The sequence below is a fragment of the Dicentrarchus labrax genome, unplaced genomic scaffold, assembly GCF_905237075.1.
Source record: "Dicentrarchus labrax unplaced genomic scaffold, dlabrax2021, whole genome shotgun sequence".
In the NCBI taxonomy this organism is placed as follows: Eukaryota; Metazoa; Chordata; class Actinopteri; family Moronidae; genus Dicentrarchus; species Dicentrarchus labrax.
In genome coordinates this window covers 9,589,621-9,733,799 of record NW_026136719.1, presented here as the reverse complement: position 1 = coordinate 9,733,799, position 144,179 = coordinate 9,589,621, and the positions used below count along the sequence as shown (strand labels likewise).

Below are 144,179 nucleotides of genomic sequence, written 5' to 3'. Positions count from 1 at the left end.
AAAGAAAAACATTTCCAGTCACATCTTTGTGAAGTCCAAGATGGCTTTCTGACTGACATTCTTTATACTGCAAACACATAAACACACTGTTTGTTTAAAGCAAATCAATCAAACCAATCAATAACAAAAAACATCATCAATCAATACAAGAGCCAGGAAAGATGGAATTATGAGGGATCTTTTTGAAAGTGTCAGATAGAGCTGACACCAAGACGCTGGAGTCCTGGAGGTTTTCCCAGAATGCCTCAACACTCTAGGGATGGACATCTAGAGTGACACCACAGTAGCCAGAGATCATGTGTCTGAGTTCATTACGCATAATGCTTCCAACTTGTCAGCACAGGGGGTTCACCCAATACTCAGTACCACACACGCATACACACAAACATACTAATTTTACTTCAATGGCCCTGGACTTCCCTCAATATCAGGGCCTTATAGATTACTTGTTTATGAATGACACAAATCCAAAAAACAAAGCCTGACCCAGGGCCCTGATCTGGCCACGCAGGCAGCCTTCTAAGTGTAAATCTAAATGGTGTTAAACTGTGTTGTAAATATGAGGTCCCCTGTTGCTAATGAGATGGTTTAGCCAGAGGAGGCCACGCATTGCTGGAAAGCTTCTGACTGATCGCACTGCTATGAGGCATTTATTGAAGCTGGCGGATCTTATTTTCACACTCTGAGCAAACCCAACTCCTGGTGTTAGTGTGGAGGGGGTGTGATATCTGTGTGCCAGCTGCATTTCACTGTTGATGGACACAAGCTGATTTATGGAAGGCCAGATGCATTTTAGGGTGTGTGGACTGAAACTAGGTTTAACTGGCGCTCCATCACCCCTTATTCTTGTCAAAGTAAAGGTTGTGTGTTCAGTTCAGACAAGCTGTGTTGTCAGACTGTTAAGTGTGCATTTTGCTTCAGTGAAGACAACAGAGAAGACATCGGTATTATTTATCGAGGGACAGCACAATTAGCCATCCAGTAATTAACAGAAGAAAGCATGGCAGCTGTCCAGAACATGTACGACCATGACTGCTGATTTAATCAGAGTAGCGAAAATGAGATTATTAATAACCCCAAGCACCACCCATGGAGACCTCACACCACTGGATCCCCACACTGCATCTTGCTTCGTCAGCATTGTTAAGCAGAGTATACAGTGTGGCACTTTTATAGGTGTGCATGATAGCTATAAAAGTGGATGAAACAAATTGCATCTGTCTGTGACTTGCGGTGGAGCCTGCATGCTGCCTATATATAGAGGTGTAAATGCCTTGCGTTGGTCCACCTCAAAACATCTGACAATGCAAATCTAATCCAAGCAAACATGCCACAGTTATGTCGTGCCTCATTTTAGGTTTGTACCAATGGCCTTTAACCGGGGCTTCTGTACTCCACGTCAGCCACCCTCCCTCTGCTGTTCTGAATAAGAAGGGGTTGAAGGGGGTTTAAGAGGAAACGACAGGTGGACGCCTGGGTGCTGAAACTTGGATTGCCAGTGGGGTCGTGCTGGTTGTATTCAGTGTGGTGTTGTCACCTCCCCCAACCGTTTGACTGCCAACCTCCCAACCCCCATTTCCCTGCAGCCTGTCTCCCTCCAGCAGCACTAGCACTCCTGTCTGCCCCCTCTCACCCATACGACAGCAGAGACCCCCAAGCAGCTGGAGTTGATGACACTTGTCAGCAGAGAGATAGTGTGTCCACTGTGTCTGACTCCAGACCAGCCTCTCTGTCTGACTCATGCACACACACATTCACAGGCTTTATATATGTGCATGCCCATGTTCACACTCACGCTCTCTCTAACACACACACGCACGCGTTTCCTGACACTTCCTGACAGTATATATGTTAGCTGATCATTCTGGGAAGGCGTCACTGGTAAGGCGTCACTGGTAAGAGGAGACTGCGCTGATGTACAGAGAGAAATACACACAAATTTTATCGGATGGTTATGATGTAGTACACATGTCCTGAGTCACTCAGAGACACACTTTTACTTTCACAACCAGATAACCAGACAACAATGACGGCAGAAATAGGGGGTGAAATATATGCTGATTTAATCACTTAGTCTAAAATGTGGCTAAAATAATGTGTTAAATTTGAAAGCATTTGACACCCAACTGGGGTGACAAGGCATTTTTTAGGTGTGGCAGCTACCACCTCATACTCTGGATGTGGGCACATTTCACTGTGCTGGCATGGTTCTTGATAAATATTGTAAGCCTTTCAGTTGGCATGTATACAGTATTTCAACACGCTATGCGAGCTTGACAGCCTATATTCGTGTCCACCCTGCTCCCTCGGAGAGGAGGACCAGGCACGGTGTCATATGGCAAGCTGAATTAAAGCGATGTCAACACATTCACTCTTGCAGGGATGAATTTCAGCAACTCACTGACCATTTTGTCACTGTCATGGAAGTACATGCACGCATACTGTGCCGCAGAACCTCTCACTGCACAGACACATGTACACACTAAGCCCTAAACATTGCATACAACATTGAACGCAAATATTTTTTAGGTTTGTATAAATACATACAAGTCTTTTGTGGAGAGTTTTTTTGGATTGTAGAGTTGTCAGGCTACATCTAGGTACCGCAATGCATTTATGAACTTATCTAATACAACTACGGCTTGGGTTGGAATGCGTGGTGGTCTGCTGATTTGTTCATTTTTATAAGATTAATACAACATTGAAGTTAATTACACTCAACTTCTGTTTGCCACCTAGAATTTCTCCCAGGAAAAATTACTCATACCTGCCAAATTTGTTCTTTGCATTTGGTATCTGTAGATTCTTTGGTTAATAAGACATTACACAGTAACTTCCAGGCTAAAAGGCAGTGTTGCAGACAAGGGATATACTCAGCTGATTTATTTGTCTGCAATTGTGTTCAGTGTCTACACACTGAAATAAAATGCATCTTGTAAATGAAGTGATTTTTGTAAACATATTGGACCCATATTTTTGCACACAGGCTCTTTACTGCATGGTACTATTACACATGGCCCTTGCTGATTTTCTTCTCGCTAACTTTCAGGACTGGATCTAATATATTAATTATGTCACTCAAGACGAAAATAGTCGTGTGTCAATTAAAATGAAGTAAAACTAATTTGTATTGTTAATCAATTATTTGTATGATAAAAATATCACATACTAATTTCTTAGATAACAGATCTGTTGTTGTGACAGCAGCGAGACTTAAAGGGAAGAAACTTTATGCGGCGGTTACATCCATTTGAGGCAAACTGCAGTGGTATGATGATGTACTGAGGAGTGTCCATATAACCAACATACAGTAACCAGGATGCACCCTTGAACAGAACTTGTGAGGTCAGTGACGGTATGACGTTGGACACATGACCAACTTTAACTGGGTAGGAGTTTGGATATCTAAACAATGCCAAGTTGAGTCCTCAGCCAAAAGCTCCTTTCCTCAAGCCTCAGTTTCCTGACAAGCTTATTCCACTTGTCAGACAGACCTGAATTATATGTTGTATTACAGACGCCTTCAAAGGACAACTACCATTTGGGCCAAAAATATCTCTGTCAAAGGAGATGATTGAAAATGTCAGAAGACGACGCCCTGTGACAGTGACAATAGCTGGGGGTTCTTATTTGGCACTGGTGGAACAAAGCTAGTGCTTGTGTGTGTCTGTGGGTGGTATCTGCATGTGTTTTGATCACTTTTCATATGTCATATTGCTTTGTTTTCAGGTTAATCATGCTTATGTTTATGTTCCTGTACTCATCCACAGGCTTATAAAATTCTGTGAATATTCAAGGTGAAACTTTCCATGTGAATTGACAGGAACTGGAAGGAATTTCTGGGAATAAAATGGAAACATAGGGGTTATTTGCTCAGGCTGTATTAATTAGGCTTTATGCAGATAGAAACACACCTTTTACCATATCATAAGCCATAATAAGACATAATTGTTAATAGAAATGAAAAAAATCTAAAATTTAAAAAATGCAGAGACTTTCAAATCACAGTGACTGTAGGGGGCGTGGCCTCAACATGGAAAAAAATGCATAAACTACATACATTTGAAATAAGAGTGCAGCGGTTTCACAGACTCACACTCAAAGTGGAGGCTTAAATTCGAGGCTGTCCGCAAACACGAAGTGAACAACTAATTTATAAAATAAATGTTTTACAATAAAGTCTGAAGAGAAATGGAATAAGAACTCCTGAATCAAGCTACACCCCACGTGGTAACAGCTTGCTAGCAAAAAACAAACAGAAGGTTAAGTGGAATATAATATAAAATATATTCACTCCAGTAATATAATCAAAACACTGGCTCAGACAGAGAAGTAGTGTTGGCCGTATGGGCTGGACATGTGATGGGAGAATGCACTGTGCATGCAGAGGGTTGTAATTTTACTAAATTTCTATTTAATGGGATGCTGGCAAATTATCTGCACATGTGATGGAAGAGTGTGCAGCTGAATGCAGTGCATGGTTACAATTCAATTTAATGGCCATACTTTTAACCAAAACATGCCATAAGACCTAGTATTGTGTCCCCCCCCCATAAAGTCACTATTAAAAAATAGTTTTATATTGAAATTGTGCAAGCTTAACCTCCCTTGGAAAATTACTAGAAATGTTGTGGCAATTTACTGACCCTTTGCAAGCCTAGCCATGCATTAAGTTTTCAATAATCTTTTCTGTTGGACATATGGTGGGTGGTTCAACTGTGAATTATGCATTAAAACAGAAATTGCTTCATCTTAAAACAAACTTCTCACCAGGAGACAATCCAAAGGGCTGTTTTAATTAGCAAGTGAGAAACCAAGATGCAAACGGGGAAAAATGTTAACACATTTGATAAACACCGTTACATACAAGCCAGAAACACATGAGCCGAGTTTCCACAAAACACCTTCAGTATAGCACCCTTGAAACCTGTACCTACATATACCTAAACCCTATATTTGTTTAGCATTTCCATCGCAGACAGTACTCTTAAATGCCGGCGGGGGTTGTTACCAGATGGTAATAGCCGTGGCATGTAAGTAGCGTGACATCATATCTAACACAACACAATAAACAAAAAGGAAAACAAGAACACAACAGAGGACGGTGAATGTTTTGTGATCTTTCTTCTTGGTATGTGGCTGTTTATTACTACAAGGAGACAGGCTTTTTTTAGCATCTGCTCAGCTCGCTTGGAAGCTCATCAGAGGAGCAGCGAAGAAACAGGGACAGTGGTTCTATTGGTCCCATGCACAAGTTTTGGCCAATGGAAATGCCAACATAACTTTTCTACTGTGTAACAAACTGAACTGTATTGACTGACTGCTTGGTGGAAATCCACCTCCCCACACCTCCTCTCATACCTTCTACATGCATCCACAGCACTTTGCAGCTTGTTAGTGGGGCAGGATGGTTGGTGCAGTGCCCCAGAGGCGGTGGCGTGAAGGTGACATCTATCACTTAGAGCGCTGGCGTGCTATAAATACCATTGCCGGCTCCCTGTGGTCCCACCTTCTGACAGCTATAGCTTGGAGTGGGAGGGATGCAGCTGACGAGGAGGCTAGAGGGGAGGGAGGATTTAACACTGAAAAGGGGGGGGGGGGATCTTATCCCTCCTATGTATGCTGTCACTACCAGAGCTATCTTAATTATACCATTCAGACACAAAGCTAACAGTTCGTTCACTATGATAATGACATACACAAACACCCACAGTCTTGAACTTTAAGTAAGAACCACATGCAGAGCAGGTACACATGTAGGAGACATTTTCGCTTCTTGCACACCTAAATGTCAAAGTGGAATGATCTAACCATTTATGTTACACAACATTCAGCATTCAAATCTTGTCAAACGTAATTAGAAAGGCAGTAGTGCTGATACAGACGAAAACTGTGCTTTTGAAAAACAATCAGTTCCACCGAACAAAAGATATGAAATTATTGAAAGTTGGAAATTGAATAAATTATATATAATATAATGCAGAATACACCCAACACCCTGCTTGCAAACACATCAAAAATTATCCAGTGCAAAATGATCAAAACACTCTTAAAGTAAAGTAAAGAGAGCATCCCTATCACAGTGCAACTGATGTTAGCAGGTGGACAGTTTGCAAAGTCTTGACTATAGAAACAAATTAAGATAAGATGATGCCCTGTAGGGGATGTTTAAATTTAAATTAACAAGACATTTTACTATTGAGTGAAGGATATCAGTAGCACTATACTTATAAATGTGGCCAGACTGGAGGATACCAGAAATGTAACCAACTGTAAATAACATTCATGATTGAGAAATTAAAATCCAATTCCAGGTTCTGCTTAATTTCCACAGTCACTTATTGTAGATTGGTCCCCTGTGTTGTTATCATGTTATGAAATAGTAGTCTTCATCTTTGTATCAACTTTAAGCTGTAAATGTGGAAATTGTTCCAATATATTTTTCCTTTTAGGGACTACAGAGTCAACTTCTTTCCGATTAGTCTGATGGCTTGTCTCGGTTCGTACTGTTATAGGTTACTGGTATTGGTGGAAAGCAAACAATTTGAACTAATGACGGTATTTTGAAGAAGGAATACAGATATCAGGCACACGGCTACTGCACAGGTAGTAGTAACTTATTACAGTTATCTTGGCACTTTCTCATTTACAGTGAGAAATAACTCACTCAGAGAGAAGCTCCTGAAGTTGTTTTCTATGATGGGAAATGAATGGGAGCGAATGAGAAACCTTTAACTGTGGTACGTGCATATGGAATAATGAGACTATCAAAGGGCTGGGAAAGCAAATAATACACAAAACTCCAACCTATGCTGGAACAGTCCTAAAAGGCAAAGGTGGGTGGTGATGATGACATGAGACCAAATATTTTGTTATTATGGACACGCTGCACACACCCATGACTCATGAACTATCTGGAATCTCTATAATCTGTTTAAACATTGAGTTATAGTGGTTCAAATAGTGTGATTTCAGTAGATGATCACTATTTTCCTTGTTATAATCCATGTGCAACGATACATTTACTTCATAAGAGAATCAGATAAACGCTCAACAAAAGATGTTTTTTTTTTTACTATGACTGACAAATGTGGTGCTCCGTGCCACCGTTTGTCTCTGCAGCTGTCACTGTAATTCTATTTAATTTCAAGGGTTTGGCAAGCTTAACAAAAGATCATTGTCATCTTTTCAACAGGTGAGCCAGTAGTAAACAGACAGGCGTTCCCTAAATCAACACACCAAAAGAGCTATACGTACAAACCTGCTTTTATAACAACCTTCGTCTAATAGTGTGTCATACCTCTGAATAACCATCCACCCATCTTTTTTCTACTATCTTTCTTCCACCTCCTGTAAGCACAATATTCATCTGTCATCAGACGTAGAGTCTTAAACCACAACAGCTGGAAATCAGCCACAGGCATTTTCCACAGTGTCAGAGCAAGGCGTGAAGCTTGTATTTATGTTATGATGTATTAGATTCTTCAATGATCACTCTGAAAGACATAGCTTTTTTTTTTTTTTCAGTCACGCATGAGTTGTTTGGCAACATAGCAGCCGAGAACTATGACAACAAACTGACATGTCAAAAGTAACCAGAAGACATTCTGACTTTCTCTTGGGGAAATGTTTCTACTTTCCACAGAAAAAGACCTGAAGGTCATCTGCACATACACAATATTTAGTGTTGCTAGCTGTCCTAAGAAAATGTTTTTAAAAACATCATATAATACTTATAAATGAATCCTAGAATGTTTCAGCACGCACTTTCGCTTTATCTCTGTTAGAGTTTTCTTGGGGAGTTTTTCCATATCCAAATTGAGGGTATAGGGATAGAGGGTATTATGCACAGATTGTAAAGACCTGCAAGGCTGTGTGATTTGTGATAAAAGGGCTATGCAGTGTTCTAACAGGCAGGCCAATTCTGCAAGAAAAAAACGAAAAAAATACTTCTTGTACAATAGTTTAATCAAATTACACCAACTATGTTGTTCTCTTGACAGATTTCCAAGCTCTTCTGAGAACAGCTGGGTGATGTAATGCTTCCAGCTTGTCGTAGGTCAAGGCTGGGGTCTCGAGGTTATACCCGAAACCACTCCAAAGCGAACCGGCAAGTAAACATCTTACTGTGATAACTACCAGAAACATCTTAACTGCAATTAAAGTGACTGGTTAAATTATGAGCTTCGCTGTTTTGCTGTATTTCAGTTCTCTCTTTACCACCACAGTCCGATACAAAGCCTTCATTACTGCAGCGGATGTCCCCAAAAGTGTTCTGTTCTCAATTGTAGTATATGCTTTTATATACACTACTCCATATCTCAGTAAACAGACTTCAATATAAAATCCTCCTTTTAATTATTACTTTTACTGGAGTGTAAATGCCATTTAGTTATCCAAGAAGCTTTTGACTAGAGAGCTTCTGGGGTTAACTAGAGGCCTTTAAAATTCTATGGCACAGCAGCTCCAATAGCATGAGGATAAGGCCTTTGGAGTTATTGTGGCAACAATTTACAAAATGACATGTTTTGAAGTTCATAACGATGTAGCTTTTTAGTTTAAAGCACACCACTTCAAACCAGCCAGGGTGTAACAAAACCACAATCATAGATGCCTCCTGAACACAATATCGGACACCAAAAACATTCTGATCTACGACACAGTTGTCAATCAACCCTGATTGATGAGACATGCATTTGTTGTATTAGTTAGATAAAATATTCATCAGTTGTGATGGTAGTTACCTACACAAAGGATACACAAGACCTTCTCTTGGTGTTAATCATACATGTGCTGCTCATTATTGTGTGTAAACCTCAATCAGCATACGAGAACAGTATAGTCTTTGAGCCTGACTGTTTCATGCAGTGAGTACCAAATGTGATTCTTGTAGTCTGTGCTCTAATAATTAAATCAAGAAAGTATGGTAGTGGTAACAGCAAAATTAATTTGAACTGGAAGCAATATGGAAACTCTTTAGTCGTTGGACTTTTTTAAAAACAGTTTAAGGCATTTTCATAAACTTCTCTGGAGTAAGGAAGTGTTTCCTCCTTAAGTTAACTTGTTGGAGAAATGGGCATGAATGTTGTGCTGGGCAGGTACTGAGGTATGGAGGAACACCTGCCAACCACTACTTCAAAGAAAGAGAGGAAATAAAAGTGGAAATGCCAACTTCTAACAAGCATTCAGAGGAAAATACGATGTTTATGTTCCAGTGTTCATAACCCAACTGTGTATTGTGGTTGGGTTTTGAATAACAGTGGCTTGGCTCACAATGTGGAGCATATAAACTGCCTCCACTGTTTTGGCTGAACTTTACTTGAACAGATGCTGTAAAATTCACTTTAGTGGGAGGCCAGGCCTAACTGTGGTTACCAACCTTGTTTATGGTATTGTCATGTAAACGCTGGAAAAGTCACAGAACACTGCTTCCAGCAACTGCATATGAACACATGGTGCGTTATGATAACTACAGTCAGAACAAATATAATATAAAACTATATATACACACACACACACAGGACTGACAGCAACTTCATATTCATTTGGAAACTCAAGGCTTATCTGTTTTAAACATTACAAATGAGCAACAAATGTTTTACTTAAATTCACAAAATCCTTATATTGTCCAATTTAAATTTTTACCGACCTACATCCAATGAATAGCAGGGGGGCGTCACTGAATTGGTGCTCTTACTCTGCCAGTCCCTTCTGCTCACTTTGTTTTAACTGTGTGCCAGCAGAGGGGAAAGTACTGGCAGAAATGAAAAAAACTATGTCCAAAAACAAGAATTTGATAGACATAACTTTATGTGGATGATCATCTTTTAATTGGAAGTGGGTGATTCTGGCACAGATGACACACAGATTGGGTGAAATGAAAGCACCAAACTGTGGGTGTGGCAAAAGGATGTGGGCAACCCAACAGTTCCAGGACTAACAAATACAAAACCATAAAAGATTTTCCATTGACATACATGTGTTGACTCAGGATATCTTATGCTGTAGTGAATCGTATCACCATGGCCTTAAGATACCAATACCATTTGCTGATAGTAAAAGGAAGAATAACAGATAAAAGCCCTCCTTCACAGCTCCATCTGCATGTTTTGCTTTGTTTGGGCAGCTGCTGCCAAGATGTTATTTATTTTGGAGTATCTCATGACAGATATGAAAGAGCCCTTGCATGCTTGGTCACACAGCCTAGCTCGAGTTTTTACAGTAAAAGTATCCCTGGTCGACGGGCAGATACAGTGAAATGAGTGAACTGACATGTACGATGCATGCACAACGAAAAAAACTTGCACTTTGCTCAGCTATGTGTGTGGCACACAGTGTGTCTGCTTATGTGTTACTATGTGCTTTAAAGAGAAATAAACCAATGCATTCTGAACAGCAAGGGAGTCGTGTGCATGTGTGTCTATTCTCAGAGGTGGTCAGACTATGTAAACATTAAATGGGATGCCTCAAAAAGCCTTTAGTTCCTTAACATCTGCTCCTGTAGTGAACCACACACACACACACACACACACACACACACACACACACACACACACACACACACACACACACACACACACACACACACACACACACACACTTAAATGTTATAATAAAAAAAGTTTAAACTTTGGCCATTTTAATGCATTCAGATGACCTGGTTTGTTTAAAAAAGGACAGAATTGCTCAAGAATTAACTCGAAAACCTCAGAAATTGTGAATAAGCCATCACTCTGCAAAACTGTTTTCATGTTTAAAAAAAAAAGGAATCGCTATGCTTTTCTATTTTTGTTATCAAAAAAGTGTTTGTCTCTGTTAATGATGCAGACTTATTTTTCTTGTCTTACTCCTTACTCTTTGCAGGCTGCTATGCAAAAACACAGTGGCAATTATCTTCAACAGATTTTTGTTTCATTTTAAAGTGGTATTAAATGTTAAGTTAATGGAAAGAATATTCTGATGTTTTTTGGAAATTAACAGATTTTAAAATGCACAACTGTTCCTAATATCCAACACTACAAGCCAACTAACCAGCCGTGGTGGCATGAAACAATATTGTGGCTAGCAAAATTCAGGTGTAACATATTTGTGATTGGCCCTGGTGCAAATATTTGTCTTGTGCCCCCCTCGTAAAGAGACACAACAACTCCATGCAATTGCAAACCTGCAGCCTTTGATCAGCACCACGGACAGCAGGCAAGGTGTCAAATCTATCAACACAAATCTAACAGCCCGCCCTGGACTCAAACCACCACAGCCTGCTGTCTCCGACTATCAAACTACCAAAATAGTTTTAGCCAGTCTACAGTAACAAATCAACTAAAAGTAGCTTACACAGTATGTCAATAACCGCAGAACAAATAGTGATCGGGAAAAGCAACTCATTAAAGGCCTACACAGTATAAATGAATGGATGGATGATGGCATCTGATCACACAATTACTTAATAAACCATTCATTAATCACCATTCATCATCAATGGCAAAGCGGCCATAACAAAGAGGCACCTGTACTCACCCATTAGAAGTTCATCCTACGGGCCTCTCACTCAGCAAAGTCATTAACAACACTCAAGTCCAAATTCCTGCTCTGCTGTTCTCTATTGAGAGTAAAGCCAATCCACTGAGTCTCTTGTCCCATGCTGCTCATGCTATTAGTCACTGCTGAATATGTATGTGTATGTATGTGAAGGGCCCACCCATGGACACTAGGTAATTGTCGCTGTCCCTTGTGGACCCTTACAATCAGCTGGGCCCCAGTGCCTCCATTGCACCAGCAGTACTTACACCACTGATTTCAAGTGCTACTATTGGCTGAAAAATACTTTAATCTCCAGTATTTTGTTCATGTTTGTGATGAATGACTGTCTAAAGGCTCTCCAAACTTTCCACACAGTTGAAGGAGACTGGGAGCTGACGCATGATACGTAAAACAGCTGAGAACTTGGGTAAAGAAATACATTACATTTGTTATTTAGGTATCAAAACAGGTAATTAATCCTCCAGACGCAAATGCCTCATCTTTGACTTCAACATAAAGTTTGTTAAACACAAATTAACACACATACACACACAATGAAAACCACTAAACACTCAATTGCCATTTGTCCACAAAAAGACACATCCTGACATCTAGCAGTTGCACAGATTCCTTTCCCCAAATCCTGGCGTGCACACAGATTGCATTCCAGTCTATGAATGCTTAAACTCACCCGAGCAGAGGACATCAGCACTGATTTTAAAATGGGGTACGCAGTGGCATGCATCATTGAATCCACTCTAGTTTGGTCCAGTACAACCAAGAACAAAGCAGTGTACAACAACTTAACAATGACAGGTCAAAGGCAAAGACCCTTCAGATAAATCCACAACTCTGTTTTGCAGTTTACAGCACAACAGTACAAAAAAAATGAAAATTAAACCACAGCAAAAATGAAAAATAGCAAATAGTATAATTGAAGTATTTGTATTTAAGTGTGAACTGGAGCACAGTGAAAATGTTCCATAATTTGTAATAAACTAAATTAGCCAGGCAATTGAAATACTTCCACATCAGTACATTTATTCCTCATTCTCAAACTCGCAATAATCTAATTGTGACAGAAAACAGATTTTCACATCTGTCTCAGTGGCGTAATGAGAAAGCCGAGCCAAATCAGTCTCCTAAAGCTCTGTTCTAGGTCTCGTTCAATAATTCAGAGCTCAGGATGTCACCTCCACTGCTACAGGCTTCTTGGCCTGGCTAGCAGTCTGCTTAGGAGGGCTGCCTTCTGCCATTAGCATGGCTCTGATCAGATTAACAGTTGGGCCTTTTGCCAACAGAGAGGCACGGAGAGGGAGAGTCCTGCCTGGCATGGCTTGGGTATAGCATGGCACATTTAGGCTGGAGTGACCACTGATGCAACACATTTAACACACTGCCATCATTATAATACAAGTGGTATGATGCCCCTGCCAGGAAAGGGAAGCAGTGCAGGTGGCCCAAGACCTCAGTACTGCTCACTACATGCTAAGTCACACTGTGATATCATTTGGATTTTTTGGACTGTGGTCTGACTTTGTGCTTAAACTGCAATGTACTACAAACTTTATATTGAGATATTTTGTAGAATGTATATAGTCTCAGGACTTTGAAATATCTAACCAGATTTCATATGCACAAGTACATTTCTTTTGTAACAACGGAATAATGCCAGCAGGTGACTATATTGAAGGCTTCACGTAACTGTTTGTGGCTACAAAAAGCAAATCAATATTACAAAAAGAAAGTCAGTGAGATCAAAAGTGGTTGAATAGAGACAGAAGAGGGATTAAACTAGAGTGGAAGGGATGATGATATAGGAGTTAGAAAGAAAAGATGGCGAGGAGTGAGCGATGATGTTACAAAAGGATGGATTGGAGAGAAGGAATAAGAAGAGAGGGAGTGTGTAGAGTGATGGCAGCCCTCCCACAGCTCTACCTGTGGTGGAACAGATTGGACCCGCCGCAGAGCGTTCTGATTGCTGTGGCGACCAAGCGTCAGCTGACAGATGGCTGCCTCCAAGCGTAGGGCACCGGGCCGTCCGCAGCCACCACTGATTGGAAGTCCATGCACACACACACACACACACACACACACACAACACTCGTCACGCCCACATGCATACACTGCTGGCCTATGAAAAGGGAGAGAGAGAATGGAGGAGATGGTTGTTTTGATCTTGGAGGCGTCAGGCATCTCGACTGTCATAGACGATGACTGGCCAACTCTTAAACTTATCTAATCTGGGTCACATCTATTGCTCACAATCGGACAATCAGGCTGAATATATAGAGGGCCAGAGGCTAAGAGTGTTGACTTTCGGTGTGTAAGTGTTGAAGTAAATAAATACATATATAATAATGCTCTCTCTGCACTCCTGTGCTTGCTTGCAACATTCCCCAATCACATACCTGATACCATACATGTAGGCGCAGATGATAAAAGACTATTGGTAAGTGAAATGAGCTTTGAAACCAGTCACAAGCCACACCTCTGAACGATCATACCTGCATTCTTCAACTTAGACATGCCCCTGTTAAAAACGCCCTCAAACAATCCAGTCAGCAAACTCATACAACTGTGAAATAGACAATAATATAGCATATCGCAGCCGCCATTTCCCTACACAATTCACTTTCTTTCTGCACCATTTACTTTCTCACACACACACACACACACACACACACACACACACACACACACACACACACACACACACACACACACACACACACACACACACACACACACACACACACACACACACACACACACACACACACACACACAGTCATTGGATCTCTGAAGCAAATGGGTTGCATGTGTCTCATGCCTCTCCAACACCTCCCGTTGCCATAAATATCTTGTTATGAAAGGCAGGTAATGAAAAGCTCTGCCTTGGTAATCCGTGACGGAAGGCAGTTTCATGCTAGTTTAGCTTCCATCACCTCCCTTGCTCCCTCCGCAACCCCACTGAGACAAGCCCATGTCTCTGGTACACTTGTCCTCCCTCATCTCCTCCTCTATGTCCCTATGCACGGGTCATCTATTCGCAGGACCATTTATGCATATTACATGTGTGTTCTTCGTTTGCTTTATTTTTCTTTGCGGGTCTGTGGGAACGGTTTGTTGGTCTATCCATCCATCATCATCCAACACTTTCATCCATTGCTGTGAATATTTTCGGTCCCCACGGGATGCTTACTAATGATTATGGTGACTTGAAATTATATACCATAATAAATATAAATATGAAGGGTAAATTAATTATGTTTGGCTGAATTATGACTCAGTCATGTGCACTTTGATTAAACTGTGCTATAAAACATGGTTTGTAAAGCTAAATGAGCATGATTTTATGGTTTGGTTGCTCATGCATGCACAGCTGATGAGCATCTGATGCAGGTGCTCATGTATAGTGCCCATGAGCATAAACTTACTCTTGAACACATGCGCAGGGCCCCCACGAAGCTAAAAATGAGAAATTGTGACATGTAAACCTACTCCCTTTGATCTCATATTAATGTTTTTGTGGGGAAAAAATGCTCCTCTTTTCACCTTGCTTCCTTTGCCCCGCAGTCAGTGAGGGAGTTGGCTCATCACGGAGCGAGCCATTGATCAGGGTAGATTGCAGGAGACAGCAGCTCAGAGCTGTGGCCCTCAGAGGAAGACCCTCTCACACAATCTGGCAGCCCTTCCAACAGAATAGATAATTCTGGAACAGCAGCTCCCACTTCACCTCGTGCCAACAAATTTACAATTCAAACATGGACCAAGGTGTTGAAGAGGAATGTTAGAAAAACTTTGATTTGTTTTTATTAGAGATTTGACAGAGGTTGGATACACGGAAGCCCCTACAGTGTTGTTCTTGAAAGGAATATAAATTACTTTTCTCTACATTTTACCTTCTTCCTGTATGTTGATCATAGTTATTATGGAGTGCGGATATAACATATGTCAAGTCCAAAAGTGAGTGCAGTACAATAAAAATCTGGTTATGTACCAAATACATATATAATACACAAAATATTTAATTTAATGAAAATACTAAAAGTAGAAGTTAGCCATGAAAAGATCAATAAACCAGCTTATTTTCTACAAAGAAAATTGTGCATGTAGATGTTTTACTTAGTCTCAGTACAGCATAAAATGAATGAATAATATTGGATACCTGACTTTTGAGTTGAACAAGTGTAATTTTAATTAAATTAGACACCAGAGCTTAATAATGTATATTGTAAGTGTTTTTATCAGATACCCTCTGTCCATAAGGTTTTATTTTAACATAAGATAATCTTGGTTCCAGAGGCTGGAAATGAGTTAGAGCTGGGACTTAAAGCTGCACTGTTTTATCACTGTCCCAGGGAGACAGTCAGAAGAGACAATGATAGCACATAGGCTGCTGTAGTCACAAAAAGGGACAAGCGGATTGCCTTTCCACACAGCTACTGCAAAATAAATGCTTTTGGTGGTTGTGTGTTTGCGTCTGGCTGCGTTTCCTCTGTTTATTTATAGATATATTGTTTTATCTGTCTTAATATTTGTTTATGGTCAAAACTGTTTTGTTTGTTTATATGCTGCTGTACTCAAACTACATCATAAAGTCTTAATGTTTGTATGTATATGTGCATAGACTCCCTTTCTCTTCCTGACTATATTTATCTCTCACTGTGTGCCTCACAGATTTAAGGCATGAGAGCTCAGGTTCCACTGCTCCCACCAAAATTGAAAAGCTCATCAGGAGATAATTCTGGGAGCTGCCACAATGCCAGCTATGTGCCACTGTCACCTTATCTTCCAGGCCTTTTGCGCCCTGCTGCTCCTGTCCGTGCCCTGGGGAAGACAGCTTAGTACCCATTCTAGCTACAGCAGCAGAGTAGAGCAGGGCAGTGGAGATCACTCATTTTAATAGGCCTGTCACATCTGTTTTTAGAACCTGCGGAGGTCTCCTGCTGCTGGCCTCTGAATGAAGTGACCCCAAAATGATGTGACAAGCTGTGATGAGCTTGGGGAGGGGAGCTTTAGGCCAGAGGAGTAGAGGAGGGGATTAGATACAGGGTGAAAAGTGAAGGGATTACATCAAAAGCATCAATTCTAGAGTATAGAAAGCACAATGGGATTTTTTTTTGTGATTAATCATAAATTATAATGTTTCCGTGCATTTTAATAAACATACTTGCTTTTATAACAAAACCTGGTCCAAGTTCAATGTGCATTTTATGTTGACCTATTTAGTCCTATGTGTCTTTTGAGTTGACCTCCATTGGAGTCACTTTAGTTCATGTACAGCACATGTGTAGTTTGAACTTCCATAACTAAATTTTGCATTTGGTTATGATTGAGTAATACTAGGAAAGCAACACCTAAACACAGTCACAGTCATGTTATACAGTGTTAGTCAGACTTCATGTGTGATTATTAATCGTTGCCATTTGCAAGTATTATAGATGTTTTCAGATGACACACTGTGCGTTGTTCCCCAAATGTTTACATTTATTAACCTCTACACATCAAATACATACATAAAACAATCAGGGAAAACCGTGTTGATTTGCATTTCCATTGTTAAAAAATGTGCTTTATAATAACCCTATATAACATTATAGTGCTGGATTAAATTTATTTTGGGGAATTCATTTTCTCATAAAAAAAGTCATGCTTAACTATTAACTGTATTGAAAGATGGACGATATGACAGCTCCCCAAAAGTGAAGCCAAAACATCTCGATGGTCCTGCGGTGGCAGTACAGTACGGGTCATAAATCCCACCTCCTCAAAGTTTTATAGGCTCTCAGATATCGCTGGGTTTAGAATTCAGGGCTGAGCTCAGCCAATGTGTAAACAGTGTTTAAAAGAGTCTCACTGATCCTCACTGTCACAGAATCAAAAGAGCCTGATGCAGGTACACACTGGGGCAGGAAAGGTTACCGCTTTACCCTGTTAATATGATGGTTATTGCAATGTTGGGCTTATTACAGTCATCAAAGCGTTGTTTTCTCTACTCTCCATGAACAATCAGGCAACATTATTGGAAGCAAACTCAGTTTTCTCTTCCAGTACGCCCAGTGCTGCATTCTAAATCAAACGTGACGCTACCATTGCTTTGAAGATAAAACTTATTACCAACACACACTGCAGGCTTAGTCAACAACATTTGCAATTGCGAACTCTTCGGGGTGTAAAATAGGTTTTCATGCAGAAAGATGGACATTTAGACACTGTCCTCTAAATAGATCTATCTAAAATATTGCAGTGAGAAATGGCTGATTAGTGTGCTGATAAGATGAAGAACCACATGCGACAATGTCTTCTTACAATTTAGGTGACTATCAAACCACAACAAAGCCCATATCTCAGGCTGCAGGTATTACAACGGTATGTAAATGTACGATTTTATTGCACTGGTGAAGAAGAATAACTCTATACTCAAACCTCCCACATCTTCTGTTCTGATCACTGCATTTTCGGCAGTATATTCAGCTAAGTAATGGATGACTGAGCTATCGGGGGAAATTTGTAGCTTTCTCCTTTACAAGGGCTTCTCATTTCAATCAGCATGTATCAGTTCAGTTTGCCTGGTAATTAATGACTACTGACTGGCCACTAACAGTCCAATAAGTCTGCCCTCTAGGTCCAGGCAGCTAAAGCCTGCAGAAAAAGGGAAGGCTTGCAATGTTGCTAAAGCAAATGACCAACTGCCAGCAATAATTTCTGTGTGTATTTAGTCTCAATGACTTCTCAGAGAAAAAAGAAAGGGGGAAAAATGGCAAAATGTTTCCCCCGTTGTGGCTATGTAATTCATTTTAATTCTCTAAAGTGCCATTTTTAATTTCAAACAATAAAGTATAACATATCAGCCTATTTCTTTAAATTCTATTGTTATTTAACCATTGTAACCAACTCAAATCTTAGTTTGGGGTACAGCAACACTGTTTAAACACTGTTGAAAGTCAGAATACTGAATACCTAGTACAACACAATAACAACTTATGACAGTTTATGATTGAAAATGTGGCATGTACAGTGTACATATATAAACACGTGCATAAAGTGGTGATGTAACATTATAACAGAGGGGGTGGTGTACAGTTCCTTCACAGTCTGTGGCAGGTAGTCATTATCTTTTTCTCTCATTTTTATGGTACGATGGTCCGGTGATTCGATAGAAATTCATGCATTAATGTGATATGGGTGGAAAACGTCGGCTTTTTACTTTTTCAAAGAACCAACATCATCATCACCCTTTACCATTTCATAATAAATAGCTGCTTTTTCACAGCGTCTCCTTGTTTCAAAATTCCATTGTAGCTTCTTTGTTCTTTGTTTCCCTGAACTCAATATTCTCGAAATATTCACAGATTGTTGTCTGAGTACACCCACATTAGTGCATGCCCACAAAACATCAATATGGGTGCTCTTATCTATAAAGAATTAGGAAAAGTGCACACAAACATGTCTGTACAGGTAGCGTGCTCTCAAGCATGCAGAAAGCAGCACAATGAATAAAAAGGCCCATGCACAGACAAACACATACGAGAGTTTATGGCACCAATACTACTTCTACTAAGTCTCCCTTCACATGGCCACTAGACGTCCTTGTGAGGTAAAAGTAAACATCAGTTGAAAAGACAACAAATGCGGTTGTATTTCTTGGGAGGACAGTGTATGCAATCAGAAATCTTAAAAAAACAATAACGAGACTGCGCAAAAAGGACCTAAAGACAAGTGAAAACTCTGCTGTTCTGCTACTGATATATCACAGACTTTAAGACAAATAATAATACTGGATGAGACCAGCAGCAGCCTCGTTTCCTGTCAATGTCCTTGAACAGAACACTGAACAGACTCACTCAACTGTGAGTCACTTTCGAAAAGAGCATCTGCTAAATGCCTACAATATTCAACGCTTGTGTAAAATGGACATTTTCTTTCTCTTGGTGATCTAACCATTAAAATGGAAAGTCAGTTGTCAATCATATGTGTTTACACCATCAGCATAGTATATTCAGTGTGTGTGTGTGTGTGTGTGTGTGTGTGTGTGTGTGTGTGTGTGTGTGTGTTTACCTGTGCTGACAATCTTATGGGAGAGTGTGTGGTCTACTTCTTTCAGGGTCAAGTAATCAGCCATCTAATAAAGGCAGCCACTATTTTTGTATCATCCGCCTACAAGTGGCAAAACAATCCTTTGTTTAATCATAGAAAACAAAACACGAGGGGAAGGGAATGACTGCTGATGATTATCTGTGCGAGAGGCACATACCCAAGGGCAACCGCTCATTTACAACTAAGCCTGGCATTTGACAACAGTAAGACACATTCCAGATATCGTTGTATTATCTTTTTGTTTTGCACTGGTTTAGGGTGTGGGCAGCAATGAAATGATTGTGCCTGTGTGCCAGTGTCTGTCATTCAAAAGGTGAACAATGGAGGCTAGTGGCCTCATATGACTCAAAGTGTAAAGTGGTGTCTGATCCTTTGGAAAAGCTAGCTAGTACTTTCTATAAAGATACAAGTCCTGGTTTCAGTATATTGTGTAGGCAACAGTTCTGGCTTACAATGGTTGACTGGAGTCACTAAAAAGGCCAATTAGTCAGCAGTTGGTACATACTGAGTACAGTGGATGCTCAAGACACGTGGAAGCAGGCAATGCCCTACTTTTTCAGATCTCGCAAGTCAAGATAAAAATAAACACTAAGACTTCAGTTAATCAATTAATCAGAAAACAGCAAGAAATTCCAAATCACAACAGTCCAAAACCCAATATATTCAAATTTACTGGAGCAAATTCTCACATGACATTTTTGTTTGAGAAATTACTTAAAAGAATTGTTTATTAAAATAGTTGCCAATTAATTTTCTGTCAATTGACCGATTAACTGACTACGGAAGCCCTAAAGGGCCATGCATTCAAACATTTTATTTCCTCCGTTTTCCAGTGATAACGAGTTAATTTCATTTGTTTTCCCGAGATAACGGGATAATTATCTCAAGATGTCGAGATAACGATATAATTAATTCGAGATCTCGAGATAATGACTGTGATATGATAACTGCGGTCAAGCCAGCCGTTACTCCGATCGCCGTGGTCAAATCAGCCGCACTTAAATTATGAGTGTACAAGTATTCTCAACATTATGGTAATTGCGGAGAAACAGTGTATTCACTTCCGGTTTTCAAAATAAAGGTATTAAGAACAGTAAGCTATAATTCAAGCATACTTAATATCAAGCATTTCTACTGCACCAGCAAAGTGTTTTTACAGTAGCTCAAATATAAGAAAATATGGAATCTGGAGGTATAAATATGGGACTTCTATTGTTGAATTTCTCCACATTGGTGCAGTAGAAATGCTTGATATTAAGTATACTTGTATTCTTATATGTGTAGAAGTCAAATATACCATCCATAGCCAGGAATTATTGAGCAATATGTTTTTATAGTACCTCAAATATGAGAAAAGATGCCACTTGGAGGTATAAACATGGTACTTTTGTTTTGGCATTTCTCCACATTGGTGCAGTAAAATGTTTGATATTAAGTATGTTTTTTATTCATCATGGGCGCATGAAACACTTTAATGTCACATATTTTATTTTAAATGTAGGTTCTAATTATAACTTACTGTTCTAAATACCTTTATTTTGAAAAAACGAAAGTGAATACGCTGTTTCTCCGCATTTACCATAATGCTGAATACTTGTACACTCGAAATTTAAGTGGAACTGATTTGACCACAGAGATCGGAGTAACGGCTGGCTTGACCGCAGTTATCATATCACAGTCGTTATCTCGAGATCGATCTGTACTTAGACACAGCAGTGCTTTGAGCTAAATGCTAACATCAGCATACTAACATGCTCGAATTGCTGATGGTATTTAAGAGGTACCTATACAATATGCATTACAATTAAAACAGCATCTTATATTAGCGGGTTAGCCTGTCAACACTGGCTAACTGGCACGAAACACAAAAGTACGACTGAGGCTGCTGGGAACGTCCTCGTTTTTGCACCCAGTTTTTATCCATTTCTGCTCTATTTAAACACCATATGATCACCAAGCATGTTAATGCCAGGTGTACCTGTGAGTTTCAAAATACAAAAAGATCTCATTAGTCATTACTCCAAGGAAATGAATCACTTGAATGAATACTTTTCAGCAAAAATGTTGAGTTTTTTCTTCCAGTGTTTGTTAGGAAGTTTGAAGTCCCCTGAGATTAATTTAGCGTTCAGTAATATAAAGAGTATAAACTTTTGTCAGCTTGGTAATCAAAAGCATTTTATAAAGCAGAAATTAATTAATTTCATAACTTCCTGATGAAATTCTTGTTATGGAGTTGTGTGTATGACTAACATTACAAACGCAGATTAATATAACTTGGATTGTTATCCACGTTCTTATATGAGTTGTGCATCTTAATTCCTTGAACAGGTGAAATAATTTGTTTACTTCTTCTCATCAATGCAGTCGCAATCATAACAGCTTAGTCAATGCTGTCAAATTAGTCAAAATATTTTCAACTTAATGAAACAAGACACCACATTTCCACTATACAACCCTATAAGATACTATACTACTAAATTTATCATGATAGTGACTAAGGAGAGCAAGAATACTGCATTCTTAATACCATGTTGCAGTAACTGCCTCTTGAGTGAAGATGTTTTCCATGCACTACACTCTTTAGTGAAGTTTTCAACACTAGGTCTACACAAATGTAACCAGTAGGTCCAAACTTCAGGAATCAATACGCAGAACTTTAAGTTGTGTTTTTTAACTAATCGCTGATACATTTATAACTGGTTCCAACTCAGAACTGGTTCTCGATACCCAACCCTTGTTGCAAGTCTAGGCTTGAGTCCCTAAGGGCAATGTAATCTGGGTGGTGAAGACAGGACAGGTGAGAAGAATTTACAGACCAGATGGGAGGTGACCAGTTTGTTTAAGGATCGTAAAATATGTCTTTCATCACCATGACTACTTTAAAAACAGAAGAAATTAATGTTGTGTAATCAAGCAAGCAAGCGTTTCAGAAGTTGAGTTAAATTAGTGTTAATTAAAAGGTATGAGTTTAATGAATGACTGACAATTTCTATAAACTTGTCATCACATTGAGTTTGTTAAAAAGATTATGAGAAGTTTTCAAAAGAAACAAGTTCATCAAACTCATTTTCTAAAGTTCTGTTAAAAGTCTTACACTAAAACAACCAATGGAGACTGTACAACCTATTCACTACCACTGTGGATCAGTTAACTCACAATTTAAAAGGCAGCTTAGTCACTTAAGTTTAGAAAAAGCTTGAAAAACATGATTAAACATTTATTTAGATGTATAGCATCTATTCAATCACTGCAACTCTGAAGTGACCAAACCTAAAATTAAAGTTTTAATAAATGAGGATGGCCACTGCGCACTACATTATGAAAGGTTCACTAAATATCAAAGGACTGGTACTTCCATGACTTTTTCCTTTGCTGCTCTGAATGCAATAACTTGTATTCTCTCCACTAAGTGTAAATATGTGTGTGTTGTTGTTGCACAGCTCAGACAATATAAGTACCAAAGAATGAGAAAGCCTCTGTAGTTTGTTCCTCATGGGCGGAGAAAAGGAGGATCAAGGGGGCAGGAAGAGGTGGTTTGTGACAGCCAGGAGGGGGGCCTTCCCTGCTTTGTGTAACCTGTGGTTAGAGCGGTCCTGACATGACAGGACTGAACATAGAGCTGGAGCAAACTACATAATTAACTAGGCAAGAGCAGTCGCATTTCAACAGACGACCTCTACCTGGATTTATTGCTTATATCTTTGTGTGTCTCTCTTTCTCGTACACCTGCAGGGAAATGTTATCTGCAGGTAACAAGTGCTGCTGCCTGGACTTGTCAATGGGTACGGAAATTATAGTTATGGAGGTCTAACTTTTAGGCTTTGCTTTTTCCCCAGGTGTCAGTGGTTAGCGTGGTTTTGTTCACATGTTTTTAATCAAGATTTTGAGTTCCCTCATTCATTCTCTGTTTCCTTATTACACATAAACATACAGAACAACACATATAGGTCTCATGTCTTGGGGGAGCAGGGCAAAAAGACTCCAACTCTAGCTTAAAAAAACAGCGCTACAAGCTTTAGCAAAGTTGTGTTTGTGGCTATGTGATAATTCTGTGGATTTGTCAGTATGAGAATCACCTTTGGTATCCCGAATAGTCATAGCAATTTGGAACAGGTTATGTTAAGAGATGTCTTCATTGCAGTATGTTTAGTGGAAAGATCTCTTATTTTTCAAAACATGATCCTACCTTGTTCTTGACCAGAAAAACGAATAATGGTTGGGACAAAATTAATCTACAGTCTGGGATGTCTCATGAGGGCGGCTAAAGGCAAATCTGAAAGAGTAATATACATACATGCATACAGTGCACAACTACACAATTCACGACATACACACGGCCACATACACACTGTACATACATACTACCTAGTCCATAAAAATAGACTCAAATATATTCTCTCTGACTCTCAATATCAGTATTCCCCTACTGATGTTTTCACACCCTCTTTTGGTGCCCATATTAACCTGGCCTGCCTCCCACTAACAGCAATATGCACTTCTTCACCCAGGGAAGGGATAATTTTACAGTGACAAATCAATTTCTTCCACTCCCTGTCAACTCTCTGCTCTAAACAGGCACTGGTTTTATAAGAGGGATTTCCTATAATCCACAGATATCTGGATGCCTGCTATCTTCCCATATTCCACTCAGTCCCCCCTAAAGCTCTCATGATGCTGAGTAGCGACCAGAAGACACTTCAACTCCCTCTTAGTTGCCTAATGATGACGAGCTAAACTAACGAATGCCAAGCCATGTAAAACTCACTTTGGAGTCCCGAATGCATTGTTATCTGAATGCCTTTTAAATTCACAGCATCTATACAGTTTGCATTCAAGAGGATTAGTTTCACCTGCAAAACACAGGATCAAGCTCATACAACATCAGAAATAGCTTGTTTTAATTAGACTAAATCAGCATATTGACTAATTTGTCCTACAATATTTCTTACAGGTCAATGCATTAATCATTTAAGGCCAAAAAAGAGACCACTGGTCACAGTAAGTGCTTTACTTCTATTTCTTGTTCAAGTATAATTCATTCTTGCTGGTTGAATTTTCATTGTGCCATTTTTACTTTGAAATAATATAATATGATATGTCCACTCCTTCCTAAACAGCTAGCCAGCCATTGATGCTAAATAAATCTGAAGTTGAGTTGGCAGTAGTGCCCACAGCTCCTAGATCAGGGTTTCCAACTCGATATTATGGCTATCGCGGAGCCTTGTCTGACATAAAGAGGGCCCCTGCTAACATCAGAAGAAATTATTACAGTTTTGTGAAACATATTAATCTTCAGGAGAAATGAACATATATTGAAGCAGAGAGAATCTAGAACCTAAATGGCTCACAAGGCGAGATGCATCAGGATCAGTCTGATTCAGTTCAGTGGATGACACTGATCGATACATGACATGTTCGCTTTGCAGTAATTATTTAAAGTAGCATGAAATGAGAAAACTCACCACTACACTGCTGGGCAGACACCAGGCAGCAGGAGCAAAGCCAGTAGTATACTTTAGTGAACAGCTACTTACAGAAAAGTCACCATATGGAAGAAAGTAGGATACAAAATATATGTTTGAAATAATATCACTAAATTGAAAAATCATTCTGTGACCACAGAGTCAATGGCATTCATTGCTACCTGATAGGAGGACTGTAATCAATGCACAAAAAGTATTACAATGAATATTAGAAGCTATTATTGGTCTTTTAACAAGGTGCAAGTTTATAAATTAACAACAGATCACAAATATTTGTAATTCCATGTATAGTAACACAGATGGTTAGTGCACAACACAGTGGCTTCTTCTGAAATAACTATGGGAAGCTAGGAATAACCAATTTGGAAATATCATAACCTCAAATATAATGCTGACCAGAATTGAATGATTAACAAAATCCTTTTATTTCATGCTTGTTAATCTCTGTCATAATATATGTGTACACTCTATGGCTAATACTGCACGGTGTACTAGGTAGATTTGGGGGTAGACTGTACTGTGTTCAGCTAACATCAAGCCGCACTTTTCCCGCAGTGTTGTGGTTTTGATGACAGTGGGTGTTCAAGGTGTGGGCTAAAGCAGAGCTGTTAGGGGAACTGTCATCTTGGGGACAATAGAGCTATAAGACTCAAACCAATTCTCTCAGCAAGAGAACAAATCTTCGCCTGTCAGGGAGATGCAGGAAGAAAACTTCATCCAGCTCACAGCCAGAGTGCTCCTTAATGGCTCTGTCCTGGTTGAAGAGGGCAGAATAAAAATACAAGTGCTGTTCTATTGTTCAAGCTTCCTGCTCTGATTGACTTGAGTGTCTGCTTTTAAGACACTGATCCTCGAATGTGCACCTGTGCCCACAGACCTAAATAACAATGCTCTTCCAAAAGGTCTCAATGACCCGAGACAGTGTTGGATCTGGAACTGTCGCATCCTATTCATTATGAAATCTAAATGATCTTTGATAGATTCACAATTAAAAAGGCAGCTGCTGATGAAGATCTCTTTACATAATAAAAGCATAATATATGCATGGGAATATGAAGAAATATGCATATATTAAGAACGTTCACACTTCTAACACCTCACTGCTAAAAACATGTCAATAAACAGAAGCCTGTTTTAACAGTTTACTCATTTTAGTGTTTTCTTACCAATAAGTTGGACTCAAAGTAGGATGTTAAGTAGAGTAGGACTTACACAAAAAAATATTTAAAAAACATTAAGGTCTAATGGTTTGCTACAGCAAAACCAACTGCACAATGGAATAAAGAGATTTAGAGAAAGTTAGGTAACATGCCTTGGGACTATTAGAACCATGGGGAAATTTTTCAAAATATTTTTCAAACGTCCACTTCAACTTTGTGCATGATGGATGGCGACAAGAGTTTTAACCCCATTACTCCCGAAAATGCCTCAATTTCCACATGAAGCTGCAAGAGTAATGAAAATGTCGAATTTTGACTGTTTTTAAATCCAAAATGACTTTCCACCACACCTTTTTTCACCTGAAGAGTAGCGGTGCAAGAGGTTGAGAAAATGTCAGGGTTGGTTTCAATCCAGACAAAACAGCAAATTCATAGCAGGTGGAAAACTGGTTTTTAAATGGCTGGGTTAAAGTATATCAAAACAAGAGAACAGTGTCAAGAGTATGTCAAAACAGCTGAAATCAATCAACTGAAACCACTGACATTTTCATGATGTACCCTAATTTGGAAAGGAAATATGGTTCTATGCCGTTTCACCTTAAATTTCAGACTAACCATCCAAAGAAAACAAAAGGATAAGAGTGGAGTCCCAGGGAGAGTTACACCATGTATGCAAAACGCCATTCAAGGAAAGAATAAGTTCATTGAAAGCCAGAACAAGGGAACAGTGAAAACGTGGAAAAAACTATACAGGCACACTTAATCACCTTCTTCCCGTTTAGGATACTTACCCGGTACAATACCCACCCAAGTCTCCACAAAGGAGGAAGGAAACACTACATCCAAAGTGTGATTGCTTAGCCATTTATGCTTACAGAACATTACATTAGCACACTTCTCATGAGAACATGAATACTTAGCAATGTTATGGAAGTCATATGGGATGAGGACCATTATCATGAAGTCTCTAAAGAAGCATCACAGCCTAATTGTATCAAAAAAAACACTTTGTATGTATTCTTCTTTTTATTTTATTTTATTTTATTTTATTTAAAAAACACTCTTCTCAGAACACAACACCGGTCCACATTGATGTCCATAATCCAAGTATCTGAAACACCGTTTCTAGGACACTTACAATTTTTCAGTACTACGCACCACAAACAAAATTCCATAAATTCTATCCAACTTTTATGTGCAGACTGTTAAATAAGAAGCACATAAGTAATTTCCATTAATAGATCATTCTGGGCAGACTTGTGTACAAAGAATAACCAGATATAATTAATCTCTAATGGACTCAAGGATTCTCAAGTTTGACTAAATAGGCTAATGATTTGCAAGCTGTTTAGAAACCCACTTATATTCAGGTCTTCTAAAGGAATTCAACTTAATAAACTGTCTTTTTGTGAAAAAGAAGAAGATTTTGTGTTATTTGCTTTATTAATGCATGACATTAACAATTCCCTAAATTATAATCCCTTTGCGACTGGTTATGCACTGATTCAAAGTACTGGATGGGTACTGGCACTAATAACAACTGTAATAAATGGATTGGATATCAGCCAGACACGCCACATAATATACTATTTCTTAGTCACCGTCCTTATGATGCTGTTTAACACTGTGACTTTAAAGCATAGTCCATGCTGTTGAGGAGAAGGATGCCATGCAGTCCCTATTAACCAACAGTAAAATGACACCGAAATGAACCAACCATGATTTGTACAATGCGTTATTTGTGCTTACTCCCTGTGAAACCACCCCCTTACACACAAACATGTTGGGAGGGTCCCAATTCCCCATGTGATACAGTCCCCCTGAAGAGTCCTTATATTTATATCCGTTGTCAGTGCAGAGCTGGAGAGCCTTGCTGGCTCATAAATCTGGCCATGCTTAGCAAGCACAAATTTCCCCCTCATTAGAGCTCCACACCCTGTGGAGGGACCTGAAATACACACCAGTGTCAAAGACATGCCAATCAACCAGTAGTAGGAGGACTCTGCTGGAGGCTTTGACGCCTTACACATGTCTACTCTAAGTTGAATATGTCCTTTGAATACAAATCTATTTTACAATTAAAGATTCAAGGATCTCAGGTTAACATTAGAGGACATAAGCACCTTTGTTTGAGCATAATCCCAATTGAGAAGAATATTCTGAAAACCATTTAATAATGAACCAACTGCATCCTAATGCCTTTCTTCTGGTATTTGTCTATGCATTTAAACACATTTAAGGATTATTAAAAATTCACAGTACTCTGATGTCCACTTTGATTACCACACCCCATTTTGGCTTTATCCTGCACAAGTGTTGCCCTGTGGGTGGATACACCTCATCTTTGAAGCCCAAACTAGAGCCACAGGGAGGTCTGGTATGAAATAGGCTCAATCTGTCTCCCCCTCTCCACCTCCCACACAAAGCCTTAGCCCTTCACTCAAGCTTCACTCTCTTCTCTCAGGGGAAACATGTATGTCAGAGACAGCAGGTGTGAAGTGAGATTAGAAAGCACAGGAAGAGGAGGAGGGGAGGGAGGATGATAATGGGAAGGGAAGTGGAGAAAAACACAAGGATAGCGTTGACGGTGTATGTGCCGGTGTCTCACTTTGTATGCAAGCAAGTTATGTTTAAGTAAATTCTGTATGCTTGTGCCGCAGCTGTGCACATACACTGCTAATAGCCTTTGTTTCTCCTCAGAGAATGTCAGTCATCAGGCCCATATGATGGACAGCTTGGTGGCTGGCACTGGTAGATGAAGAAAGCTCCAAGGCCATCCACTCCTCAGAGAAGCAATTATCTCCTAGCCACAGCCCCACACCATGGGCCTGCATGAGAATGAGCCCAAGGCCATGCCTCAATGTCTGGCATTCTCTGGGAAAGGAGATGCAGAACACATACACACGCACATACAACATATAGTGACAGATGCACACCCTAGCTCACACATGCAAAAGGAGGGAGGCAGTCAGACTATAGAATACTATAGTCCACTACTAGTACTGTTCTCCTGTGTTATTGCTTCTTGAAATTGACCTACTGGAACTGCTAAATGTGTGAGAAATACAGTGTGTCAGCCCAGGTTCGCATTGGGAAGCCTGGGGCTACAATTGAAATTGACAGGTGAAGCCCTATGGCCAAAAGCAAGACCAGGTAGGCATTTGTGCAGCAGCCTGAGGGCGAAATAAATGCAAAATACCTGTATCGGGCAAGTTTTGACAAACTTAGAGTGACCTAATAAGCATTGTCTGGTTGTTAAACTCCTCAGGCTTTAGCAGCTAAACAAGACAGCCCGATGTCTGTATATGAATATGAAAAGCAGCATTAACTCCTACCTAGTAATGCTCAGCAACATATCGAAGAACCATAATCTTGAGGAGAACATTTTTGGATAATTTATTAATAAACAATAACATAGGCACAATTCAGGCTTTGGTAATCAAATTGAAATTTTTTTTTTATTGAAAACAACTAAATACACAGAAAGTGAGATAAATCTTGTTTGATTTGTTTGGCATGAGCAGCAGGCACATATGGCACATATCAACAAACATAAAACTATAGTCAATATTAGCCTGTTTGTTTATTTGCTTGCCTAGCCCAGCACTTACATTGGTGTTTTGTGTCTGTGCCCAGAACAAACAGTATTTCAAGAGAATGCTTCTCAAGCAGCTGAAGACGCTTGTACTTCCCGCCCATTTCTCCCGAGATAAAACTGCAAACATTTTCACAGCTGCTCTTTCTATTTCTTCCAACTGAGAGTGAACAGCAAAGTTCTCTGGCACTCTGATTCTTCCTATAATAGGAATGAAAGCAGGTGTAAAAGAGGTGTCGGGTATCACGGTAAACGAATGACATGACGAATGAAAGAAAAATTAATTATTACTGTTTGTACCCAGCTGATCTTTCATGATCCACCTACTGAGTATAAGTGGCAAATTAATGACTAAGAGAGTTAAAAATGTAATCATGTCAAAAATCATAACTATGACACATTTAACTTTTTCAAATATAAATTGGTTCTTGCAAACAATTAAGTCATCACACATAAGTGACAGTGGATTTGGCCAATATTATATATATAATTGTCCATAGGCACATAACATAAAAAGGTTTTTAGTAAGAATCCATCAAAGATATGTATGTACTTGCTTGTCCTACTCAACCATATCTTTGGCACTTCTTTACTTGAATTTAGATATATGGAACCAACACCTCTGTTTAACCGACCAAAATATGAAGCTCTACGGACGAAAACGTGCCTAAATAAAAGTAAGTACAACTAACTAACAGTGTGCAAGATTTCTGGTTTCCTTTTTATAGACATAAACAGTCTTACATACAAGAACCAAATACACTATAAGACTATATAAATGGGCTCCATCAGCAAGATTGACATTCACTGAAGTGACTCTTTATGATGGGGCAATGACAGGATACTGAGCGTCATGATTCAAGGTAGATCATTTCCTTTAACACCTGATGTTTGACTTGCCACTGAACAAACTTCTCCTCAGGGATGAGTAAACAAAAAGTAAGGTAAACAAAGCCATTTCTACGTTTGTCATTGTAGATTACCAGAGAACACACAGTACCCTATGTAGAATCAGTCATCCGGGAGTCCTTGACTTTCCTGATGAACTGATGGTCAGTGAACTTGTGGCACAAAATCTTCAACAGTTGTACGAAAGCCGTAATGAGCGCTTTTTTTCTACAAAGCGGCAGCCCTGGTCTTGTTTATGTAGGCTACCATGTGACTTCTAGGAAAAGACCGTTGGCAGAATAAATTGACTTTTCTCAACACGGCAAAGACGTTAGCTTTTTTTTTTGTGTTCAGCTTATTAGCATAGAGATGCATTGGGAAGACAACATGTTCAACAGCTGCACTGATGCAACACAATAAGTGTAAGGATAAATAGACATAGCACAGATAATGGCAAGAATTTGCTAACAGCTAATAATAGAAAAATGGTACGTCTTTCTTTGTCAAACAAGGAAGCGCATCAGGCCAGAATGAACCCAAATTCCTTTCTCTTTGTTTTTTCTTCCCCTTTCTTTTTGTCTCCACCAACCTTATTGTTGCTGCTGTGTACCGTGTAGACATAGCTGACAGAGAGACGACACTTAGCACACAGATACACACATAGCAACTCCTGCTTCTCTGTGTGCTCTGCTAATATTTACACTGCCAGGCTGAACACTGCCACTATTGAGTTTGGCCATTCAAAATAATGTTTGACTAGTATTAGAACAACAGTGAGGGGAACACTGTCTGGGCAATAAGGCCAGTACCCCTCAGGTTGTGGCCCAGATAGAGAGGGGAAGACTGAGGGTGTGGACTGATGTCATCTTTTCACACTAGTTAAACATTTAGTGAGTCAGTCTTTTTTGTGCCGTTGGTTTTTCTTTGTTCTGGCCTTTTGTATGCGGAGGTGTGTGGAGGTGTGTGGATTGATTAATGTTATATGTGGATATAGTATTTGACATTTGCTTTGTTTCTGTCTTCGTCATGAGCAAAACAAACATGTGAAGCCTAAAAAACAGAAGACAAAAGGATCAGATTTGCACGTTATTTCGGGTTAATCTCAGAAAGCTAGTCTACAAGTTTTGTAGAACAACCTGCTGTAAGAGGAATTCCTTTGACTTTGTCAAACATTAGCCCGAGTTTGTGTTAGTTCAAGTTAAGTGTTTACAGTCTTTGGTAGCAGGCAGGTGGAGTGGTCCACTGTCCATAGGTCTGTCATCATCGTCACTAGAGCAGGTCATAAAAGCTTACAAACAGGTTAATCAGTGTCTAGTGCTTAAGTGTAAAGCCAACACAGTGTGTCCCTGCAACATCCCTGCTCTAAAACAAAGAAACCTGCTCATTTCTCAATATCCTCCATACACTATATAATGAAAGCTGAGCTGGATAAAGAAAAAAAAAATGCAGCTGGTATACAGATAGATCAAAGGAATATGGCACAGTGTGTTTTTAATATAGATGTGAGAGCAACAGCAGTGGGGGTGGGGCAGGACAGGTACACAACACCAGCTACCAAAGTGAGCATCTTTCATGGTTAGTACTGCCATCTCCTGGTGATAGATATTCAATATTTAGCACAGTATGTCAGTAATGATGTTTTTTTTTCTCCAGATTTAGAGAAATTTAAAAATTATTTCTTTGAGGTTCTGAAATGATAAGAGATAATAGTTATAGTTTAAAAAATATACTGTATCGATGATGATGTATGCCTTTCTTGACTACAACTAAAAAAAATTATTGGTACTTATTTCACCCACTTTTGTGAATCAAAACACAAAAATAAATACAATCAATTAGATTTGGCAATGCAGACTCCAGACAAAACTAGAAAAGGCTACATTTTCTCTTTTAGTGTTACACTAAAAAGAGCAGGTACAAACACTGATTGAAAGAAGATTGAAATAGGTTGAAATGTAATCTCCAAAAGAATTTGAAATTTTACTTAACTGTAGGAAGTTGAAGCTTTATTATGTATACAAACACTGAAAGCAGTTGAACTAATCTGAAATGTAAGAGCTCAAAAGCAGGTAGGTGAACTGTCAGTAGATGTCTAAACCATGAAAACAATTTGAATGCCAGTCGACAGTTAAGCTTCTCCACACTGCAACCGTGAGATACCCTCACAGGTTTTTGATGTCATTTAGATTTGGACAATTACTGAACCGAACTTTAGATTTCCATTTATTGCCTTTAAGGGATTTTGTCTTGTTCAGGTGAGCTCTTGCAAAGTCCAGTCTCACTCTCTTCTGAGACTTCACCAGTGACATTTTCCTGGACCTTTCAGTATGTAGCCCCCTTTCAACGAGTTGGCCACAGATGGTCTGGGTTAAAACAGCTTTACCTCACCTGAAGGTCAGCTTGAATCTGCTTGGCAGGTGACTAAAGTGCTATCTCTGATATTTGAGTAACATTTGATCTCTGACCAATTTCTTTTTTTTTTTTCTTACTGCACACATTCTAGGAACTAAACTTTAAAGCCACAGGCCATGAACACCACAGTAACATTTGGTTTTGTGTCAAACATGAACACGGCCATGATAATGTCCCTGACTGGTTATAATATTGTATGTTATCTCCTCCTCCTTTTCCATGTTAATTGGTGTAAACAGTAGAAAACTAGCTTTTTTTCTGTATTCAGAAGAGGTAGAACAAGTGTTCTTTATAATGTGAACAACGTGGTAATGAGAATGATCTATTTATGGACAAAATATCTCTAACAGCTCCTAAGGGGTGCCAATAATATTAACAATATAGTCATTTTCTAAGTGAAAAGGGGTATTATTAAAAATGTATAGTGCATGCATATTTATCAGGATGTTCAAGTCATGTACTTGCTCAAGCTATTAAAATTATCTACATCAACTTAAAAGGTGTTTGTGAAGGCCTCTCCCAAATACAACCTGGTAAGTTACAACAATGTCACTCTTCAATATCACTACCTCATATTAGCTGAGGCAATTATCCCTCTAGTTGGCACATAGCATGGCAGTTAACATTTTATTGTTGGCAGAGTCCTTTTTTTTAAATAAAGACAATGCCACCGCACCACCTTACTGTTTCCAACCCACTACTGCCAATAAAATGTTAGACAAATATTAGCTTTGGCAGGACATGACAGCCTATCAGAACAGTGAAAGTCATTGGCCATATTAAATGGTTTATAGATTTAACAAGTGAATAGGAGAAAAAAAAGTAGACAAACGGCACAGGAGGGAAGGGGAGGTCCTAGGGAGGGTGGAGTACACCGCTCACTGTTAAAATGTGTTTCAGCAAATAGAGGTAATGCAGGGGAAACATGGATACAGGATAAGTTACGTTGGCAAACCTTGCATCTGTAAAACAGTCTGGAGAGTGAGTGCCTCGAAAAACACATATCACAAAGTTACACAGGACTAGTAGGACCTGTTGAACATTTACTACAACTTGAGATTTATTTTCATGGCTCTGGCGAAAATAAGGTCATATGGGACAAGAAACACAAGCAGCCAGACAAATTGAAAACTTACTTGCTAACTGAATTTTGAAGAAAAAACAAAGCCAAACAGCTATTTTGTTACACAGTTAAAGGCACACTATGCAAGATTTTTACCTTAATATAACAGCTTCGAAGTCATTTTGATGGTAAACGAACTTGTAGTATAGCGAATCATCCCAATAGCAAAGCAGGAGAGGGACACCGTTGGCAGAACTAGCAATGCAAGTCTGAAAGGTGGCGTCCCGCCAAATCTCGCGAGAATCACAAATTGCTTAACGGCACGCCGTCACATACATCGGCGACATAAGAAGCAGCCTCAATGGAAGACACTAGCAGGCATTCACTCAGACGTTACCTGGTCAGTAGACATCTTCGGAGTCTATCTTTGCCTGTTCGATGTCCGACGCTTCCATCCTACTGAACATGTACCGGTATACAGGGAGGAGGGGATCAGGCCGTGAGTGCAGAGCTGTATATAGAGACGGCTCTGGTGAGTGGTATTTACGACAGTTAACGTTAAATACAAGTACTCCGCAGCGACTCTAGGGGTAGCTGTTTGACAAAACCAGAAAACTGCATAGTATGCCTTTAATTTGTAAGCAACAAAACAACATTCACAGACCAACATCCGGGTACAATTCTGACCTACTGTACTTTCCATAGTTAGGATAATACTCATTGCAATCATTTTGTAGATTAAGTTTTACCAGCTTCAGTATTAAAACCCAAGTTGTTATAAGACATAGTTTTCCTTAAAAGAGGGTTTTATGAAAGAACTACGTGTCACGTCTCGATAGCAGACTATATACAATATACTATATATATCCACTCTACACTAGTAGATAGCAGCTTGTGCTCATAGTTGCAGTCCTCTCTTACATTCCCATCTGAATATATGAGTACAGCGATTATGAGCTTCTACAAGCAAGAAAACACGTACATTCACATAAAGCCTGTGATGTCTCCCTAATGTAGCTGCCAACCTGATGTAGCAAAGGTGAAAATAGCTCCTTTCATGTTCACTACTGACAGAAGCAGAAGAGCTTTGAAACAAAGCACCTTACACAACATGGTTTCTCTCCTTCCTGCTCATAATTTGTCTTAAGAGCTGTGTTTGTGTTCTAAACTATAGGATATGTTCGAAGGATCTTAAGTATCTCAAATGCAGTGCAAGTTATTTCTGTAGCTTTCACTGGACTAAGCACTGTCTTCATCTCTATAAATATATATTTTTACGTTCAATTGTAAATGTTGTATTCGAAAAAAGTGGCATCTGACATGAAAGCCATGTCATTGTCAATAGCTAATAACAGGGGTTATTGTGTGATCTCTACTAATCACATTCAATGTGACAATGTCGGCTTTGTTAAAAAGAGCTTCTCTAGAACACACACACACAAAAAAGACTCAGTATGCTATTTTCTTGTAACCAGTGTGAGCTCAGTTGAAAAGGAAAGCAATTATGTCTCTTTTGAAAAGCCACTTGGACAGCTCTTGTGGCAGCCTGTGAGTAGCCCCACTCATACATGACTCATTTCTACTCATTTTCATCCAGAGACTGAAAATGCACCACACTCTACTGCTCCTGCCAGCTTTTGGTACAATTATACTCAGGCTCCTGCACACACTTATCTTCTCCATCTGAGGTCAACTTAGGCCCTAATAACCACATGTTTTAGAATCCAGCGTCTTGAAATAGTTTTTCAACAAAAAAAAATAACAGTGCTTATATTGGGGGTCAAAATTTCAACATCTAAAAAAGATATTTCCCTGATCAAAGGAAAACCTCATAGATGCATGCCATGCCTGCCTCTTTGCACCTTGCAGAAATAGAAACATGCAAAATTAGCTAAACCTATACTGAAATTAATTAGGATGTAACACAAGATCTTGTGTTTCTTGCCTCTTCACTTGCCTCCTCATTCATAGACGGTAAAAAAAAAAAAACTTTATCATCAGGACTGGATGCACCTGCTCCAGAGCTCTAATTTTAGGTCCCCAATGGAGAGCAACGCACCTGACAACAGAGAAACAAGGTATTGAGGACCTGTAAGCAAGAACTTGGAAGCACCACAAACCCAGTTAAGCAGTGAGAAATCTGTAACTCAAAACCACGTTTAAGACCTTCAACTTAGATGTCGAGCCAAGTTCACTTATACGCACATACGTTTATTAATATGGCAGTTCATCCCATTATCAGGGTTGTCCTTTCCACCAGCAGAGCAGAGCTAGCAACAATGATTAATCTCATTGTTTTACACTACAGGAAGCAATATGAAGTAAGGCCACAGACATTTATGTGTCTCCTGTCCATTGCTACTACAAAGTTTGTACTGGATAGTGAAATTTAGAGTATTTACATAGCTGTAGTCTGGTTGGGTGATCAAACACATATGATGAGCACGTACAGACGTTTGCGTGTCTTTCTCTGCATCCTACAGCAAATGACACTGACAGTTAATAAGGGCAAAGGTGCAGAGGCCTTTATTTGCATCAGAGTTAAACATTAATATCAGCTATGGCAGCGTTATCTTGGCCAAATGACTTATGATCCTGCTCCATGCTGTTAGATAGGCCAACCTCAAAGATGGATGAGGAGGGTATAAAGAACATGATGGTATTTAATAGAGTAGTTAAAACAATATACTGGAGAGGAAATCAAACAAACAGTCGTTTATGACAAGTACAGGAGTTTTTTAACCATGAAAACAGGTTTCTTGACCAGCTTACCAACTAAACAACGGACATAGTTACCAAAAAAACAACTAGGGAACTGTTCATATGTTCTGTACTAGTACAAACCTTATTTGGCAACAACACAGACGCAAAGCAAACAAAAACTTTTGATACCGTCCCTGCTGTAGTTATGTTTGTGCCACAACAACACTCATTCACTCATTTCTTCTGAACGTGAGATAGTCAAAGCATTCCCAGTATTCTGACCTTGTACATATCAGTTTGGCTTTTATCAACAACAACAACAAGAACATGGTTTTCCTTAGAGTAATGCCAAATAAGTGACATATGCTATGATTACAAAGATGCTGGCACAATTTATTGGCCTTTTTCACAGACATAAGTCACATCAGTTCTCCACAAAAACACAGTGTATAAGGTCGAGCTGTTTTTAGGGGCTTACAGCTACACTTATTGAGGTGAAAATGGTTAAAATGGCAATATGGTGGCTGCTTAATTCAGTGTGCTGCAGTGGTGTCTAAATTCACCACTGCAGTAAAAGTGAGACTGTCTCACAATGTGCCTTACATTTCCACTTTCCATTCAAACTTTCAACCTTTAACCAGATCTAACCTGGTTAAAATTCAACTTCTGGTAATGTATTGGCTTTCACAGTCGAAACAATGAACCAAACATCGCTGACTATGTCCATGTCCACAATCAGCCATCTTAACTTGAAAACACAAATGTTCCTCTCACTTCTAGCGCCAACTAATTCACACCATAAAAGGTGTTGTTCCTCATCTACTAAAAAAACTGTACTTCTTACAGTCAGTCATTCTCCTGAGAGGTTCAATCTGAAAATGGTGGCCAGGAATGACAGGGAAAACAAAGCCTCTCTAAAATGATGACTCATACTTGTGTAGCAAAAATAAGTCATCACAGGCATGTATAGCAGTTCATCCTCATGACAGCTTCTTTACTGCCCTTCTATCTCACAATGCAGGTGTTATTAACATGCATTTCTGTAGTCACACATCTTTGTGAGCTTAAAATTGTTGTTTGATTGCTGCAGCAGCATGTTAATGACTGTTTGTGTCATCAAATTTAAAAAGTTAGTCATTGGCACGTTGCTTGTTTATGTCAACTTCTTTTTAATATAAAAATGAATGTATTGTAATGTATTGGCCAATGGGAGGGTACAAAAAAACACAACAGTGTCTCAAAAAATGCTTCTGAAGATCAATACCACCTCTCATCTTCCAAGACTGAAACTACAGGCTTCTTTTTTATGGACACTTTTAATATGCTTCATTGCAAATGCACAATCCAAATGTTGCATGTCAGTTGATTTTATTTTTGAGAATAAGTGGTGCTAGAGACACATGTTGCCATTTCTGTTGCCTTTGAGTGTGTGTCTTACTTTTTCATTTAACAAATATGTGGTATAATTACAGAGCATCATTATCTCTGCTAGTAAAATTCATTAAAAGTGGTAAAAACAGTCATCTTTCCAACCAAAACTGGTGGCTTGCTGCCAGCCTGGCATTCATTTGTAAAACCTACTTTTGGGCCCTGGAACATTTTGCACAAAGCCTTTAGCCATGTTCTTAATATCAGTGAAAATCAAAACAACGTAAATAATATCACTGTATCAGTGTAGAGCACCTTTTGCTGGATATGTGTCTCAATCCTTTTTGTAATATAAAAGACGACAAGACTGAGGAGTGATATTTTTCATAATTCTGGGTCCTTAGTAGAGCCATGGTTGCAAGTGCTGAATGACATAAAAGTAGAAATGGCAGAGTGCTAGTGTGCAGTGATGCAGATGGCTAATTTGCATTAATAATGTCAGTAGATGTAACAACCAGGATATGACGTCTAAATTATTTTGCAATGGTGTATGGACTCCACAACAGGATAGTAAAAACCTCACAGTTTAAAACAAGGATGATAAAGAGAGTGAGAGAGCGATAGAAAACCATGCATACTAGACCTTAATGAGTGTGGGTGGAAGGAGATCGGTCTCAACATTGTCATCACAAAGACAACCACAGCCAGTAAAAAGTCAGCCTGGGATTCACAGCGCCTTAGCACAACCACACCACTGACAGCTGCAGAAACTGACGGCTGTGCCAGGAACACAAGGAAAACATCCAACCCACTTTGGCTGAGTGTGTTTATCCCTCAACAATGCCTTCCAATATTTTTTGTGGATGCAAAAACCCAGAGCTTTCATTGTTCTTGGCAGGGACCTTCATGTCCTGGTTGGTGTTGACGAGGAACCAGCTTAACGGTAATCACTTGCAAATGCATTTATCTTTTATAGCTCATGATTGCAACTGTTTTCTGCCAAGGCTGAAGCCAGAGAGTATGAGTTAAGGCCTTTATTTCGGAATCCTAAAAAGACAATTAATTTTACTCCCATCTTATCGGTTTATGCTTAAGATGGTTGGACAGGGGTAACAACCCAGGTGACCCAGTGCATTACAATGAGCTATTTTAACGGTTGGTGTGCGTTTGAGCCAGAGAGTCATTAACCAAAGACAGAGCAATGGGATGACAAATGAGGCCACTAAGTGAAACAAAGCCAGATTAGCACATTTCTCTCCTCTGAATGAATACAGAGAGCATCTTTTTGTGTGGATAAAGGATAAGGCCTCCTGTAATCTATTTATAGTATTTGTTTGTATTATGTTTGTGCTGTGGCAGATGGTCTAGCCCTGCTCGGCGGTAGCATTCCTTAATAGGATTTTGTACAGTCAAATTCAAAGTTATGGATATAGTATTATGACTGTGCCACGAGCGGATGCATTTCAGCAGCTTCTATTTCATAATATTACCAACACGGTAGTATAAACCACAGCACATTCAGTAATGTTGGGATTACGGCAACAGCAGGGTTATGCACAAATCCAAGGATGAATTATTGTCTCAGTATACCTTCCCCATGTTTTGCTCTTGCAGCCAGTCTCACTGACGGTACAAAAAATTGGAAGACAAAATACTGAAATAGAATTTAAAAACGATTTTAAGCAAAAGCTAAAAAAAAAAGGTGGTGTATTGAAACAGTGACAGTGTTGAACTGAATTCAGCATGCTTACATGTTCACAATGTTAACATGTTGATGTTTAAAAGGTATGTTTATCATGGTTACTGTCATAGTTTAGCATGTTAACATTTGCTAATCAGCACTAATTACAAAGTACAGCTGATGGAAATGTCATTAGTTTCGCAATTCTTGAAGAAAAGTTAGAAGATCATCTTTACAACTTATCCTGAGGGGGGCATTAATGTCGGCCCCAGATTTCATGTCAATCCATTTCATAGTTGCTGAAAGATTTCACTCAAAAACAAAATCATCAACCTGGTGGTCCAGCTTAAAGGAAAGGTCATTCATCTCTAGAGGCACGTGTGGCTAAAAAGTTGAATTTAAAAAAGACATTCTGCACAATGAGACAGAGTCTACCCAACATTAAGCACTTAAAAACACACATTCATACTTTATGGCTGTAATGTGTGATTTCTTACATTAATATAAGACTTAGGCCAACAAGAACTTCCTCCTCCACGTTAAATGACAATGCTCTGATTGCTGTAGCTCATCTGCATCCTAATGCAACCCCCCCACTCCTACATATCAGCTCCAATACAGTTGTAGCCCTGACATATTGAGATGTAGTGCAAGAACTGTGCTCTGGGCACCAGACGATGTGCAGCTAATGCACTTTGCTAATGTATTATTTAGAAAGTGGCCTTGCTAATTGAGTTTTAATGTCAGTGGCCGCTCTCCCACATGTGTTTGAGCGAGCACAGGGGAAAGTTTAGATGTTGATAAATTACAGTTAGCCACTGGTGGCAGCTCCAAAGGTCATGGGCAATGCTGGGGCAACCACCACGACCTCAGCTGTTTTTAAAGGAACCCTGCCTGCTTTATTCACACCTAGAAACGTTTACTCATGTTTTAAAATGCAGACATTATTAAACAAGTTCTACACTTGATTAAAACAGAGTGTGGGATGTGAAAAACGGTGCCTATGTGAGCTCAAACTAGGTTTCTTCAGAGATAATGCAGACATTAAGATGTGAAGGCTTCGAATAACATAATCCACATACATACATAAGTGGTAAGGTAACTTGAAAAGCTCATCTATAAACATCTCTGCAGGACTGAAATGAGACTGTTATATGTTTGCAAGTTTAACCAAATCTATGGTGAGAAATAGCACATGGTTTATAAGTTGGAATTTGATTATGCTCCCTGAATAAACAAGGAGAAATTTGCATTTTAAACACCAACACATTATGCGCTGCAGCTTTGTGGAAATCATTAGTTACACACTTCCTTGCAATTATTTTGCAAGTTCACCCCACACGTTGCCTATGATAGGAAGGCACAGAGAAAGGCTCCAGTCTTTATGAGAATCACTCACCCAGAGCACAAGATAAAGCAGAGCAATAACTTATTTCAAAAAATCCCAACCGGCTAATTAACATTGTGAATTCAACCAGAAAGTCAGTATTCCTCTGACGAGTTTAATTGCATTGATGTGTGAGCCACAATTTAACGGCTCAAATAGAGAGCTGCTTTGGCTCCCATAAATGACAGTATTTCCTCACCTCAAAGACTGTAACAGGATTTTTATTTTTTTTTTGTAGCATAATCAAGTTTAGCTTTACCTGAGCTCATTTGATGATTTAATAGACTTAAATGAGTTTTCCTCCCAAGGTTAATTATGAAGCACTGAATTAAATTTGCCACTGTGCGATTGCTTATTTATAAAAATGTCTTCAGTTCTGCTCTGAGGTAATGTGATTATTGGATTGGACTGAATACCAGCCAAATCGTGTTGTGTGCTTACGCTTGCTCATGAGTTTCAAGGGTCACTGAAAATGAACATCCAGCTCGGCTGTCACAGAAAACACATGTAGAAAACTTTTGGTCTTACCACAACATGATAAACTAACTAAACAAAAAAAGGGCTGATGGAAACATTTTAATAGGTTGTTGTTAATTATTAAACAACAAAAAGTCCAGGTAAGGTTAAAATTAGTAGTAGTACAGTGTGTCACAGGAACTGACAATGACAATTCAATGTCTGTTTGGTTGCTAAGCTATGATTAGCTTAACTTGGCACAGCAGGCCTTGTCAAGCTTTGGATTTCTTAACTTGTCAAAGTGGTGTGCATGAGGCTTTAGTGAGCTCAACATTTACATTAACTGACTACTTTCACCTTCGCTGTTCACAGACTCACGCTGAGTGAGGAATAAAATCAGATCAGTTTCTCCCAGAATGATAGAAAAAGAGTTCTTTATAAGAAAGACAACTCACTTTGTTGCTGTCATCACTGTCACTGTTTTGTTTTTTACTGGGTTTTTATTTGTTATACAATACTACATTGGTGTATATTTTAGATTTTGTTTAGATTAAAAAAAGAATAAAAGAATACACTTATTAATAACCAAATAAGCTAAATCAGCATGTACCATAGTTCTTTCACTCTTACGACAGCCTGCCTAAAAAAAGATTTCAATCTCTTCACTCATCCTCTCCACACCTTTTATCAACATCTTCTCTTTCGGCCAAACAGCGCTCTATTTATCTCTCTGTGACAGGCTTTTTAAAAATCTTGCAGTTTTATAACACCTCTAACATTGTGAAGCACTGCTCAGAAAGGCCAATGTGGCGCAGAGAACAAGTGATTATATTATGGCGCAGCTCATCAAACACTACATGGTCAAAAAGCAGAGCACTTGATATCTCAGACAAGTGAGTTTAATGGCTGCCAGTGCTTGACCTTCTCCATTGGGCCTCCATGTTAGTCACTCTCCAGCAATTCCAAATTGAAACAGAACCATAGCAACTACTGAATATGGGCACAGAGAGAGGAGAAAGAAAAAGCACATATGAGAGAGAGAGGAACCACTTTGACAACATATTTCATCCACTCCCTTAGGGTCTCTTTCTACGTTCCATCCCTGGTGTAGCTGACTGACTTAGGACTGGGTGTCCCAACAGGGCCATAGTGAGACAGTGTCTAGTATACAAGGAGGGACTGCAGACCATCCCACTCAGGGTTTTGTCTGAAGGCTCCCTCAACCGTAGCGAGCCTCAGTGCAGTGGCTTTTTGCTATCAGGGGCATGGGTGTTGCTGGAGATTGGGCTCTGATGTTGGCAGTGACAGCGCATCAGAGCAAAGCAGCAGGTGAAAATAATCTATCTTCCACTCTGTGATTTATGGGTGTAATTCCTTTGGTTTGACACCAGTTGCATTAGCATCCTTGGAGCAATCTATGAGCAATAATAGACTATGGAGGAGAACCAGATGAATGAAAATGGTTGAGTGTATACCTCATGTTTTTTTTTTCTTGACAGTTTAGCTTGAACCTTTAGCAACACATTATAAAATAAAATAAATACATAATTATATGTAATATAATATTTGAGGCCTAATGAGATTGGTCAAATCTAAACAGACTGTTTAACCTTACAGAATATCTAACATTATACCTCATTACATGCTCAGAAACATTCCAATTGAACCTCCATCCACTTCTCATTATCACAGTAACCCCGCCCCCCACCCTGAACGACCTGCGATTACCCTCATCCTCCTTATAGCCACCCTGACGTTCATAAGTGAATCTATTGACGATTACAATTATGGAGAGTGACTGAGCTCATCCCTCAAGTTCGAGCGCCGGCTCCTGAAACATGCAGCAGGTTCTGTAAATGGAACAATTAAGATAATTGACTGTACAGGCCCCATTAACAAAGCCTGCTTTCAGCTCGGAGCTGCGATTAGATTAATTCTCATAATGGAGAACCCCTTGTTCCTCCATTGTTCTCCATTTGCCCCCTTCAGTCCAGGTGCCAGTCATATCCTGTGAGTAAGGTTTCCGTGTTGGGCTGGGATACAATGTTTTATTGGACATGGACAGTAAAGGACAGCAGAGTTAATGTAGAGGTGACAGGGAGAGGCAAATGACTTTTACAATGCTACAGCAAAAACTGTGTAGCTCTGGCTTGGATTTTTTTTTTTCCACAATTCAAAATACTATGAATTTTTAAGCTCTATCAAAAAGAATGTTTAATACATGTAAAAACAACATCATCATCTTTCAAGGTGAGCAACCACCCAGAGCAGGCATGATAAGACTTAATGGATGCAAAGAAACACCTCTCCCAACCCTTGCCTGCCTCGTTTTTGAGAACGTAAATAAGCACTGTAACTGAAGTGAAAATCACACTGTGGGCTTGGAGGTGGCACAAATGTCAAGTTCCCCTTTAAAAGGTTTCTCTCCCGCTGCCACATTGAGATAGAGGTAGGACACCAGACAAATGTTACAAAAGTAGATGTTGCACTTTTGACATGCATGATCAATGCTCACTTAAAGGCTGCTCTGGTTCAGTGACTCAATTTAATAAGAGCCCCGTATAATAATGATAATACTGAAGTCAGATTGTGCAAAGTTAATTAACTACCTACGTGACTGATTCACCAGCTGTGGCAAAAACTACATTTCCTTAGCGTCATTCAACTATTTGCTTCATTTCTACTGAATATGGAAATACTAACTTTCTTAGGCTGATAATATCTATAGACTGCTTTATCAGGTCATTATCTTCGTAATATGAACTGTGTGTGAGTATTTTACTGCGAGGGGAACTAATTCTGTCATTTCAGTTCCTATAGCTTTCTTTTCGTTCAACATGAGACTGAGGGAAAGTTTTAAGTTACAAGCACCCCCCCCCCCCCCCCCCCCACACACACACACACACACACACACACACACACACACACACACACACACACACTATGGGTCTCTGTGTGTTAGGCCACCCAGAATATCTGCATGGTAGTCCTACACCTTTTCTATACCACTGTCTCTGAAAGCCTGGCACACATGCCTCCTGTGTAGATGGAGTATGGAGGTTAGGACTGAAGCTTCTGCTATTAAATTTTCCTTTTCTTCAGATGTTGTTCTACAGAACACCAGGCTCTCGTTTCTGCGGTTAGTGCCTGTCCAATTCATTCAAGAATGATATGCATTCCTCAGCCGCTTACAACTAGCCGCACTCCAACAGCTCAGGGCCAAGCAGGACAGGTTGCACTGCCAAAGGCAAGAGGGCTCGTGAAGCACTTATTGGACTCTGGTTTAGTGAAAATAACGATAAAAAAGCCATGTAAGACACAATACCACAGTAGCAAATTATAAAACATATTACTTGGCAGAGAGAGAGGTATAATTTCTTCTTTCTGAGGAAACAAGAGTACACAGCTGCTTTGGGTTTGTCCTATTTCTGACCATCTGCAGTAAGAGCCCCTTCATGATGTTTGTAACAGAAGACAAACCAAATACCTTCTGAGTCAACACAACCCTGATCCCTCCTGAAGTTGGAAAACAAATAAACATGGGCTCACGCTAGGCAGCCCTGGCGAATCCACTCAGGAATTTCAAATACTCTTGAATTTATTTTCCATGAGGTCTTTGGAGAAATCTTTGCAATCAAAGAGGTCAATTTTGCTTTGAAAGAGAAAAATATTAGGTAAATATTTTCAGGGAAACGGTCATATTTGAAAAGGAGTGGCTTTCCTCAGCCCCTGCCCCTTATTTTTCCAAACACATACAGTGTATATACGCAAACACACACACACCATCGTTCTAAACATACACACAAAGTTGTGCTGGGGACACACACACACACACACACACACACACACACACACACACACACACACACACACACACACACACACACACACACACACTGGCTTTTCTTCAGAGAGAGTCCAGTTTTTTGGACTGATCAGTGCTGCTCCCCTGCCGCCGCCAGACCGACTGACACGCTTGTTTATTTTTCCCATGCCCACTTTAAATTCCAACATTTCCCCCCCAACTGAAAAGGCCTGTGTGCGCCTGGCCAGGAGGACAAAAAAGGTAGGAAAATATCAACAAGTCATCATTTACATCAGAACAAAAACAAACAAACCTAGGAGAAAAGAGCTGCTAAGGAGGTCCGAGGCTTTTTTGCACCAGAAAATCCTTCTCATGTGGCTTTAGGCAGCCTGCCAGCCAAATCTAATATGGATTTATATACAAAGAAAGTGCTTAGTTTAACATAATGAATATTTAATCATGCATGGACCCTGTAAAGCAATTTTGCAGAAATAATTGAAAGCAGACTTTGTCTCGAGGCTTGGAAAAAAAAGCAACAGCTAAACTGTTGACCCAAAGGAGCCCAAAAATCTCACGCTGGATTAAATGTTTACACTGCTGGCATACACTCTGATAAATGAGGTTAGGAATCTGGGGTGGAATCAACGGGTGTTAAATCTGCTGATTCTGTCAGGGCGAGAGAACACACAGATGCCTGGCTGTGCACATTGCACATGCACTTGTTGGGCATCTCCATCTCACGTCCCCCAGCTGTCTCACACTTTGACATTTTACACTGTAACTGTTTGTGTACTCCTTCACTCAGTGAGCCACCAGTTAGAGAGGGAAAAAGATTGGGAATGCAGAACCACCGGCGTGAAATTCAAATTAAGTGCCTTGTGCAAGGTCCATTAAAGGTGACAAAACACATTCTGTCTTTTGTGCTATTATTTTATATTTTGTTATGGCTAGTATACACTTCCTATTTTGCTACTGGAAACATCCAGCAGTACAGCTGATGTGAGCAGTGAGACATTGACAAGGGAATGAACTGTGACAGAAGGAGAAGAGCTTTAGATACCTCGTTTTTACAACACCGCCTGTACAGACTTTCTTTAAAAATAAAGTCAATCATAGCTTGTAATACAGCCCAAGATCCACCAATCAAGAGAAATTAACAATTTACAGTTGGATAGCAAAGCCAGAGTACAGAGTATAAGTCAGTATCATATGAGCAATATTGCATGATACGACATACGTTCCACAAGCATGACTTGTGCCATTCACTTCTTTGTAAATTATTAGCTGTCTTAATAGTATTAACAAAGAGACTGTGATGACAACGCTGCACAGCCTCAGGTCACAGGAAAATCCAAGAAATAACTAAACTTGTATTTAAAAAGAAACGGTGGGGGGGCGACATAAGCGGATTTGAGGGAAAGTGTTCACTTATGCAAAATAAAACAGGTTATCAGGTCTATTTGGTGATTCCCTGGCACCCTTAATAAATCAGCTTAGGGTGCGGCCTAACGGCTTCATTCGCCTCACAAATCTCTGCACTGCAATAACATGCGCCAGCGAGCACAGATTAATTTAATAACTCTTTAATATTCTCCATGAAAAAGAACAGGAGACCAGCGAGTCCGGAACATATGGGGTAGGTGGTGAAGGGGGCTATCTGTGGAATAGGATATTGCTGCAGCAACAGATTGAATATTACATAATGATGTCATTTATATTCCATTCAAAGTGCTAGCTTCTCAGACTGGGGACTCAAACAGAGCTGGGGATTTGTCTGTGATAGAGAGTAATAGGGAGAGAAAAAGTTTGTGGGTATAGATGGCATGAGTAAGGATGAAGGTGAGCGGAGAGTGTTACAGTGTAAAGATTGTCTGTTTCACTATATCCGAATGAGCCTGACTTGTAAGTATGTAAAAGCCCAAGTAAAAATGTGGAGTATGCATACTGTATGACCAGCAACTACTATTATAAAATCATAGTTCAATACAATAGAACTACATACTACATTCACTAAGATAAAATAATGTGTTGAGGTTTACTACTTCAAATACTGTTTTTCTGAATATTCTTCCTGGAATAATGTTTATTTGATCCCAACCCACTCTAAGAGTCATACAATTATGTAGCGTTGCTTTCCAGTGAAAACCATGGATCAGTATAGTAGTGGTTCCTGACATTTTTTGGTCTGGAAACATTAATATGGAACAAATTCACCCCGTAGTCCTCTTGGGGCATGTTTATGTGAGAAGTCCAATCTCAGATTGTTTCATTTGAATCATTGTTATGGCCTGAAAGGATAAAACTACAGTATTTCACAAGAAAGAAATGCCCCGACCTGGGCAATCATATTGCGAACTACATTAATCTTGCGACCCCTTGCAGCGCTCCCGACCCGCAAGTTGGCAATCACAGCTTGAGCAAAACAAACCAGTTGATGACGCATTGGATTATCCAATAAATGCATTGTCATTAAGCTGAAAGCATGGTTGTTTTCTCGGCTCATAAAAAGCTGGTGTTTTGGAGATACATGGTTTTCACAGGACAGCAATAACGCATTGTATGGCAAGGTAACAGGTCACTGTGAGCCGCACTACAGAAAAATTACGTCCGTTTCCATTTTGTGCTAAAGATGATCCTGTAATCAGCAAAACAAGGCATATCGAAATGACACGTCTGCATCGGAAACAAGTGCCGAACACATCAGATGGCAAAATGGTGCAAGGGGTGGAGGTGAAGCTTGGAGAGAATAAACAGAGCTTGCAGACACTGTAATGAGAATTTGCTCCATTTGGCAGTAGCCCGCAGCAAAGGTCTCCCATCTGTTTCTTATTGGAAAGGGAGTCAACAGTTTGGAGGGGGAAAAGATGAAAAGGGAAATGCAAGAATGAACGGACCACAGTGACATCTTACTGCAGCAGTTGATAACACAGGGGGCGGGTGTGGATGGGTGCATGCATGTGCAGACTGCAGATCATGTTAAAAAAGAAAACAACGGATAAACCAATTCATTAGTGATAGAGGAACACATTAACTCATTAATTTGCACTTTATTTCAGCTTTTGTGTGTGTTGTGTGTGTGTGTGTGTGTGTGTGTGTGTGTGTGTGTGTGTGTGTGTGTGTTACTTTAAAAAGGGGCAATTAAAAGGGCATGTACGTGGAATGTGTTTACTAAGATTGTAACTGTAGGTATTTGTAAGAGGAAGTGGAAGGCAGATATGTATTAATGTGAGAAAGAAAGATGTCAGCCTTCCTTTGGAAAACACACCAAAGAGATTACAAGGTGCCGACAGCATATTCAAAACACACAGGGCAACTTTGTTTTTCTCTGCCTCACAATCTTTCCTTTGTGTCTCTTATTTGCTCATATCTCTTGTGTACATGGTCACTCCTTGTCTTCAGGCAGAAGGTGGGAGACAGCTTGCTCACTGAATGACAGAGGTAGAGCGTGTTAAGATGTTTGTAACGCTTGATGAAAATAGGATTTTAAAATAAACTAAATTCAGACCTGCCCTTTTTTTAAGTTGACATCCAAGGCCAATCATAGAAGTCTAATATTTTAATTATCTCCGGACAGAGAATAGTCTCAGCTTTGCCCTTGTGTTCACCCTCTCAAAAGAACATGGGAGTTGGCTGACAGTGACAAAAGATTTGTTTGCATATCAAGTGACGGTCGTTTGTGCAGGAAGATTAAACACTAAGGTCAATGTTGAACCTGTAAAAGCACTCGACAAAGAATGGTATTACAGTTGTTATTAATGTGTGTGTTTAAACTGGGTACACACACTCATGTTTAGTGTGTGTGGGTGTGTGAGAGAGAGAGAGAGAGAGAGAGAGAGAGAGAGAGAGAGAGAGAGAGAGAGTGAGAGTGTGTGTGTGTGTGTGTATTAAGGGGGTGTGAGAGGCTTTTAGCAAGATCAACAGGCAATGCAGGTAAACAGGCTCAACAGTAGCTATCACCTGTGGAGGATGTTATAGCTTTGCCAAGCACACAAGCCCTGCCTTTAACTTTCAAACTGTGAAAGCAAGATATTAAAAAGGGAGTTTCACAGACCACATGAAGCCTTATTGCAGCTACTGTCACAAACACACGCAAAAAAATATTCTCAGCCACAAGATGGCAATGATTTTTTTAAAATCACAGACAGGGACATCAGATATGACATTAAAAAACCTCTGCTCACACAGAAAGTCATTCTTCCAACATTAACTGGCTGTAGTCAGACTGTGTATGGTTAAGTATCAAGCTATCTAATCAGACAATTTAAGGAAATTAAAGTACAGAACAATCTAGTACTAAACTGGATTTGATGCTCCAAGATTTTCAACAAAATCACTTTGTGGTTATTTAGGTTAATAAGGAAAAACTACATTAATAACTATTACCAACTGTGAGTTGCACATAATTAAAATTGCAGTTCATTCATTTCTGCTGGTGGCAACTTAAGCATAATAAACATTTTAAACTTGACAGGACGTGTTTACTTTACCAAAAGTGTGACCTTTCCTTAACATTAACCAGAGCAAACTCCAGTACATCCACATTGTATGCCCACCATTCCCTGCTCCCTGGCATAGTGGTCTATAAACATCATTTTTAGTATTCAGGGCTGCATTGCACAGTCATTCCTCAAAATGCCTTTCTTCCTTCCTACATGAATGTGTCCCATTGGCTAAAACCCCATCTCAGCTAAGTGCAACATTATTTACAGTTGCTACACATCACAAACGTGATAAACTGTGTTGACATTCACTCAACAAGGTAAGGTCTAAGGCAATAGGTACGGACAACTGAGGTGCGACCTGAAAATTAAATGGGAAACAAGGGAACACAGTACAGCTTCAAACCACCATTGTTTACTCTGAACACTTGCGCGCGCACACACAAACACACACACACACACACACACACACACACACACACACACACACACACACACACACACACACACACACACACACACACACACACACACACACACACACACACACACACACACACACACACGGACACAGACGGCTGTACAAACACTATTTGTTGACTCGGGAGGGGACACAGCAGATAGGTGGAAAGAAAGGAGGGGTTGATGTGGAAGAGGGCTGTTATATAGGGACAAGACAACGGTGACAAAAAGAGTTTAGAAAGACTACAAGGTTAAAGCCATACATTAAGCCAGGGCACCAATTTTCTTATTATGGTGCAAAACAAATGCCCTTTGTTAAATACACACACAATGGCAACTGATACTGATATCAAAACACACTGGCCACATCTATAGATGGTCATATCTCGGCATAGACTACTGTATAAAGCCAAAGATAAAAGAAAAATGTCACCAGTCTGAGTTTTCTTTATCAGTACAAAACAATAGAGCACCTATGAGCCAGAGCTACCTTATTTCCTTCCACCATTGTGTTCCTATTAAACAAAACCAAAGCACAATGCAGAATGATTGACAAACCAAGATTCAAAAGGCAAATCTTTCACTCCCTAAGCAGGGCATTCAGATCAAAAACAGCCCCACATTAAAACAACACAGGGTGCTGTATTGGTGTGGCCATGTCGCTACAGGTACCAGTGGCTGGACGAAATACGACCCTGAAATATAATACTATATGAGGCAGGATTTACAAAAGGCAAGATTATCAAAGCACCAATCATTTTATCCTGTGTTGCTATGATTTGCATAGCAAACAGCAGAATTACAATGTACACGTTACAAAGTAATCTCCCAGGAATGTGCTCTTGTATGTATATTGACTGGCCTTCGTTGCCAGATATGGCTGTGTTGTGTTGAGCCGGGTTCAACTTTTGTTCTCACTGAAATGAACTGAACACAAATACACTACAGCGCACCAAGAATGAGAAACAACTAAGCAAATGTGAATGAATTAGTGTTACTTGTTATGTAGGAGTCACAGTAAACAAGAGTCCCTAAAAATGTGGTACAACTCACTTTAACATTATACAACAATATGCAATTATGGTTGTATAAAAAAACTGAATAGGTTAAAGGCCATTGTTTCCTTAACTAGCCTACCTTTAATTGCAGTCAGTTTGCTACAGTAAGTGAATGCACCACTATATTAAGGGGACAGTGCAGGGCAGTAGGATTTAGATTTACTTCATCTTATATCTTAAATTGTACACACACTGTCACCATGGAAAATAGGGGTTTCTGATTGTTATATCCTTCTGATACCACAGATTTAAACCCATAAAAGTGTAGTGAACTGAAGGTGTTACTGTATCTGCACTCACCTTGTTGTCTTCAGTGAGCTGTTGAACCGCGGCAGGTGCTTCAGTCTGGTTCACCTGGCCTGAAAGTAACGGATAAATAACCTATATGAACCTCATATGAACCTAGACACACTAACGTTACGCTGACCGTTAATGTTCCGTTAAAAGCTTCATCTTTTTTAAGTTAACTCTGCTCTCCTGTACTTTTTCTTTACCTGTTCTAAGTGTGTTGTTCTTTAAAAAAAATAAAAAATAAATAAATAACCTCACTTGACTTTGTTTTGCTCTTTTGGACCGTTTTAAAATAAATTAGCCCGTAATCTAGTGCAGGTGTGGACTAAACCATTTGTGTCATAATGAGAGGGGTCTCTCGCCATTGTTGCTTGATTAATTCAAAGTTAGTCAAATAAAAGTTAAAATAGCCTCATACAAACTGATGGAGAAATGTAACTACAAAGCCTAATTACTTTAAATGTGAGCTGGGTCGTTGTGGTGCCAGCAAGTCAGCACACTCTTCATTTGTGACCCAAATTGTGTTTTTAAGCGGCCCATCCACTAAAGGATAAACAAGATTATTATTATGAACAGTGACATGTTGAGAGTACTTTAGCATATTTAGCTCATTTTTGCACATTGTCATTTAACTTCTGCTGCTTGATTTCAGACTACTTATTCATTTTGAGTGAAGTATTCCTGATTCCTTACTCCATCCACGCATAAGAATTGGACTAAACTATATAATGCCCATGATATGGGGGAAAGAAATCTCTAACATTATACATCTACTCCATTATATCTGATCACAAAGGCAAATATTATACCTTTCCTCCACTACATTTGTCTGACAGCTTTAGTTGCTGGCTACCTTTCAGATGACTATTTGTCATACCCTTCCTATCTGGTATAAAACACCCCATTATGCATCAAATTCAAATTGGGTAAGTGAGCATTAAAAGTTCCTTTATGGTTTGAGAAAATTCCCCTACTGCTTAAGCTAAATAAAAATGTTAAAAAAGTGCACACAAAGCTTCAAACAAGGCTGTTTTATATACTCTGCTGTAGATTAAACCCAACACTATCTTATATAAAGTAGTTGAAATTAGCACAGCCATACACATCTACAGCGGTAAAATGCAACATACACACTAATACACAAGTCATATTAATACTTATCCAAAATATATGTTTATCTACTAATATTGCATCCCCGTTTAAAATGTAATAACCTTAAAGTAAAGCAGATTTATGGGGCAAAATGCACAATAATGTAAAAATGTGTCTCCTATTGAATCAAAACTTCCTGTCCTACAGGCCCACAAGAAGAGAATCCACCCAGTATCTAAAAGGCATACCAAGTATCACTCATATGTGCCAAGTTTGATCTTGTTTTTCACATATTTAGTCTCTCACACCACAACCTTTACTGAACAGCATGCTTGTTTTTCCACCTTTTTGTTGACCTGTACATCAACACGTCTTTGTGTGTGTACACAGGCCAACAAAACCCACCGAGCGCTGTGTATCCACATCATATTTGTGCCACGCCGGAAAGAAAATTACCCTGAAAGTAAAAGCCGCAAAAACATCAAACACAGTGTTTTGTGACCTCTCACTTTCACACACAGACGTACACAAAAAGGAGACCGATCTAATACAATGTACCAAAGCAAACACAAAGTCCACAGCAGATAAGGGGAGCCGTGTTTAAGCAGCCATTAGCGGGTGTTTGAGTTAAAGAAGCCATTTAGTAAAGCAGTGCTGTCATGTGGTATTTGCTCCGACACTGCTTAAAGGCTGGCTAGTTAAACAGGCAGGAAAGGAAGGGTCAATATTTTCACAGGCGAGCCCGGAGACACAACGGTTGAGATTGGCTGACGGCCGTTTCCCACATTCATACCACTTCCAACCAGTGCTCAAAACTGGTTGGGGCCACAAGACGGGATGGACATCCTGCGGACAACACAAATCACCACAGTTTGAACTGACTAATAACTAATATTTAATGATATTTGGTGAGAAGTAATGCCTTGTCATCAATTTTCCTTGAACTGGGGTTTTAACAGCGGTGTGTCAAAAGCCCAAAGAGATGTATTTATTAAATATCCATAGCTTTATTAGTCTAAATGTACAGCACTGTCAACTGGAGAGTGTAGATATTATACTTTAGTATTTAAGTTTTAGCTATTAGTTGGTTTTATTTGGTATGTTTATTCAAAAATTAGGTTTTAAATTAATAAATAACATCAATATCATATGATAAAATAAAATATAATACCATTGCAGAAGACTGAAAGATAATAATTTATATTTTTAAAGTACCGCACATTATCTATTCAGTATTTATTCCAGTACTCACCTTTGCAATATTGCTATACTTGTTTAAAATGCACAGAATCAACTTGTTTATACAACTTGTATGAAGATGTTGTGTATGTTTGTTAACATGGTTGGGAGGGTTACAGTAAAAAACGTAATCCAAAATGTGGTCAGTAACCTTATCCAAGTATCACAATATTAAGGTAACGTAATGGGATTACTTTCCATTATTATTATGTAAATAAAAACAAGAGAAACAAAATACCAACAAGATGATATATAATAAATATTCTATAAGAAAACAGAATAATGTAACCAAAAGAAAATAGAAGATTTTAAGCTTCAAAACTATGTCCTCTGCTCGGTGTATTGTTAAAAGAAAAACCTGCTTTCCATTTGTTAAATTCAGGCAGTAGTCTACAGACTTTTGTCACAGTAGCAGAACTTTCTTTTGTATCCTGATTACTCCTTACTCGGACACTAAAGTTGATTCTAACTTTGCAAACATTTGGTACATTTAAATACTTGAATAAAACCTTTAAAAGTCTCATACAGGGGTCAAAGTCATCAAAGGCTATTCAACAAGAACACACCAGACTTTGATTATTTTAGGCCTCCATTAAATCCACCTTTCAAAGAATACATGTGAGATAAGTGAGCAGTGTGTGTGTGTGTGTGTGTGTGTGTGTGTGTGTGGCTTCATGTTCAGTGGCCTCTGAATAGAGAAAACCTCCAGCTCATATTTGATCAACCAGTCCCGCTAACCTTAATTGCTTTCCATAGTCAATTAGCCAAGTGCACATTGCCCATTAGCACGCATACTTTTCAACTTCATTTGCTGTGAAGTGAAAACGCAGCAATTTCAGTCTCAGGCAGTCATTAATGACAGCTCATCATCCAGGCAGACAAGTAGTTTTAGCAAATCAGTGACCTCGTCATCATCCTGGTTGTCCAGGCGTTCACTGTGAAATGATGCCCATGGGGCAGCAGGGCATCCTGGGTAAAACAAGCTGTTTTAAAGTCAGTGGCAGCAGGAAACCTCCGTAAATGGATGACTGACAAACTGTTGGGTCATTTCAGGTGAGGAGTAAATAAATAAAATAAATAAATATATTTATCCTCAAGAAGACGCAAACTCAGATCTAAGGTGTCTGAAGTCCTCAATGAGCCAAATGTGTTTTGTACAGGTATTTAGTTCCACCTGCTGTTCACATTGTAAACTACAAGTTCTCTAACAGGAGTAAATTAGATACACAAGGAGGAATTTGTTTCTTGATATTTTGTCTTTCCTCTTTCTTTATAGTATTGATTTATTCTCATTTTAATTGCATTTACTACTTATTTTATATATAAGCACTATTACACCTGCTTTTCCCTCCTGATATTTAAATTGAACTTTTTCTTTTTCAATCCATTTGATGTTACTTACCTTCAAGCTTAACAACCAGAAGTTGAAGAAGGAGCTTTGGAGGTGTGTGAGGAAGGAAAAAGCATTAATTACACTATAAAATACACAATATTTTTGTCTTTGTCATGGAAAAATCATTTATAAAAACAAAAACATAAACAACAACTTTTCTGTGCCTTCTGCTGAATGTGTGCGTGGCAATCGCTGGATTTCACATATTTATGTTAATAAACTCACTGTATACACACTGTACTGCTCCACTCAAACTGTTTATGCTTGGAGATTCAAACATTATCTTGTTCTCAAGAGTTTTCAGCGCAGTACACTGGCATAAACAATCCTTTTTTGAGACCTAAACATTAACAAAACACCAAATAAATACGGTTACCCAGAAGAAAGGGATCTGCCTTGCTCTATAAAGACTTTAACTACTCAGTATTAGTGTTTTAGTTGGATGGAGGATGACACATCTCTGTTTGTCCATAGACGTTGATGCTACAACACTCTGTCATCCAAAATATGTCCCCAACACCAACATCCTCAAAGCATTCGAAACATGTTGGAGGAATTTCACACAACCAGAATGCAAGCACAGAGATCCAGTCCACAGGATTTTAGCAGTGGTGAGAAAAAATATATATACAGACTTGCTAGTGTATGCTTCTACCTGGTTGTGTAGTTTGGTTTGACATTTCTCACCTGTTGACAGGCCAAAAATGTTGCACAAACAGGGATAAAGTGTCTACTTGTCAGCGAGGCAAACTCTGTGCTTAGCCTTAAAGTGAGCCTTTGACTTCAGGCTGAGTGGGTCATTGTGGCTTGGACAAAATGTTAGAGGAAATGTGTTTGACCTCGAGGTTGTGGAGTTTAGTTTCTCTTTACACTACTTATTGACAGGAAATCCACTCGCAATTAAGATTAATTAAAAAGGCATAATTTCCAGCATTATAACATGTGCAATTAATTTATTCATGTTATTCAATATCCTTGGAATTGAGTGAGTGCTTTTAATTTTCTCCCCCATATAGTGAAAATAAAACAAACAAAATCTAATTAAATACATACAATAATTTAATTTTCCTTGTTTTACTCTAGTCTGATCAAATGTGTTCAAACCCAAGATTAAGGGAAACCATAGACTGCATTATTAAGAATAGATGTAGTCTCTGTGACACCATCTGGGCAGTCCTGGCTTTGCCCCATAGCTGTCACGAAGGAAGAAATTAGCTATAGAAACTGCAGCTTCATGTAGCAGGCTGTAAACATGTTATTTCTGCTGTAGTTGGGCATTTTAACATGGAAGCTTAAGGAGATTGACTCACTTCAGTGTTGGCTTCATTTTCCAGCCACTTCATTAAAACAGACCATCAGAGCTTGGTTAAAAAAAAGAATAGGGTGTCTTTTGGATATGTTCAAGGCCTTAAAGATGGAGACCCTTCTGTCTTCATGAATTAAAAAGTCCAGTGTGTTACATTTATAAGGGTCTACTGGCAGCAGTGGAATATAATATTCATGGCATGTTGTGTTTTTGATACCTTAGAGTCCTCTTCTACAAAACCCACCATGTTCCTACAGTAGTGCAGAAAGAGTAAAACCAAACTGACTCCAGATAGGGCCTTTTGTAGTTCTCACAACTACATACGTTTCTTCTACACACTCAACTATATTCAAATGGTTGCAATCTGCAACTTCACCACTAGATGTCACTAAACACACACACACACACACACACACCAAGAATCCTTTGAGTTTGAATAAATTTAATGCCACCAAAAAGGGTAGTGCTACAGATCTTAGTTGTTGTAATAAACAGGTAAAAAGCGTGAAATATTTACAGATGATCAGATTGATTTCAGTGAAACCTAATAACAGTTCTATATTTACAGTTAATCTACACATTGTAATTCTGAAACGGTGTTTTTTGAAAGCAGCCATATGCTGACTAACATCCAAGAAATGCAGCACAGAGCAAGCAATGGCACTATAAAGTAAAAGTAAAAAATAAACATTTTCTATTGCTCTAAAGCTAAAATATTTCAATCTTTGGGTAACAGTGAAAGGCAGAAGAAGATGAAGTAGTAATAAAACATTACATTTATCACTGAATATTCATATGGGGCTATTTAATATGTCCATGTCTTTAAGAAATAATTCCAGCATTCAAAAAGCATACTAATCCAGCAAATACAAGTGAAATATTCTAATAATTTGTGCTAAGATCAGACAGAATAGAAAAATTCTGACTCTCAAAAAAGATGCATAGTTTCACACGGCGGTCCCTTCACTGTTCAGATAGTCGGGCAAAATCTTGCATGTTTTTAAAAAGGTCCTTCATATGTACAGCAACTTAAGGCTTTCTGCGTCTGGAAGAAAGAAAACAACAGAAACCATAAACCTCATTGATCCCAACTTTAAAGGCAAATCAACAGCTGAAATGTGTCGTCTATATAAGATGGTAAACAGTGCACACACATAAACACAGACGCTTTTACTTGCTTACTTTTGATACCCATGGCTTGTGCTTGCCACTGGAGGCTATAGAGGAAGAAGAGGTTGACATGTATCAAATTATCCAATTTATAATAAATTAAGAATTTTCTTAAAAAAAATTGACACCTGAATATGTTTAGAAAAACATATATATTCAAATTAAAATGACAAGAAAGCAGTTTAACAGTATTTTTCTTTAGTTCAATTAATTTAGAGCTTACCCTGTTTTCCATGTTCTCCATTTGTGCCGGTCCTTCTCCAGACCCTGAACGCCTCTTGCGACTGAAACAAAAAAGGACCAAAAAAGGTTTTACCCAACTTGATCATGTTACAAATATGACTCACAATAGATGTAATTAGAATATATTTGTCACAGACATAAAGACTGGATAGATTAGAGACTCTACAATCTCTGTAGGTGTTAATGTGATCTTAATGACATTTTACATCTTCAGTACAAAAAACCTTTAATCTTTAGTTTCAACCATAAGACAGAGTTTTTAAAACAAGGGTTGGTTTGAATATATATTTCTGTAACAGATTTTAGTATCAACTGGGTATGGCATGGTTACACTGTGCACCTTCCCAGAGATGTAAATACCTGTTGCATTGTGTGAGAATGGGAGGCAACAAAGGCCAGATGAGTTAATAATGCTGTTTGACAATCCTTCACAAACATACACATCCTCAGAAGAGTGTCCACCCACACAGGAATTTCCTGACTTGTAATACTCATCCGGACATACTGTACCTTGATGCTGATGCACATTCTTGTTTTAGTGTCTCAATGTCAGTGAACTGCACAGCTTGTCCTCCACCTCTGGTCCTAAAAACATTACCCTGAGAAAGGAAACAACAACAACAACAAAAAAAACAATCACTCACACAAATGTCCAAAAAGAGAATACAAGAAGAAACACATACCGTATTTGCCGGACTATAAGTTGCACTTTTTTTCATAGTTTGGCTGGTCCTGCGACTTATATATGACATTGAACATGTTTTAAGGCTTAACCAAAGTACTCCAGCCACTCGACATCTCAGTGAACCGGAGCTTTAAGGCAGTCCTGCGTCGCCTGTGGGAGGAGTGGATGGTGGATGGAGAGCACAGCTTCACGGCAACCGGGAGGATGCGCCATGAAACTTTCCAGCAAGTCATTGGATGGATCGACACAGCATGGACTTAAGTGACAACAGAAACCATGTGTTTAACTTGCATTTCCTGATTGAATGTCTGTTCTTGGTCATGGATTTTGTGAAATACATTTATAAATAAATGCAACTTATAGTCCGGTGCAACTTATATATGGTTTTTTTCCTCTTCATGAGCCATTCTTTGACTGATGCGACTTATAGTCCGGAAAATACGGTACTCACAAATCAACAGTGAAAATGTCCCATTAATATCTAAAACAGGACCCCATTGTGAAATCAAACAGTGTGATTAAGTCGAAGTAAAATTCATGCAAGATATATAATAATCAGCAGTCTCAAATTAAGCAGTTATGTCGTTTTACCTTGATCAATTTGGTCTCGATCTCCCCGTCGGAGGCAAGCTCTTGATGTCTAAGCACATACTTTTGGCATTTAGACAGAGCTTTCTCGTTCGGGGTCGACACCTTGATTGCATTGGGTATGATTGGCTGCAAGACAGTGTCTAGGTCCAAATTAGAAGTTGGTTTGTGGTCTACCCATTTGTCTCCACCCGCAGAGTGTGAGCGTCTGTGCATTGGATGAACTGGAGGAGCCGTCTGGTGATCCCAGTGTGAGAAAGACAAACCAGGAAGTTATTCACATGTGACACCAGCAGGGACTATTTAAAGTTTGTTGGGGTTAGTAGTGAAGGTCTTTCATTAGAGCGTGTTAGCTGTTGCTTGTTAGCTTGTACTGAAAATAAATGTACTACTGGAAGTCTAAGAGGGACAGGGTGTCCAACTGGATCAAATCTTTACACTTCCAAGGTATAGTAGCCTTCAAATCACAACCCAAACAAACAATATTCTGGAGCTTCCAGCAGTACATATTTTCATAAAGTAACTAAAACACACACACTGCAGTGAAAACAGCCCAGTAGAGTGAATAAGAATTAACATGCAAAGCAGCGCAAAAGTAGTGTGGAAGCAGCAATAAAAGACTACATGCAAACAGAATAAAGATGTGTTCTAAAGCTCATGTGACTGATGAAGGGTTTTAAACTGACAACTGATACAGTCAAGTCTTAGAAATAAGACTGTTATAAGATTATTCTGTTTTGGTCCCAACAATTTGAGCAGGTCACCAAGGAACTCCACTATCACTTGGTGCTCCTAATTTAAAGTTTTGTACGGCCCACACTGGATGGTTTACCGCATAGTAGTGACTGAAGATAATCAGACTGAATTGTTGTTCCGTTTCACTTCATTAATCATTCATTATTTTAATCTCTGGGGGGAAAAACAGAGATGGTGGCAGCAATTCAAAGTATGGAACCAGGCTAAGTCAAACTATGATTTTAAGATACAAAAGGAAATCACAGACCTGATTCAGACCTTGACCAAAAGACCAGACAGTTTGTAAGAAGCCAGGAATATCCGTATGGAACGGCAGGTTTTAATTTGGTGGTTCAGCCCACATGTGTACAGTCACACACTTTCTACTCTTTGTCCATTAAGTCAAATAAAGGTTATAGTCGATTTGTACACTTGCGTATGTGGGCAAAAATGTCTGTCAATCCCCCTTTTTAATGATTCTAAAAAACTGAATTATGCAGAGCAATGCCTCTGCAGAAAAATACATGACAATGAGACAACTAGATGATTTATTATTATTATGGCCATTTTTAAAGTGGGACACTCAAGCAATCTGAGTAGACCCAAAATCATCAGTGTTGAGTGCCATATCAAATCACTCCAAACTGAACCCTAATATTGCAGTTGTATGAGTCCAGTGGTGTTCTTGATTAATAAACATGCATCATTCTGCTTCGCTCTTTTAACACGTGTAATACTGCTGCGACTGTTACAGCATTTTTGTGTGTGTTTATTTTAGAATCATTTTTGTCATTTTAAGTGGTGCTGATGAAACGTGTGATGAAACACTACGAGGAAAAAAGCAATTCTAGAGGGAACTTGGCAACAGAAAGAACTACGAACATGATATAACTACTCATAAGGCTGAAGATGCGAGTCAAAAAGCATTTACAAGCATGACAGATCAGTCTGTCTTAAAGTCTGGATAAGAGAAACAAGCCTACACTGATGCAGCACTTCTACTGGATGCATGTCTTAACAAGCAGACATCTACTGATACCATTACGGGGGCAGTTCTACACCAAGGCGAAGCTTAAACTATAAGCCCTCAGAGAAAAACTACACATAATCTTAAGGACATCTAGGTTCTAACACACACTAACCCTTGTGCCTGCCTCTAGGTCTAGCCCATAGACTAGAGTCGTAGCAGGGGCCTCAGTGCCTGGGGCCCAGCGCTGGCCTCTCCTGCGACCCACGCTGCTGGTGCTGTGGCATGGGGTGGGGTTCCGGGTCCTGCACTGGGGAGTCCCAGGCTGCCTAGCCTGGCTGCTTGAGTCTACAGGGAACCTCTGCTCCCAATCAGAGATGCAGGAGGCTACTGAAGGATAGGCTGAAGAGGAGGATGTGGTGGAGGAAGGGTAAGGGTCCTGAACTGCCCTAACACTGGCTGGATTTTGGTGGGAGGGAGTTTGGCTGAAGTCCTGAAAAGTGATGAGGGAATGGGGCCAAGCATTGTGGATGTTAGGGGCTCCAGATCAACACAAATACAAAACAGGGTAACATAGAAAAAAGCTGCGGTGTACGGTAAGCACAGAAATCTTCAGAATTCATCTGTAGGGATCATCATATAATAATTAGTAGCATGCAAAATTTCCATGTCAAATTAAGTTTCGCAAGAGTGATGAAGTGAACACTGATGAACCGGCAGTATTAAAGCGTGGGTCACTCACAGGAAGTGGGGAGGGTGAGGCAGACCGCTTCTGGCCGATGTTGCGATCTCTCTCCCTTGAAGGCCTTTCAGGCTTCTCTGGACGCTCAGTGCCACCACCGCTGCTCTCTGTCACTATGGCCTTGAGCTGTTTCAACTTTTCATCCTTCACCCACAATTTGTTCTGCATCTCTAGCTGCTTGGCGTTCACTCGCCTCTCCTGATTAGACAACACCAGCGAGAAACAATTGAAAGAACAGTCTCCTCATTTATACAAGAATATTCTCTGGAGGTATTGTGGTTCACATTTCTCATTTCGAAGTTCTTGCACTCATGATAGTGTACGAATTGTTAGTAGGTTTGAGGAGCAAAACATACATTCTGATTCAAAGTATCTGCGATTTTTTGTTCTTTCAAAGTTGACTTCTAATAAAATCTGTCAGCACCACTTTTTTTCTTTTACATTTGTTTTATTAAAACGGAAACTCTTCTTTTTTTAAAAATATATCAGGTATCAATATATAATTGGCCAATAAAAAAGAAAGATTTAATTATTGTTATTGTTGTGATAATGGAATTTAAGCTGGTAACACATTGGCTGCTGACTAGGGACACCACTACAAAAAATCCAGGCTCTCAGTCGTGTTTTTTTGCCTCTCTGCCTTTCTCCTTCTCATGTCCTCCACTCTCTATCGGTGTGGAGAGAATGAAATGGACTAGATCCTTTCCCATCTTATCTATTCCGTTTTTCCACGCATAAGCAAAAGTAAACTATTTATGTTTTGGTGCTGCTTTACTTATTGTCTGAGCAGTGACTGTATGTTACACTGGGTGACTAAAATATGGACGACATAGCACAAATATACCATATACAGCTCCACCAATACACTACGTATGTGCAAGCCTTCAATATACAAAGCAATCACTGTCAATAATTCTACTTACACACTCCTTCTCCCACTTGAGTTTGGTGTCAGTCACCATGCCGTGCATGCGCTGCTCCATGCGCCTCCTCTCTGACAGCTCTCTCTGTAGCCTTTGCTCCCGTGTCTCCAGCTCATGCTTAAGTGAGCGTTTGTCGTGCTCATACATGTCCGTTGTTTTCTGCAGGATGTCGATCTGAAGAGGAGGACGGGTAGTGTGAGTAAACAGTGAAAACAGCAAACAAGTGAATTCATATATCTTTTACAAGCCTACTAAAAGAGTTGCAAACCAAATGCAGAATAAGTTCTCTAGGTAAAAGAGAAAGCACCTTGTATTCCAGAGTTTTGGATTTTTTCTCTAATCGTTCTATCTCCGTCCTCTGGTTGATGATGACTTTGTCTTTCTCGCCCAGTCTGTTTCGTTGATCATGGAGGAAGGTCTCCTTTGCACTGATCTGACCGTCTAACTGCTGAAGCATGGACGCCAGTGTACTGGCTGTAGGAGAAAACACATTAATGTAAACTGTTTTTTGACTTGAAATGTTGCTTTTTTACTGCAGACAACTGTCTAAAATCAGCTATGAAATAGTGAATTAAATAATTATTTGTGGTGTAGAAAATGGGCCTGTACCCGTTTTGTTGTACTGCTCGGTCATCATCTGACGGACACGATGCCTCCTTTCCAGCACCTCCATCAGGCGTGGCAACGTCTGATCATCAGCTGGGTCCACCAGCTCACAGGGAGGCAGGGCTGGAAGGCTTTCTATGAGCTGATTCAGCAGACCGTGGTCATCTACAGTGTGAATAAGAATGTGTCATGGAAACATTGTGTAGAACTAGACATATGCAGTAAATAAAAGGTTTTCTGAAATTCACATATATGGAATGTAAGGATACAACATGACAGGAGCATAGTGAACTTAAGAGTGATTTACCTGCATTACTGGGACCTCCTTGCTCTTCCAGGCGACGTGACAGCTCATCTCTGAAGACCTGGTTTCTGTGTCTGCGTCCTGCTGCGAGGCCACAGATTGGGCGGTCAACCGGCCGCGCTACCTCCACCTCCTGGGTCATCTCTGCAAAGCGCATGACCAGCTGCAGCACATGCAGTGGAATACAATTAGAAATACACTAATTTCATCAACGCACCCATTAGTGCTCTAAATCAAATGCTGTTTGAAACTAAAATGTGAAGTTTGTTTAGTTCCAAAGAGTCTACTGTAATCTTGGAAGAAATTTGTATATTTAGGAGACAAAACAAGGGAAGTGTATATTTAACCATGTTGTCAAGATTTCATTGTGGTTTGATGGCAAAGCAGCCACATTTTGGACTTGTAAAGAATGAGATGAGTTTCTTCTGGGACAGAAAATGAGATTAAAGAGAAAAGATTTTACATGTCCTACCATTGTTTCGTCATAATCATCAGCCTTTGGGTTGACGCACACAATCATCCTGACTTTTCCTTCTCCATCAAAGTAGTTTTTAAACAGATGTGTAACTTTAGAGTCCCTGTATGGCACCATCTGGAAGAAAATAAAGGCTCTGTGAAACTGCACCTACTGGAAAATTACCAGTAGTACAAATTAAGATGAATAACATCACCTTACATAGAAATAAAACACATGCCAACCTTATTAGTTCCACACATCTGGTTTTCACGCAGGACTTCCATGCATGTGCGCAGTGTCATCAAGGACTGGTTGATATTACCTGTAAATCAGACATTACCAGAGATGTTTGGTAATATTACTAAACACAATGAAAATCTGAAGATTCACAGTGAATGCCTCTGGTTGGAGAGAAAAGCCCACTGTAAGAGGTAAACTGACCTGCTTCACGGAGGCGGCTTCCCTCTGCTCTGGTTCTGCTAGTGCGCTCACTGCCTGCCAGGTCAACCAGACACAGCTGACTCACATTCACCTGGTTTTTGTCCTGACATTTAATAACACACTGTTAGTGGCTGAAATCCTTTGTTGCACACAATGTGTACTCATTTTACTGGCTTTCTTTATCATAAAAACACACATTTTCTACACATAAAACTGAAAAACATCTTTCAGTATGTAACGTTTGCATGTCACCTGTAGAATGTGGTCCCCATCAGCATCAAGGGGTGCCTGGGCCAGCTTCACCGTGAACACACTGTGGGAGCGACTGGATTCCCGGTTGAGTTGAGTGTTGGCTATTCTCCTTTTCTTTTGTCCTAGAGACAGAAACAGAGCAGAGCATCATTAATATAATGTGTGACATTAACAACAGAAGTAACAAAAGTGGCCAAATATTCATATTTATAAGTCAGCAGATATTTTGCTTTGTCCAATTATTTCTGCTGATTTGACTGTTTAATTAAATATGAATGCTGATAATGGCCACTGGAAGCTACAGCTCACAACTGCCCTGATGCATATAAGTGATGTCAGCTCTGCATGGACATTGTAACAAAGAAAATTATTACCACTCACCCTTCCAAAAGACTTCAAAAGCCTCTTCTGTAGATTTCACCTCAACTTCTGTGCAGCCAGCCACATACATGTTATGATTCTGATCCTCTCGGAGAATCTTGGATTGAGGTGGTCTGAAACAAGTTAATTACGACAATCAACATACACCAGGAATGTAACACAATGATGCGTCTCTTTATTAAGACAAACAGCAAAAGCTAAAATAACAAATACTTGATGTTAGTGTCAACATTATTAATAAAATACAATCTAGGGAGACATACAGACACATTCAGGGGTAAAGGCACATGCACACAAGCTCGAGCCATTCAGGGGTCGTTACACTTCTCCACACACACACACTAACAGTAACAGCGGGGAGCCAATCCTCGAAGATGACAGCCACAAATGACACAAAGCTAGTAGGCTACACTTTTACAGGGCTTTGGATTAATGGGATGGAAATGCACTGATGACCTACGCAACATGTCAGCTACAGCCAAGTTATGACTATGAATAAATATAGTACAGTGTAATGTACTTTTACTGGCCACATACATGAACTCATTGTTCCGTACAGGTGTGCCTCCACCGAGCCACCTGACAAAAACAGGATTTTAAACAGTGCATCTTGTCAGCGTACACAAAGAAAACGCTATATCTCAACGAACTTATTCAGCACATACATGAAAAACAGTCAGAGTGGTTGTAATGCAGACACACATGGTTGCAAAACTACAAAAATACTATTTGTGGTGCACGTAAGTAGAGGCGGAACTGTGTGGGTGCAGCTGGGCAACTCAATATGTGGTCAGAGCAATCAGATACATGAATAGCAACACAGATAACCTGGATACAAATAAGCTTTGTACAGACAAACCTTCAACGTGATATTGCTCTACGCATACACCGACTTGAAATCCTGTCTCTTACTTTGGTCTGATTGGGTCAAATGGAGCATCTTCCAGGAGATCATAGATATAGTTGTTGTAGACCTCGATGTAGGACACAAAGACGCTGTAACAACAGTCTTCATCCACATTCTCAGATTTACACGCCTCCTCTGAGCTGATCATATCTGCAAACTCTGGGTCAGCAGCCTTCTGCCTAAAAACATACACCGAAAGAAGAGCGACATGATAAACAGCAGTGATAAGGTACTTTGTGAACAGCATACATAGTGTAGAAAGTACAAAGTGAAACACAATCACTCATATCTACCTGGAGGATGGTGTTTTGGGCACCGACTGTTGACTGTCTCGCTTCTGTCTCTCCAGCAGTGCGTCCACTTGACCCTGGATCTCCATCCCATTTTTGTCATCTGGTTTAAACACCTGATGAAGATTTAAATGTGAATAATTTCCAACCCCTCTCCAAAAACATAATCTTTCTTTAGAGACCAACTACAACAAGATATTAATGAATGAAAGTCTCACAAATCTTTTGGCCTGGAAGGGGCCGATGCTGTTGAAGAGCATGTCTAGAGAACGGGGGAGGAGTCCACCTTCTCCAGGTGAGCCGGTCATGGTGAAGGTCTTACCACTTCCAGTAACACCATACGTAAATAAGAGACCTGATAACATGGAATATCACAATTAAATAAAACACATTTTCAGGATTTCTAGTCATTTTCTATTGATCAACTAAGACTTTCATCACCAGAGAGGATACATAGTCAGTGTCTGGGATCCTGTGCTGTGCACATCTTACATTTTAATGCCTCGACAACAGCTTTAACTCACTTACCATTCTTACAATGAATGAGGTCCTCTACCAGTGGCCTGGCAACATCCTCAAACAGCTCCATTTGAGTGGTATTAATACCAAATACTTTTTTAAAGGAGTACTGTGTCTGAAGGATAAACAAAGAAACACCACGATATATGTGAATGTCATTGAACAGAAAACGGACAATAAAAAGGCCAATATCATCACCATGTCTTAAACCTGTTGTTGAAGAAAGTCTGAGGTGTCTACTGAACAGAGCTGAGACCAAACCACCTTTTTTAAAATTCAGTATCGCTGTGTGAGTTTTTTTTTCTCTTTGCAAATAAAACAATAATCAAACTGACTCAGTAAAAGCATTAGAGTTATCTGACAAGATCAACTAAGTTCAAAGCAGTAATTTATTAAGGTCAGCTGAAATAAATCAGCGGTGGCAGTCATATGTCTTCTGTTGACCTGTCTGTTTAAACAACAGCTCTTTATTGAGATTTCTAAATATAGATGTAGATGGTCAATTTCCTTAACAGGCTCAGAAAACTTGCCAAGCAAAGAGGGCTGCGGCACACTTACCTCTTTGTATTCCCCATTACGGTTGGCTTTAAGGCCATCGGGAGCATGTATCTGAATGGTGGAGCTGCTGATCATCTCAACACAACACTCCTCATCTTCTGCTCCAAGTGGACGTATACGGCAGTACACCTACAGAGACGAATGAGTAGATGAAGCCATCACAACTGGAAGAACTATGTTTAGATTAAACCTCATTTGAATGTCATATCTTGAAGACTGAGTCTATGTCTCATTAATCCTGGTTTAGTATATAAGTTCCACCTTTTACTGTGATTGTGCTGTAATATTGTTTTAATTTGAGAAATAAAGTAAATTGTTCACTTACTCCAACAGGATCTTTGTCTATGTTGGATGCCTTTTTTGGGCCATGCCTCCGAGGAGTCTTCCCTTTGCTGCAAGTCATAAAGCAAAACAGAATCAATGTCAAACACAACAAGATATATATAAATATAAATATAAATATATGGTACATTGTTACATGCTAGTTAATAATCCAGATAGTTCACTCAAGTAACTCAATGGACACCTGAACATTACCCTTTTTGTTCTACTTGTTTCATATGAATTTAAACAACCCCTTCATATACAACCCCACTATCATTTTGAGTTAAGTTAGTATTTTAGTTTGGTACAAATAATAGCAAAGGTGCCTGTAAACGTGTGCAAAGGGCTGATAAGAGAGTATGTTTCTGGCCTTTATTTGTTGTTTGGTGGCTTTTTCTTTATTGTATAAAGATAGACAGGAAAGGGGAAGACATGCAGCACAAGGCCACACTAAAAAAAAACAGCATGACATATTATCCAATGTCCCTGCGTGGATGGAATAAGGAATACTTTCCTTCAAAGTGTGTAATTTTATATAATTGTCTCACCATATATTCTGTGGGACAGTATCGATGGCAAACTCTTCTCTTCTCCTGTGGCTAATGTTTAACATCATAATGATCCTGAACTCCCTGAAGTAAAGCAGCATAAGTTCAGTGACAGGTGGAGTTTATTTATCCTTTGCTGGACGGGTGTGAATTAAGAGTATGACCCCTGTTTAAGACCTCATTACCAAGGTGTTGGGTGGGGTTGAGGTCAAGGCTCAAGCTCTTCCACATCAAACCCAGACATAATGTCTCAATTTGAGTCGTCGAGCAGAGACAGGAAAGGGGACAATGTTTATTTATTTATTTATTTATTTATTTATTTAATTAAAACTGAGGCGCCCAGGGCCGAACCAGTGGAAGATACAGGTGACGGTCAACAAACGTGTGAATTTAACATCAAGATTAAGATGTGTTACATTTTCACAGAGACACATAACACGAATATGTGAAGCTGTTATTAAAAAAAAAAACAATAATAAATAAATGAATGTGAAGTTCAAACCCCCCAAAATACCGACAGACAGTCAGCGGGACTAGCCGGCTAACGTTAGCAATGCTAACACTACGGGACCAACCGTTCCTCGGGAGACCAACCGCCGGCAGGTTACGGTTACCGTAGTTACCGTAACTGGCAACCGTTTTTAAACACACAGCGTCGTTACAGACTGTCCGCCGGTTGGAGGACTAACTGTAAAAGGTGGTAGTACTCACCCTGCTCTCTGCATTGTCGGTGTTGTTAACTTCCTCTCCGCCGCACACACACAAGAGCGCTTCTTCTCGATTTGAAAAATTCCCTCTGTGAGACGTCATTCCGACGGTGTGATATTTCAACCAATCACAGTGCGGCTCACAGCCGGAAGTCCCGCCCCCCCCTCTCGGTCGGATGTTGTTTTAGGTTTATTTCCTCTTTTTGTTTTGTTTTTTGTTCATTTCTTTCTCCTCATATGTTTTTTTTTCTTATTTATGCCTGAAGATTTAATTACTGTTTAGTTTATTTATGTTTCCATATTTTATTATTTTTATAAAATACCCATATTTTTGTTTTATGTTGTATTTTAGGGTTTGTATCATCCACGAGTTCCTGTATGTTACTTATGATTAGATTAGATTAGATTAGATACTTTATTCATCCCCAAGGGGAAATTCACAGTTTCCAGCAGTATCCACAAACTGATAATAATAATAATAATAATAATAATAATAATAATAATAATAATAATAATAACAAGAGGAGGTCAATTTAGAAGAACTAATAGAATAAAGTAGAATAAATAGCTAAATAACGAGCATGGGGCTCGTGTCCTAAGGTGCATGGTCAAATCCAGTGCTTGAAAGGCCTAAGGTGCATAAGTAGTGTCAGTCAGTCAGTCAGTCAGTGGTCACATAATGCAGGGAGCACTGCGTCAGGTTGTATAGTTAACTAAAGGGCAGACATATTGGAGTTTAGAGTTTTTCTCCCCTGGGTGGAGTTGAAGAGCCTGATGGCGTGGGGGAGGAACGATCTCCTCAGTCTTTCAGTGGAACAGGACAGTGACAGCAGCCTGTCGCTGAAGCTGCTCCTCTGCCTGTTGATGGTGCTGTGCAGTGGATGCAGTGGATTGTCCATGATTGACAGGAGCCTGTTCAGCGCCCTTTGCTCTGCCACAGATGTCAGTCTGTCCAGCTCTGTGCCCAACACAGAGCCCGCCTTCCTCACCAGTTTGTCCAGACGGGAGGCATCCTTCTCCTTAATGCTGCCTCCCCAGCACACTACTGTATAGAAGAGGGCGCTCGCCACAACAGTCTGATAGAATATCTGCAGCAGTTTTTTGCAGATGTTGAAGGACGCCAGCTTTCTGAGGAAGTATAATCGGCTCTGACCTCTTCTGCACAGGGTGTCTGTGTTGGCAGTCCAGTCCAGCCTGTCATCCAGGTGTACTCCCAGGTATTTGTATGTCTGTACCAACTCCACACGGTCACCGTTGATGGTCACATGTTCTGGGTGAGCCCTGGGCCTTCTGAGGTCCACCACCATCTCCTTGGTCTTGTTGCATATTGTGTGTTTAATAATAATTAAATGGTTTACGTTGGATATATCTGGTAGAGCAAGAAATGATTAAACTAAATATTAAATGTGTATTCACAGGCTGAGTAGTACTCCTCATGATGTGGTCTAAACAAATAAATAATAGTTCATTTTAAGTTAATTCCTGACTTTTGATTAAAAAAATAAATAAATCAAGGTCTAACAATAAAGTAGTTTCCACTACTAGTGATTCCACAAAGCTACTCAAATATTTCCAAAATATTATAAAATATTAAATAATATATTTAGGAAAATTGGTCTTTAGGCTGCGTGAGAGTGATATTTTATCTTATTGAGACGATTCTAAACAAAAATGTAAAAGTCATAAACAAACCCTACATTTAATCTCTCGTAATGATATTCACCTATATACCAAATCTGACCTGAAAATTAGAATTGGAAAAAACTTTAGATTATTGATTGAAATTACAAGACTTTATTTGTTTGTATCTCCATTTTTGTCCCATGTATTTGTTTATAAACAGTTCCTTGCATTATCCTGTATCTTTTTATGTTTGTAAATTATAGTATAAGCTCACAGCACTGTAACTCTTGTTGTTCTTATATATATATATGTTACTGTATCTGTGTTTGAATTAAAAACAATAATTTATACTAAAATAAACAGTTAATATAAAAAGTTTTAGCAACCTGGAGATACAACATAGGTTACACAGTAAAACTCCTTACAATTAGAACGACATGCAGGCAGGTTTGGTAAATAGTTTATTTGAAAAATCATAATAAATAACATTGTACATAAATACTCTCAGTTTTGACTTAACGGACACAGTGTGACACATATCATACAGGTCTAATGAATCATAAACAGCAATCATATGAGGGAAATAACTCTGAAAACATTCACTCTGTATTACATAACTGAACAGTAACTTCACTTTGCAGGCAGCTCAAACTCATGAGCAAAACTATTGTCTTCCCTTATCATAACTGTCTCTTGTCTTGACGTTTCATGTGAGTGATGTCCAATCATACTGCTGCTTTTATTGAGCATGATCAATCCAATGAGTTTGTGTACAAGCACAAGCGCTATAAATATGTAAAGGCACAGTGTCTAAATTCAGCACTATCATTTCAAGTTCAAAGTAAAATTAGCATTTTGAATTTCACACAATTTCTGTTCCTCCTCTTCATTTCCCATGTGTGTGGAAATCAGAGAAGTGAGGTAAAACAAAAGATTTATAAACAATATGAACACTGCCTCATAATGTAGCTAAGTGGCTACATTTGTAGCTTTTTTTTGGTTTAGTTTCCTCAGAAACATTTAGATTCATATACATATGTATTTTGTTAAATTTGCATTGTATGTGTTGTTTGTGTAACCTATACCCTTATTTGTACCCACCCATCTAACAGCAGTCATCATAGTGATGTCTGAGAAATATCACCGTGAGTTTAGTGCAGACTGCAAGTTATAATTCACTTTAACATCACACCAGCTCCTGTAGCTCAGGAGTGTTCCTTACAATGTTTTTAACATCACCCATAATGCACTTTTCTCACATGTCCGTATGTCTCGTGACCAGCTGGGATCCCTCAGCTGATTTACCAGCAGGGGCAGACCTTGGCGGAGGCTTTCTTTGGACCTTTATCGTGTTTCTTTTCTGGGCACACTGGGGCAGAGAGGAGAGGTAGACTGTAGAGGATGATGATAGTAAAGTTCACCACCACACAGAACAGCGCTGCACCCAGAGAGTTGGTGAACGTGTTGGGTATGGATTGTTCAAGGAGCCACGGGCGCCGTGTCACCATGTCCTGTTCAATGGCCTTCATCTGGAAGTGGGTGCCGAGGATGCCGCACACGTGGAAGAGTTGATGGCTGTGACCTGCAGAGGGAGCAGTCGAGTCGTGTTTGAGCTCAGGTAATACAGTCACATGCAGCAGAAAGAGTTAAAAATGAATCAAACCCTCATAACTTGAGCAAATGAGTCACCCTGTCAACTGGTTTAATAAAGAATAGAAACATTTGGAGCTGGTTAAGCATTAATGTTATTTCACAATGTTTAACAAAAATGTGAATCCAGTGTTTATCTGTAGTCTAAGATCTGAATTTATTTGACAGTGAGCTGTAAAAAAAAAAAACCACTGCATTCAAGCAAACTTCTTAATCAGGAAACTAAACTTCTTGCATATAATGAGGGTCTAAGGTTGGTAGTGAGCAGTCTGTAATATGTCAGTCTCTGTCTAACCTGCTCTTCTGAATCTGGTGCTTTGCTCTGCACTTACATTGCACATTGTACCACATCATTTTGTTCAGTAATTGACTGTTGATTTGATAGATTGAAGTTGTTTGTTGTCAGTAAAGTCATTTGAGACACACTTATGAGAAAGGTATATATAAATAAATGAACATAAATAATATTCATGGTAATAAGAATCACCATTATTGCAACATAAGTGTCTTTATTTACAGTATAGAACCCACTCAAGGACTTTAAATGCTCTACAAAAGTACTTACAAATGTAACAATTAGGAAAATGGTCCAATGAATAATAAATATTATGAATACTGAGGTACATAATACTGTACATTTGTAATTTAAGCCTTTTTTTGGCAGTTGCTTTGCCAACTGTGGGCAAAAAGCTGTAAACACAACTGACATATTGTCACTCTTTGAGATGTTATGACTTCTTAGCAAACAGTTGCTTATTTAAACATCCAGCAGATATGAAGCAACATTAGAATTTATTTATATAACTCTGTTTAAGGTCTTATGGTAGCTGTGAACTATCTTAACCAGCAAGTCGCTGACTTTATCTGTCTGACTGGAAACAACGCTGATGAGAGTGCTGAGAAACAGTAAGCCAAAAACAGTAAAGCTCTCCACAGAGCTGAGAGGAACAGCAGACCTAGAGTGTCAATCCTCTGTAGGGCTGAAACTAATGCTTAACATGCCAATGACAACAATAATCACTCCTCCTTACCTATGTAGTCGAAGCTCCCAGGTGCCAGGCGCTCAGGTAAATGTGTGGCGAACAGGAAGCCTGTGAGGAGAGCCAAGGCGATGTGGTTGTAGTGGAGGATGTTTGTATCATTGTCTGTACAGCCCTCTCCTACACACAGAAATACCTGTGAACACAACACACAGAGCAGATTTAACAGATTGATTAAACACAATTCAGTTTTACAAAATAAATCACGATAAATAAACTTGTTTCTTATTTTAAAACTATACATCCAAAAATAGGAGCTCAAACTTGTAAACCTGTCTACACTACGCTGTAAATCAGTGCACCACATTGAATAAAATGATTCATTTCTTTTATGGTATAATTAATAAAATGCTTTGCAACTCTCAGGCACTAATGATTTGACCAATGTATAATGTTTGATACACTTAATTTCCAGTTAAAGGGCTTTAGCATTACAGGAGGTAACACTGGGTGTTTGCTTGTTGTCACTCAAACACTAAAACAGCTTTTATTATGTAGCATGTAATTTAACTGAATGTACCATGTAGCGAATGTTTTTGGCCACAATTTCAGGTGAAAAGTTCTTTATGCATCAACTATTTGAGTTTTTTTGTCTCTTTGTACTAACTGCTCACCACATTCACTTCATATGGAAACAAAACAAGTAAAATATCTTACTGTTACAGGACCAGATTTATCTTCATAACCTGTGTAATATTTACAAGGTAAACTACTGTTCATTATTACTTTAAATCATATCACAGCTGAGATAACCCTTGTCATGGACATAATAATACAATGTAATGTATATTTTAAAGTGTAAGCCTGAAGCACCAGAGCCAAAGAGTTACCCTTAAAGAATATATTATGTTTTCCAGTAATTCCAGTTAAACATTTGTGTTTTAAAATATTGGACAATATACTGAATGTGACACAACATACAGCGATTCTTTTGGTCCATATACTGGACTACATGCTCCAAACTCTCACAACCTTTCAGCTGTGTCTTGTGTGAAGACAGATTAGTAAAATGCAGAGAAGTAGCCCTACCCTGTAGAACAGAGGAATGTTGTCAAACAGGTAAGGGTAGGCAAAGGCCACAACACGGAGATATTTGCTGAACTTGGGACTCTGGCATTCAGGGAATCTGAAATAATAAAAGAGTAAAGACATTATTCAATAACTATATTCACTGAATAGTTCTCATGGTTGTACCGTGTTTTCGAGGAAGCCATTCTTTGCCATTTGTTTGTTTGTTTGTCAACAGGATTACAGAAAAACTACTGATCTGATTGTTATATAACTTGATGAAAGGGTGTATTATAAGCCAATGAGTGGATCCAAATCACAAGGTGGATAAAAAACTATATTTTTTACGAGTGTTAACACTGTAATTATAACACAGGTGTCTTTGGCTAAATTAACTTCCACGAACCCATTGTTAATAAAGTGAATAGCGTGCCGTGATTAAACATAAAACACAAAACACAATGCTAAAGGAATTAAAATTGAATTACAAAGATGTGTATATAGTAATCCACAATGGTTTAAATGTTATGTCAGACTTAACCAGCATTATGTACTTCTCTGCTGAGGATTGTGAACTTAAAAAAAAACTTAAAAAACACATTTTTAACAGACTGCACATAAATGGTATGCTTTCACCTTTCATGTACACACAAACTGCACCAATGAAAACATACCAATGAATTTATTCCATTTGTGCCAATAGATCCTCCTAAATGTTACACACTGGAGGTCAAGTTGTTACATAACATGTTTGGCCACTCTTATTGTCAGTTCTTCTAACCTGCTCAGCTGAAACTACACGATTAAATCAGTGTTTAGGGTTGGTCCCTGCAGTCACAGTCAGGTAACACCCATTGCATTAAACAGTCAATTGCTCAATTCTACTTTTGTAATGCGAGTTAACAATGAATTTGGGATCAAGTCTGTCTGAAGGTGTTAACAAGATAATTACACATCTATTGCTACCATCATTGGATGCACAGTGAACACAGTTTTAGATAGAGGAGCAGATTTTTTTTAGCAAATACATTGTCTTTACCTCTTTATGATGTCATGATTATATTGCAGAAATGGTAAGCCAAGCCTTAGCAGTGGGGAGAGATGAGTGAAATAACAATAATTAGCTATAGCAAGCCAACAATAATCCAGTACATGAAGAGATAACAGTGCAAATAACGTGCTAATCATAAATGCAAGAGGTGGAACAGCACTGTATTGATACAGAATGAGTGAGCTGTTTCTTCTCAATGACAAAGGTCAGACAAATGTTACATTTCCAGATATTTATCATTTTATCTTTTAAAGAGTAGGAATTGATTTAAAAAAAAAAGAAAACACACCCCCATTGTGCTTTACTTGCCAACCACAGTGATCAGGCTGTTTGACAGGTTTTATGTAACACGTTTACTCAAAGTGCACAAATATCTGAGAGCAGTCACTTTCAAATGTTATCATGGATCAGGACTAGACTTTTGGGGTATAACATTGTCCTTATTTACAAATTAAACTGTGATGTGATTGACATGGAAAAGTGGAAAAGTTGGGAATAAAACTAACACTGAATAAAGACACCTAGTTTTTAGTTAAGCTTGAGAAGAACTTGAGAACATTTTCTCCTACAAAGGCAGGTACAGTAGGTCAAAAATGTCATGACCTGCCCTACTCAGCCTCTGATTGGCTAGTTCATTGCTTTGGTTGGTTAGATTCAGGTATGAGGAGTAAGATTGGTTAGAATAAGAGTGTCAGTGAATAGTAGCAGCTATAGTTAAGTTCCTCCATACTAGGAGCATGCTAACATACAGAATATCAACAACTACTGAATCGTAATGAAATTTAGCTTATTATATTTAACATATGAACATTTTAACATGTAGTATGTAGAATTTAGCGTGTTAGTTTGTTATGATGCTAACATACGCCCATGGATGTATTAATAAGACTTATATACGCCGCCAATGCTCAGCCTTGCTTAGCTCTGTGACTTAGGAGAACATTATTAGCTCTGTAAAATACATTGTCTCACCATACCTGGAGTAGCAGGCCACGCTGGTGCAGATGACAGTGTTGAGCACAGCGATGGGAACGTAGCACCGGTGGAAGAAGCTGTTCACCCACTTGTCCGGAAAAACATAAGCTGAATATGTGATTGCTGACCCTGCAGCAGGACACATCAACAGTGCACAATTGTAAACTTTGAATCTATCTGTACTACTCCAGACACATTTACACGTACACACCTGTCAATATAACGCCATCTGATACAACACCACCACTAACCACCACCTCAAACAGTACAACAGAGAGTCAATCAGTACCAACCACTGAACAGTAAAGCTTCACAAAGACAGAGGTTATTTCAGGGCTGTAAATAATAAATATCAGAATATTATAACCATTCACAAGCAAAGTGTCACCACTGAGAATTCATAATTAATTCATGTTAGAGTATCTTTGTTGCTGTCTTTCTACTATTGAATTATTTGAGATGTTGACTTTTCTTACCTCTAAAATGTTCACACACAAACAAAAGCATATTTTGACTTTATTGCCTCTAAAACCAAAACTGTTTCACACAACAAAACAAAACATTTCACCAAACTGCTGCATTTTTCTTAAAGATACACATCATGGAAGTCTTTCATACCATATCTGGTTGAGTTACTGATACTCAGTCAAGTTATGAACAAAAGTTCAGTCACAACATTGAACATAAAACAGAACCACTCAAATACCATTTCTAACTCTTGGTCCGAGTGAACCGAGTGACCCTGAACCACATACACTTACCCAGACTGTAGAAACTGAGGGCACCGTAGTCGAAGAAGAAGCAGATGTGGCGAGCCCGCGCCGACATGCTGCTGAAGGTGTGAGCGCAGCTTGAAGCCAGTGGATAAATGCAGCAGGAGAGCAGGAAGACCAGCAGAGGCCAGGTAAAGGAGTCCTGCCAGGCTGTCTGAATCAGCACCACTGTCACTAGTTTCCATAGGAAGTACCTGCCAGGAGAAACAGGTTACATTAAGCTGATTGGATTGGATTGGATTGGATGTGGCAGTACACTTGATAATGTTTTCAATTGAATAAGAAGAGTAGAAGGAAGTTGAGGTTACACAAGTGGATCCACTTCATCATATAAACAAGGTATCAAGGCTTAATTGACACCATACATAATACAACAGGAGCAGCAGATGAGTGTCTAAGGACTGACAAATTAAAGGAAAAGCAACAAAAGCAGATACCGCATGGGACATGAGGGTCCACTGAATGGTTTCAAGACCTTCACATCATATATCAACCCAACTAAACACAGACGAGAAGTTGTTATTTTTTTCCTTTTATATGTCATCTATACACTTATACAGTAAAAGTGAAGGTATGTAGCTTCCACCCAACGTTAATCAAGTGAATGGGAGAGAAGGTTATTACTGATCCTTACAAGGGTTGACTAAAAGAGCAAAACACTCTTCAGTGAGCCTTGTGTCACTCTATAAGTGGAGTAGCAAACATTTTTTAAGAAATTAATAGCAGTCAGATAAGAATGTATCTAACAGCTAAAGCTAAAACTGTGTCAACTGATCAGTTTCTCTCTCTTCAAAGTAGGTTGTTACTACATGAACGATTACTCTTGATTAATTGCACAATACCATCACTCACACTATCAATCGTAGTATAGTAGCGGCAATGCAATATTTACACTTGTGTGAGATAAGAAACTACATTGTACATTTGTTCATCATACACCGAATGTTGGCTTAAGTGTAGTGTACACCAACTTTTCCCTCCAGGCTTCAGCACTGCCAGACGACAAGATGCAACAGGTTAATTAGTAGTAAGCTTGGTTGGGTGTTGGTAGGTGTATTTCTGATCTGTGGACAGAGACATGCTCGCTGTTTTCCCCTGCTTCCAGTATTTATGCAGCCGAATGCCAACATTGTGTTTAATAATACTTTTACATCTTAATACATATATATCTCATTGCTTAACATGTAATACGATATAAATACACAGTAATAAGGACACCTAATTAGCTATGATTCATGGCACAAACTGGGCTGGGCTGTCATCTCTTAACCTGTTAGTACCTGTGGTAGGCAAAACCCAAGATGTTCATAATTAAGTATCATGTACATTTTCACAGTTAAATCATGCATTTGTCACCAATTGTCAGTTTCGTAACAGCTACCAGTTCAACACAAAAAGCTTAATCTTATCAGGAGGCTATAGTTTACCTTGTGTATTTGTGTATTGCAGCCACCGTGTCCCCGTCTCAGTGCGTCTCATTAACAAATCAACATTATTTGTGCTTTTCCCCGTCACTGAGCAGTTAACTAATTGTGGCAACTCATGTATAGGCCTTAAGCACAGATCTGCTCATTAGCGGCTGGCCTGTAGGTCTATGCCGAGCCCCATGAGACGTAGACCCATGTGCCCTTAGCATATCTTCCAACACACACACACGAACACACACACACACTTTCTCCCTGGACAATGCAGTCAAAGCAACTGGCATCTCAGCAGGGAGGAAGTGCAGTGTGGCTAGTGGGAGCAGTAACCTCTGTAGTAACTTAAATTTGAATTCAGACACGTACTCACATAAACATGCAAAAAATAAAAGTTACAGAGCTGCCACAAGTCTGGGACAAGTCTTTAACCTCCATGTTTTTTCCTTTCTAGCCTTTCTGTCTGCACCGATGGGTGCTGCATCTTAAAGGTCCATTGTGTAGGATTTTGTGGTGTCTATTGGTGTGCTTTTTTTTTCCAAGTGCAGAGGAGAAACTACGGTGGCCATGAACCTATCTAGAACCAGTGCATGGTTTGTCCGCTCAAGGCTACTGTAAAAAACATGTCAGTTCAACATGACGGACTCCATGTAAGGCGACCAGTGGTGTCTGTAGATGTGAATGGATCATTCTAAGGTGACAAAACCATAACATTTCCTATTTTCACCTACGGATATTATATTCCATTTTTGCCTGTAGATCATCCTGAATGTTACACATCGGACCTTTAAGTCCCTCAATACACTATAAAAATGTAGAAACTGGAAACTCAACGAGCTCAACACGCTGCAAAGTCTTTCTGAGTTTACTCAATTTTAGGGCAGCTAGTTGTGTCAACTCAGTTTAAGAAGTTAGACTGATTCATGACACCTTACGTTGCAACACTTCATCACATCAACATTTACTTTTTGGTTTAGATAACCCCCATGCATAACACTGCCTCATCACTACAGTTGCTGATGTACCAATAGCCACATTAAAACACCGATCAGTGGATCATGGTTTAAAATATGAGGCTGAAATGTTTTTGTTTTTTTGGGGGCTTTTATTGCCTTTATGATAGTGACAGCTGGAGATAGACAGGAAAGGGGGGCAGAGAGAGGGAATGACACGCAGCAAAGGGCTGCAGGTTGGATTCGAACCCTGGGCCGTTGCAGCAACGACTCAGCCTCAGTGCATTGTACACTGTGTAAATGCAACTGTACTATGAGAGTCCTGTTGGACTTGAAGCTTGTGGGACATAAAGGGTCGTTGAAAGGGAGACACTGTGAGGCTGCAGGAGGTCTGTAGGACCGAAATGGTTGCTGGGATGTAGGATTTTCAAAACAAACATGTCAGTATGTGCAATCCTTCTCATATTACTGATGGCTGTAAATGAGTGATTTGGCACATACTGTATGTTTCCCCTGCCAACTGTCTACAGTATCCACAACAGCTTTATGTAAAGTCTGCTGCTCTCATGGCCTCTATCCAGAACCCCTTGAAGAGTGCATCTATGGTGATAAATATACACTGGGTCCTCCTTCAGAAACAGGAGGGAGCAGCACTGTATGTTGTTCATCTATAAGGGTAGTTACCAAAGCTCTCTGGTTACATTTAAATACATTTACAGGATATTTAAACATTAGCTGTTGTGCACACCGTGATACTACAGCTGCATACAAATGCAATGAGAGCCAAACAAATACGAAGTTACAGTCCCTGTTATCTGCTTTAACATTTCAAAGGTTGTACTTTTACAATAACACTTTTAAATGCTTGTGTTAAATGTGATCTTTTTTTATGTGAGTGCGTCTGTCTATGCCTAAATTGTATATGTTTATTTTCTGTACACTCTCAGTGAGATTACCTGTTTAAATAAAGGATCAAATAATTAATTAAAAACTGACTTCACTGAGTATGAATACTCAGCAGAGAGATACTGTACCTCTGCATATGAGCAGTAAAAATTAATGGTCGTCTTTATGTGACCAAACTGATGTAATAAATCCTCTGTCTTTGGGTGATAACTGGTATAGAGCGATGACTTTCAACGTCGGTTTGTAAAACCACACACAGAAATTCTGTATTATTCTCTGACTACATGCTCAACAGGTTGTGCAAGATTCCTTCAAACATGAAGTTGACCAAAGAACACTTGCGATGCCTGATTGTCATCAAAACACCTTGCACCCTGCTTTGGTGAGAATTAAAAAAAAATCTTGTCTTAACTGTAAGACTGTACTTGAGACCAGAGTTGTGATCTCCAACTTCCCACCAAAACAACTTAATGTAAATGCCTCCGGTGTGTCACATGTTGTCAGTCCACCAAACACACGTTTATTAATCTTAAAATGTGTCAACTATACCAGGTGGGCAGAAAGTGGGTCCAGATGTTGAGCGTCTCATTGGTCAGCTGGAAGAGGCTCAGGATGCAGTCAGTGGCTGAGCTGCGGGGGTGTCGGTAGCCGGAGATGATGCTGTCCTCATGGAAAACCTTGAGAAAAAAAACTCAAGTCAGTTTGACGACAGAAGAGGTTTCTCAAAACTATTTTAAACAGTGTTCAGTGTCAAAACCTATAAAAAATATCACAGTGGTTCCCAAGCCGGGGTTCGAGATGTCAAAAGATAAATCTGAGGGGTCACAAGATGATGAAAACAGATGTTCTCTCTCAGATGATCTTTCAAATCAAGCAATCTGGGAAGGAGAAATCACTCTTTGGTTGAACTCAAATAGACACTGATTTGTTTTAAGGGGTCACAAGCCAAAAAGCTATATGAGAGAACTCCTTCACATAACATTAGATTGGCAGATGTTTTTGCCCAAATGCCTCCCTCTCAACTCCCTCTGGACTCACATGTTAAACTGAGTAACCAATAATGTTTATTTCATGTAGTGAAATATATACATAAGTTAAAGTATGTCTCTGTGAGCCAAATGAAGACACTTTCTTTTACACTTCTGACTGTGTGGAAGCTGAAATGTCCTGAATGTCCAGTAAGATACAGTGAAGATGAACTTACTTTGGGCACTTGATTGATGGTGAAGACTCGCGGTAATTTCATGAGGCTGAGCATGATTACTGCAAGGTGCTGCTGCTGCTGCTGCTGCTGTCTGAGAGGAGAGCTGAACTGAAGCTGCCGGCAGGGTGTGCCTCCGTCTTTATAAGGCTCGTGTTGCCATGCTGTCCTTAAGGTTTCTCCCCTTCATCTCCTCCCTCTTCAAACCCAGCGAGAATATCCAGTGTACCTGTGCCACTCCTCCTCCTCCTGCTGCTGTCTCTCTGGAGGTGGAGGGTATGTGCACACAGGTGTATACTCACACACACAAAAGGCATGTGTACACACACACACACACACACACACACACACACACACACACACACACACACACAACTGCTGCTTGGTCAAAAGAATATTTTTCTGTAAAAGGAAAACTGGTTTTTCAAGATTACACCAGAATCATGGCCACCATTCTTTCGTTCATCCTCAATAACAACATTTAACATTTATATAAAAGACTGTTGTTTCCAAAACAAAGCTCTGCTTTTTGTTATTGCGTAATCCTCCCACAAAGAGATGGCAGTCAAGCCGGGAAGGCAGGTTTTTTAAAAAACAACAACACATTCCTTCAATGACAAAACCCCCAGCTGTGACTGACATTAATGGTCTGCAACTGAGATCATTGGAGCTTTTTTACTGCTAGAAAGTGTCAGAAACTCCGGTCCAGATAAGGCTGACATCATGAATGAAGGGTGTGATTCGGTCGGGCTGAAAAGTCAACAGAGTTCCTTTCAGGCCTCTTTCTTGCTCCTCTCCTGGTTAAACTGACTTGTCGCCATCTGCCCTCAGAACGACAGCAGCAGTCACACCCAGCGGGGACGGCCGAGCACAGTCAGAGCTCCCCGGGCCTGTTATCTTGTTTAAACTCTGAAGCAATGAACGCAAACACGTCTCTCCGCCACTGCAGTCATAGGAAGTGGAAGGTGAGAGATGTTGTTTGTGGTTTGACAATTTACTAATGTCACAAATAAAAGAAAAAGTCAATAATATGTTTTGTTGATGTGATGTATTTTTCTACTTTAGAGCATACAGAAGCTCTTTTGTTTTCATTAATCTGTCACAAAATGTCATGCTTGCTTAGGTTGAAACACAAAAGATAAGTTAATGCTTCATCTCAAAGGCTTGATGGAAAACCAAAACTAGTCTGGGTTTAAATGACTAATCCTCAGTACCAAGCCTCTGTTTACAAGTTCAAATGCGATCAATTATGTTTAAATCATTTATCATGATGTTTCCTTTAAAAGCTTCGATTCTGCTATGCCAAAAGGAGTCGGCTCTCGACTTAAGAGCAATCTCCAAACCATCAGCCTTTGCCTCTCATTAAAACCACTTTCAGTAATCCACTGTGTTGTGTTGTAAGCTGCGATCACAACAGCTCAGTGCGATGAAATAATACATGTACTACAGCAGAGCACCTTGGGATCTCATTCCGCTTTCTCTCCGAGGGGCAGAGCTGCAGTCAGAGTCAGAGCAACACCAAAGGTTCGCAGTCAAAAATAAATAAACCAACAGGAGATGCGTGTCTGTCTGGAAGTCAGTTTGGTTTGGCCCGGAGTCAGTTAGTACAGTTAACATGTGAGTTAATATGTAAGTCATTAAGACTTTAGTGGCAAAAGTATATACAAAGTCAAGTGCTGAGGGCCCCGAGAGAGCCAGAGGATAGAAAACAAGGTCAAGTGACAACAACAACGTTTTTTGAAGGAATATGGTGAAAAGAAATCACAGCAGTCTCTGTTGAGTGGAGAGAAACAGATTAACTCAATCCGCTCAGTTACATAGTTATGTTCAAGTTTAACTTCTTGTTTCTTTAAAAAATTAACATTCAGCACAAACAAACAACACCAGGCTGAAAGAGTTTCACTGCCCGCCCTGGTTTAAGGTTTCTGCTGCACTTCAGTATTGCTGGGTGGGTGTGGTTGGGTGAGGTGCTCCGTGGGTGCTCTCCAAAGCCCACTTGGGTGCGGTTTACAATCCAAGGCACATGCCACTCATGCTGCCCTGAGTTAACAGCTCTGAGTGACACATAAACAAAACAGCCACGTGTTTGTGCACCTACACCTGAAACTGAGTTATGTCATTGTGTACTGACGAAGTTTCACCACTGGAGGTCAGCAGAAACAAGCGTGTTACTCTTTAAAAACCTAGTACAAGTACAAAACATTGCACTTAAGTACTTACATAATTTAATTTAGTTATATTCCACCGCTGATGTATGTATGCATGCATGTATCTGTGTGTGTGTGTGTGTGTGTGTGTGTGTGTGTGTGTGTGTGTTTTATATGCATTAAATATCTCAAGGTAATGTAAAATCTGTGTTACATTACTACTTTTACAGAAACTGATCTTGAGTCTGCAGTCTGATGTCCACATGGGACGCAAAGATGATGACAGATTAAAGGAAAAGCCAGAATTATTGAGTTGAATTTAACATATTACAGTGTTTGATGAAAATGATGTGACTTTAAATGAGAGAAAGCCATTTGAAGAAATGTTGTCGATCCCTCCAGAAGAACTTGGATAATCTTAAACAAGAATTAGATCACAACACCTTAAGGAGACACTGTCACCTATATGTCGATAAACATAAAAATGAGACTGGATATAATCTATTACCGCCTTATTGTGAGAAAGTATTTCTGATCCAGTAGCAGCTTATATCTTGCACTATCCCACCTCCCCACAAGGTGTCAGTGCCTTCAAACTGAAGCTGCACAGGTCAGCGGTGAACAGGTATTGCATGTGTGTTTATGAAGATGTATGAGGAGCAAAACCACTGAAATGTTTTTGTTTGTTCAGTTTATTTTTAGCCTGAATTGAAGGTTTCTTCAAAGTAGCTCAGCGTCCTAAAACTTCACCCTCATATTTTATGTTTTTTTTCTCTCTTATTAACTCATTTATCACTCAGTGACCTTAATCTACAACGCTACGTCTTTTGGAGACATCACAGGGAATTAAAGTGCATCACTGCACGGATAGAAAGGTCTTGGAGCGCTGTGTTCTTCTTTTATTGACTGTTAATGAGAAAAAGTAACAAGTTCGCTTCAGGCCAAAGATGCCCCCCCCCTCCTCACCTCCTCTCTCACATGAAATCCAAAGTGAGCCTCCTGTGGCAAGCCCTGAATGTTTGTGTAACATCAGCACAACTTCTCACATTAAGCATTCATTCAGCCATTGTTAGGGATACAAACGTTGCTTTCTTTAATATTGAAGGGACTTTGTTTTTTGTTTACTTCAGATGACTCAAAGGCTTACAGCATAAATATTACATTTGGACTAAAGAAACACAGCGCATACTGTATGAAAGTAACTGGTGCTTCATGTGAGTATTTCTGCTTTATAGTACTTTATACAATACCTTTCAGAGAGAAATACTGTAAATCTAACTCCATTATATTCATTTGACAGTCATTACTTTGCAGATTCAGATTTTTACAAACAAATGCATAGATGTTATGTTATAGATGAAACTACCTAACAGCATATAACGTGGTTAAAATTAGCTCCATGCACCTACAATTTTAAAACGTTTCTTCCATGTTATATAAGTATTCAAATCCTTTACTTAAGTAAAAGTAGCAACACTGCAATATAAATATACTCCATTACAAGCAAAAGTCCTGTATTGAAAAGGTCATCGTGTTTGAAAAAATAGCTTCTGTCAGTGTAATACTCTTACTTAGTTACACTTATTTAGTGTTGGTATTGTAAGCTATAACTGTGCATCCTATTTTCTAAGATTATCATGGAGTTTTGTAACCAGTAACTACAGTTGTCATATAAATGTAATGGAGTAAAAAGTGAAATATCTCCCTCTGAAATGTAGAGAGAAGTACTGAAAGAAGCATAAAATGGAAATACTCAGAACCTCAAATTTGAGTAAATGAGGGGAAAAAGGAAATGTACACAATAGGAATATTAATAGTAATTAGTAAGTAATTAGCGTCTTTTCTTGAACAGTAATTCTCCTTTATGTTTTTAATAATACTAATGATGATGATCTGCTGAGTTTGTGTTGTGATCTGTCGTGGCTGAGTGGGGTTACAGAGGAACAGATGGGAGGTAGACTTCACTGAACCAGGCTGCTGTGCTGCAGCTGCTCAAAGTGTTGGTGCCTCCCTGGTGTTTTGGTTGATGAGGTGTAGTTTGTGTGTCCAAATGAGGAGCGTGTGTCGCAGACGCCCCCTGATACATTATTAATAGTTGTTAGACTCCGGGCACTGTTTCTCTGTTGAATTTCAGACATTCTCAGCCTTTTCTCCTACACTTGATCCAGAAGTCCCCTTCCGACACAGACTTGCTTTCTCTAACATACATCTTTATCTTTATTATTCATTTTTCTATTTACACGACTCCCTACAGCTGCTCGGTCTCCTCATTGTTCTCTTCCAGCACCATCGTCATCTCTGACTCGGTTGGTTGCACTAAAAGACTTTTATTCTCTCTACCACGAAAACCAAAGTATGCCAGCTGCTCATGAATGAGCAAAATACAGCAATTACCAGGTTTGGAAACAGAGACAGAGAGAGAGAGAGAGAGAGAGAGAGAGAGAGAGAGAGAGAGAGAGAGAGAGAGAGAGAGAGAGAGAGAAGGAGAGAGATTTATTTTATGTTACGGTAATGACCGTTTCTCTCTGGTGTTCATTTAGAAGAAGAGGATGAGACTGAGCTGAAACTCACTGTTTGCTCAGTAGCACAAATGAGACAAGAAGTGAAGTTTTAAAATGATTTGGCAGAGAGCGGAAAGAAAAACGGATTCCCTGATGATTTAGTAAAGCCTTAAAGCAAACTGCTGAGGTAGCTGCTAATAAGAGGACGGGGTTTGATGAGAAGATCGATACCACTCTCATATCTGTCCTTTAAATATGCAGCTGCAGCCAGTTAGCTTAACTTTGCACCAAGACTGAAAACGGGGAAACAGCCAAGGTCTGCCGCCAGCATCTGTAAAGCTCACTAATTAATATTATAGTTATATTTTGTTGGTTCAATCTGTGCAAAATCGACAATTTGTCTGGCAACCAGCAACCAGCAACCAGCAACCAGTGGAGATTCCAGGAAATGACTTAAGAGGTGCTGGTGGGTGTATTTTCTAACCTTTGGACAGAGACAGACTAGCTGTAGCCTTAAAGGACCAGTGTGTAGGATTTAGTGACATCTAGCAGTGGAGCTGTAGATTGCAGCCTCCCCTCCAAGCGTGTAGAAGACACTGTGAAAGCCGCTATCTAGAGCCAGTGGTTTGGTTTGTCTGTTCTGGGCTACTGTAGAAACACGGTGGTACAACATAGCGGACTCCATAGAAGAGGAACTGCTGCCAATATACAGTAGATAAAAACAGTTCATTCTTAGGTAACAAAAACACAACTGTTCTTATTATTACACACAAATGAAATCATACCTATGAATATTTTATTCCATATTCTGCCAATATATCTTCCAAAACCTCAAACACTCGACCTTTAATGGACAGATATGAGAGTGTATCGATTTAAAAAAAAAAAGTGTATTTCCCCAAATATCGAACTGTTGCTTTAAGATTCAAACTTTAGAAAAAAGCAACTTATCAAGGTAAAATGATCTCAAACCTCAAAAAAAAAAAGAAAAACCTTCTTGGATGTGAATGATCAAATTGCACTCATAAAAAGTGTAGCAGGTGTACTGTTTCTGTTTTCTTTTCACTGGATACTTCCACATCCAGTTTCTCCTTCCCCACCTCCTCCGAGACCCTCCGCACAACACACAAACAAATCAAATAATGCAGGGTTCAACGGGGTGTTAATTTCATCAAGTGGGTAAATTTATGGACACCATAAAGCTTGTGGCCTCCGGACGGCGGGGTACCAAAGATTCGCCGTAATGTTATCACAGCCATCTCGAAGGCATCTGAACGGCAGCAGAGGAGGCAGAAGAGGCCGGCACAGAGGCCATGAAGAGACTGAGCTTATCGGGTTTATGTGGGGCTAATTACAGTACTGGGAGACAGACTCACTTGTCAGGAGGGACGGTAATATCATTAACGTCGAGAAGAGGGGAGGAATGAGATGCGTGGGGTGAAGTGTGTGGCTGTGAGGGAGAAATTATGGCTGGATTGTATAAATGCCAGAAGGTAATGAAAAATGCAAGTGGGTGGCAGGAGATACAGTCCTTCTCAGGTGTCTGTGCTCCTCACTGGATCAGAATAGCCTAATTAGGATAAATTATTAATCAGGATTGTTTTTCTTCTCAGCGGTTTCACAGAGAAGACGTTCAGTATGAACAAACTGTTTCTCCACTGCAGAGGCAAAGCTGCGAAACAATGGACATCAGAAGTTGAACCAAAATGCATTATTTTAGTTGTAAAACACCAGAATGGACTCAAAATAAACGAATATCTGGATATTATCATCAGAACTAGAAATAAATAGTGATGGACTGGATAAAACTCAACCTTCACTTCAAAATCTAGAGTTACCAATAAATTCTAGAGATAAAGAGCAATGGTATCAAGAAGAAAAGAGTTTTATTATAAAGGCTAACACTTAAATAAATATTAATTCAAATACATTGTATGGTCTGTTTTTTGTTTTATTTTATCTTTAAATTTTTGGACATTTTCTGTTAAAGCTGAAATCTATATGAATATTGTACGAGTACAAGTAAATTATTTGAAGTTTTTGGTTTCTTGTGGGGTGCAATAAAGTAAAATAAATAATATGTAAAATAACACAAAATAAAACCAGTGGACTAAGGCTGAAAATGACAATTATTTTCAGTATCTATTAATCTATTATGTATCTGTATTAAGCAATTAATTGTTTCATATATAAAAGAATGTCCCCCGATTTTCGTAATATATATATATATGTATGTTTGTGTATATACATGTGTATATGTTTTTATTCACATATGACAACAAAAAAGATGGGAAACAATAAAAGTTTTGTATATTTCCTTTAAAAATGGCCAATGATAAATTATCTAAATAGTTGCAGATTAATTTTCAGACATGGATGATTTGATTAAACACAAAAGAAGAGATTAGACCAGATGTTTAAGAAAAATGCTTTTATTTTTTTTACACCTTTAAAAAGCAAATTTTTAAAGCACAAAGATTTACTCTGTATATAAACACCTCTCTCTTCCTTGGACTAAAAAATGGTAGCATTTGCACATTGTGCTTCGATTGCAAAGTCTGTACAACCGCTCTGGGTCTCCTGTGGTGTCACAACCCCAGTAAACATTTTATTGCATAAATCACATTTGACCTCAGTGGTCATGTGTTGAAGTCTTAAATGGATAGTGGAAAAATAGAAAAAGGAAAAAACCCACCAAAATGAGGAAAAAGAAGTTGTCATACCTGTAACACAGTGAACAATAATAGCAGCTTCCTTAACGAAGGCGTTGCACATTGTCCTGAAAAGAAAAACAAAGCAATCCGAAAAGAAATACAACAGAAAACCATGTGACAATAAACGGCATTGTGCTTTTGTCTATCTAGCAAAACATCATACTCCTCCACAAATTATTACAACAATTGATGAATGACGCAAACACGCACTCCAAAAACAGAAAAAGGAGAAAGACTTTCGAGGAGAATTTGCAGCTATTGGCCCTTTTGCCTTTAAAACAGTAGCTGACTAAATGCTAATCTCTAGTTGCACATGTCCCCTTTACGATAAGCATGTTTTACATATCTTACTTCTGCTATAATCTATTCAACCTACATTTGAAAAACTAGCATTTCTCAAAAGGCAGTGTCTCTGTGGCGTCTCCGAGGAGACTTTACGTCATTAAATGCTGAATGGAAATCAGTTTGCACAAAAATATACAAATTCAAAATGTACTTGAATCAAATGACTTTGGTATAAACAAAATTCAGATTAAGTTAATCACACAGTAAACTTCCATTCCTGAATGTTCCCTTTAAAACTACATATTTCTACTTGTCCTGTCAAAATGGCAAAGTATGAATTATGCAAGTATTCATGGGAAGAAAATGCCACCAGGAAATGAACAAAGCATCCAAAAAAACTGATTATCACAAAGAAAAAAGTGCACTCATACCTCTTCTCTGGGATGACATTTTATATTTTAACTAAAAACATCCACAGTATAAATCTGTGGACATTTTGAGAATAAAGTAATGCAAAAAGGCAGAATTTTATGGGGAAAAAGTCCTAATATTTAAAAAAAAAGAAAGTTTGAGAGTAAAATATTTAGAGAAAAAAGTTGTAATATTAAAATAAAGTCATAGCATTACAGTGAAAAGGGAAAAAAATGCTGTATGTTCTTATTAAACTCTGGTTAACATGCTCATAATTTAGCTTTTCCTGAAAGAGTAACTGTACAATACAGCAGATACAAACTGTGTTGTACAGTTAATACTTTTCCTTGCAAAAAAATATCTTTTTCCTCTTAATATTGTGACTTTATTCATGAAATATAATAATATTAGTCTTAACATTGGCCCTAATACTCTGTTGCACATTCTTACTTAGTTCTGAATGCAGGAAGTTGAGTTACAGATGAAGCTGCAAGGTCAGAGAAGATGTACCCGGGGGAATTAATAACAAGTTTGTACAAAAGCAACTCATCTCAGTGGCACAACTTTTTTTTTTCTTCTAGCCAATGTTTCAATCGATATGAATCCCATTCTTCTTCTGATTTATTCTTGAAAAGCTCACACCACTTTTGAAAGAGCGTATGAGAACACGGTTCCAGCTCAAAGTTTTTCGTCAGTTCTATGCAAATGACCAAAGAAGATTCACCATCAACACCTTTCAGAAGAACAAACCGGCTCGAATCTCCTGCGTCCCATTTATAATCTTTAAAGTAGATCGATGAAAGCCTCATTAATGCTGAGGGCTCCACTTTGTTTTCTTTGTGAGAGCGATGCCAGTGAATGCTGACTCATCCCCGACTAGCGACTGTACTACGTGCAGGCTCTCCAGCCTATTAGCAGGGTGAATTGTTAGTGTCTTGGCAAGCCGGTTTCTCCTCGTACAGCGGTCAACAGGGCAGCACTGAGATTAAAAACGCTGAGTTCATGCACCCACAACAGCTGAGAGGAGAAATGAGAGCCTGGTGGGACTGACAGCTTCTTTATGTTTGTCAAGAATTTACCTCGACCTTCAGCACTCCTGGCATTGTCTATTTAAATGTTATAAATTGACATGTTAGTGAGATGCAGCTGTGCCTCTGCTGCCCACACGTATATCTACTGAATACACAACACGTACATCTACACCACCTACACCGGCACTGCCCTGCAATTATCAGCCTGAAGTATAGAAGAGCTTTTCAGAGGAGTTTCCAAGTAAACAAGTTAAAAAACAGGTCAAAAGGAGGCAAAACAATTAACGCGTTGAAACCCAGGGAAGTAAAGCGACATAAATATTTTAATTCATCTGAAGCTGAAGTTTGGCTTTAAAAGTAAGTTTAATGGAAGTACAAGTACTGTTTAACGTCTCTGCCCCTGCGTGTGATTCTTAAAGGATGAAGGAATCTTACAAATCTAATCTGCAGAGAACTTCAGTAAACTTTTTCTATTGATCTTATTTATCATCGACTAATGTGCCAAGATTGACTCATTTACATCTGAAGTCCTTTGTCAGAATAGTAAAAAAAAACAAAAAACCTGTAAAGATCAGAATAAAGTATTGATAATATTATCAGAGACGGCTCATATGTGCAGTCTAGTCTGAAGTCTGAACAATGGGAATTACACCAGGGTTCGACATACGGGGGAGCGAGAGGGAGCTCAGCTCTCCCGAAAGAGACATGAACTCTCCAAAAAAGTTCGTAATTGTTGGTGCCAATGGTTATTTTCTGTATAAATGTAAATCTTCCTGTACATCAGGCAAATGTTTGAGCACTTGTGTGTATTCGGGCAATTTCAGATCATTTGTGCCTAATAAACACAAAGCTGTCTATTCCTGCTAGGGCCATCTATGCGTGGGGGCGCACTCAACGCGCGTTACTAAGCAGAGCGCAACAACAAAACAACAACATTGTAATGGTTAATAATTCTTGTTTCTCTGTTGTCCCAGGCTAAATATTCTCCGTACGAACTGAAATATACTGATGGTTTATTTTTGCAGATATGCATACATCCAGTATCCTCCCAGCCCTGAATAAGAGGGTCTCCTGAAAGCCACAGTGTAATCTGAACACTCCCGCTTGTGTCCACTACAAGACAACACACTCATGATGAAGTTAAATATATCTGGCTGACTGACCATTTTCTATCTTTACCCAAACGGTGCACATGAGAAGGACAGAGCCACAGTGGCTTGATCAGTGAAATTAGAGGCCAATTTCTCCGCCGCCGTCTTTACAACAAACTGTGATTTGTGACCAGCTGCAAGCGTATCTGTGCTAAATTGACTCGGCTCTGATAGGGGGAAACTTATGTTTTACTAACTGAGCTGAAGTGAACTCAAAGTGATGCAGAACTGTAGCTGTGTTCTGCAATGGCACATGAATTATTAAGTTTCTCTGTGACCAACACACACACACACACACACACACTTTTGGTTACAGCTGAGAATGGCAGCACAGAGTTTGTCCTCTTAAAACATCACATAAAAGCTACCAGCATTTCAGTGGCTTCAGCGCTGAGGTCTAATTAGGATGAATTATTAATTTGATTTTTTTTTTTTTTTTTTTAAAGATTGTTGCAGACCTGACGGGTTTATCTCAGGGAATGTAACGCAACTGAAACATTACCTGGTCCCAGGGTCAGTCACACGACCGAAGATGCAGTCATGCAAGCAACTCTGACCAGATGTGCCGACACAACAGCTCAGATAAACACAGTGGAATTGTGGGTAGGAAGCAGGAAGACCCTCTTGTAAGTGGGAGCCGGTTTAACCATCTGAAATCCAATATAGTGGTTTTGAGGTGTTTATTCCTCAGAGCTCATTTCAAGCAGCTTGACAGACACCTAATCCATGACTTAATATTTATATTAAAGGTGGAGAAAAGAAGAAAAGGGAGTTTAAAGAAGTTAAGCTCACTGAAGATATAACAACATAATCCTCACCGAAATTATTTGTGACAATTTAACTGTGTTTTAGCGGGAAAGGGCTTCAGAAAAGAAGTGGAAGCTGCCGGTTTGGAAGCATGAAGCATTCGTCTCTTCAGCATTTCTGTAAAGGGATGAAATGAATTTATCTCACAGCTTAAACATGGTATACTTAAAAAAAATTACCTCTTCATTTAAAACTTTTGAAGGTTATGGGTTTAAAAAAAAAAAAAGGTTACATTGGAGAAATAAAATCCAAAAGGTTTAAGTATTTTATATTGATACGTGTTTTTTTTGGCAACATTCTCCTCAAAATAATCTATAATATATTCTGCGATTTACTTTTGTTGTTTTAAAGTTTATTTGTTTCAATAAACTTGCTAATCTGGCTGAAATGGTAAAAAAATACATACTTGGAGAAGAGACTTGTGGTGGATGCATCAAAGAATGTCGGAAATGTGATTCAGTTTCAACAATTAAATTCTCTAACATCATATACTGTTACTTTCTCTCTCACACACAGACACACACACTCACACACTCTGAAACTAGGTCTGTGCATAATAACAAAGACTAGCTCAAGGAAAAAAAGAAAACAGGAGAGTAGAGCTACAGTCAATGTTGCAGAAAATATAAAACCTGCAACAGAGCACACGAGTATTGAGAGCTGCAGCTGAATAAACTCATCCTTTAGATTATGAACCTCAACCAAAACTGGGACGCACACAGACACACAATGTGAGTATCTGCCTCAAATTTAAATCATCCATTAAGTTCTCACACGTAACATATATTCAACCTTTCAGTCATCATCTCAGCTCTATACTATATGTAAGTTATAGTTTGCCTAGTTGTGCTTGGCACGAATCCCTTTTAAGTAGTTTTTCCAGCGCTTGACCACATCCTTGAATATGGGAGAGTTGTCTATGGATGCCACCAGCTGTAGCTGGTTAATGTGCGTGGTGTGATAGTCCCAGCGTGCCAGATTGGGCGCTGTGCCCAACATGAAGTGACGCAGGTCATAGATGCTCCCAGACCCTGTGTCGAAGAGGGGCAGCATGGCCTTCAGGGACTCAATGCCGCGGCTGAACAGCTGCCCAGCCTCCCTGCCAAGCTTCTCTCCGGCTGTCTCAGTCAAGTCAAAGAGTCCCAGCAGGGAGTAGATGAAACCGTTGAGGACAAAGGAGCTGGGTGTGGTGGGGTATTCTTCATACCAGTCGTATTTGTTCATGAACACAGCTTTGACCCCGTGCTGCGCTGAAGGCACCTTGTAGGGTCCTACTGCCTTGAGGGCAGCGTTGAGGTAAGCCTGGTCCTTCGTGAGGAGGTAGGCTCTCACCAGGGTGGACATGGCCTGGCCTTGAGCCATGGCCGAGTACCAGCCGGGCTCCAGAGGCCGGAAGCCTTCACCCAGTTTTCGGGTGACCATGATGGGCCAGCCCCCTCGTTCATCCTGGTTGCGAAGCAGCCAGTCACTGGCGGCAAAGAAGGCAGCCATGTGGGCAGTGGTGGAGATGGTGACGTTGTCAACGAAGCCACGCCCATGTAGGACTAATCGCACCACCCGTCTGGGCATAATCTGAGTAAGAAATCAGGCAGATGAGATGATCAATAACTGGAATTACCATTAGGTATTAATTCATATGCATATGTTTATAATTTCTACATGTAATTAGTATTTACTGTCAAAGTTCTTATAATGAGATAACCTGGTTCAAAGTTTTAATGATGACATTTTTCCTAAGAAAAACATAACATTTACATTTAATTTACAAATTTGACAGAAATCAGTTAAAATAACGCTGCAAAAGTCATCATGTTATTAGTTTGTTCAACTGAAATGCAGATTTAAAATGAGAAATCAATTATGATTAATTATATATGATCCAGTTTAATTCCAACTAACAATTATATTCATTATTTAATAATCTGCTATTGATTAATTGATCAATGGTTTTGTCTATAAAATGGCAGAAAATTGTGAAAATCAACTCAATGTGTTCAAATCCCTTGTTTTGTCCAAACCCCAAAGTATTCAGTTTACCACAATATAAGATGAAGACAAGCAGCAAAACCTCACATTTGAGAAGCTGAAACAAGGAACATTGTTTGTTTTGCTTAAAAAAATGACAATGACTCAGTTATAGGTGCAGATTCCTTTTCCATTGATTGATTAATCAACTCGTTTCAGCTCTAGTCCAGTTACATCGGTAAAACACAGGGGTTGTATTAAACGTACTTTAAGCACCAAAAGTCTGACATAAACCAACCTTTGTGACCTTCACAGCCTTAGTGTTGGACAGCCCGACGCCCTTCCTGAGGTCGGTGAGCAGATCTCGGGTTAGAGTGCTCCAGGAAGTTCGTGAACCGATACCGTAAGTGATTTCTCGGTCTTTGAAGGCGATGAGCTGCGTGCTGGTCACGTAGTGGATAGTGAAGGGCGGGCCCTTCTCTGTGGTTTCCAGGATCACAGACACACTGCCATTGGAGATGAACTTGATGTCCAAGCTGAGGATGAAGTCTTTGGAGTTACCCAGCTGGAGGGACACGCCTTCGGAGGACTCTGTGGTGGTGGGGGTGGGGTGAGGAGGGTGGGTGCAGCAGATAAATGGGGGAGATGTTAAAAATGTTTATAATGAGCCAAAATTGCAGGAGAAAGGACATTTTATAGGGTTTCTTCAAGCGCATTTGGTCAGAAAAAGGATGTCTAACCTCATTTGACTGATTTTAAGAACTTCTGATGATTACCAGATGACAATGGACTATTTTTAGCAGACTGAGTGGAAGACTATTACAGCGCGTCTGCCTGCTTTAATACACTCTCCTTTGATGGTGTGTTCCTATGATAGCTCGTCTTTTTCCAGACTGTTCGCTAGTCGCATTTTCAAATGATCAGTAACAGTCAGATAACTTTAGAAAAATTCTGCAGTCAAACTCTTTATTGCATCGTTATCACCTGTGTGAAGTTACTAGCTGTGTGTGTGTGTGTGAGTCTCAAACACCCACAGGAACAACCTTCTCATGGGATGTACAGTACAGATGTGTCACTGCACATTTGAGCTTAATTAGGAGAACAGACGTGAGGGAAAGGAGGGGAGGAAAAGAACAGGGTAGTAGGAAGGTGGAACAAGAGAGTGAAAGAAGAAGTTGATGCAGTGCAGCAACTTTTCTATTTGCATCTCCACGTCTCTTTTAAAGCTCACCAAAAGATCCAAACTCTGATGATTTTCATTTTCCACACTGCCGCCACTTCTCTTACATTATATCAACTGTGTGCCAGCCACTTCAGTTACTGTTCTGAATTCATTTCAACCCCCTAAAGCACTAACAGCTTCTGGAATGATCTCTCCTTTGGCCTTGTTTCTTGGTCTGCACAGCAAAAAAAGCAAAGAAAAAAAAACCCAACAACAACCAAAAAACCCTTTTCTCATCAAGGCTCCCCCAAAGGATAAAGAGAGGAAAGAGTGTAGGAGTCAAGAAAAAGGAGGGTAATGGAATGATGGGTCGCACAAGTGCCCTTAAGGCCAGAGAGATACCAGAGAGAGTGAAAATGAGCCAATAGTGAGAAGACAATTGAGAATCAGAGAGAGAAATCTCACATGACATGAGCTGAGAAAGCAGAAGCAGACGAGGCCGTCTGAGACACAAAGGCAAGTCGATGAGGAGGAGAATGAAGGAGAGAGCCAGTCTGGCAGGGGCCTCAAGATGACTACGGCTCTTTAATGCACTCATAAATCCATTACTTAAGGCAATGCAGAGAGTAAGTGGATTTGTACTCTGGCCCCGTGATTACTCTGGCATCAATAAAGGATGGGCAGGGAATATAGACGAGATTCCACCTCCACTGCTCTGCTTTTCTCTCTGGCTATTTAGCAATAAGGCGGGAGACAGAGATGACAAGCAGCAAGGAACATGTCAGTGTAAAATCATGCTCGTATACGGGATGTTAAACTAACACTTGAAAAACACATGAACGTGTTGCAGAAGATCTAAGTGACAAGACAACAGAGGTGTGATTATTCATCCACATCCTCCAGCCTTTAAAGTATTATATTATATTATATTGACCCCTTCGGGCTTTAAATAACAATTATTTTCATTATTGATTAATCAACCAATTATTTTCTCAATTAATGGTTTTGTCTACGAAATGTTGAAAATGGTGAAATATGCTCAAAGTGACCAATGAATTGTTTGTTTTATATAGCCAACAGTCCAAAACTTTAATATATTTAATTTCAAATTAATATGACAAAGAAATAAACCATATTTGACGAGTTCAAATCGAATCATTGGCATTTTTGCTTAAAAACGGATTAGATTAGTAGCTGATCAACTTTCTGTTGACTGACTATTTCAGCTCTGCACTGAACAAAAGTAGATTTAATGTGGATTTTTGACTACTGGTCACTAAATATCTGTTTTTATGAAATCTAATTTGTTTCTGCAATACTGCAATGTATTTGCAATCTTTTCTATATTTGTTTCTGACAGAGGAGCTGCTCAAGGTGCGTTGAGGTTACGGTTGTCACGGTAACAACAGGTGTAGGCAAATCAACCAAACTGAAATCTTTCCAGAAGTTATTCTAAAAGCCACTTTAACTCTTTGATTGAATGTTTTAAGAAAACAAACAGATTTGGTTACGGGCGGGTACGCGTCTATGCAGCTGATCCGATACCATGTAATTTATTATCCCCAAAACTAGTTTGTGATCCACCCTACTCTGACAAAAGGGTTTAAGCAGAGCCAGGCCATACAACAACAATGGCAATTATACTGGCTTAGCAGTATACTCTTGTTAAAAAATAATAATAATTAGATATCGGATCCGTACTCTGTATTGGCCGATACGCAAGTTCAGGTATCAGATTCTGTATCGAGGAGGAAAGAATGGTATCAGAACATCTCTGATCAATAATCATAAAAACTTCTTAGGCTGGAGAATAGTTTTTAAAGCACTGATGCTGGAGACAGCTGTTATGATCTGTACCTCCACACACAGATTACTTTGCCAATTGTGGCAGGGTTTGGTTTTTACAAATTGCATTTCTGAACCATCAACCGACCACGAGGGGATTCAGAAAATAAAGGTGCTCAGTGGCGGACAGTGTTCGCACAGGAATGTGCAGATGGTAGATGGTAGGTTATTATCAGGGGACAGACGATTGATCCACTTGTCAGAGCATTTGAGAGGCTGTTCAACACCAGTGCCCTAGATACAGTAAGGAGGAAAAAGGACCCAAAGAAGGCAGGAGGAGGAGGAAGTGGAGTGAGGCAAAGACAGAAAGAGAAATTGACAGCAGAGGAAGAAAATAATAAAAGTTTGGATGAGAGAGCCGGATAAGAGGTTAAAAATGGATAGAGCTAATATGATTGCAATGTTTAGGAAGCACAAGGGGGCTGAGGGGTGATAAGTGGGGAGAAATGAGTAAATAGAGGTGGAAGACTGACTGAAATCCGGAGATAGACGAGGAAGATTAATGGAGAATGAAGACTGCCGAGGGAGGGCTGAGGACTGATGATGAAAACATGATGATGTCAAAGAAAGAGAGCTATGGTGGCGAGTTTAAGCCGTAAGGCAAGGTGAGCGAGCAGCAGAGCGAGAGAGAGAAAGAAAAGTGTGGAGCGGTGAGACGAAAAGAAATTGTTGATGATGAGAGGCTGAAAGCGGAAGAATTAGGAGGAGGTGAAAATTACAGTAGAGGCAGCAGCTCAACAGAGGACACAGAGGGAGAGAGAACGCCCTGGAAATATCAGCAGGAGATCAAAGGAGAATAAAAGACAGCTCACAGTCAGCTTTGGGTAAAAAAATCTGACTTCTCCAAATTCTAAAAATAACACTGCCAACTATCTCATGGCCTTGGTCACTTTACAGCTGGAAAACTAGGCCAGATTTCCAATCTCTATTGTAATAAATAGATTTTATTTATAATCTAGACCAGTCAGAGTTACCCGTCACTGCATTTCTTGCGTTCCACAATATAAGAGCTCTACAGAGTCTGTATATTACCCCAAGGCTGAACAATTTGAAGAAAATCTCTCAATTTTTCTGACTTAAATTGTGCATTAACTTGCACTTCTTTTCTACAGGCCTGTATTTGTGGTCTACACAGTATTAAACAAGTTATCACAAACACTATCACAGACTTATTGTTCCTACATAATACAATAATAAAATATTGCTTTTACCCTTAGGTTCAGTTCAGCTAGAGAAAAGCCAACTTCTACGTAAACTAGGTTTGTTTATTCTGGCAGGATTTAGGCATTTCTTAAAATAAGACATTTAAAAGTTAAAACTTTAACGGGGAGATTCCAGCACCTCTGTTCACCAGCCATCTGTTAGCGTTATACTTGAAAACTGCCAAGCTAAATGCTTACTAGTCTAAAGTTGATATGAAGCAAAACTTCTCACTTCTTTTGTCTTTTAAGAACAGCAAAAAGCTGCATTTAAATATCCAAAATGACACAGAACGGTGTTTCTTCTGGCACAACATAAATCTATAGAATCAGCATGCAGAGAATTAGCACAATTAACCAGTCAGCAGCAAAGACGTCTTTCTTTTTGCTTCACAACTCACAGAATTAACCACAAATGAGAAGAGCTGAGTAAATTTGCCAGAGACAGTTGTTGTTATAGTTGGTGAAATGATCACCGGATGAAGCTTTAACAAGCTCTTGTCATTTGAAAATTGCACTCTTTCAAACCGTATGTGACTCAGACTCCGTCGTTCCCACTGCATTGTGCAGCTCTGAATATGTTCTGTTGGCGGCATAATGAAAAGGACGATAGGAGTAAAGTGGGAGACAGTTTTTTTAAATATATTTGGCCTCTTTATAGATCAATTTTTAGATGCACGAGAGAAGGCTGCACACAATAAATGACTATAAAGTCTGAGGGAGGCTGGAGCAGAGTTTCCTCAGTACCATATGAGCCTTGGATACAAAGCGAGTGAGGCGAATTAAATTAGATTCCTTGTGGCACCAAGGACAGTGCTATCCTTCAGTGGGTAACTAATGCACTGATGGAGAATTAAACAGATAATATGTTGACTATTCATCTGTTTGTAAGGATTTTCTAAAGTTCTTACTGCAATGTTCAAGTCTCATTAAATCCCTGTACAACAATAGCAACGTAATTTTCAGCGACAGTTTTGTAATGTCAACTGTGTGTCTGACTCATCAGATCAACAAACTACATGATTTGCTTAATATAAAACCTCTGGTAACAGTGATAAAGTTACAGATAAATCACTTCTGATAATGTTATGGTTAATAATATCTGACTGATGACCACTGTTGAGTGCTTTCCACTGAAGCAGAATGAGCTATATTAACTGCCTCACAGCTCTGAATCCTGCAGAACCCGACCATAGCTATTAGGTTGCTTTGCTTAAAATATAAATATGATTAATATGATATGTCTAATGGAATAATTTGGTGATATTTCACATATATATTCTTGTTAAATACCAAAAAAAGACAAAAAATGACAATGAATTTATCTCATGTAGCCAAAGTTTGATATATCTTATTCCTCTGTGTCATAGACCTCCATTTTTGTCCACAATTACAAACACATCAACTAGATATTGATCGCTGAAGAGACTCGCCAGTCTGTTGGTCTTTCTGAACAACACAAAAAGGTAATAATTAACTATCTTTCATTAAAGCCCATATGGTATGTACAATGGCCTGCAAAGCCCACTCTAACCTGACGACAGCCTTGAGCTTTATTTAGACCTTTAACCAACAAACAGGATTAAGATTAACCGGCTACAGCTGATAACATTTGGAGACGACAGTTATCATTTCAACCACTGATACTCTGGATAAAAAGGAGAAATCTATGGTGATAATAATGTCGACTAGAGGTATTTCTCTCCGCAGCAATTTTCACAATGCATTAAGATAGCATAAATGTGACAATGTCTGACTAAGTGAACAAAATAGGATGAAATGTGTGATGTTGTGTCTGCAGGTTCTTAAATCATCATAATTTTTAGGAATCTGTCATTATGTGATGGGTCCACTGTCAACCAAAAGAGTCTGCCAGTATTCTGGCACTGTGGCTGTGACTCACCGCACACTATCCTCCTGTCCTGAGGGTGTAGCTGCATATCGAGGCTCCTACAGCCACAGTTAACAGGAGATAAGCTCCTTGCCCCGAGGCCATCTGGGCTCATGGAAGGCTTACATACCTGGAGCACTGAACTGACGCACGGTGGTAGTTCGGATCTTGTCGTAGACACGGCTGAGACCGCAACCTTTCGGCACACTCCAGGGAGCTGTGCTTGCCCGGCTATCTCTCTCCTCTGCTGTATCATAGACCTCTACGTGGGGAGGGCGCTCGGTCAGGTTTTTGCTGTAATGGCTCAAGCCGTACTGAGCAATCTGGATGGCGTAGAAGTAGCCCTGAGGGCCCCACTGAGTGGACAGAGGCACGCCTGGATGGAGAAGGAGAATAAGGACAGAGATATTAAACCTACTACGAGGAGTTTTTAACTGGTTATGAAACAGTCTCAATTTAATACTGATACCTCTATATCACCTAGATAAATATGCATCATCTTGTTTATGTAAAGGTTTTTCTTTTAAGCTCTTTGCAGTCTATTTCAAGGAAATGTTCCTTTTTAGATTGCAGTTGGCATAACAGATTTTTTTCTGGCTTGAGGAAAGACTGAATCTATTAACTTCAGTGACACATTAAGTTCATAAGCACAGTCGTATCGATAAAACCGGTCCAAAATGAATTATTGATACCACTCGTTCAAATTTAAAAACTTTCCAGTAATGGGAAGAAACGAGCTGTGGCAAAAACAAAAGTTAAAATCTGGGCCTACATTGTATACAGACACAGAAGACAACAGAAAACAGTCACTACAAAAAAGCAGCAGAAAACTGTGAAGAAAAGAAACACCACATGCTATGGTAAATAATTGGATGGTGTGGTGAAATTCAAGATAAGCTACTGCATTTCACTGCAGGCGAGCTTCCCTGTTCACGCAGCCAGGAATAGCTCAGGCAGGAGAATCACTCTGATTAACAGATAGTTCACTTAAAGCCCTTGTGACAGAGAGAGCACATGTGCAACTCAAACCCCATCCTTCTGAGAAGAAGAAGATAATATACTCAGATTAGGGCTGGGTGATAATGTGCCTCCTCCTTTCAAACTAATCACTGCTGCATACACAGCTGATCACTTATGTACTATTTCCCTTATTGCCATTTGTACTGTTTTCCCAATAGGAGGTAATCATGCACTAAAGACTCCATTTTATTATTTGCTGCTCTCCAAAGTACAGGTCCAGTTGTCTGACCCCAAAATCCAACGGCCAATGATGTAACACAGAAAGAAAGCTTTTTGCTTTTCTTTTTATGACAGACAATACAGTCAAATGGATTTTCATTCTAGCCTGTGTGTGTAATTGAAAATAGAGGGGAAGAATGAACTGATGGGCATTATGATAAAGTTGTTGTTGTACTGAAAACGTTCCTCTGCTCCCTCGTTAAACTGTTTAGAGACCATACAGCTAGTAATGGTGTGTCTAATGTACTGAACATTTTCAAAATGTTTGACTGTGAAACAAAATGTGCAAACACATACACACTTGTCCTGCAGTGACATGCAGGTTGCAAGAAACTTACAAATGATTCCACGAGTCTCTCAGTTCTTACTAGCAATATATATAAATTACACACTAATAGTTAAACAGCAAAATTCTTACAAATTATCTCACTAACTACTTGTTGTTGTTTTTTTACCAATCTGGAACATCTTAACATCTACATTTGGTTTTCTCATGGTTAAGACATGAAATCACTTTTTACCCGTCAGCGAGGAGCTAAACCAGAACCCTCCATCCACCCCCGATCCACCTTGTGCACTGGACTCACTGCAGTAGGAGTCGATGCAGCGGCGAGGGCATGATCCCATACTGATGTGCCATCCACAAACACTGGTAATTTGTATTCAACGACTTGCCCAATCGCAGCTAGAAGCACTATCGCTGAGGATTGTGGCGGATATGCAGTTTATTTCTACACCAGCTGAGCAACCGTATTACACTAGTTATACACGACTCTATGACTCATTTTACTTTCATGGCCTGTATGTACATTTCTGTGAAGAATTAATTTAGACAGACCAAATTTGTTGCACAAAAACATAAAAACCTTTTTAACAGAAGCTCTTGTACATTTACCAACTGCTCCCTGCAGTGTTTCCATACCGAGAGTCTGTCTCGTACCAGGCAAAACAGAACTGCATGCTTAGCCGTTGCATAAATGTATGGCACAGATTCAGAAGAGTTTTACCCATTATTAAACAACAAAGTGCTCCCATGCATGCTCAAGTAAATGATTAGTTATAACAAGCTAATGTTTATTTATGTCAGGGAAAATTAGTTAAAATAATGTATCAATAATGAATGATTTAAATCCTTTTAATGGTTAGCAACACTCACTGTGTAGCCCGTTTCATGACAAATATTACAGAGTAATGCATCTGAAATATGCATTTTCTTATGTTTGATCATCATTACTAATGGGGCAGGAATTTATGCCCCAGTTTATTTAAAAAAAAGGGACAAGTACATACCACCCACCATCATTGAGGACTGATGCATTTGATTCATGTGTTCATAAAAAAAAAAGAGCACAAAAAATGAAATGCACACACGCATACACCCATACATCCCCACACACACATGCAATCTCTTGCCAGCCTTTTTTTCATGCCTGTCTCGTTACTGGCATCTCCCTCGACAACTTAAGTCAAATGACTGTCAAAATCCCAACACTGTAACATGGTGCTACTCACTGAATAACACTAAGTAATCCATGTGGAATTGACTGTTAAGCCTCCACATATTTTCATGACTCCAGAGAGTGGACTTTTCTAGAAATTTGAAAACCTAAGGCTTGTGCCAATTACAGTAGGCTCTAAGCCTACTGAAGTTAATATAGCAGCAAAAGTGTGACACCATCTTATTGTTGTGCAATGTTTCTTCTCCTCATTTTTGATCACTAGCTTCGTTGTTTGCCTTTACACCTTGTGCTGAGCCAACTGAGAAGTCTTTGCAGCTTTTAGCCTTCTTTAGATAAACAGTTTGAGCAAACTAGCTCAGACAATCTCACAGTGAAGAACCAAAGTGAACTGGTGGAGACAGTTTAGCATGTTGCAGCTTGGTTGGGGCCAAAGCAGAGCTAAAAGGCCTGTGAATACTGGACTAACATAGTTCAGGTGGTGAGAAACATGCTAACAAATAACAACTTGAATGGTCTATCAGAAATGTGTTCCTGTAATGTTTTTTGTATTCTTTCTTTCTTTCATTCTCTTATTATCTTTATTTAGCTGGATATTACACTTCCTGCTACTTAGTGTTTCACACAGTGATTGAACAAAATGAAGCAGCTGGCTTGAACTCAGCTGTAGAATCAGTATAATTATACGCCAACCACAGGTACTGTAGATGCGAAGCCTATTGGAAAAAAAGCACAGATGAAAAGAGCCTGTCTGCCGACAGACTGCAAACCACACATTTATTAAATTTTTATTCAACAGGACACAGATGGAACTGGGATCAAATTGTTGTCTATTTAAATTAATTCATGGTTTGGAGTCTTTGTAACCTGGCTGTAACACACAATGGTTTGCAACAGTGTCCTGGATTCTATTCAGAGACAATTCATCCACCTCTATCTTCACTGGAAAGCACTGGATCCATCTTGGTCAGCAGTTGAGTTTGCACAGGTGTTAGGTTAAGGGAGTCAGTGTATGTGTTTGCACTGAGAGTGTAAGTGAGAGTATGTGTTTTATTAAGCACTTAAAAAAGGTTCTAAGGTGTATTTTAGGGCCTGTGTGTGTGTGTGTGTGTGTGTGTGTGTGTGTGTGTGTGTTTGTGCAAATGTTTAAGTGATGGTGGTCTGCAACGGAACGGGGAGCGAAGATAAAGATGGTTCAAGAAAAAGCGAGAAACACAAAAAACGAGACAGCTCATGATTTAAGAGGGTGTTGTTAGAGAGGATTAACTACTTCCACTAATGATAGTGCCCTGGCTGCTGGAGCTTCATTATTCTCAACTTTTTGTTCTTTGTCTCATGGAGGCTCTGGTAAAACAAGGGAAAGTAAGACCTCAATTTCTAACCCGCCACTATAAAACTACAAGCCCTACAGGAGATGTGACAGGAACGGCACATTAAAGAGCTGTATTTGTACAACTCTGTCTAATAATAAGAACGTGGAGAGAATACATTTGGATTCAAAGACTTATTTATCTAAAAATGGTCTCAATCTAAACATTTTTATTTTATCCCATTGGAGCAAGTGACAGCATGAACTTGAGATATTAATAAAATCTATGTCAAATGCTAGACTTTGACTCTTCACACAAGTTGCATCCCAACAGAATAAGGCAAAGTGAAGTAAAAGAGCCTTCGCAACATTTAATGAATTTTGCTGAGGGTCCTGTTAAATAACTTTTCCATGGGTAGCAGGGTGCGCTGGGAGAGAAACACTCCCATGACCTTGTTTAAGCCCTGTGGTACCTCGGACTGTGACAGGCTAATTAATGAACTGCTATTTTCACCTATAAAAATATGCTAAGTTGAAGAGAGGTGTGTATGCTTGCGCATGTTGAGTGCTAAATAGCAAAGAGCCTTGGGCTTAATTAATGGACCTTGGTAAATTATGTGTGTGTGTGTGAGTGAGAGCAAGTGTGTGGTTATGAGAGTGTAGATGTGTTTTCTCTATTTAGTACTAAAAGAAACATTCTGCAGGAAATGGTAGAGTGAGAATAACTTGGCTCCCCACTGCTCAGCCCAGAGGTATGAACTGACAGATTTGGCTAGATTCCTGTTTGACCCATTTTCCATTATGTGTTCTCTCTCATACATGTGTTGCAGTGGGGTACAATTAGGGTAAATGTAGCATAATTTGTCACCCAAAAAGGTCCTTAAATGGGACTGGAGTTCAGTTAAAAGAGTAATGAGAACCACAAAAATAAAACAATGCACTTTGAAAATCATCCAAACTCATTAGGATCAAATAAATATGTTGTCAGGCTTTCTGACCCAACTCATAATTCAGTATTTTCTGCCTCCATGCAAGTATTACAGCCTCCGAAAGAGCGCATGATGGAATGACAAACATAATTCTTCCAAATTTGACTATTTATAAAACTATTGTGGGTTTGTGTGATAAACAGAAAAGCAGCATTTGTGTCACCATGTGGCAAATTGCACTATCAATCTCACCAAAAAATACCTATTTACTGCTGGCAAATTGCTCTTACAGACACAGGCTATCATTATTCATCAAGCTAACCTCACAACTGACACTTTGCCAGTGAATATATCGTCTTTTATTACATCTCACCACAAAAACAAAAGTTTGCTTCTTGAGTGGAAATGGACGCAGGAACTGTGGCCGAATAACTACGAGTCATATCCCTCCTACTTCTATCATTTTCACTGATGAAACTGATATGTTTGAATTTCAAAGGGAACTTTTTGGGGAACATAAAACAGCCACTATATTTACAGCTCCTGGTGTGATAGTGTTCCTTCTATTTTACTGGAAACTATTTGACAAAAAAAAAAAAAAAAAAAAAAAAAAGAAGAAGAATGAATATCTATTTTGTAATTTTGGGCCAAGTATACAGGGCCACTTCTTCAAGCGAGCATGGAACTATATTGATGACAATGTGGTTTGAACTAATAGCCTTTTAAAATGAGCTATTGATCCTTCCTGGTGATAATATTAAAAAAAAAAGGAACCTTGAAAAGAAAATAACTTTAGTGTGGACAAGGAGGGATAGACTCACTAAACAGAGTGTTCAAGAAAGGCTAATAGTGCCTGGGAATGGGTGGCAGAGATTTTGAAATCTGATGCATCTTGTTAATCAAGTCTCGATTCACTTTCTCACAGATCACTCAGCTGAAATCAACCTCATTAAGTAAATCATGTATTTCTCAGTTACGTAGGCGTTATTCAACACCTAAAAAGTGCTGATGGTTTATGAAATAGAATCAGTTTGGAAACCTGGTGTTTTACTTTAGGTAGCATGAAAGGGAAAATGTAATTTAAAGTAAATCTGTAAAAAGAAATGTACTTTTAAATGTATAAATGCATGTTTATGTTAACTTTCCCCTGTCATACAAATGTCTGCAAATACATAACGTAATAATTAAGTTGTCCTGTGACTGACACATCACATTTTGTCACCTTTTGCACATATAATCCCCTTTGAGATGAGACTGTTAATATTTGCTACACAAAACTAATACTGCTTCTTGAAAATCCTGGATTCAAAAGCATAAAGCATTTCACATTTGTTACTACTAGTGATCTAAACAGACAGTAGAAGTTAAGGTTTTTTTAAAATATTGATATTCAAATGCACTGTGACTTGATTTTATGTACTATTAGCAACACTATTTAATCTAAGATCTAGTATTCTCAAACATCCCTGTGATGAACATCAGTTAAAAAGTCTTACCTTCCACTCCACTTATACACTTGACACGGTCACGGACCTCCACATTGTATCCCTCGAACGACATGAAGACCCCATCGGGGTGGTAGGGCTCACGCTGAGTGTAAACCTTTGAATAGCTGTGCTGGAACTCAAACCGATCGTAGCCGTCGTACTGCACTACTTTGCCGTACACCTCAAAGTATTTCTCCATCCAGCTGAAGGGCAGGTAGATCTCTCCACCCTCTCGGCGGCCTTTGATAGTAGACTCATCATTGATCAGGCAGTCGATTTCTTCATACTTAATCCCGCTGATGACCCCGACAACAGGCGGGGGCTCTGGAGGTTGTGGAGGGTGTTGTTGGCTGCTGATGCTAGCATCCCCCACCTTGGGACTTGGAGCCACCAAGGCAGCGCGGGGCAGGAAGCGCAGGGAGGTGTCACTGGAGCAGCGGTTCCATAGCAACACAGTGATGAGCGTGAAGAGGGCGCAGATAACGATGAGGGTCTTGTAGTTCACACGAGCAGCCAGGCAGCGCATGGTCACAACTTGCCTGCATGACACAAACACAGTGGACGCATTAGAAGCATGTAAGGTTGATGATTTGTTGTGAGGCCAAGAACATCTATCATCTGGTATCGGCATGTGAAGAAATTTACACCTTACAAGCTTAAGCCCTGTAGACTGGCAGCCTGCCATTAAATACTACTGAATTGATGTTATTAGAGAGCAAAGGACAATGTGAAAAAGTTACAAATCTACGATATAACGACATAAATTCATTGCACAACATTTAATGCGATTTTCATTACTATAGTCAGTACATTTAAATGTATACGAGAGGCGAGGCTCCTGAAAGTGCCTTTATATGCAGCAGGTCAGTAATAAGACTTCTCCTCTGCTGCCTGACTTGGAGCCATGGCTTTACAGGACACTTTTTTTGTCAGAGCATTTGGACTGAGAAGGAGAGGCTGTGTGTGTGTCACTATTTGTCAAATAGTCAAATGTTTAGCAGTGGAAACAGACTTATCTAAAGGCTACTTAGCGTCAGTTTCGGTTTCAGTAAAACCTTGAATACTTTTTTTTTTTGAAAACAAGCATGCATTTGATCTTTCCTTTCCTTCTGCAGCACTTCTGTCTCAGCTTCTATCACCACATGTGTACATTTAAAAAGCTGTTTAGAAACCCAGTTATGCAGATACATGAGCAAGACATCAGCTTTCTCCAGGAAAAATCTGGCTCTGGGAATCTCTTATCCCCTACCCAGATTACTGAAACCAGGTTTTTGGTTTACATGACATTTAAAAAGAACATCTGCTTGCTGGAGAAAGGTGACTGCAACCTGGTTACTGAAGCGCCTATAAATGCACTAAGCGACATACCTACTCTGCTCTTTTGCAATAAGTTAAAAATGTGGTTAGATCGAGCAATGCAAATTATCTACATGGTAACACTGTTACCCTAGAGAAGGCTGCTTGGAACAACTTTCTCTAAATAGATGACAAGTTGTCAAACACACATTTTTGGTTGCTTTTGTTTGGTGAGGAGACCTCGTGGTTATGGATGAGTCAGAAGCACATAACAGAGGTGGTAAATGTAGAGTCTGTTGCCGATCACGATTGTGCACTTTAAACAAAATTTGGTTTGGTCCCAGGCGCAAAACGGCACATTTGTGTTCAATAATTGTGCTTAAACTGCCAGTGTGTGCCTGTGTGTCTCATTTATTACCCTCCTAAGAAAGCAATACGTGACTAAGACTATTCTGTTAAAAGTCATCAAGAGACATCTGTATAATTACATGAAATGGCAGCTGTTCTTATCTCTGACCTTTTTGGCCCATGTTGCATCTCTAGTATACTGCACCCTTTGGAAAGGTTTACACTATCACTCACAATTAAGTTGTATATTGACATTTCCAGTCTAAAATTTACTTTTTCCATATAAAAGGTTACTGTCACTATGTGATTGTTTGTTCTGTCTATATCAGATTATGTGTTCTGTGCATTTCCAATTTATTCATTCATCCATTTTCATTTTAATCATCTGGATGTATTTTAAACTTCTCTGTACAGCATTAGTTAAATTATTTTTTAAGCAATATATTAAATAGCAACACAACAATATTCAACATTTGCACAAACTCCCATATTTATTTTCAGGTTCTCATTCCATATGAATGGAGACCTCAAACAATGCACACAGCAAATCAGGCATTTTCCACCAGGCCAGCAAGAAATCAATACACATACTGACGTCTCCTCCTCCGCACTAATTACAGCTTACTGCCCATACAATTTACTATTACAGTGACGGCAGAGTTCGGTCCTCTGATGACAGAGGAAGGAGAGGAGGAAAATCATTACTCTCCAAGATCCTTTCAATATCTCAGCCTAAACTAGCCACTGCTAAAGGTCAGCTCAATTAATGTGCAGTAATTGGACAGCAGCAATGTGCATTGCAGTCAAATGATAGTGCTTGCAGATTCTTGAACAAAGTTTTAATCTTAGTTGACTCTTAATAAATAGGGAAGTAGACTTTCAGAATGCTTTAACAAGCAAAACTATAAAAGCACTGAATTTAGGCTCTGCTTGTGTAATAAAGGAGTTGAAATGTGTCAACTTGAATGGGCACAGAATATTTTATTTTCTCCAATACACAACTGAATTTCATAAGAAAAGTTCTAGTTTAAAACTTTTTACAGTTCCAGTCAGTGGTGGGAAAAAAAAAAACCTTTGGTGTATCTCCTGATAAATTATTGCCACACATAAAAACTATCATTGATATTTAGAGAAATGTCAGCCTGGTGCAGTGATGAAAGATTGGGCCGACGGGAGCTCTGACAATACTGAAAATGTGAGGCGGAAGGCCTGGGGACTGCACCCTGAAAGATAAGTAGGACCAGCCCTGTCAGGGAACAGACTATAAATAATTGGCTCTTTTTATAGTGATTCGTCGCTAGTGTTGAGCTCAGGCTCAAGGTGGATAGACATGGGCTTAAGCACTGCAGCATGGAGAGCATCCTAATGCTTCACGCCGACTATGAGACGATTCGTCTAAAGCCATGTCCCATTTCCTGAACGTAATTTAAACCCTGATACAGCATCAGTAAGCATGCTGGAAGAGGAGTTAATGTCACGGGTAAGCAAATTACAAGATGAAGTTCGCTTATGGATCACAAAACCTGAATGTTCTCATTCACACTCTGTCTCAACCACATCTGACAAACAAATAAGCAATTGCTATATGGTTGAAACTACTCTGGCTCTAGAGGTTGAAATCAACCAGAAACTAAAAAAAACAAGAGAAAGAGAGCAAGAAAGATGAAGTGCAGAAGAGAGAGAAAAGACTGTGAAATCAGGAAAGATGAACTAACCAGAAACTGAAAATATATTTCTTCTATATTTCATTACAATAAATTAAAAATAGTAGCAGATAAAACTCAGCAACATTAAAAACGAATGACGAGATGACACACTTTCGAAATGTCACAGAGAGAGTGATACATTTGGCAAGGCGTCTTGCAAATATCAGGCATGTTTCATTACGACAGAACTCACTCATGACAGAGTTCAAAGAAAGGAAAACAGTCAAAAAGAGCCAGTTCTCAACTCTGACCTGAACCAGTCCTGTCTATAAAAGGGTGCTGGCTCTTAGATAAGACTTATTTTCTGTTGTTTTTTCCATATTAGTTAATGTTCCAATACCGTTTATGGTGGAAAACATGTACTACGGATTCAAGGGCAGCACTGAAGACAGGCTGTTGCATGTAATTTGCATTTCTTAACACTTCTCCCATCTTTCTAAATTTAAATAAACTGAATTAAAATCCACATACAAGAGTAATAACATTTTGTTTCCATGTCCTCTAAACTAAGTTTCCACTGAACATTTTAGTGTAACAATGATGTCAATGTCCTCTTGACTGTGTTTCCACAAATGAAGATGTTTGTAAATCATATCTGCTGCTATGCAAGAGTTAATTACAATGCAAACAAACACCACTGGGCTAATTGCTCAGACAGTGGTGGTGTTGTATCTGGTGGAGTTCGACTCAAATTCACTTACATCTATTAGGAGTCTGTTCACACCAGAAAAACAACAGCATCGGTTGTTTATCCAATGACTTTTATCTGTTATTTCTGGAACAGTCATATGCATCATTTTCTATTTTATCATTCAGGTATGAGGACTTGTTTAGAAGATATGGATGGACCTTTGTGTAATCCACTGGTTATCAGCTCAACTCAGGAAGTGTTGCATAGATATAATCCCTCTAGTAAAAACACGGTTTTGATCTGGAAGAAAAACTACAGTGACATCAAATATATAAAAAAGACAGATGCAACCGGACAGGAGGTGAAAGACAATCCTGTTTGAGGATAAAAGTCTTCTATGCTTGACAGATTAAGGAAAATGACACTGGAAAACAAAAGCAGCTTTTCAGTTTACAAGCTCTCGGTGTCCCGCCTCAGGAAATTGAAAAGTGCCTGAAATAGCAGGCAGTGACTTGTTGAGACTTTAGATTTTTATATGATGGCAACATTATTTTGAAAGCTTAAATGATCAAACATGGCTGTATGTATGCAAGGCAGAGGAAGGAACAAAGACAGCCTTTGGCATATTTCTTTTTTTTGTTTTTTTTATATCAAATCAAGTTCCCCTTTTGCATCCAAACGCCCATCATCCAGTTGCAACATTTAATTTTTCTAAGAAAATATATAATCAACAACAAAATCTACTGTATCATTACACAGTACAGTAGCTCTGTATATTGTATTTTCTTGAAATAAACTTACGATGACAGCAATTTGTTTTGTTTTGTAATGAAACAACACCTACACACTGTCAAGGTTTCTGTGTTAAAATAATGTTGAATTAAAAGAACTTTACTATAGACACCATACCTAACAACTTATCACTGATCTGTGACATTGTCTCTTGATATTAAATGCCGAGATGTGTGAACATATCAAGATGAGCAGTATGAGCGTGTAAAATATGTTGGTTATATACTGTAGCTATTTGGAAACATATTACATAGCTGGTATATGATGCTGAAACAGTTTACTAACTGATTAAAATAAATTCATCTATTTTGTTGATTGATTCACCTTTTAAGTTATTTTTGCAGAGGGAAAAAAAAATATTCACTTATTCCAGCTTCTACTTGTCTTTGCGTTATGTAATTGTGCCATTATTGAGTTTTTAACTGCTGGTCGGACAAAACAAGACATTAGTTAAGCTCTGCAATGAATAATCAGTTGAGAAAAATAATTGTTAGATTAATCAATAATAAAAAAGAGTCAATAGATGCAACCCTAGTTGTATACTTAATTAATAATTTTCAAAAATAATTGTCACAGCATCAAATATAGGCATTATATTATATTATATTATATATACATATACACGAATAACTAAATACGAAAATGGTCCACTTACAGTATGCTAACAATAACAAACTGCTGGCAAGTCACGTCTGACTTAGCTTAATGCTCTCTGACTGACAAATCCTACATGATAGTGCTGACAGCTCTACTCCGTAGCTGCTTGGGCAAACATCGGCTCCACAAACTGACAGGATGAATTCCTGAGGTCCCAAAGTGCTCACATGTCCAATAACAGCAACTTTTTCGCTGCTTCTGCAGATCATCAAAGGCTTTAGACTTTGATTGTGAGCTTTCGCTTTTGAGCAGTGATGGACTGTAACATATGAGGGATCTCTGGGTGCCCTGATGGTTGCTTCATCATATGCAGCAAGTGATCCTCCGGCTTAAAACTATGGGTATTAATTCTGTCTGACTTCTTTTTAAACATATGCAAATATTTGGATGTCTTTATCCTCCAAATCCCCCCCAGTAACAAGGCTGGGAAAATCCTAGCAGGCACCTAATACTGCAATTGTTTGTTAATGATGAGAAAGAGTGCTCTCAAAAAGAGTCTCATGAAATCAAATCTCATCAACAGCAAAATAACAGTGTAACCTTGTTAAATGTACTTCAAGTCAAACTAGCAGCTCATCTCTGTCCTGGTCCCCGGTGCAGAATGTACAACATTTACAACATGTCAAAACTGCTGCAGCAGTGAGCATAGGGACGGGTGAATGGAGCTGTTTTTCTTCTCCGGCTGTACTGTGGCGTAAAAATCACAAGCAGTCATCACAGCAATAAAAGCTGAGTGCTCGTGAGCCACCCTTGGGGAGCTATTGGAGCAGAAGCCTGGTGTATGCGTGAGGTGCAGGTGTTGCAGCCCTAACTAAACTCCTGACATTTTCACTGCTCTCCTCCACGGGTGAAGTAAGGTAGGGGTTTGAGATGGCCTGTAAATTATCAGCTTATGCTGAAGCTGTGAGGCATGTTGTTCCTGTGGAGCTGGGGTGGTGTGTGTCTGTGTGTGTGTCTCTGTGTGTGTGCATATGTATTGTGGGAGTCTGTTGTGGTTCTGAGCATGTTTATGATACTGTGTAGGCATCAGGGTGAATGCCTACATAAAAATAACGTGAATCTTTATCCACAACCAGTATGTGAGTAAAGTTACTATAAATATCTTTTTCAACCTGTTGCAATACTCACATTCTAGTACAATTATACATTTTGTCATCAAAAGACACTATTCAAAGTGTTAGTGAACAACATAAACCAACCAGTCTAGCGTACTGAGAAACTAATTAATCGGTTGACCGATTAATTGGCCACACATTTCGCTTTTTGAGATAACCGCCATCGGCCGATGACTGCACTCACGAGGCCCATAAACAAAAAATGTCTGCAGGCAGCATCGTCAGTGTGGCTGTGGTGGAGCGCTGTTAGCACTGGCCCTTGTGAGTTTTGGGAAGGTGGTGAAAAGCTTGCCCTGTACTGTAACTCTCATCCATCCTGCTGTTAACATTTGCCTAAATTCCCTCAGTCACCATCGTCATTTCTAAATGTTAATATGTTTCTCCCATCCTAAATGACAGAATCTAATTGAAAACCATTACTGGATAGCTTTAAATATATATTATATTATAGTGTATATAATAATAGGGTTGAATGAGGTACTTTCCAACAAACTGTTACCACTCTCTCCTTTAAAATGTCAGTCATGTTCTGAAATCTAAGCTCAATGTATTTTTTTTTGTTTCAGAAATTAATAAAAAGATCCATCAACAAAAACACCTAAAACATCATGTTACTGCTAAAAATGACCAAGTATATTAGATTGTAATGTGTATGGAAATAATAATATATTGTCCATCGGTCACCCTGTTCTCCAAATATCAGCACTAACCATTAAAATAAACCTACATCCGTCGAGCAGTACCAGTGTGTCACCAAAATATGTTAACACTCCCTCCCAGGCATAATGTGCTAAATCTGGAATACAAAGATAATTACAAATATCAAAGCCGACACCGATCTGAGTCGTTACCTTTAACATTCAGGATGCAGCTTCTGAGACTGTGTAACATGGCAATAAGTCAAGGTTGTAAGAAGGTAGGTGAGGTTAACGGGACCTGCCTGCACATATATACATAAATACATATAGTAACCAGGACAAGTTCACCACTGTAATTTAATAAATGTTGTGTAGAATCTGCAGTTACCTGTTTCAGCCTGGCCACTGTGCCTGCAGACCCTCTCTGTCTCTCTCCGACTGCAGCTGGAAACATAGAGCTGCAGCCACAGCGAGCAGAGAGGTCTGCATATTCATGAAGCAGCACTGGGGACTCACTTCAAGGAAAACTGCCGGTCGTACCGTTACAAATGTCTTCCCGACAGCCACTTGATTGTTGTTAGGGTCGTTACAAATGAAGTAGGTAAATGAGTCTTAACAGTCACACAATCTAGTGACACCAAGGCTGCAACTAACAGTTATTTTAATTATAAATCAATCGTCAGAATATCTTCTTGATTAGTTGATTAATCGTTGAAATGCAGCAAAACAGAGGAAAGTTACACTTTACTAAAGGCCAAAAATGTGTTCCCTGTCTGTCTTGTTTTTTTTACCCAACATCCCTGAATGCAATGTTTCTTATGTTCACTAAAACATAAGAAAGAAAACCAACTGAAACTGGAACCAGAGGATATTTGGTTGAAAAAAAATAAGAAAACAAAACTTGAAATAATTAAACAAACGATTAGCCAATTACAAAAATAGCCACCTTTGTTCATGCACTGTTCCTTAAAAGAATGGCAGATCGGCTAACAAACCTGCTTCAACACAACAGACCAAGAAGTATGCTTGAGCCACTGCTCAATAATAAAGCTTTGTTTAGAGGCAGCCGAGAAGTGAGTAAACTGCTTTGAAGTTAATGCGCCTGTGTGTTTTATCTCTAGTAGGAGGATTAAGCAGGTCATTATGAAAAAGCTTATAACTGAGCCCTACTGAGGGATTAAGCAAACTCCTAATCAAATGGAGGCAAGAAAAAAATAAATATATAAACAAGACCCTTACACATCATTTTAGAGGCAGGTCATGCTAGCTGCTTGTCCTACAACCTCCTAGAAATCTCAGAAACAGGGAGTGGCAAAGGATCCTAACAGGTAAGAAAGAAAGGATCTAAAGTGAAGTAACATATCAGGCTATGGTAGGATTTAGAGCACAAGTGCTGCAACAAGAAACTCTGGCAGTTAAGGGGGAAATGACACCGTGCACCGATTGTGGATTTGGGGTTTAATAGTCCTTGCATGCTAACTGTTTTGTCTCAAATTAAATAAATGAACCTCATTACCATTACTTTCTATAGGCACAAAGTGTTTTGGCAGTTGTATTTTTGTTGTGTTTGAGTGTTGAAGTGGAATCAACAATCTGTGCTAAGGAAATTACTAAATCACTGACAAACTAATCTTAAGGCTAACGTTCAACAATATGTCTAATCTATGTCAACAATATGAGCTTTCTTGAAGCAAAATTACATTTCCAAAATTAATACATTTGTCAACTTGCTATCTATGATTGTTTTTAGGCTCAGGCAACATGATCTTGTTGTCAAATATTGGTTTCTTAATGACACTGGATCTCCTGTTTTTGTCAGTTAATGAAGTAGACATGGAGCCTTCAGCCTAATCATTTTGAGTACTATTAAACCTGAGGTTGAGCAAAAACAAAAACAACACAAAATGACTAAATGAGTATCTTCCATTAAGAAGCAGTTATATTTTGTCATATTTTCCTTCTCTTTGCAGGTAGAGTAAAAGTAAGCTCATGGGAAGAATGCCAGGCTTAAAATGTGTCCAAAGTAGCTTTCTGTGTCTTTTTCTGTGTTCTTCGAGCCTGTAAATGCACTGCTTTTGTGCAAATATTGAGCACATTTGTTTTGCTTTTCTGAATCAAACAGCTCCCCAAATTCTTATTCATGAGCTTAATATTTACCAAACAACCAACAAATCCAGCCAAATGTCAGCAATAGCTCTGCTGAAATATATGTGAACATCCCTGATGTTCAACTGAAACGACATAATCAAACAAACTGTACAACTCTCTATATGCATAAAAGAGGCTTATGCAACACACATTACTGTACGCTAAATGGCCAGTTGATGATTATTTCACACTGCCCATGTGACGTAACTCAAATATTCGCCATGGTATGAAGTGGTGAGCCATTATTCAGAGATTATAACAGTGCTGTGTGGGGGTGTGTGTCAGTGTCTCAAGTCCAGCAGTCTCTCTTCATGCAGACACACAATTACCCGGTTATACAAGCTAATGAACCCACGGTTAGTTCAAAGAGCTCCATCTTTCCTTATGCTATCAAAGACGATTCAGTGCTGACGAGATGAGGAGAAACGCAGGGCTTAGGGGGACTTGTAACAGCTATGCTTAATCATTTCATCACACAAGCAAGACTGGGCCATTCTTCACAGTGGATATAGGATTTAATTTGTCCACGTAATGAAGTCTAGCACAAATTGGCATGCAAATAACCTTACTGTTTCACGTACAGTAAGGTTATTTCACAAAACAAAAACACCTGTTGTTTCTCGGTCGTAACGGGGGGTTGTGCATGAGCGAGATATCTACACTACTTGATGTCTAAATAATAACTTCTGTTCTGTGTATGCTAACTGGGAGGTGACGACCCTGAGTGTGAATGTATGTTGCCCTCAATCAAGGACCGCAAGGATATTGATACTGACCTCTAATCCATTTACAAATAAACGGCCAACTGGCTGGACATCCTGTCGACATTCACCACAGAGTCTTTCCACAGCTGGTTCTTCTGTTACTTTGTTTTCTCAGCACCTATACATGACAGACAAGAAAATGGAATTCAATTATGATGCCTTGAAGTTATCTATAAAAAGCAGCATAGAAGGTGCATACAACTAAATTATGTGTGCATGAAATTAAAGAGCATATGCATCAATATCTCTGTAAAGGTGTACACAAACTGTTATATACATATATACAGGTGGCTTGTACAACAATTATACATGTAAAATTGTCATTCCCTGGTTTTGTTCATGTTGTTTTGAGTTTTCAGTGCATCTTTTTCCCAGTATGAAAGATGTGCATCTGTAATAAATGTACATAATATCCCTTTAACTTTGATTTTAACTGTTGGGATTACACAGATTGACATTTGTTACTCAACCACATCAACTTCCATCAGTTTGAAATACCTGTTTATTGCTATTCTGTGTCCCATCAGGGTGGAGCCTGTCAGGTTCAGACAGGTTTATCCTAGTTACAGCTGCTGATGAGTCGATAATCATAAAAAAAGAATTAAATCCTACTTCACTTTCTCCCATGAAATCCTTGAAAAGCCTAAATGTTTCCGGAGGTAAATTATTATTGCTTGCTCCTGCTCGCTAAGCAGCTTTTCAATACAAACTCTGAGGGAAACAAAATTATTAACTGTTGTAATTCTCTTTTTCACTGTGGCTAATTATAGCCTTAAATCAATGCCCAATAGACTTTGACACTGATGCTCTATAAATTTAGACGAGGAAACAAATACATATTTATAATTGCAGCCATGATGAATTGATAGGCTTTCCGACAGCAGGGTCATTAATGTACAACAATCACTCAGTGCAAATCTATCAGTGCAAATATGCAGAGAGTGACATGGATACTTTACTCTGCAATTAATCTCACCAATGTATTCCTTGCCCCTGTTGAAACAGGCTATTAAACTAAAGAAGGTGCTAAATCGCAACGTCAAAGAGAGCATATTGATCTTTTTATGAAATGTGCTTATTGACGAAGCACTTAAATTAGATATTGTAGAAATAAAACCAGCTGGGCTACTCCTGTCATTGTGTGGCCCAATGCAGTTTTACAGTGCTTGAAGAGAAAATAGACCGACAGAACACCAAGAAAAGGACCAGGTGAGATGGACAAAACATCATAAAAACACTTTACTATAAAATGCAACCCAATTAGAAATACATTAAATGAGTCACAGCTTCATTCATTGCCGCTGTAATTAATCCCAAATCAATATCTATAACTTGATATTCTTTGTGTTTTCTCTTCCAACTAGTTTAAAAGACAGATCAGAAGAATATCTCAGTAAAACAAACCTGAGTGCTGATACCAGGTGAAAAAAAAAGATTAACACACTACAGCTTGTCTGCTACAAATAAGCAGAGATACCAGCTGACCAGCCTTTTTATATCAGATTAATTGCACCCCAACCTGACTAAAGAGGCAAAATAATTTATATTCAAAACATGTAGCTACATCCTGTATATCTGATCTACCCTGCATAAGGTCTGTGAGACAAAATAAATTAAATCTTAATGAAATATTTCTGACATAATTGCGCTGTGATGACAGAGGGAAGGTGTGTGTGTGTGTGTGTGTGTGTGTGTGTGTGTGTGTGTGCGTGTGCGTGTGTGTGTGTGTGTGTGTGTGTGGAACCTGCCTTCATCTGAAAGATGGGACATGTTGTACCCAGCCAGGGTGAAAAGGAAGTAGAAATGTCAGCAGTCTTAATCAATATTCCCTGGCTACTGTATAGGCGTACAGATGCTTTTTTTTTTTTTTTGAGGCAGGTGTGCTGCAGGCAGATGGCGAGAAGTAGAAAATGAGAGTAAACGTCAGTCTAGAGCAGCTCATTCTTCCTGGAGCTTGTCCTGTACCACTCTTGCCATCTAGGCATTTTCTAGGCAACATTTCATTCCAGATATTGCCCCTCTTTGAACATCTGGAAGCATCTCAGCTGAGCCACTGCACAGGCACCCACTTATACAGAAGCCACAATCGGGTGGTCAAGAATAGCACATTAATCTAATCAATTAGGATTTTTTTTCCCCCACTAACCCCTGCTCTCTCTTGATTATTCTGATAATTTGCACATATAAAGGAGGTCACATGAATCTGTTAACATCAGAGGAAATTGTTCTATTTTTACAAAACATACACTCAGTTGCCAGTTTATTAGGTACACCTAACTAAAGCTAATGCAGTTTAACAGCCCTGCAGTAAATCATACCTTCACGAAGACTATAAGAGACTAGTTTGTGGTGCTGTTGAATTCTGCTGCATTATACCGACAGGTGTTTATATTATTTTGTCTCCCCCATTTATATCAATGAGGAGGAGGCTACATAACGGAAAATCCTTTTAGTTGAATGCAATACAGTTTAATGGCACCACCAACTACAGTCTCTAAAATGATCATATAGTTGAATTAACAACCGTTTAAACTAAAACTGAACAGGATTTAATGCAGAAGTGTTGTTTTAAGACAGCACTAGCTTTTAAATCAATGTACATAATAAACTGCCAACTGAGTGTGAAATTAGGCAGACTGTTCAGACCATCATCTGGTAACTGCATTGACAATGAGCTGCAGTGCATTAGGATATGTCTGATTTAGCTCAGCAGGTGATTGATTATGAAGTCTGCAGGAGGACACCGTGCATATATGTGAGTATTTTAAAACAAAGTTTAGATGACTCCATTTAGAAATGTCAGTTTACTATATTTGTATTTGTAGAAATGTGTAAAAGATGTTTAAACCCCGTCTTGTTTTATTCATTATGAATAAGTAGGTTTTGCCAAAAAAAAAAAAAAAAAGTGAAAGGAGCTGAAGGACTGTGTTTGAGGTGTCAGATCAGAGACGAGTTCCTTCTGTGGCCGCAGTATAAACAAGCTAATAATCACTACAGCAGGAAACCACTAATTTGCTAACATAATAAATTAAACTGCATTTACAGCAGACTGACGATGAAGAGCTTCTTTTAAAAGAGTTTTTTTAATATTTGAATTTTCATTTGAAGTTTCATTTCTAAAGTTGAAGCTCAACCAGTATGAGTAATAGAAATAATCTCTGAAGGATGTGTAATGAAGAGAAGTGAAAGCCAAGGAGAACTCCAGCTCCTCTTCAAGGTGGCTTAGCATGGGGCTCTCAAAGCTTAGCACTGCGCTGACACCATTTTCATAGCCTTTACATATTGTCCCATTTAATCGACCTTTCTTAAGCAAGGGGTTGACACCTTGCATATGAATCACGAACATCAACTTTATGGCTCTCTCCTGTGAATACATTTTGAACATTAGGTTGAGGATATTTCTTTTACGACGGCTTGACTGAGAATGATATTAGGTCATTAATTATTTTAGTCGCTCCTCATTTGCTGCCATCCTGACACAAGCAGCCATCTATCAGGACTTGTAGCCGGGGTAAAAAAAGAGATGGAGACCCATCTGTTGGGCATTCATAATACATCCATTTTCTCTGGGGAGTCAATGGCTAGCCAAACATTGAATGATCGCACCACTGATGCCACCATGGTGCCAGCCATCATTGACCATCTGATGCTCAGAGCAATATCCAAGAATTCTGAGTCTGCAAAGTGAAGAGCTTGTTTAATTGAGATTTTTGCTTGCAGAGCTGGAGCAAACTGATTAAATGTGATCACTTCTTATTAGGCATTTCATCAACTCTGCTTCTGCTTGTACACACACGTACACGTACACACACGCACACACACACACACACACACACACACACACACACACACACACACACACACACATAAACCAGAGGAATTGTGATACACACTTTCAGATTTAATTCAACAATCAGTTTTAAGGTCATGATTTCAATTAAGATTTAAGCTGTAAATAACTTATTTTTATTATAAAGTAATCATTTTTTCAAACCTTTTTTTCCAGATTAACCGTTTTGAAAACATTACAAAATAGTGAAATAAAATACCATTTTCAATTTCTCCAAGCCAACCAACAATCCAAAACCCAGACTTATTCATTTTACCTTCATATATGACAAAGACAAGTAGAAAATCCTTACTTTTGAGAAGCTGAAACCAGGGGAAATATTGACATTTCTAACAAACAAACACCGAAATGATTCGAATCGTATTAATCAAATGAACTGTCAATCGAATGGTAGATACTGGATAGAAATACCCTGATCTTCTTCCAGGTTCTGTCTACACAGTATTATTAGAAATAAGTGTTCAAAAGACACAAGAAGTCAGTATGCCAAGTCAAAACCAACATAATAATCCCGGTAGTGTGGTCCATTCTGTTATGTGTGTGATACAGAAGTAGATTCAATCTGTCATTGGATGGGACACAAAGGACAAAGTGTCTCTTTTCAGGCTACTTTACATTATGCATGTTTTATATCAAAAGGTTAAATAAAACATGCACTCTCGTGAAGGTAATTGAAACTCTTGCTCATTACATATTCATAATAACCCGTCAAAAACAATACAAATTGGGCAATCTGGGGCACATCTGACGGACTGCAATGAAAGAATACAATATTCCTCCATTAATATTTGTCTAATTAAATCAAAGAAATTTGCATAGAACAAAAGTCAAGACACTGCCAAACAAAGACCTTCACTTCATCCCTCCTTCTTATTGCAGCCAACGTGATTCTTTTACCAGAGTTCAACGAGAAAAAAGCGACAAACCTTGGGCCCCAAGCTAGTCACCGATGCTAGGCGTATTCTCCCAAAGCATGGGCCCCATGCCAACCTCTCCCAACTCTCAAAACATTAGGGTAATTTTCACACTGGATTTAGTGAACAATGAGGGTTTCAGTGGGCCTGCATCACATGCTGAGAGATGCGTTGTGGCTGTCACAAGTGTTCAGGAATATAGACAGTAAATTCTGATGTTATTTAGCAGTGCTTTGCATACATTTAAGGGGCTCTGTCGCTCCCTTTTTTGTGCCTGTAAAGAAATGCTGGCCTGTTGCAGCGACTTAAATCCAGACTGGGTGCAGCTGTTCGCCCACCGTTTGCTCTCTTCTTTCCCATGTAGAAACATTTTTCAATTTGTCTATAAACTACTCACTTCCACACTGCACCTGTAGCATCATATGTTAGTTACTCTAAGCTGCTTTTTGCATTCAGTCATTAGATCACAATACAATCAGCGTGAGAGAGACACAGTTGAAGGCTGAGGCAACAAGCACCAAAAAGCTCTGAGGAGGCAGGTGGAGTCACTGGCGCAAACAGTTAAAAACAGAGAAACTCGAAAACTGAAATGTCTCTGAGACTCCAACTCTTAACTGAAGAAACAGGATGAGAGGATGAGACTTGGAGTGGGAGGCAGCAGCAAAGGCAAGCTTGCAAGGGGAAGCCAAGATGAAAGTAAATAAGAGTTTGGAAGTTTTTGGAAGCTGAGAAAATACCCTTGGTGCCTGTCAAGACTCTGTGGTGCTCTCTGCAGTGAACTCTGCTTTCATGCTTGTAGGCGAAAGCTGCCGATGGAAAGACTATACCATCAGAATCCAGTTATAAAAACACATAAATAGCAAAAACATATAAACACACACACACCAACCTTTAGCAACAGCAATAAACCAGTTAAGGCACAGGAATATTCAATATCACATTAAAGTATGCCAAAGCTGAAATTGGTTACCCGAGACTTTATTTACTAAAGATATTTCATTTTGCAACTAGCCCAGAGTTGAAGCTTATCATGTAGAGTTTGGTTTTACCTTGATGTTTTAAACAGAGTCGTACTGCGACCAACAAACATTTTCATCGCCAATTAAACTGCTGATCCTTTTTCTTTATAACCGATTGTTTAGTCTAAGAAATATCAAATTAATGATGAACAAACAATTACAATTTCTCAAGACGTCTTCAAATAGTTTGTTGCTCGTCCAAGGTGTTCGGTTTATAATGTAATAAAAGAGCAAAGAGTAGCAAATCCTCTAATTTGAGAAACTAAAACCAGACAATTTTGCTTTAAAGATGACTGAAATGATTAAGTATCTAAAAGGCTGCCAATTAATTTCAGTTGATCATCTGATTCTTCATCTACAATGAAGCAGATCTGTTTAAACCAAACCTACATTTTTTTTCCGCAAATCAAAACAAACACAAACTACCAACGAACAAAGAAATAAAAATACAAATTTTAAAAAAGAGCAATACCCGAGTGCAGCGAAACCTATTTTGCCTTTGAAAGGACAGAGGGTGGGCACTCTTGCAGACAAAGTACAGAAACACAACTGACACGAGAACATGTCCTACCGGCCTGTGTGTATGTGACGAACAGCTTTGAACTTGTTAGAAGCACAGACACCTCGGTGTGAGCTCTGAAAAAGCAGAGGGCTGTGCCCCAGCTGCCTTTCACATGAAGACAAGACTTGCATCTTCAGAACCTTGTTAGTTCTCTGAAAAGGCCACAGACTAGTTTGGAATATTAAGCAGCTCATGCTGTCGGAAATCAAAAGGATTTTGGAAGTGAGTGGGAAGCTTTAAAAAGGCTTTGATGGTATATCTCGCTCAATCTCCAATAGATATGACGGAATGAGGAAATAAAGACATGGGAACAAAGGACTTCTGAGAGAGGAGGGAGGCAAAGGTTATTCTTCTCCTCTCTGAATTCTGCATGTATCATTATTCCTCAATCAGAGTCTTGCTCTTAAAATGTCAAGACTTCTGACTGAAAAGATACCACGAAAGGGACAGAAATAGAAATAAAAAGAAGGAGGAGGAAATTGGGACACCAAAATGTTTCAGGTCATTTATCATAACAGGCACACTTAAGTAAGCCAAACCTAGTTGTCTGACTTCCAGTAATGTCTAAAAGCAGAACACATTTATAGCATTAATAAGTAAGTCACACGTCCTCGCCTGGCACCACCTCTTCTTTATTCTGTATGGAAAAGAAGCAGCTGTGGATTGGAAAACCCAAATGAATACTGAAATTTTCACGATTCACTTTCTGTTTTCGGTCTGTCCTGTCTGCTGGGAGGGGAACAGTCATGAGAGTACGGGGATGGAGAGATACTGTTCCCCTTATGAGGAAGAAGAGGGGATGGCGGCAGGAAGCAGAGTAAAAACTGTCGCTATGATGTCTGTGTGGGAGAGGAAGCGTTTCATTCAATTCTCTCTAGAGGGATATAAGGTCATATTCCTAATGAAATGATTAGATCACCAGCGGACTTTGCAGGAATAATTACAGAAACAACAAGTTCCCGCTGAAAGACAAAGGCGCACTGTGTTTTTTCTTGGTGTGACTCTTACACTAACATGTTGATTTAATAATGGCACTCCTGTTGCAGAGAGAAAATTAACCATCACTTTGCAAAGAAATTAGATTTGGCCTGATAACATGTCTCTTCCAATATGCCCTTCCTTTGGTCACAGAAGGAAAAAAAAAAAAGGTTGTTGGCCTTGAGGGAGGCTTTAATCCAGTCTTTGGTTAAAACCTCTCAAACTTCCATTTTCAACATGAGACATACAACTCAAGACCTTAAGAGTCAGTAGAGATAATCAAGAGTCGGTTGTGAAATTTAATATGTAAAAGAAGCTTGGCTCATAGAGCTAAAGAATTTGCCACAAATGTCAAGAGTCTATAGGCCACACAGCAACGAGACTTAACATGTCTGGCAACGTGAGAAGTAAAAGCCTTCAGGTAAAATGGTTCTTTCAAGCAGACCTCGGCTTTGCTGTATTCTGCAGGGTTACCTATAAGTGGCCTTTCCAAGCAAATTATTACTCCAGTCAGGGTGGCAGTGCCCTGTCAATCTTCTGTTTTCTCTCTTCTCTGTAATTGCTCTCGGATGAATCCCTTCAACCTCTCTCTGTAGCTCTTAGGCCATCTCCTTCCCTCTCAGTCTATCTTTATATCATATAGGTTTACATGGCCACACAGGAATATTTTGAGGGAATTAAAGCTATTACACGACTGTTTGTAATTTTAACGTTTTGACTGTACAACAAGGCCGTGCCAATTTTTTTTTAACACTGTTCACAAGTCTATCGGCTTGTAACTCAGTTTGCACCCTAGATCGTCCATGTGGTTTGGCTGTAACGCTTCTGCCAAGGTCCAAACGTCCACTGGAAGCAGTGGAAGTGTCTAAAGAAGTGTCTTCTCTCTCTCTTTGTGAACACCAATATTAGTAGTATGATGAACTTTTCTCTTTCTTTTTACAATAAGAAACACACAAAAGGACAGAAATGCATTCCCTGTTGTCAGATTCATAAAGCTGTGTGCGGGCGTGTTTCTGTTTTATCAATATAAGTCATTGTGCAACTGGTCCGATGTGTGGGAGCCAGATTTCCTTTCCCACAATGTAGACACGACCTTATTACATGTTTGCACACGAGTACGTCTGCCTGCTCCACCAGTCTTTTAATAAATGAAAAGAACTGCAAAATAAGCAGTGTAATTTGAGCAGTAAACTTTTTACAAATAGTAGGGTAAACCAAAGTACGGCAATGATACTAATTAAGGTTCTGTTCCATTTAGTGTAGCAGAGCCTTTCCAGTGAGCCAACATGCACAATAGCAGCACCCTGACTCTGTTTTACCTGATTGAAGCCTTAATTAGTATCATTGGTAACACGTTTACCCTACTATTTCATGTCAAAATGGCTGCTGTGAAAAAGTGTCTATTGCGTTGTATTGGCAAGGATTTCAAATAATTCCAGAGCAGCTGTCATTATGCATGAACGTGGCTATTTATATACCAGCATTATTGCATATTATCATTAATCATCACACGTTCAAAGTGATATCTCAAAAAGGTAATCAATGATTTAGTGTACAGTGCTCATATCGACACATACTTTACATAGTGTTTCATAATTAAAGTGAAAATGATTTCGACTTTATTATTTCACCTGTGGCTCTCTCTTAACAACGGTGTGTACACGTTAAAAGTATGTGTGAGATTCACAAATTTGAAATGCACTGCTTTTATAAACACTAATTCATGTGGTGGAAATGGGGCATGTATGTTTTTGTGCATAGACTGCCTTTTTATACATCCCCAAAGTGTGTGTTACACACGGCTCAGGCAAAGCTCATTTCTAATTTCTCATGGTTGGTAGAAATTGACACATTGGATAGGAGTGTTTACAACTTAATTTCAAGCTGGACCCTTAATTGCTAACCTAAGAAAAACAACAATGTTCATTGGTTTTATTGTGGATTTAAGAACACCGACCTAAAGTGAAAAACAAATCACAGGCTGTGTCCAATGTCCAAAGTCCCTCACTATTAACTAAAAAAATCAAATGCAATCCAATACATCCAAAAGAGCTTCAACCAATATAAAAATAATACTTCTGAAATACACTACCTACCCTAAATCTAATACAATAATATTTTTAATATGGATTGAGGTATTAGTTAGTGGTGTTATAATGAACTACATTAGACATTTCTAATATTCGGCCCTGTCATAAATGTAAATAGGGAGGATAAAGAATTAGAAACACTCAGTTAGTTCCAGTACAACATGGTCACATGATACTACGACGTCAGTAATAAATAGGGCTGCACAATATGGTAAAATCGTATACTGATTTTTTTTTTGACACATTGAGATTTGATTCACAATTAGTGATTAGTGTGGAAATGAACATTTTTGTATCACAAATGTGATTTTCACTGTCATTTGTTGGGGTCATGTTTTCTTACATCTGGATTTATAAGCCAGGGCATCTGTTTCACATTATAACCCATTATTCAGTATAATGCGGTTCTGTCATACATTTTTCAAAAAATTGCTGCTTCTGCTATTTGGATATTGCACTTGGCCGTATTGCGAGTTCGATAATATTTTGATTAAATTGTGCAGCCCTGGTAATAAAAATATAATTTAATTTACACATTTCCAACAATGTCAACAAAAATTAAATCTAGAATTTATGACAGAGCTTTTGTATTTAATTGCAATTGACTGCACGTGTACCTAATAAGTGTTGTATGTTTATGCTCAATATTGTGCCCTCAAAAATGTCTACAATGGATAAAATAAAATAGTGTCCATGTGAAATGTACACTGCACAATGCGTACACCACCCATTACTAACAATCCCACAATGCAATGCATCTCACTTTATAGATGCAAAATATACAACGCAACACTACACCTGTCAGTGTCCAAAATCTCAATTTATTGCTCTCTACAGAGTCAACTACTGAGTTTATATTATACATGGCGTAGCTAGATGCCTTTCTTTACTGCAGGTGGAAACCTTAAAGACCTCATTCACTACCTGAAGACAGAAACCTGCCTCTGTAGTAGGTAATGATGCTGAACCAAGAAATGAGTCAAAAAGTCTGTTAAATGAAATCCTAAACAGCAAAACACAGCTTGAAATGTACTAACGGAGAACTGTACTTGATTATATTTTTCGCATCTATAGTAACCTATATGTGTGACAACCCATCTATATATACACACACACACACACACACCACAACACTTCACTATATCATTGCACACAAACAAGGGTCTTCCCCTTGGTTGTACAATTACAGAGTTCCATTAACATTTAAAGGATGAAGCTGGTTGGAGAGATGACATTGAGATAGGCACGGTCCATCAAATTCGTCATTGCTAACAGGGCTGTCAGTGCTGAGCTGAATGGCAAATGTGCTACCCGGGCTTGGGTATTGGTATACAGTACAGTGTGGAGACAGAGGAGAGGAGACATGCCTGTACTTTGATGGTACAGCAAAGCCTATTTATTCAGCTGCACTTCTTTAAATGTGGAGCTCTACAGAGATGCAGTCAGGCATTCCCAGAGCTTATAGACTACTAGGAGCTTTCATAATAAGAAGGCAGATGTAAAAGAAAAAAGGAATTATTCAACTCCTAGTTTGACACTTGAATAAACTAACAGAGGAGATGACTTGTATAAGATGCTAGATAGAGGCGGTATACGTTACTTGACACGTGAAGCGACTGACATGCTTTTGACCAATGAGAAGAGGAATTCTAAAATCCGAAATTCTGGCGTAAAAGAGAAATTTAAAAACCTTTTCTCTTTTGAAGCCTCTCTCTTTTATGATTGCCTGATCGACTGAAGCCTGCTCAAAACTTTGAGAACAAAGGCACTTTTACATCTCAACTCTCACCAAGGGCTGATCTCCTCCACCACATACTAGCCAGCACTGATTTACAGCAATCATCTGGGACTTACATGCTGAGACTTACAAGTAGAATTACACTGGAATAACTCATTGAATGTTTGATTCCTGTACAGGCAATTTACACTTTCCAGTTCACCTCACCTGTCTGTGCACAGTGGGATGAAACTGCAGCACCCAGAGGAGACCCACTCATGGGGAGAACAAGCAAACTCCACACAGAAAGCCCAGCAACAGTGCTATCCATTGAGCTATTATGCTGCTCTGCCGTGTTGTAAATGTCATTCTAATTTTGTGGTAATATCTGAACCAAGTTGTCTGAATTCAACCAGTTAGCTCACATCCTTTTAGGCCTGTCAGTTTGAACTAGGGCTGTCAGCGAATATTTACAATTCGAATATATAATTAATATATTCGATAGATTATGAAAGCAAATACTCTGCTAAAGTACCGCAGCTAGAAGAAGTGAACAGTATGTAAACAACTGTGGGATTAGGGACAAAGTCGCCATGAAGGCTTGAGCAGAACTAGTTTAAGTTTAAATGTATAGCAAGCAATTATCCGATTTAATGAAGAATACAACAAATTTAACTTGGTTGAGCTAAAGCAGCAAAAATACACTACCAGCAATAAATAAACACTCAACTGGAAATGATGCGGTGACTGCAGCACGTCAGAGGGGGTCACACCTTTTAGTCAGAAGGTCTTTTTAATCGATAGTTTGAGCAGAAGTTCATTAGCACAGAGGGTGCCGTTTTCATCATTTGAAATGAGCAATGGAAAGTACATTAGCGAAACTACAGCTAATGCACTATTGCAGAAAGAAAAAAAAAATAAAATCCAGACAATTCACAGACACTGGATAATTCAATAAAATATCCTTTTGGTGATTTCAGACAATGTTAAATATGGCTAATTAGCTATATTAACTAATTCTAATTGTTAATTCTAACAATTCTAACAGATTGCACATATTCAGTTCAATTTAATATTTAAATAATACCAATAAAAATAAATTATATATGAAATTTAACCAGCACTGAGGATTTTGTGGGCTACGTTTTGGGCAAATAGTAACTCGGGCAGTGATTTATAGGCATGATGTAGATAGTCAGAGCTTATAAATAGTACCTTCATCATGCAAATAGACCCAAAGTTAGCACACTGATCTAGCACCTGGTCCTTATTTTGGCATAACAACAATTAATATAATGTATGAACATGAAATCATAAAGTTACTTCAGTTTCAGGTTCCTGGTATTGTTCGTGCTGGCTCACTGTCACGGCTTATCCGGCCACTTGAAAGAGCAATCATTATAATAGATGTAATATAACATCATTGAACTTTCATTCTTACAATATCAAGAAACTGAAATGGCTCAAAGGTTAGCTTTACTGTAAATTACCGACTTTAGTTTATCTTTATCTGAAGTATTGGATGCTACCAAATGTCTAGACGTGACGGTGAGGCTACAGAAGAGCCACGAAGAAGAGCTGAAAACGAAGTGCTGATGAAGCAGGCGTATATTGGCTGCAGCAAAACACTGCTGGGACATCTTCCTAGCTTAATATGTCCAGCCAATCCAATAAAGACTTAACAGGTCTCTGGGGCCAAGGTCGCGCCTCCTACCTTAAAAAAAGAAGGAAAACTTCATTTGCAAAGCTAATCAACTGTGAATGTCAGAGGCATAGCTAAGAAGGGTCGTGGGAGGCTAATTTTGTTCAGGGAAGATGAAAGAGCTTTAGACTCTCCCAGTTTTTCAATATTTGAGGGTGTTGCGTTGTAAAGATGGCTATTAAAACAATTAACTAAGACATCCATTATCCATATTGGGAGGTAACATTGGTTGACTCTCATGACAGTGATGTACTGTAGCCCAGAGACATTTCACAGCACAAGCTTCTTGCACAGAGTCCTTAAAAGTAGATGGAAACTCTGCCATAAATACCATATTGTATGGTATCGTTTGTAATAATTCTTCTGGTCAACAACCTTCCTACTTTGTCAAAAAACAGGAAGAAATTTCACAGTACAGTGCAACATATAGTTTTTGAGTCCTGCTTGGAAGAAGGGCCAAAGCATGACCCTCAACTGAGCTGTACTGACATCATGATCAGCTGCTCAGTGTTCTTAAGTGTTCAGTCATTTTATAGCTCTTACGTTATGTAAGAGTCACTGTCGTTCCTATTTTCAATGCCTTATTCAGACTGAAACAGTGATGCAGGTCTAATCTGAGCTCTGAATGGATCAACACGAGTCATCTGACACCATAGAGTAGTTTGAATTGTTATTTAAGTGAAATAATATAGCGCAGATACGCTTTTATGTGTAAATCTCACTGTGTGTAGTGTCGTTTTGTCTCTTTTTAGCATTAAAGAAGAATTCCAGCATTTCTAAACCTGGATATTATTCTCATAATTGTAGCCATTTTGAGTATGAGTCATGCTAACTCTGTACAACTGGGTTTGAAGTTAATATATCATAATATCATATATACTGAAGCTGCCTGCCCAGATACATTTTGTTTTTAATGGAGTCTATATTTCCCACCACTCATACAGCAGAGGTGCACAGGTAGCATGACTTATAGTCACAATGGCTGCAACTGTGAATGATACAGGTAGAAAAAGAAAAAGGAATTTCACTTTAAAAGCATAATGAATACAAAGCAGTAAACAAAGTAAACCTACACATAGTCCATTGGCACAAATGCCAACAACCAAGGACAAGGTAGACAAACATGCTGTTTGTGTAGCTAGTGCCAAGTTAAGTTTTTTTTTTACCCCCCAATTCTACTATGGACTACAACTGTTTGTACAAGTGAATGACACAGGAAGTCTGTAGTGAGTAGAAAAATGAAGTGCGAAGCATTCAGCCTGTCAGTTTTACACAAGAGGCGTTATTAACTTTGGTTGCACAGAACACACGCAGAGAGACAACACAGTGGCATCTCTATTCACTGTTACTGAAAAGACACTTGCAAGTCAGACTGCTGCAAGAGACAATTGCGGCAGAGAAGAACAGCACTACATTACTGGCTTAAATGTGTGGTTAACCCATGTGTATGAAAGGGCATGGCAGTGGGGTTCTTAGGCTCGGGTACTGACGCTGTGACAGATAGGACAGAAGGCAAAGGCACAAGCACTCCACACATGATAATGAGCCAGCCAACCAGAGCATCTCACTCCCTGTAGAGTGTTACAATTCCTTGGACAGGCTGTTTGGCCCTACGAGCTCTTAATTCTGGTTATGATCACAATACCAGATCAGCGTCAGACACATTTTTCTTAAAACTTGTTCACTGACAGGCAAAAAGTATGGTGAGTAATGAGACGGGAGCATGAGCCTGTATCTGCTGTCTGCATGCCTGAGGGCAACTGGGGTCACTGTCTTTTGTTGCATGGGGTGGTTGGTATTTAGCATAAGGGAGGGGTATAGAGGAAGATGCCTGGGGTAGGGTTATGGCTCCAAAGTATGCAGACATAAGCCGTCTGCGTGTTGCCTTTGAAGCAGGCCATGGTTGGCTGTACTGTGAGGGTCACAGGGCAGGGATTTACAACAGCAGTGCCCCACAGAGAGCCTGGACTCATCCAACCCCCCTTCAACTCACTGCCAAATATTAACAAAGAATGTAGGCTAGAAAGACAAGAAACATGTAGACTAACTTAACAAAAGCAGCCTTTATGATCCACTTGTTGGCTTGTGAAAAGGTCTACGGGTCGTCAAGCAGTTGTTTACTTTGACAATTATACTAGTGTTACAATAGATATCAACAAATGCAATGTTTGTAATGGTAGAGTAACTGTATCCTAAAAAATAAAGACATTCTGGGAGGGGTTGGCAATGTACTTAAATCACCATTAAGGCCTTACGTGATAGAGAAAAAAAAATCTATAAACACACTTGTACAGAGCTCAACACACTATATGTTGGACAACTGCAATCTACTTCCAGGACCAGACTACACAATCAGAGCCAGATAATCACCTGAACTAACAGATGTGGGGAGTTAGAAACAAATTAACATTGGGCGCCCTTCTTGAATTGCTAATTTGAAATCACATGACGACGACGTCCTGACAAAAAGCAGCTTCCATCTACCAGTGTAAATATGGTGGAGCCAAAAAGGAAGCCAAGACTGGTCGGGGTCCATCATGTAGTCCGCCACATCTCTCGGCTAAGTCACAGCAAGAATTTATGATTGATCATCTCGAAAGGCAGAAATATTGTGTAGTCTGATTATGGCATAATACAAAAAGACCGTCATAGAGAAGACAAATGATCCTCCGCCTGCTTCCTCATTAGCACCAAAATTAGATTGCTAGATATCCAAAAAACACTATAACAATTCAAGCGACCTGGGATTTCTTTGCTTCTGGAATGTGGGCTTTCGGAAGTGCCATGCAGCCGTAACAGAGCAGTCTTTTGTCCTTTAGCCTTTTATTAAGCACAGGGAGAAACAGGCTTTTGACTGCATTGGAGACAAAAATCTCAGCATGAGCAAGCTCAAGCAGCTACAGCGGTGGGGCAGACACAAAGTGACTGCTGGCATCCTGTAGGAGAGACATCAATGACATTTAAGCACGCTGAAGGAAGATGGTGTAACAGCTTGAGGTCAGTAACTTAGGTCCACAATAGCTCTTAACTATTCTTTGAATAGGTGCTATTCTAATGGAAAGCAACTGAACCAATAAATACAGGAGTCTCCTTTTCTTTTTTCCCCCCTTCAGTTGCCATTGTGCTCAAAACAGATTAAAGATTTTCTTTGTGGGATGAGTGAGGCTATATACGGTGAATTATATTTAATGTATTTCTTGATTTTCAATGGAAGCGACAATGTCAAGGAAAAAGTCGATACCCAGCAGGTCCAAGTTGTCAGAGAGAAAACATCAGGCACTTCTTAGGGTGTGGATAGTACAGGCGATGACCAGCGTGGACTTGTTATCCTACTTTAGAATATAATTTCAAGGATTTACATATGCTACCCCTACATTTATGCAAATTATGAACTATTAGGTTTTATTTTGTAGTAGAGATACACTATAAGAAGACAATTCTATATTAAAAAAATTAAAGAATACAATCTTTACTAATGCTTTTACAATTTTCACATTTTACAATTGTCATATTATCCCAAACATTTGAGGTTTTTTTTTTATTAATATGGTAAAAAACTGACATCCCTTGAATCTGTCTTGCTGCTGAAAACAGATTGATATAGTTAACAATTGTCCTCATCTCTGCACAGGTCATCAGGATAACTAAAGAGTATAAAATGGATCAGCCCACTGCTGGGAATAAACATCTAAATGCAGGGCCCTGGTGTGAAGTGGATATAAAAGTAGACGTTCTTTTTTTTTTTTTTTAATCAATATCCAACATTCACTCAGCAGGGTAAGTTAAATCATGGCAATAAAGGGTCTCAAAAGGACCAACATACACAAGACAGCAGGTTTGACTGCCTCCGTGTTTGATGGTGCGGTGTGAGGAGGAGAAAATGATGGCCAATTTAAAGAAGATTTTCTGGTCAACGTTAGCAAGAAAAGGAGATATCAACAGTAGAACTGCCATCTGCCTGCTTAGTCACAAACAACCCACATCTGAAAACCTTCTTCTACTAGGTGTGGGCAATATGGATCAAGTCTTATGTTGGTATATGTGATTTATATGTTAGGCTATATAGTCGATATAATATAATATATAGACATAATATAATAATATAGACGATATTCTGGAAATTCAATTGAGAAAATGATAAAATGAGATAGGGATGTCTATTTCTGGCTAATCCTGGGAATGAAGGGCCTGACAGAACCAAGTACTTTATCACACAGATCCAAAAAAAACCCCTACACCCAATATTGCAATAAAGCAGTCCTACTCGCTGATTTGCAACATTGCTCACAGTAGCCTGATAAAAAGAAATGGAAGGTATAAGTACTTTGGTAGTGATGTTATAGTAAAAATCTGTACTGGTATTGTCTCGTAGTATGGTATTTTTTCACAATCCACCACCTAAACATTTCAGTAAACCACCACGCCATTACAAAACTGGAACAAAAGACAAAGCCAGCAAGTTTTAGTTACAATTATTTAGTCATTATAGCATATATAAGCATATATAAGCATACATATCTCAAAAGCTCATAAATGAAGCACACTAAGGATGGTTGATTTGTTTTTATAACTGCTGATTTAAAACTGAATGCTGAGGACACTCCAGAACAATAAAAAGAAGGATAATGTAAGATATTTAAATATCTTCTGCTAATAATTAGTCAGCATAATCTCTCTTTTTTGGGCTGCTGGTAGAAAACAGATGGGAAAGCCTCAAGAGTGTGAGAAAAGACTCAGCCTCACGCAGACCTTTCCTTTAAAGCTTAATTAAGATGATAAACACACTCCAAAAAAAGAGGTCTTGTAAACACTGATGAAAATAAATGTTACATTTGCCTTCTATGTCATCACCCAAAATGTATTATTAGTTGATAATAATAGATGTTTTAAGGCCTTCAGTACAATGTGAAACATACAGAAGCTACAGTATATATCAGCTGGCATCTTGCACAAAAAAAAAAAAAGATATGAAGGATTAGGGACGATTCATGTCACGTTTATCGTGGTTATAATAATCACTTATTAATTAATAATAATTCACGATATTATCCCAATAATCAATCATCACTAAAACATACTGGAACCATTTTACCATATATTTTTGCATCATGTATAAGACACCTCAGGTCCTTGTTGCTCCAAAGTATTTCCAGTGCTGTCAGTTAAATGCGTTATCAACGGCGTTAACGCAAACCCATTTTAACGGCGTCAATTTTTTATTGCGAGGTTAACGTTTGTTTAACTTTGTAGTTTTTTTTCAATTGCTGTTGCAACAACTAGTAACGTTAGAAAACCTACAACACCACACCGGATCTAGCTAGACCGGAAACAAAACAGGCACGCCGCACACACTTGTTTAAGAGTAGTAGATGTTACGTTTTGAGTGGATGGCGAGCGCGAGACGCCGAAATGGATGCCAATAATATTCTGAATGGAAAGTTTACTTTTAAAAAGTTGCCAAATGGTTCCATTGACAAGACCAAAGTGATCTGTGTGTTTTGTCATTGTGAACTGAGCTATCATCGCAGCACGTCCAGTCTGAAATACCACTTGATGGCCAAGCACACAGCTGATGCGAATTCTCCGCCCCCTCGTCAAAGCCAGGCGACAATGGATGATTATGGAATGAACTAGGAAGATACAGCCTCCACCTTGTGCTCCTTCAAAATAAAATCCGGGCATCAACACAGGACTGTACATTAGAGAGCCAAACAGATTTTTTAAGTGAGTGTTTTTTATTGTAACACGCGATAATATCGTATATTATCCCACACCTAACTGGCTGAAGCAGAGGATGAAATGAAGTGTTGCTCAGAAGACGCAGGTTTTAACTTTCTGCTGTTGATTCTTGTTGAGACGGACATGTTTAGACTTGGATAAAACCTCAAGTATAACAGTATAATAATAGGGAATAATATTCCTTTATAGGCAACTGCATAATTTAGAGAGCAGGTGGATCAAAGTAGCAATGGTCTCAGTTTGAAGGCTAGTAATTACTCCAGTATACACAACAAAAGGACTGGACATGCTACTAGTTGCACTGCTTGTTTCTAGCACTCTGCAGTACAAGTACCACAGAAAAAGGGGTGAAAACAAGTTCATTATAAAACACTGTTACCTTTCGACAGCTTTCGGTCCTTTGTGCCTCAATGCTTTAAACACGACGCATTAGAAGAAAGAAAAAAGAGAGTACTTCAGTCACAAGGACACTTGACTGTTTTTTGCAGTGTGGTGAAATGTGCTGATTAAGGGCGCTCATCATAGAAGAGACTGAAATGGCTTTGGAAGGACATACATCAACAATAAATCACAGAGCAGCGACATAAAACTGCACTCTGCAAAATTCAGCAGATATCACTAGATAGGGTCCTAAGATTAATATTTACTTGAGCTGACAAACTGAAATAGAGAATATGGGTTTAACAACTACAAGTATGACATGTTAAATACCAAAGATTCATGAACAGCAACATGCTTGGAGATCAGAGCTGTGTCTATAGGGCTGTGTATGTCCGCGAAGGTACACATAATTTACAATATGTAAGTGAAAGAAAGTCCATAAGGGGTTATGGAACGATGAGGCCAAAATGTCAGACAGTCATCAACTCTTTATGCGGGAGACTAAATTAAAGAACTGTGTCTGCATACAAACTTTAAAAAAAATTTATAAAAATAAGCAGTGAACTATAATAAAGTAAGTAATAATGTATATGGAACAGAACTGTGGTGTGAAAATGGATAAAACATCTTGCTCAGGGTGTTTCTGCTAGAGGAGAAACATTTGAAAAGGTAAATTTCGCAACACAACAGGAAATGGCCTTAATACATATCTAAGAGGAGCTGTTGATCAATACCAGTGACTAAAGGATTACTCTGCCAGGTGCTGAGATTTGTGGATGTCAAAGATCTTTGTTTGGGTCTAAATTGTTTTTTGGCTTCATTCAGAATCTCCTGAAGTATTATAAGGTATTATTTATACCACAGTATTTCACATTTATATAGTATATACATTTTATTACAGTGATATACTGTGTTTTCTGTCTCCTCCAGGCATTTCTACAAACTCTGTGATTAGCTGACTGCCTAATTAGCAAGCTGCCAACTTCTGCCTGTGTTATTGCAATCTGTCACCACTCAAAAATAGTATAAATATATACTCTGTGAAACAAGGGTTTGTTTGTAAGTCTTTGTTAGCACATTTCTAAACACCCTCCCTGGCTATGAAGCCATATACCAAACCATAAACCAAACAAACTCCCTATATTAATTAATTGTCACTTATCTGCATTTTATATATATATATATATATATATATATATATATATATCTATACACCACTTGTTCCCACCAGCCAGCTAATACACACTGATGCACCAGTTAGTAAAGCAGCTTCAGTGAGTAAGTAGTTTAAACAGTAATTCAGCAATAAATGGTTGATCTATTCAAATAAAACTTATAATTAGTGCTTAAAACTAACGCCACATTTTATTAGTTGTGTCTCCTAACATTAAGATAGCACTGGTGTCAATTTATTTAAAAAAACAACTATAATGGTAAAGGAAATAGAAGATCATATGCATCATATTATCACTGAATATGACACAAACTGTATCTGTATCATATACTACCCATATGAATATGCACACAAACATGTTAAACAAAGTATTTAACATAAAAGTGTTTCATTTCAGATTGTGAATATTTACAGAATGTGCATATGGGTGTCTATTTTATATGTGTAGCTCAAAGTGTGAGAATTAAATAAGTTTAAAGACTGTGTGTGTAGGGAGACAGACAGCATGCAAGAAACATACTTTTCAAATTAGACTTAATTAATAAAAAACTTAAATAAATGTCTTGGTCATTCCATTAAAATCGCTCTTTGCTTTTGGCTCTAACGTGGGAGTGTCTTCCTACTCGCTTTCCACTAGGGGAAAAACTTTGTTTTGCAGCCGCTTCACTTCACTGCCTTTCTGGTTCATGTAAACTCAAAGCCCCAAATGAAGCCACACAGCGGCCGACAGCAAGTTTTAGAAATGGTAGCCAGGCTGGCTGCCAGGGATCAATGTTGGTTGCCAAAGAAGACAGAATGGCTGCCGTAATGTCATAGATTACAACCGGAGCAATAATGGTTGTGGATAATTACACCACATAACTTTTAATTAAAGCTTACTTTAACATTTTCTGAGTTCAAGTCTATCTCAAAGTCTTCCTTCGATAAGCCTTCCAAGGTCAGAAATAAACTTTTACAGTCACATTTGTATTGTAAATGGAAAGAACACATTTCATTATGTGGAATAATTTCCACTTGCAAAGTCATCATCAACGTGTGGTACACAAAGAATGTTTCTAAATGTTCCTTTTTTTCCTTTTTAAAAATTGAGTAAATGCTTTGGAAATGTTTTACCAAGGCTGGCCATGTTCATACAGTCAAATATGGAGTCCACTCTTACGAAGATATCTGCCTTTGATTTTCCCAGCTGCCATCTGCTTTATTAGCTCTGCTTTCTCAAGCTTTTGCTTCCCTCTTACTTTGGGTGGAGCCGCCTCAGCTTTGAAACTGCTGCTGATCCCTCACCTACTTTGAGAGTCAATATATCAGTGTAACAACGATACTTTTATTTGTCTGGGTAGACGGTTCCACACCCACAAAGGGAGATTCAAAGGGGTTTTTAAACACACAAAATGTGGTTGAAAACAGCCTCAACCAGACTAAACAAAATGGTTGAAACTTACACTTATAGAAGCTGAAATAAACTCAGTGACTAAGCAGAAATCCAGGTGGGTTAATTGGGTTGTGCTTACACTGTGCTCAGATATTTAATCAAACTATGGCATACACTATGGCTATTACCATATTCAGAGAACCTTAATTAACTAAACTTATTAAACAAATTATTATTGTGCATTTACACATATTGAGACCCGTGTAAGGGAATAAGTAGGCGTGTGATTAACATTTAAACATGTTTCAGCTGGCTCTTGAACAAAATGTGAAGCATTTAAGGTATTTGGTAGTCAGCCAGTGTAATAAAAACTACTTGGCATATAGCCCGTGGTGTAGTTTGACATATGAAAGGCCTACTACAACATTCATCAATACAATTTGAAACTTGACCTCAGTAAACCAGCCATGAAAGTGAAGTTGTTCTATTCACTTATTTCATTCAGCTGACTCTTTTTTTTTGTTGTTGTTTGAGGTTACCTGTTGTGTAGAGAACACACAAGCAGCCAAGGACGCCCTTTAACATATTGAAGAGCCCTGTGAGGAATTCACAGATCATACACATCGCAAGGTGCACACCAGCAGAAACATGGTCACTGCAACTCAATTGAAAATAACGTCATACAATTATCCTCCCACTTTTTTTTTTCGACCACGTTTTCAGCTAAAAAAGCTTTTATGGGAATAAACACAGTAATATAAGTATATGGGAAATGCCACAGTATGAGCTAATTTAGAAAGAAGTTGCTTTTATATAAGATATTTTTAGGCTTTTTATGCCTTTATTTGACAGGTGAAGATAGACTGGAAAGAGGGAGAAAGAGAGAGGGTACAACATACAGCAAAGGGCTGCAGGTTGGAATCGAACCAGACTCTACCAGGGGAGCTACCCAGAGCCCCACAAGTTGATTTTTCAAATTGTAAAATGTCCAGTTCAGTACTAATCTCGCTAACAATAAAAAAACAAAACAATTAAGGGATCAGTATCCAAATGTTTTATGTTAAACAAAATGACTATCGGCCTGTATATCATCATGGGCTTTAAATAAGACCTCCTGTTTCTAACTGGAGAAAATTAAGTAGCAGCAAATGTTCAACTAATTTCCTCTGTTCCAAACAAAAATAATGTAGATTTTGTGAAACATCTAAACCAAAGTGAGCCGTGTCTATCTTCTCTCACCGCCTTTAGGTTTTTTTTCTGGATGAACACAGGAGGAACTTCAGCAATAGACTGACACAACCAAAGTGCACCATCGAAACGCTGCAAGAGATCCTTCCGCTCACTGCCCTTTAGTACGTACAATGCCTCTCTCTCACTGCCAGACACTGACATGGAATCATTATCAAACCTCAAACTCACTTCACTGTTTCTATTCCTATTACAACTATTTTAAAATCCAATTTCCATGTTCACACAGATCAGCTTTTTTTTCCCCCCTTCCATTTCCTTTTGATACATACACCACGGCACCTCTCTGCACAGTTAATTCATTGCTAGTAGTGTCAACCATTGTAACCAATAGCCCCAATTTGTACCTCCATTTATTTCTTTACTTTACTAAATATATGTGCATACATTTGAACAAAGTATATGCTTATTTAACCACGTATATCAAGCATCCGAGGCACAACGATCACCATAAATATAGTTCTATCTAGCTCTCCTTGGTGGAAATGTATAAGGGTATGAGCAAATAACTAGCCGTCAGTACCCTGATAATATCTATGGCAACTAAAGCAGATCGTTAACAATGCGCACCGATAATAGCTCAGCCTGTGAAAGACTGTTATAGATAGATGTAGATAGATATTCCTTTATTTGTCCCACAATGGGGAAATTCCAATGTTACAGCGGCAAAGTCGGTAGAGAAAAAAACAGTATAAAAAACAGTAAGAGTGTGGTAGGTGTGTGTGTGTGCAAGGATAGCACTCACCACACACACACACACACACACACCACACACACACACACACACACAAAAGTTAGAGTTTAAGTGTCATCTGTAATTGCTGCACTCCCAGAAGCACACTTGCACAAAAGCGGTATGTTACTTTCAGTCTATAATAATAACAGGACAGCTGCACAAATGTGTGGCGGGGTGTAGGTGGAAATAAATCTTTGAGGATGAAGAAGAAGTTACTGCACATTAGAGGGGGAGAGAGAGAGAGAGAGAGAGAGAGAGAGAGAGAGAGAGAGAGAGAGAAATGAAAAGTTGCTATTCTGTAAACATTTGTTTTTATCAATGAAAAAAAAAAAAAAAAAAAAAAATCCAAATAAATAAATAAATAAATAAGAAACGCTATCATGGCTTCCTCACCACAACCTCTCCAAAACAGGACAGGTCATGTAAAAAAAAATAAAATAAAATAAAATAAAAACCCCGCATATAACTGCTGCTAGCTAACGTTAGCATAGTGAGCCGGCCAACTGCTGCATTATAAACAGATGTATCGTTAGCATGCAAGCTAACAGGGGGGACATGCATTCCAGAGGCAGAGTCAACAGTGAGCTTTGAAGTTCCTGCATTCACCCCCCTCTCCCCCCTCTCCCCCCTCTCTCTCCCCCTTTCTCCCCCTTTCTCCGGTTCCCGTTAACACAAACCGACGTATTATTAATAAGTTAATCAATAAGTGCCTCACGAGGATGAGACAGAGGAAGGAGACAGGTGTGATTTAAATGTTGCTGATGTGAAACTGAACTGTGGAAGAGGAGGGAGGGAGGAAGAGGAGGGAGGGAGGGGAGGGAGGAGGAGAGAGGGGGGGAGAGAAAACCAGCTAGCAATGCATATGAGTGTCTGGAGAGAGCCAAGAAGACGTGAACGTTAGCAACCTTACCTGCGGGATTAAATGTGTCTCGTAGAGCCGGAAGTTGTTGTTGTTGTTGTTGTTGTTGGTTGGTTGGTAAGGGGGGGCAGCACTGTCGGTTGTTTTCGGCTCGTCGGTTAGTTTAAAAAAAAAAAAACACAAGGACTCCCGTTTAAAAGCTCAGGCTGAATGACGGTTGAACCGGAGAGAGACTGGCCGACTGCCGCCTCACAGCCACAACAGCAACTGAGCGGCGGCGAGGAGCTGCTGCTCAACTGGGAAGGATCTACTGTATCGCGAGAAAGGACGAGACTTCGGCGATATCTACGGACCAATGAGATTAGCCGGGTGGAGCCAAGCGTTTTTTTTTTTTTTTTTTGGGACAGAGTCGGTGCATAAAATAAAATAAAATAAAATAAAATAAAATAAAATAAAATAAAATATAATAAAATAAAATAAATTAAACAAAATTAAATAAAATAACATAAAATTAAATTAAATTAAATTAAATAGAATTAAATTAAACAAAATAAAATAAAATAAAGTAACATAAAATTAAATTAAATTAAATTAAATTAAACAAAATAAAATAAAATAAAATATTGAATTATTAATTAACATTAATAGAATAAACCTCATTCACCTTGCCAGAATGCTATTAAACATTTAAACAAAACTATTATAGAAAAATATCTGTCTTATTTATCTATTTATCTATATATATAAGTCTATCCATTTAAATTATTTAAACTTTTATTATTATTTTTTACATTCAGAGAGAACACCTGGGAACATGAGCCTAAACAAAAAAACATTAATCATATCATAAAAATAAAACAACCTAAAAAGGTAACACTAATTATAAACAAAATAAAACATCTGTTAGTATTGATCCAAATCATCAATGTATTAGTCAAGAGCATAGTATTTATGTACGTACTAATGGATTACAAGTGTGTTGAGCTTCAGGATCTGTTATTTAGATGAAGCAGCACATCTGAAAGCAGTGAATCCAGTCTCATTATTTACTGTTGTAACTTGAAGATGAAGCGTTTGATTATTTTCAGATCTTTAGGGGGGAAATGGTGATTATATGAGATTATATGGCAATTATATTGGTTTATGTGCATGAAAATGTCTTTTCATCCGCTTAAATTTCCTTAATCTCTTAATGTGAAAAAAAAGACTCTTTTATTGCAAATAAAATAACATGGCAGATATAATAATAAAATAGTTTTTCTGTGTGTGTGCTTGTGTCCAGCTCACTCATGAATCTTGATGATAGAGGTTGTGTAGACTGGAGTATGTGATAACATGAACAGACTGTAAGAGCAAAAACAGCCTCAGGTGGCAAATATAGATTCATATTTAAGTAGTAAATCAAACCTCTGTTGTTTTCTTTCTTTTTTCTTTTTAATTTTGTGAGATGAGACATAACAGGTGATACAACACAAGACCGACTTTGATACTTTGGGTGACAAGACACAAAAAATGCATTGGTACACATAGTGGAAGACACAATCCTGTTTTCTATATGACTCATTCACTTCCTTATGGCTCTCTGGGAGATGACATATCTTGCACAGCGTTCTGAGATTATTTCCTGTATTGCTTTACATCCCACCTTCTGTCGCTCGCCATAATGCATTATTCACTTTGTTCAGGCCTGCTAATTTATGTCTTCCGAGTCGAAAAGACTCACTATGTGGCAACGAAGTGTCTATAACTTTGGTTATAAACCAAAGTTGTTCATGCCACCATGTTGCATAATTTTAAACCCCACAATGCAAAGTGACACCTGTAGCATGAATAGTTTAAGATCCTCGCAAAAAACAACTGTGTCAAGTTGCAGTGTTGCTTCTTTTTTGGTTCAGTAGGAAACTTTCCTTTTCAAAATTACCACTGTTGTAAAAGTAGTGAAGTAGAAGCAGTTTACTATAAATTAAGCCTTGCTTCCAACATTCTTCCTGCTCCCCAGATGATGTCTGATTTGTATTCCTGTCTTTAATGCCAATCCCTCCCGTTCATCCCTTTAATTTGTCATCCTTCATTTGGCTATGAGTTTCTATGTAGAGTTTCCATGTTGTCCACATGCTTGTGTGGGGGTTCAGTGTTTTGTTTTCTCTATCCACAGACTGTATACTCATGCTCACTTGTCTTTGTTTAGCTTTGTTGTCCTTGTTTTAGCTGTGTGTCTATGTGTATCTTCCTGTACATTTGTTCTTGGCACTGTGTGTAAGAACACTGAGAGGCAATGGAAACCAGAGTCAGACATCCTCGGCTAATATGGCTCATTCTGATGGAGTATAATTTATTCTTGGTCATGATTTTAAATGTGGATTC

The 144,179-nt window shown here is 39.0% G+C and overlaps 3 protein-coding genes across 9 annotated transcripts; all 3 read right to left on the bottom strand.

Annotated features, from left to right (window-relative positions):
• Positions 1-57,329: 57,329 nt before the first annotated feature.
• On the bottom strand, positions 57,330-69,349 carry LOC127351749 (kinesin-like protein KIF23). 5 transcript variants are annotated; one of them, XM_051379623.1, is made up of 23 exons: positions 69,256-69,349; positions 67,998-68,064; positions 67,673-67,801; positions 67,124-67,229; positions 66,814-66,950; positions 66,599-66,711; positions 66,311-66,484; positions 65,399-65,511; positions 65,018-65,139; positions 64,766-64,868; positions 64,567-64,646; positions 64,340-64,459; positions 63,871-64,030; positions 63,567-63,728; positions 63,265-63,431; positions 62,958-63,131; positions 62,035-62,232; positions 61,468-61,785; positions 59,594-59,827; positions 58,828-58,916; positions 58,298-58,358; positions 58,087-58,121; positions 57,330-57,949 (listed from the first exon to the last, which is right to left on the bottom strand). In XM_051379623.1, exons 1-23 carry the CDS (start codon positions 69,267-69,269, stop codon positions 57,934-57,936), a joined length of 2,892 nt encoding a protein of 963 aa, XP_051235583.1. In that variant the 5' UTR covers positions 69,270-69,349; the 3' UTR covers positions 57,330-57,933. The 5 variants fall into 5 exon arrangements, with proteins under 5 accessions (XP_051235583.1, XP_051235585.1, XP_051235586.1 ...); XM_051379625.1 differs by lacking the exon at positions 59,594-59,827; XM_051379626.1 differs by lacking the exon at positions 61,468-61,785.
• Positions 69,350-71,318: 1,969 nt separating this feature from the next.
• On the bottom strand, positions 71,319-82,084 carry paqr5b (progestin and adipoQ receptor family member Vb). Of its 2 annotated transcripts, XM_051378390.1 has the most exons (8): positions 81,853-82,083; positions 81,198-81,325; positions 77,360-77,565; positions 76,601-76,727; positions 75,612-75,656; positions 74,594-74,690; positions 73,556-73,700; positions 71,319-72,456 (listed from the first exon to the last, which is right to left on the bottom strand). In XM_051378390.1, exons 1-8 carry the CDS (start codon positions 81,904-81,906, stop codon positions 72,176-72,178), a joined length of 1,083 nt encoding a protein of 360 aa, XP_051234350.1. In that variant the 5' UTR covers positions 81,907-82,083; the 3' UTR covers positions 71,319-72,175. The 2 variants fall into 2 exon arrangements, with proteins under 2 accessions (XP_051234350.1, XP_051234352.1); XM_051378392.1 differs by lacking the exon at positions 75,612-75,656 and having other exon boundaries at positions 81,853-82,084.
• Positions 82,085-88,913: 6,829 nt separating this feature from the next.
• glceb (glucuronic acid epimerase b) lies at positions 88,914-141,943 on the bottom strand. Of its 2 annotated transcripts, XM_051378365.1 has the most exons (6): positions 141,867-141,943; positions 117,487-117,592; positions 107,389-107,918; positions 101,089-101,334; positions 95,160-95,452; positions 88,914-94,468 (listed from the first exon to the last, which is right to left on the bottom strand). In XM_051378365.1, exons 3-6 carry the CDS (start codon positions 107,903-107,905, stop codon positions 93,737-93,739), a joined length of 1,788 nt encoding a protein of 595 aa, XP_051234325.1. In that variant the 5' UTR covers positions 107,906-107,918; positions 117,487-117,592; positions 141,867-141,943; the 3' UTR covers positions 88,914-93,736. The 2 variants fall into 2 exon arrangements, with proteins under 2 accessions (XP_051234325.1, XP_051234326.1); XM_051378366.1 differs by lacking the exon at positions 117,487-117,592.
• Between the last annotated feature and the right edge of the window lie 2,236 nt (positions 141,944-144,179).

What these genes read in the sequence shown, in the direction of transcription:
- LOC127351749 (XM_051379623.1), bottom strand. An exon ending in AAGCCGCCTCCGTGAAGCAG is followed by an intron (nt 64,647 to 64,765) that starts GTCAGTTTACCT and finishes TCTGATTTACAG; the next exon opens with GTAATATCAACCAGTCCTTG. An exon ending in GAATGTGCATCAGCATCAAG is followed by an intron (nt 58,359 to 58,827) that starts GTACAGTATGTC and finishes TTTTTGTTTCAG; the next exon opens with TCGCAAGAGGCGTTCAGGGT.
- paqr5b (XM_051378390.1), bottom strand. Translation starts at nt 81,906, where the DNA reads ATGCTCAGCCTCATGAAATTACCGCGAGTCTTCACCATCAATCAAGTG. An exon ending in CCATCAATCAAGTGCCCAAA is followed by an intron (nt 81,326 to 81,852) that starts GTAAGTTCATCT and finishes TTTTTTCTCAAG; the next exon opens with GTTTTCCATGAGGACAGCAT. An exon ending in ACATTCCTCTGTTCTACAGG is followed by an intron (nt 73,701 to 74,593) that starts GTAGGGCTACTT and finishes TTGTGTTCACAG; the next exon opens with GTATTTCTGTGTGTAGGAGA.
- glceb (XM_051378365.1), bottom strand. Translation starts at nt 107,905, where the DNA reads ATGCGCTGCCTGGCTGCTCGTGTGAACTACAAGACCCTCATCGTTATC. An exon ending in GTGTATAAGTGGAGTGGAAG is followed by an intron (nt 101,335 to 107,388) that starts GTAAGACTTTTT and finishes TTCTCCATCCAG; the next exon opens with GCGTGCCTCTGTCCACTCAG. An exon ending in GCGTCAGTTCAGTGCTCCAG is followed by an intron (nt 95,453 to 101,088) that starts GTATGTAAGCCT and finishes CCACCACCACAG; the next exon opens with AGTCCTCCGAAGGCGTGTCC.